The following is a 118,613-nucleotide window of genomic DNA, read 5'->3' as shown; positions in this document are numbered from 1 at the left end:
CTTGAATAAGGTTGATGTTGTCCTTCAAAAAGGTCAGAGTTAAAAAAAAAACTTCAGCAATTTGCTTAAATGTAGTGCATAATTAGCTCAAATGAAGTAGTCCCTCAACTGATCAACTATTGTCAGTTACACAGCAATATCTATCTACAATGAGCTAACATTAGCCACAAAAAGCTACCGGTCATCAGCCAAAAGAAGCTTGCAGCAACCTGAGTGTGTTGAACTGAGCAAGGGTGCTTTTTATTGCTTGCAAGTAGAAGATAACAAAAGGTACATACATGTTCATGCTCAAATTGCATTAAAGGTCTCCTATTATGATATTTCTATATTATGGGTCTCAGATACAAATATATAAAAACATGTCTATGATGTGTTTTGCTCAAAATACCAAACTTGCACTTTATTCATCCATCATGGCTCACTCACTGCATGAAACGCCAAATACAAAATAAAAATAAGTTATACAACAAAGCCAAGCGATCAGGCAAAACTTGTGATTGGGAAAACTTCCGCAAACAAAAGAAACATGTTCAAAATAACCTTTGCGGTGCACACTGGGACTATATCGAAAACACACTCACCCAGAGTCTTGCTGAAACAATACCAGACTATTCTGGAAATATGTCAAAGAATGTGGAGCGGACAACATTGGAGTCTCCCCTATTAGAGAGGGTGAAGACCTCTACAGTAGCAGCAAAGACTAGCTGAACTCATTAACAAACAATTTAAATCTGTATTTACTAGGGATGATGGTAGCCAGCCCTCTATATCAGGAGATCCAGTCCCGCAGATAGAAGACCTGATCATCACGACTGAAGGAGTGTAACATCCCGTCATGTCTGCTAAATTGTTCATGTCATGTTAATCAGGTTCATGTTATTGTTTCACGTTTAGTTCATAGCCCAGGTTAGATTTATGTTTAGTCAAGTCTTTTTGTTCACCTGTCTAGTCCTGTCATTGCACTTCCTGTTTTATTTTGTACTTACCTCTGGTCTCATTTCAGGTCCCTTTACTTCCTCCCTTTGTGTTGTTTTCCCGCCATCGTCAGTGTCTGCCCCGCCCCTGATTGTTTCCACCTGTTCCCCCTTACCTCATGTATAAATAGTCCTGTCTCCCTTTGTCCTGTGCAGAGTTGGGTGTAACGCGTTACAAAGTAACGCGTTACTGTAATAATATTACTTTGTCGGTAATGGAGTAGTGTAACGCGTTACTTTTATAATTCAGTAATCACACTACAGTTACTAACATTGCCCCGACACGCGTTACTTCGTTACTTTCTAAAATCAGTCATAATCAAACCTCAACAAACACCTGCAAAGAACACATGCTAGGTGAAGCTAACGCACATAGCTGTTGTTTATTTATATCACACACACGTAGTCTGTTCTTCTTCTCTGTTTTCCGGTTGTTGCCTGTTTTGAATGACGAATACACACTACCGCCGCCTGCTGGTAAGGAGAGTTATTGCCACTTACGCATGCGCAGTTCGTACGTGCTCGGCTGAAGTCTTTGCGGTGTGCTCCAGTCTGGCTCCAGTGCAACTCATGGCCAACACGCAGGAGAACACGCCGACGCAACAACGTGAGCAGAGATAGACTGTGCAAAATACACAGATAGCAGGAGACAGAGGACAGCCACGGTCAGATATGAAAACATTCAGGAGCTATCTGGATCAGTCTTATGCGACAATGGAAACTGAACTAAAGAGAACATTTGAAACTTTAGCAGTCTGCGTGATATGCCTGTAGGCCCTGCGAGTAAAGTAACGAGTAAAGTAACAAATTACTTTATGTAGAGAGTAACGAAGTAGTGTAATATATTACTTTTTTTTAAAGTAATATGTAATATGTAATATATTACTTTTTTTTAGTAACGACCCCATCTCTGGTCCTGTGCCAGTTCGTCTTGTGCCTTGTGCCATTTAGAGAGCCAGCTTGTCTCGCCCAGAGATTATTGTATTTTGCGACCATAGTGAAGTTTATTTAGTTTGTAATTTGCTTTGCTATGTTTTGCCTCTTAGGAGTGATGTTTTGTTTGAACTTTATACTTTTCCAAAGTAAAGACTATTTTTGAACAAACTTTCTTTTGAGTCGTGCGTTTGAGTCCAATTGTCTGTAAGGTTCCTAACAGAACGAACTGGCCAAAAAATGGACTCAGTCGACTCCGGTTCCTTCAAGGCCGATGTGTTAGCGCAGGATGCTAAGCTAACCCTCCGTGCTGAACAGCTGTCTTCCATCAACCAAGGAATGATTGGTCTCACGGATCGTCAGGATGAATTCCAATCAGCTGTAACCAACCAAGTAAATCACCTGGCACTTCAAATGCAGCAAGTTCTCTCACCCCTCAAAGCCGGTTCCTCTGCACCTACTCCAGCAATGCCAGGTCCACCGTCTGTTGCTTCGGATCACACCACCCCACCTGGATCGACGCTTCGCCTGGCTCCTCCGGAGAGGTTTTCCGGGGACTCTGGTAACTGTCGACCCATTCTGGTACAGTGTGAACTACATTTTGCTCATAACCCTGCTGCCTTTGTTTCGGACCAAGCTAAAGTAGCTTTTATGTTGTCCCACATGTCTGGTAGAGCGGCTGCTTGGGCTACAGCCGAGTGGTCAAGAAACTCGCCCATATGTCAGTCAGTGAACATGTTTACCCAGACCCTAAGCCGTGTGTTTGATCACTCATCACCTTCCAGAGAAGCCTCACGAGTCATTATGCAGATCAAACAGGGACAACAGAGAGTGACAGACTATGCAATAGATTTTCGTACTCTAGCAGCAGACAGTGGGTGGAACACCCCTGCTTTAATTGATGCCTTCATGAATGGTCTACAAGACTCTATAAAGGACCAGTTGGCACCCCATGAACTACCCACAGATCTTGATTCCATCATTGCCATGTCAATTCGCATTGATAACAGGCTTCATGAAAGGCAGAAGGAGAGAATCAGAACCAGTGCACGACCTCCGAGCCACATGGGGCACTCACCTGCCTTTCGACACCCATGGAGCTCCAGTCCACCTTCCTCAGCCTTGCCCAAGGAACCAGCGCCCTCGGCTGCACCGGAGGAACCCATGCAGCTGGTGAGCCAATTCTCTGCAACTTATTTCCCTCCACGTTCATTGACCATGGTAAATATTCAAGTGCGTGACCAAGACATTACTGTGGGGACATTAGTCGATTCAGGTGCCGACGAAAGTCTGATGGACTGGAGTTTGGCAAAGAGACTATGCATCAAGACTGTTCCGTTGACTTCCCCTGTTACTGCCAGTGCCTTAGATGGCAAGTTATTATTTAAAATAACCCATGTATCTGAACCTGTCCAAATAACCATTGACAATACACACATAGAGGAAATGAAATTCCAGTTATTTGACTTTGCACTACACCCCTTGATTTTGGGTTATCCATGGCTGATCAAACATAATCCGATCATTGACTGGCGATCAGGGAGGGTTAAGGAATGGGGCCCAGGCTGTAGGCTGACCTGTTCAGACCTTCCTAGGTTCTCCACAGAACCTGAAAAGGAACAAGACAAACACACTCATAAGCCTGACTCCATTTCGGATTATCCCGACCTGACTAAAGTGCTCTTGTGTTACCAGGACTTAAAGGAAGCATTTAACAAAACTAGGGCCATGTCCCTACCTCCCCACCGACCTTATGACTGTCCCATTAACCTGTTGGCTAGTTCTCAGATCCCTAAAAGGAGACTTTACTCTCTCTCTGCACCGGAAAGGGAGGCTATGAAGTCCTATATTGACTCCTCTCTAAAAACTGGACTCATCAGACCATCCTCCTCCCCAGCGGCCGCTGGGTTTTTCTTCGTCGATAAGAAAGATGGTACCCTCCGTCCATGCATTGACTATAGTCCCCTTAATGAAATAACAGTTAAAAATAGATACCCACTCCCTCTCATGTCTTCAGCCTTTGAACTTTTGCAGGATGCAAAACTATTCACCAAACTGGACTTGAGAAACGCTTACCATCTCATTAGGATACGAGAGGGGGATAAGTGGAAGACCGGTTTTAACACTCCCAGTGGTCACTACGAGTACCTAGTCATGCCATTTGGATTATGCAATGCTCCGGCAGTTTTTCAGTCATTTGTCAACGATGTGCTGAGGGATTATCTCAACAAGTTTGTATTCGTTTATCTCGATGACATCTTGATCTTCTCACCCGATGAGGAGACCCACACCCATCATGTCCGCCAGGTACTGCAAAGCCTGATGGAGAATCAACTATACTGCAAGGCTGAAAAGTGTGAGTTTCACGTCAAGACCGTCTCCTTCCTGGGGTACATCATCTCGGCCAATCAAATCCAGATGGATCCAGAGAAGGTCAGTGCAGTGGCCAATTGGCCACCTCCCACCAACAGGAAAAAGGTGCAACAATATTTAGGCTTTGCAAACTTCTACAGAAACTTTAGTGGCATTGCAGCACCTTTACATGCTTTAACCTCTCCCCATGTCATGTTCAAGTGGAATATACAGGCGGATGAAGCTTTCCAAAAGCTCAAGAAACTGTTCACGACTGCTCCAATCCTCACAGTGGCCGACCAACGAAGACAATTTATCGTGGAGGTGGATGCCTCCAACGATGGCATTGGGGCGGTGCTGTCCCAAAGATCTGTCCAGGACAACAAGCTACACCCATGTGCGTTCCTTTCACGTAAGTTGACAACTGCAGAAAGGAACTATGATGTGGGGAATAAGGAGCTTTTAGCAGTTAAAACAGCTTTGGAGGAATGGCGTCATTGGTTGGAGGGGGCTGAGCAACCATTTCTAGTTTGGACTGACCATAAAAACCTGGAATACATTAAGAACTCCAAAAGACTGAACTCACGCCAGGCTAGATGGTCATTGTTTTTTAATCGGTTTCATTTTGTATTGTCATACAGACCAGGCACACAGAATGTTAAACCTGATGTATTGTCACGTTTGTACGATCCTGAACCTGTTGCCAAAGAGCCCGAGAGCATCCTTCCACCTAACCGTGTGGTTGGAGCAGTTTCATGGCCAATAGAATCAGTGGTGAAGCAGGCAAATGGTGAGACCCCGGCACCTAGGGGTTGCCCACGAAATAGGTTGTTTGTCCCTGTTTCCGTTCGATCACAGGTAATACACTGGGCTCACACGTCTATGCTCACCTGTCATCCTGGAGTGAAACGCACAACCTTCATGATCAAGCAACGTTTCTGGTGGCAGGCTATGAGGAAGCAGGTGGCAGAATATGTTGCGGCCTGCACTGTCTGTGCCAGGAACAAGACCTCCACTGAAGCACAGATGGGGTTGCTGCAGCCACTTCCTGTTCCGCATCGGCCATGGTCCCACATCTCGATGGACTTTGTCACCGGACTACCGATATCAGAAGGTAACACCACCGTCTTGACGGTGGTGGACAGATTTAGTAAAATGGCACATTTTATTGCACTATCCAAGCTTCCCTCTGCCAAGGAAACGGCAGAGGTCATGTTACGTCATGTCTTTCGCATTCATGGTTTTCCCAGGGACATTGTGTCAGACCGGGGCCCACAGTTCATTTCCTGTTTCTGGAAGGAGTTATGCCATCTCCTTGGAGCCACCGTGAGTCTTTCCTCAGGATATCACCCCCAGTCGAATGGCCAGTCAGAGCGCATTAACCAGGAGCTAGAGACCTGTTTGCGCTGCCTGGTCTCCCAGAACCAGGCATCCTGGAGCAAGCACCTGATGTGGGTGGAGTACGCCCACAACACGCTGCCCACTTCCGCAACAGGACTCACACCATGTCAGTGTGTGCACGGCTACCAACCACCTCTGTTCCCTGCCAATGAGGCCGAGGTCACGGTCCCATCAGCTCACGCTATGGTCCGTCGGTTCCGCCGGATCTGGGCCGGTGCTCGTCGGGCTCTCTTGCGCAGTGCCAGCCGGATGAAGGAGGTGGTGGATCGACGCCGGAGACCTGCTCCACCGTATCGCCCTGGACAAAGAGTTTGGTTAGCTACCAAGAACTTACCCGTCCACGTCATGTCGAGAAAGCTAGCGCCAAGGTCTGTTGGTCCATTCCCGATATCGAAGATCATAAACCCGGTGTCTGTGCAGTTACGTCTACCCAGTTCATTAAAGGTCCATCCAACGTTTCATGTCGGCAAGATCAAGCCGGTCAGGGAGAGCTCATTGGTACCCGCCTCTAAACCCCCTCCACCCCCCCAGATGATAGAAGGAGGCCCCGTCTACGCTGTAAAGAGACTGCTGGCAGTTCGTAAGCGAGGGCGAGGAAGACAGTTCCTTGTGGACTGGGATGGGTACGGTCTAGAAGAGAGAACATGGATCCCAGCGAGTTTCATTGTTGATCCGGCCATGATTAAAGATTTTGATCGGGATCACCCAGAAGTTCCTGGGACGTCAGGAGCCGTCCCTAGAGGGGGGGGTACTGTAACATCCCGTCATGTCTGCTAAATTGTTCATGTCATGTTAATCAGGTTCATGTTATTGTTTCACGTTTAGTTCATAGCCCAGGTTAGATTTATGTTTAGTCAAGTCTTTTTGTTCACCTGTCTAGTCCTGTCATTGCACTTCCTGTTTTATTTTGTACTTACCTCTGGTCTCATTTCAGGTCCCTTTACTTCCTCCCTTTGTGTGTTTTCCCGCCATCGTCAGTGTCTGCCCCGCCCCTGATTGTTTCCACCTGTTCCCCCTTACCTCATGTATAAATAGTCCTGTCTCCCTTTGTCCTGTGCCAGTTCGTCTTGTGCCTTGTGCCATTTAGAGAGCCAGCTTGTCTCGCCCAGAGATTATTGTATTTTGCGACCATAGTCAAGTTTATTTAGTTTGTAATTTGCTTTGCTATGTTTTGCCTCTTAGGAGTGATGTTTTGTTTGAACTTTATACTTTTCCAAAGTAAAGACTATTTTTGAACAAACTTTCTTTTGAGTCGTGCGTTTGAGTCCAAGTGTCTGTAAGGTTCCTAACAAGGAGTGACCAAACTACTGGCAAATATTAAGATCAACAAAGCTAGCGGCCCAGATGGTCTACCCAATCGTATACTCAAAATGCTGGCCCCCCAAATAGGCCCACTGCTCAAGTGCGTATTCACGCAGTCACTGCAAACAGGAAATCTACCCGATGACTGGCTGCAGGCAAACGTTACGCCTATATTCAAGAAAGGGGACCGGCACATCGCCGCAAATTACAGACCAGTTTCCCTGACAGTAGTATGTTGTAAACTCCTGGAACACATCATTTGCAAACACCTGTTGAATCACCTGGAAAGGCCTAATGTCCTCACCCCGTTCCAGCATGGATTTCGACAACCATTCATGTGAAACTCAACTCCTAGTCACAATGCACGACCTGGCAAAATATCATGACCAGAAATTGCAAGTCGATGTGGCAATCCTAGACTTCTCAAAGGCTTTCGACACGGTTCCACATCAGCGCCTGTTGCTAAAGCTGACCCACATGGGTATAACCGGCCCAATACTTGATTGGACCACAACCTTTCTCATGCAAAGAAGCCAACAAGTAGTCGTAGAAGGGGTGAAATCAAGTACAGTTCATGTTGACTCTGGTGTCCCACAAGGCACTGTGCTGGGTCCATTGCTTTTCTTATGCTACATTAATGACCTGCCGTCACATGTAGCATCTACAGTGCGGTTATTCGCGGATGACTGCCTGCTCTACAGGCCTATTAAAAATGGAAGTGACCAAGAAGACCTACAGGGTGACCTGACTAGACTTCAGGAATGGGCTAACACTTGGGGAATGTGCTTTAATACTAGTAAGTGCTACATCCTACGAACAAGCAGATCAACGAACCCGGACATTAAAAACTATACTCTGTGGCCAGGTGTTAAAAGAGGTGACCCACCAGCCTTATCTTGGGGTAGAAATCGTAACACAGACAAACCGTTCGCTCGGCTTCCTACGACGGAACCTGCGACGCTGTCCCCAGAAACTGAAGGAGACAGCTTTTGTGGCCCTAGTACGTTCTAAACTAGAGTACGCCAGCTCAGTCTGGGACCCCTACACTGATAAAGACAGTGATGCCCTGGAATCAGTACAAAGAAGAGGTGCAAGATTCATTTTTGGAGATTATGAATGGGACAGCAGTGTCACAGAAATGCTCAAGCGGTTGAACTGGGTGGAATTAAGTGAAATGCGGCGATTGGCTCGTTTGGTTCTCTTCTTCAAGATTGTCCATAACATCTCAGCCATTGATGCATCAATGTACCTAGAGCCAGTTAGAAGAAGTGCAACCCGCAAAGCCAATTCTTTGAACTTTGAGCACATTTCCGCAACTAGTGACACTCTTAAATACTCCTTCTTTCCGAGAACAATCAGAGAGTGGAATTTGCTACCAGAAGAAGCTGTCATCGCACAAACCATGGAGTGCTTCCGGCAAATTTTAAGAGACATTTAGCGGGGAACATCCATCCCCCACTGAGCGTGATACCTCTGGGTTCTGCTCAGTATTAATCCAGATCCAGATCCAGATCCCTCTATTTCAGCCCTGTTAGAGAATTTCAGGTTTGGGGTCCTTAGCTTGAAAAAAAAAAAAGAGGAAGGGGAGCTAATGCCTGCTCAGAATTCTACGAGATACTCAGCTTATGCTCCTGTGATTAAATGCCATATCATGTTCCAAACCACGTCAAGGATTATTTCTGAAACAGCATGGAGCTCAAATGCTGAGTTCCTTTTTTTATTTCCTGTTTTTTTACACATACTCTCTCCAGTACAGGTTAGCTCCGAGTGTTAGCGATGCTTGCTAATGTAAACAAAGACCATATTACGTCCAAAACACGTCAGGCATTGTTTCTGATAGCAACGTTTCTGATTGTGCCGTGGGTCCACATTTCCGATATTACGTCATATCGGACGTAAATCTGGATCAGCTCCGTTGTACCCCCGTTTTTAGAGATGTGGGTACGGAGGAAAAGAGAGAGGGTTTTGTTGACATATTTATGTATAATAGACATCAAAAAGTGCATTTTGCATGATAGGTCCCCTTTAAGTCTGGGGTCATCAGAGGTGGAATAAGTAACCAGATATTGTACTTAAGTAAATGTAGAAATACCAAAGTGTAGAAATACTCTGTCAGAACTAAGTCAAAGTAATGTATTCAAAATGTTATTCAAGCAAAAGTACAAAATGATTGGCCTCTAAATAGGTAAAAGTACTCAAAGTTTATAATTATTTATATTTTAATGTGTTTATCAAGATGGTAAAGATGGATAATTGTAATGACTTTATTTTATTTATTTGCTGGGTAGCATGTGAGTTTAATCCAGGTGCAACCTAAATCGTATTTAAGTGGTGATCATATTTTGTATCATTATTCCATATCAGCAAATTAACTAAAGGTTCTACCTTTATGTAGTGCAGTAAAAGTAAAATATTTACCTCTGAATTGTAGTGGAGTAGAAGTACAAAGTGGCATCAAATGGAAATACTAAAGTACAAATCCCTCAAAATTTTAACAAAAAAAGGTACAGTACTTGAGTAAATGTAACTATACCCCTGGGGGACATGTACAGCTACCAACAAAATAGCCATTGTTGTGGCCATCCTCTCAGTGAATTATGTTCATGTAATTCATTTCTTATTTAAAAAGTTTCTTACCTGTATATCATTTTTATTTTATCTTTCATTTTATTAATCTTGTGTGATTCTGTGCTGTCCTGTTTTTCAATCTTACCCTGTTGCTGTTTAAACTATACTGAACTTCCAACGGGGCTTATTAAAGGTCCATCTTATCTTATCTTATTGTTACTCGTTACCTGGCTCAATGTGTGAGTGCTACATATCAGGTTTCATATGTTCCGTTTCCTCAAAACAAAGGATCCTGGTGTTGCTGCATTTCTGTTTTTGCCATCATGCACCTACTAACTTGCTGGACTAGACATTGATCTCAGCTGCAACTGTAATTGGCTGTTGGCCAAACATAGCAGATATATCAAGAAAATATGTCTGAAATGTACACGTTGACCTAAATACCCCTCTTGCTTTGTTTGGCTTGCCTCACAGACGAACAGGTTTCTCTGGCTGGAGCCGCCAGGAACAGAAACAAAAGCTGCCTTTGTCTTTATTTTGTCAATCATCTAAGAATCAAGTTGACGTCACATGTATGGCACGCAGATGTCTCTGATCTCCTTTCTTTACTTTCCTCTGTTATAGTTTGTGTGTTAAATGTGAGCATTTTATTTTGTTGTCTTTTTCTGTCCATGCATCTATTCAAAGTTAGGTATACTGTATCTCTCTTGGTCCAGGTCATTAAAGCTCTGTAGCAAACTAATACTGATATCATTCCACATGACTAGCATTGCATTGTACTTACATGGAGATGTTTTTAGGCCACACTCTCTCCACAGCAAGACTAAATATATTGAAAAGGATTAGCTAACTAAAGAAAGTGTGTCATCAGCCTGTGGGAGACAAGGTCGATTCAAACATGTATCTCAAGGCAGCGTGCAGTGAGATCCCCGTGCCCAGGCAGAGAGGGGGGCCGAGGCTGGATCGCTTCCCCTGTTCCATCCAGCAGAGGCAGGGGGCCGGAGCCAGGGTTCACCCCTCAAGCCCCACCAGCTGCCTTCCAGGAAGCTTTGACGCCAGCAGACCTCGAGAGCAGCAGGGTTTGGAGGAGCTTTATGTACACAGCCATTATTTTCAGGCATCTGCACAACCTAGAGCCAGCATGGTGTACAGGTAGGATATTTTGTTCTGAAGAATGGTGCATGCACTTTTTCAGATTTCAAATACATTCAGTGCATAAATACCATACATTAAGGCCACGCTGCATTATCTGATATAGATAACAGATAATGTAAGAGATTTACAGCATGCACTAATATTGACTTATATTTTGCATAATTTCAGCTTATCATGTTGATTCTGTTGAATGAACTGCAACTTTTTTGGGGATCTTGATGTGATTTGAGTTCAAGCACAAAGTCCAGCTGTTTGTCAATTTCCTCTAATTGGTGTCATTTATAAACCACTTGAAGTAAAGATTAAAGTTTTACTCTGCTCAGCGGGGTCCCTGTCCTCTTTATTACCCAATGCTTCATCACCTCCTGATATGGAAGAGTTATTTTCTGCACAGTGAGACCCGGCACTAATTCCCATCCACAATTAGACCTGACGTTCGAGGCGCATGAGGCCACCATCAGACATGATCAGACATGCTGCTTTATATTTACTGGCTGCAGGTTTCAGTACTGAATAACGACTGAGGGATTGAACATGTAATGAGGCATGTGATGATATGTCATTAAATACGTTTTTTTGGACGGTTTCTGAAATGTGACAATTTTCAGGATCCAATTTTTGATGGGTGCATAGCTGGTGTGTTACATTTGCTTAATTACATTTATTAGTTAGTCCAATTACAATGTTACTGTTTTTGAGGGCTTGTTCTAAGATTGCACTTACATTACTCAAAATACACTTATTTGTATTGTTTTGCTAAGTTCTGGCTGTGAAAACACATTATCCAAATGACATCACACAGGTGAGCGGGGCAAACATCACAACAGGAAGTATACCCTGCAACAGATGAGGTGAGGACAATTACAAAAGCTTTGACTAGAAAAAAACGAATAATTATAAATTGTATACATTTTCACAAGACTTTGATAGAAACAGGAATTTGATGTACTACTGCAACAAAATCTTTTTGGAATTTTGTAAAGTTGTATTTTTGGCCTGCATGATTTGGGGTGATTGGGAAAGCGTAGAAGTAGCTAATGAAGCAAATCATCAATTTGTGATAGAGAGCCACTGCACTGCACGGTCCTGAATCTTCCACTAACTGTTCATGGACTAGCTTGACTTTACTAGCTGTTTTTATTAGCTAGATAAAAACAGCTAGCAAAACACTGACTGTACCTTAATACAACACTGAGCTTTAGTGACTTTATTTAAAACATATAGCCTACAGTGAAAAACTCAATGCTGCTCAATTTAAGACTCATTTTCAAACCACCTCCTAAGCAGGATGGTTTCAATGTATCCAATTACATGTACAGCATAATGGTACCTCTGCTGTCCATTCTGCTGTTGCAAGGTACTGTTGGTATTGTTTACTTTTTTGTAATAAAGGATAGTAGTGTTCTCTATGCTAAAGGAGATATGAAAGGAATCATTGAAGCTCCTTTCCTTGGCTTTTTGTGAATTTAAACAGCTCTTGGCTGCCACTTACGGGACATTTCACAGAATTCTTTCCAAGCAAAAAACACTATCTGACCATAGCCAAGCTAACTGTTTCCCTGATTCCAGTCTTCTCACTTTACTTAGCTAAAACCTGCCAAATCTAGCTTCAAATTTAGCCTACCGACATACGGAAGTGACATAAATTCTTCTCTATGCAGGAAAGCTAATAAGCCTATATCCCAAAATGTTGAACAAATTATTTTATAGTAGCCTTTTTTTAAATCGTTTTGGCACTATAGTTAATGCTTTACTGATGACAACATAATAACATTACTTATTTGTACATATCTTTGCATGCATGGGACAAAACAATGTTAAATTGTATTTGTATGTATGTATGTATTTTGTCTTTCATTGTAAAATCAACCATCTCCCCAGTGCATTTACGATTGAGCTGATACCCGAAGCATATTTGGTTTCAACATAAAAGCTAAACCTCAAATTGAGCTGGTAAGTCGTTTATCCTAAGGTTGGAATTCTGCAGGTACATTAACATTTCCTCAATACTGAATGTATAAGCCTGACCATTCGAAAATAAATATCTCTGCATCCTCTTTCTTCTGTCATTGAATATCGCCTCTGATATACGGACATATTCCTGCTGGGCAGCTGCATAAGGTCACTAGGCTTCTGTAGGTGCTGCTATAATGCACGTCAGCATTCATCAGTGTCACCATAGGTTTCAAACTGAGATGAAGTCATGGCAGAAGCTAATAATGATGCCAATGGGAAATGTCATAATGACGAAATGTATGCTTTTGGTGTTGTTGCTAAAGAATGATGATAGTAATGATGATGATGATGACCTTGCATCGTCAGTAAAAAAATTAGAATCAAATCCTCCTTCAGCCTTTCATGCATGTTGTCTGTCGAGTAAAAATGTGTGGCGCATAGTTACTGTGACTGTTGTGTCTCACTCTAAAAACAAATGCTTTGGCTCAACAAAGAAAATCAACGCAACAGATTGCATCAATGTTTATTGAGTTATGACAACTTCTAATGAAATTGTGTTAAGCCAACAAACGTATTTGAGTTAGGGGAGAATGCTTTTCTTCTACAATCATAGGTGTTTTTAATTACCACTTACTTAATAATTGGTAGCATAAACACAAGTTTTTAAGTTTATTACAAAAAAAATGAAGTTGTTCCAATTCCACATTATTTAAAATTAATTGTAAGTTGTATGTACTTAATTACCATCATTGTGAACACAAGTCTTTAAGTTGACAACCATTTATAAATTAAGTTGCTCCAAATATATATATATATATTTTTTTTTTTTACTTTTTCATGTTTTTGCCTAGCTCCAAGCCTGTTTTTCAGGTTTCAGGCTCGAAAATGACATTCCCAGAACAAATGACCATATCTTCCCTTCTAAAAGGGTTAAATTAATAATCTTTTTTCTCAAAGTAATGATAAACCTGTGAGTTGGATGTAGAAAAGTCAGAGTCAATAGATGATTTTTATTTGAAAGAAAATTCTGATTGAACATGGTAAAAAACTGTAAATTATAGTGTCCGTCCAAAAGATATTTTGTACTTATAGTGAAAACTAACCTTGGATGATGGGTTAGTAGACTAAAAGCTTTAGGAATCCAAATTACAACAAATAAGTACCCTGTATCAAGATTAATGCAAAACAAGTGATATTTGACCTTTTTAGACAGATTTAGCAAAAAAAACCTCTTCTGGGGCCATTTGGGTCGATTTTCCTTATCTCTGGCCCCCCTTTTTCGATTTTTACATGTGACATCTCTTTCTGACCGTTAGAGCCAATAGAATCGAAGGGAATCGTCCCGCACACACTCATGTTAAAAAAGGTGACGTCTTTGCGCATTCAATCTTGCTACAGAGCGTAGGAATGGCCTGCTCTGATATTTTAAAACGGAATTGCAGTTTTATTGCTTATAGATTATCAGAACATTTCAAAGGGGACACAGACACATTGGATATTAACCTATGGATTAACTACAGCATCGTTGTTATCGTTTTAATGCCATTGAAGACCAGTTTTGACCAGACAAAACCAAGGTAAGCCATGTTAGTGTTGTAGGCTACCTAGCGCCACATGTTTTGATGTACGTTTTTGTTGATAACGTCGCGAGTTTGTATCTTTGGAAAAGTTTTTTCCCGTTATATGGATATAAAATATTCATAGTTTATTAAATATTAAGGTTCCTTAGACGTTGTTTCCTGCAAATGACGCGATTTCAGCGCCCCGAACCGGGTCCGTGGGGCTTAAGAGGTTAATTAATTAATTAATTCAACAACAAAAATGTTAGGCAATTCACTTTTTTATTTTGAACTGCAGTTATCTATTTCAACATATGATATATAAATCTTGAGAATAAAATAACACATTTAAATTGCCCCAAAAACGTTAAATAAACATATTAGCCATATTACCATGGGAAATGAAATGTGAAGTTTGGATACTACTTGGACCCCAAAGCAGAGACTGACAAAAATAAAGTTTCAATGTGTTTAATAAAGGAAGGTAGTCCAAGGCAGGTGCTGACGACAGGGAGCTGGCTGGCCGCAGTAAGTCCAAAAACAAAGCTGAGGGAAAACGTTCCCGACAAAAACTCAAAAAGCTCCTCAAAAAACTGCGAAGTGACCAAAACAGACTCAAGGCTGCAGAAAGGCACTACGGACCGTGGAACAGCATGCAATTCACTGGCAGAGAAGTGAGGTGAGGGCCAGGCTCTTAAAGAGCAGGTTGATCATGTGAGTGGGGACAGGTGTGCCTCATCTGCAGCCAGGAGTATACCAGCCACGCCCCCTGTCAGTGAGGGGTAAAAGGAGCAAACAACAAGTAAAACACAACAACAAAAACCCCATGCATAACATAACATGAAAGGGGATACAGCACATACATTCTGCCATCACATCAAAGTTAGAAGCCTTAAAACCAGTGCCGAATAGGTAAAAGCTGTAAAATGTTGTAACTAGTTTTAAAATCGTTTTCTAGAACTTTTGTAAACATTTTGTAAAACTACAGTAACAGACTTTCAATGGCCACCAATCTGCAGATCACACACATCAATTTTACAAAAGATGTAACAAAGATGTTTACACTGCAGACAGCGCATATATTATGCCCATCAGCAAAGCACAGCACCTTGGGATATCCTTTCCCTCAACAACTTTGTTTCCCTCGACCACGATGGTTGCCATCGTATGGTCAGATCCTGGGGTGGACCGGTCACTGATGATGGCGATATTCATCACTTGTCCATCAAGGTCTGCCTCGAACTCTTTTGTGTTCTTTTGAAGCATGTGTGTGTCATCATGGCAACGTGGTCCTGAAGACACACAGAGGTGGTTTTGAGTACTTTGCCTAGTGTTTAAATGCCTGTGGACAAATTTTGTCATCGCGATATAATCACAACCGTGCAAGTTTTAGTGTACTTTCTCATCTTTTTTGCAGGTTCCATACAACATTTGAACTGGTTAAGTGAAGAGCAAAAGCCACTTGTCAAATTCTACACAATCATTTTCCAATGCCATTACTGTCAACACCTATCCATGCTAAATGTTGCTAAGATATTGTTGATTGGGGTGTGGCCAAAAGTGCAATATGCTTCAAATTGTAACTGACAGAGAGCAGTGCTTTTGCCCTGTGTTTTTACACTGTGCCCATGGATTTGGATTACTTACATTAAACTCCTTGAGAAGGTCCTCTTCCTTTTCTCCAAGGTACACGACAAGGCAGCGGATGACTAGTTCTCTGCATACTCCAATTGTATTGTGCTATTTATGAAAAAGGAAAAAAAGGGAAATGACCTAAATTAATATATTCTGAATGGGTGACTGCCAACAACTTGCAATTCAATGACAACTCTAAATAATGATCCTACCTCAAGAAGCATGTCCTTGATCTTCCTGATTCTCACTCCAGTAGCTCCTCCCCAGTTGATTCAAGGCTTACGGTGGTTATTCTCTTGAATTCGTCATTTATCTGTGGGCCAAACAAACAGAATAATTAAATATTGCAGACAATTAGTTATACTGCCTTCATTTATACTACAACACATTAGTTAAAGAGTTCAACTCCTACATCTGTATGAACTGACATACAGAGGTAAAAAGCAAGTCACTGAAATTACACATTATTTTTGACTGGTTTTCCAAGTGAAGTCACTTAGAAAGAAAATACCAGTCAACAGCCAAATTATTTTCAATGAGGTTTGGTAAATCTCTCACATCATTATCTTGACCATCATCAGTAATAGACAGTTCACCATCCTGAACATCAACATCACTGTAATCATCTGTATTTGAACAACTTGCATACCTCTTTAGCAGGTCTTCTTTAAAGTCTTGCAGTGAGTGAGGAGTATGCTTTCGGCTTCTGTGGGAGGCAAATGTTCCTGAAAGTGCAGTTCTTAAACATGACAGTCTAATTTTCTTTCAAATGTCGACCAAGGTGTTCAAAAAGCTCTTTTCAGTGGAGATTGTGCTGGGACTGCAACACTGGCAAGTGAAAGAGGAATCTGTCGTTCTGACTCTTTCCTGAGTTTCCTGAGAGTGATTTCTTAATTGATGTGATCTCAGGCTACCCCATGTTTTTAAGAAACAAAACCAATCTGGATAAAGACATGGCAGAGGTTGACCACCATGACCATGGCATAACCTGTAATGTTTTAGCAACCCTGTTTTTGCAGAGGTTTCAAATTTACATATTTTGCATCTCCAGCCCATTTTGTTTCGATATGGGCCAACTTTACAAGATACCAATCAGCCTAGAATGGCATAGTATCTTTGCATTTACTGTTGATGCAAAGTCTTAACATCAAGTAGATAAACGTATGTCTGGGTGGCACTGACAGAATCAAATTACGATACTTTACACATTTTGACACGATGTAATGCAGCCTTTAATACCAAGACTTTTCTTTTTTTATAAAAAGTGATATCACAATATTAACCAAAGTAATACAAATACCATACCTAACAGGTCTTCCTGCAGGTTTTTTCTAGATATAAAAGCAACACTGCATGAAATGAGCAAGAAACACACAAAATAAACACTCCAAATGCTGCTAATTGTGGTCAAACAGCAATTTGCCTATACTGTACCGTGCAACTACAAGGCTATCTAATGTATTTGAATGACAAAAGATGACACTCACCTTTAAAATGTCCTTTGTATAGTATTTCTTTAGCCTATGTCTTCACACACAGTCTTAACTGTCGGAACTTGTCCAGGCATGTTAAGTGGGAGTGGACTTGAAATCCTTAACTCAAGGTGTAGACAAATTAAGTTATCAAGCCAATTGCATTACTTACTACAACTTGAATTTAGTTTCAAGTCAATTAACGCAGAAATCCGAGTTCAAATTACACACAATATTAAGTTGATGTAATTACCAACATTATTACGTCAACACAACTTATAAATTAATGTTTGCAATTTAAAATGTTTATCTAAATCAATTAACTCACATTTTTATCTTGCAACCATGCATTTAATGAAGTGGAGGTGAAAAGTCACCTGAATTAATGTTTAGAGTGTACAGACTCAGTACAACCCAATTAAGGCAGATTATCCCACCATGTCTCTGTGGTGTTGTACGCGCTGTGCATCACAATCACATGGCTGCCGGTCTAATCTGCAGCATAGGGAAAAGACTGTGGACTTGGAGTGAGGGAGCGTGGTGTGTTCAATTGTGATTTAGGGAGAAGAGATAGGAGAGGGGGATGAGAGAAAACAAAGTAAACAGACAGACAAAAGATGTGAAGGAAAAAGCATAGCAGAGGAAAATACAGAAGTGATCTAGCAGCGAGAGGTGCTGCTGCAGCAGTGATGTCACAGACAGCTTGGAAAGGTTTCCCCCCTTATCATCTCTCATTCACTCAACGGTTAGACATGCAACACAAACATCGTTTACAGAGCTGTAACAGTGTGACATGTATTATGATGCTGATAGTGGCCATCACTGTTCTCTGCATATAAATAGATATGTGCAGCATGTTGGAGCAACACAGACATTGCTATCAAGCAGACAGATGTTCCACACTGTGGGAAATCGAGGATTAGGTTGAAAAAAGCATTCAGTGCAGCATCATGGTGGCAATTTCAACACATGCGTACGAGCCGTAGGGAGGTTTGTGTCTAAGCGCTGCAGTTTCAGAACTCTATTATAGGTTCTTACTGGAGACATTTAATCAGAGTGGTTTGACTCAGGGTAACAGCGTTATCGCCCTTTGGGGATTCCAGCCACAATGTAACAGTTCTAGTTCACTCTTTTGACTGACATACTTTTTAATGGGATCGACAGGAAGGATTTTAAGCCTTGGAGGAGCTGGTGACATTAGAGAGGCTTTTGCAACTTTGTCCAACTGCGAAGCCTCCAGAGCGTCGCAGAACATCATCAAGCCAAGCTGTAGAAGATGTAGAAATGGCAGTTTTTCAGGGTTTTAAAAAAAAAGTTGTTTGATTTAAATGTGCACTCCAATTATTTTGCGCATTAAGATCAGTTTACCCGTCAGAAGGAATTGCCTCTCAGCCTTTGAAAACACTTATAACATATTTTAGGTGCCCTAAAGGGAGCTTTCGAAAGTCCTTGAACTTCAAACTAACCCCGATGATGTCAGGTCCGTCACATACTTGTATGTGAATGGCTCATGGCACAGGGGGAATGTGGTTTTAAAAAAATATAAAATGTAATCGTCCTTTTCTTTCTAGTAAGCTATTCAGGATGGGTGTTTACAGTAATATGTGGAAGCACTAGAAGGCAAGGAAAGTCCAACACATTACTTACTCAAGTTGCATTTTAGGAAATGTAGGATCCAGGAGGATTTATGGATGTTTACCCTGATTAAAGGTCTGGATATCTTGGACAGTCTTGCTTCAAGTTTTCCAATTTTTCAATAAATGACTTGTCAGTGCTTGTGGAAGTGTAAGTGATTAGATTCAATAATTATTATAGCTCCAAATATTGTTCAATACAATCATGATTTAGTGTTGAATTTAACGCATTGTGAGATCTCTGAAGGTAACTTGCCAAAAACCTTTTGGAGCATAACATTGCAGTATTGTTAGGCAAAACACTTAAAAAGAGTAACATCGACAACAAGGATATATTTCATTTATTCACAACAAATATTTATCAAAATCAGCCTCCACTAGCTCAAAAGACAAGTTTGGCATCACATAGACCGAGCCCTGCCAAATGAACTTTATCTGTTATCAAATGCAATCACAAGGATATAAATAAATGCTGGCCTTAAGGTTCCAGGATGCTCCATGAACCATGAAATCCTGCATTGTCACATTACTGCTCAGTGGGGGAGGAAAGTAAGACACTGCGCTAACTGAACACTTGTTCATCTGCCACTTAACATCTGATCTGAGGTGTCAGAGACGGTCTATCTTATTAAATGAAATATAGGCTGCAATATACAATAGCACAATTGCAATAATAAAAATTGCTTGTTGAATGTATAGATTTGAATTAAGCACTGTAAAATTAAATGTTACTGCACTGTTACGGCAGCCATCAAAAAGAGGGGGGGTGGGCAAGTAAAATGCCTCATAAGTCTTTGCCAGTGAAGTGAAGCATGGCTGTGATGTTCACATTTAGGTTACTGAAATCGACTACTATAACCAACCAGCCTGAAGTAAACAAACAAACAAACAAACAAACAAACAAACACACACACACACACACACACACACACACACACACACACACACACACACACACACACACACACACACATCAACTCACATCAGCTCCCTTGATTTCCATTCAGAATATACCTCTTCCTCTCTCTCTCTGTGAGTGTGTGGCGCCATAGTGGGAAACACTGCAGTTCTCTCTCCCAGTCAGTCAGAGCCAGAAGCCCATACACTCTGTCTCTCTCGCTCATTCAGCGCATGGCTCACTCTCTCTACGCTCAACACACGCTGATCCTCGCCTCCTCACTGCATCTGTCCTCCCTGAAGTGAGGTACCATGCATCCTGCTCCCTCCTCCTCCTCCTCCTCCTCCTCCTCCTCCTCCTCCTCCTCCTCCTCCTCCTCCTCTCCACTTGTCTGTTGCCATTCAAGGGGACCGTAAAGCCTGTGTTACTGGCTCAAAGGACTTTGGAGACGGGACAAGGTTGTTTTGCCGGGTCCGAGGACAGCTGCTGGACACGCTGCAGTTGTTCGGATCTTCCCTGGGCATCTGCTTGCTGAGTAACAACGCTTGATTCCTCTGAAAGTTGCTGAAGGGCATGTCAATCAAGACGTCCTTGTTTCTCAGGGAACGCTGAAGACTCGATTCAGTAAGAACACTTGTACCAGTACAGATTTCATTGTGTGTGTTATAAGTGGATAGAATGCAGTTGTTTGCCTGATAATTGTAAGTGTTAGTATAGTATTGTTTGGTTTTGTGTGAAAAGCATGACCATATTATGAAGATGTGTTACAGGAAGAGTTGTAGGTTGTCTGTGATAATGTGTGTGTATGGAAGTGTGGAAAGCCTTGTGTGGTGGTGCAGTGTTGCTCTCCTCGCTTCAGGTGGTTGGATAAAATGTTAGAGGGCAAGAAAGACTCCCCAGACACCCTCAACTCCTAACAGTCAGACAAACGCTCTAAGATTTAAATGCATTAAAAGAGGAAATTGAAGGCAGAATTGATGTGTTTGTGGAAATAAATGGACTAGCCAGAAAGGAACCAAATGTGAGGGAAGTGCACAACAGTTGATATACGATGAGGTGAGGAAGATATAACAGAACAGACAACGAAGAGAAAAATGAGTTAGGAAGGCAAGGAAAACTAGGGCAGAACGACCCTCATTCTTCACATTACCTCGCAGAGACAGCTTAGAGATTTCAGCAACAACAACAAAACTGTAAACAGGAGACAACAGCAAAAGAAAACACCAAAGGGTTTCCACTCTGGATTTTCTCTTCTTCTGGTTTAGCAGCGCCTTTCCCTCATGTCCTCCCTCCTTTAACCCTCATCCCATAACACACACATTCTCAAGGGTTCTTCTCATTTGGGCTTCTCCTTCAACCGACTCACACAGTGCCTCTTCTCCTTTATCCTTCTCCCTCCATATCCATCCTCTCTCATATATTCAGGTGGAGTCGGACCGGCACAGGATCCCCATCTCAACCCTTCACACACTGACCAGGACTGCACTGCTGATATGAGCAATCTTGAAGCAACATCAGTCTGAGAGTTTTCTCCTTAAAGACTGAACAATCTCATGCTTCTGATATTTCTGCCTGTCCAGTTGAGATTCAGCAGCACTAAGCAGAAGTGGCTTGGATTACCGGCTTTCGATTTAACATAAGAACAACAAGGACTTTATCTAGGTTCCACAGACGGAATAAAATACTGTTTAGTACTTTGAGGACAGCTCTCGTGGCCTTAGCTAACAGCCATGCAGGTATCCTTTGCATGCACGGACCACGGGCTGAAGGCCCCGCGAAACGGCGAGCACAGCAAGCAGAACGCTCCCAGCCCCAACACAGCCAGCAAGGCCCGCGCCCGCTTCCGCACCGTGGCCCTGATCGCCCGCAGCCTGAGCACCTTCACCCACCGCTACCACCATAACCTCAAGGAGTCCACCGCCAAGCTCACAGGCATGAAGTACCGGTACGTAGACCTGATGGTGGAGACTGTGTGATAGAAGAGTGGGTAAGAAGGTGGAAGTGTATTCAGTTTCTTCCCTGCCACAACAAAAAAACATTAAAAAGTGAGGCTAAATCAATTAAAAGCGCCCTGCTGGAGACACAACGAAGATATGAGCAGTGACAGGTGATGAGTGGGAGGCTCTGAGCGTGAGGGCGTCTGTGCTTTTGTATTTGTTATGCAGATTTACTGGCAACTCTTTATAATTATAGCACAGTTAAGAGCGTCTAGCAAACTACGATCTGGGACAGTTTGGGTTGTTTGGATTTTAATTGAAGTGCAATTTGAGAGAGAGATTCAATTTTTCATGTGATGAAGACAGATAAAAATGTCTCAACATTTTATTAATTGGTTAAGAACTGGAATGGCTTTAACATGATAACGTGCACTCCATGTAGTTGGATACATCGCCCGTCGATTCTCTGCATCTATAGCACTTCACTTTATAAAAATTGGACGAAGTCTCTCGTGAGTTTATTCAATAGGCTACCATCACCAGCATCCGTTTAACACCTGTGTGTGTGTGTGTGTGTGTGTGTGTGTGTGTGTGTGTGTGTGTGTGTGTGTGTGTGTGTGTGTGTGTGTGTGTGTGTGTGTGCGTGCGTGCGTGCGTGCGTGCGTGCGTGCGTGCGTGCGTGCGTGCGTGCGTGCGTGTGTGTGTGTGTGTGTGTGTGTGTGTGTGTGTGTGTGTGTGTGTGTGTGTGTGCGTGCGTGCGTGCGTGCGTGCGTGCGTGCGTGCGTGCGTGCGTGCGTGCGTGCGTGCGTGCGTGCGTGCGTGCGTGTGTGTGTGTGTGTGCGGTGTGTGGTGTGTGGGAGTAGTAGCAAAAGTAAACAGTGCTCTTTTGTCAGTGAGTGGGCTCTTAACTCAGATCGCAGGAGCAAATAGTAGCTTGATCACTTAAGGTGTCAGGACCAAGAGAGACTGAGAGATAAGGGGGGCATTAGAAAGAGTAACTGCAAGAAAGACAGTAGAGAACTATAAAAAGGAAGAATAGAACAGAAAATGGGGCACGCGGGTCAGTTCACGGAAAAGAGGCAATTACAGAATCTGGGCGGATTGGATGCGGAGCAGTTAATGTGAGACGTGTCACACACACAGACACTTCTCATCTCATCTCGTTTCCATAACAACATTGAAATGGCCAGATTCAATCTGTTGCCAGAACCAAACAAGCGTGAAGGCTCCATTGTTCTAAATGCTTCAGCATTCACAACATCGTTTTTTTTTCATTTACTAAGATATACATTTAGAATTTTTTTTGGACTCTATAATTTAAATCTCTCTTTAACTCACAGATGCAGCCAAAGAAAATAGCTGCTCGTGCTTGATTCACCACTGACTTTTATTTTCCTTGGAGAGAGAAATCTATACAAACATGTTGCTGTACTTCTGATGCAGGAGTGATGCCAGGTACATGGCTTCCAAAATGTGTTTTGGTTTGTAACATGAGGATTTGCTTAATCTTGTAGCTCTTTCTAAAACAGGTGGAAGATGTAAGCAGTAAAGCTTCCTATAAGCCGTTGGCAAATCCTCAATTTTGACTTCAGGAAAGTCAATGTAGGATGAAATATCTCATTTGCTACATCCCGACTCTTGACCCTGTTTGTCTAACAATGCTGGTCCTTCTCTCTTCCAGTTATGTATCTCTGTCTTTTTTTCAAACCACTGTCCCTTAGCTGTTTTGTCAAAGCAAATGACTGCATTGCTTTGGACACTATATGATGGGGAATCTCTTTTTCTTGAGTTCAAGATAAGTCCACAACAAGATTTATGTTGTGTAATATATGTGAAGTTTCATTAGTGGGATAACAATAGAAAGCAATTCTACACAAAGGGTGGGTGGGAATTGAATTACATACCTGAGTGCATGTATGTTCATTAGATGTGCATGGCGTTAAGGCTCTGCACTGGGAACATCTGAAGGCGTAGCAAGTCAAAGCAGGAAATGTAGTGTGCAGAGCGAGCAAGCATAAACTAATAATACCACCATCTACAGCATTTTAGTATAGCATAGTATAGTGTGGCCAAGTATAGAGTAGGTGTAATTGTGGGGTCCCCAAGTTGGTACTTTTCAATGCTGTACACAAATCCACAAACAAGCACACATAGCCAAAATGCTGTGTGTGTTGTAACACAACATGCTGTCGTTGCTGTCGTTGCTGGTCAGATTACTTCTGGGTCCTGGTAGGGAGCCCCTGGTCGCCTGAAGTTTATGACGGTCATTAGGCAGCAGAAGGTCTTTTGACAGTCCAGGAGATTTGGGGAAGATTCCACTCGGTTGGTTCAGAGCTGCAGATGGGCATGCAGAAATCCCTTCTGTCAGTTCCTTTGGATGCAGGCTTATCAGCGGCCAGCAGAGAGAGAGAGGCATTCTCTGCTGTCTACAGTAAACATATGTTAACAGTGTGAGTAATGCATACACCAGCCATCCAAAGCTTTTTTGTGTGCACACGGAATAGACTGTTTGCATCAGATCTTAGGGCTTGGCAAGATAAAGTGTTCTATTATTGTAATCAAACCATATGATTTCCTAATATAGAATCACCCTACAACTTTGTCGTATGATTCCCTCCAGAATCATTTCTTAAAGTCTTTGACAATGCACTTTTGAGTTTTACTTTACTTTGATGCATAATGGGGGAAATAAACTACCCATATACTGTATATATATTTCAATATATATTGTATTGTAGGGCTAGGCAGTAATTCAATATGATAATGAATCGTCCCTCTTTGGAATGATATAAGGATTAAATGATACAAAATTACATTTCAATTGTTAACAACAGCAACCAAATACTAACTGAAATGTGTTATGGGAATATCTTTTGAAAATTACAGCAGTCTCATAATTTAGTGAAGAAACAATGAATTTATCAAGTATTTAATTCACACGAGTATACAAAAAGAAGCTTTACAATGTGACATCTCAGATAGACTATTTTCTTATTGAATTACCAGAAATCCTAGCCCCAGATTGAATGGTTGCATTCATGCATGACTCTACTGTGCCTCTAGCTTAATCCTTTTAATTACAAATATTTCCTCTTCTAAAGTCCCTCTTCTTAAAAAACCAGCGTGCTATTAAACCTGAAGCAAAAATACTTTTGGAAGTGCTTTTACAAACACTATCACTTCTCGCCATAGATAGCAGAGGATGGGTTTCTTGCAAGAAAAAAAGATAACAAATTACTGATGATACGCGGGGAATACATTGCAGAATTTCTTGCATGAAGTAAGCTAGAAATCAGCTCTTTTCCCAAATTATTCAATGGGTTGTATATATACAGTCTATGGTTTATACACTGTGAATATTACACAAAGGGCTCCATTTTTACAGCTGAATTGTGAGGACTGATTTAACCTCTGTCCGCAGAAAGAGAACAGATATCCTGCAGCTGTGGCACTTGTGCTCCGTAAATCATAATTTGCTTGGTTGTTGCTCTCCGTTTGTTTGTTTGTTGTGAACTTTGAGTATGTGTGTGCATGTGCAGGTGCCTGTGTGTGCATACATGCGTGTGTGTTTGCATGACTTCATGTGTGTGTGTTTGCATGACTTCATGCGTGTGTGCACCATTGAACCCATAATGCTGCTTTTGCCCAGAGACACACGGTGTGTATCCAGCTCGTTGAGTTGCTTTTTTGCCCAGTTTTTTTTAATCAAACATCAAAAGTCTTCACTCTTTGGAGAACATTTATGAATTTGATGTTCCAACATCATTTCCTTGTGTTAATTTATATGATGTGTAGTTCTAATAACATGAGCCAGGGTGTTGCACAACAGGAGCCGTGTAGCATGCAGCTGCACTCCGCCTAAAGACCAAACAAGTCCCCAAGGATGAGATCTGCCCAATCTCTCTGTTAAACAGCCAGGACGTTTTGCATGGATTTTGCCTTTTAATTAAAGGTCACAACTAAAATGTTTTTATGTGAGTGTAATGGCTTTCTAATAGTGTTACTTTGCAAATGCAATTTTCAGTTTTTCTAGCGGTTCTTTAAATAGACTAGAATCACAAAGATAATTCGAGGCTATAAAACTGATCGAAAACACGACTGCATGTATAAAATTGTAAAATAACAGTATGAAAAACCATTCTTATTGGTTTGGATGAAAAAGATAAAAATAATCATTTATGTTTCTTAAAAAATCTGTCTGAGCTGTCATCTGTCTTTATACATATTGTAAGTTTGGCAAATGTCAAATAAACACTCACTTACCTTACAGTTTGTGTCAGAAATCCCGGCTTGACAAGATACAATGTCACTACTATAATTGAGTTGTGTTACAAAACAGCTAAGACAAATCAACTATTTCACTTGATTTTATACAGAATCATTTCTAAGATTCTTGACAATACATTTAAAAATGTTTTGGATTAACGCCTTCATTTTCATTTTACTAAAAAGAAAAGCGTGTACTGTATACTGGTTTTTGTGTTATAATGACACTATTTCCTTACAACTCTTCCCAACCTTCTGAATCAACCACTTCAGATCTTCCCACATGTTTTGCAATACATGATCATCCCACAGACCACTGGCTTAGATTATGTGTCTCCGCCGAAATCATAGGCCGAAATACAGTTATTCTGTGACAGATTTTCTACCTATCCGTTTTGAATAACTTTTTAGAACACCGTAAAAATAACATTGTGTGCATTTATACGTCTATGAAAACAAGGTTGTATCCAGACTATACACACACACACACACACACACACACACACACACACACACACACACACACACACACACACACACACACACACACACACACACACCCACCATACAAACAAGGCATTGTGCAGGGCACTGCAGGGAACCAGCTGTCATTTCCTATTTCCCATTCTGTGTCATAGTGAGCTTTATCTGTTGAGGGCATTAGAACTGCTTATAGACTTAAGGCTTGGACTTGCAACTCTGGACACCCCAGTCTGTTGCCAGTATCTGTCTCTCTTCATAGCACATCTATTTCCCTCCTCCTGATATTGGTGAAATTTAACATGTGGCCTGTAGGCTTCCTGGTTATTTTTCACCCCTGCATGTCTCCTGAAGCTTCTCCTTCATACTTAATCTATTTTCTTCCCCTTTATTTCAATTCCCTGCTTTCTTCCCACCCACATGGGCCCTGGCTTTGATATTTAGATCATGAACCCCTTTAGCCTGACCTGAGTTATTTTGATAACAACATTGGGAGAGCAGTCGGAAGTGAGGAGGTGGGCGTTGTCTAATCCCTCTGCCCATCAAGGTTAGCTTGAGTGGGTTTCTTAGCCTACATTAATCCCCAGAGTGAGGGGTTTCATCTCTACTCATAACCTTGACTAAAGTGTTAGCTGACGAATATGGATTTGAGCAATCCAACATATAAGTGATAAGACATGCCTGTCTGTGACCTGGGAACCAAGTGCTTTCCAGGACAAAAAAGCATCCTCCCACAATGAGAGGTGATTACTCCAGAGATCTAGACACAATAAATGCGGCCAGATGTTCATTAGATTGTTTTATTTATCTCAACTGGGGACCCACTAAGAAAATGCAACGGCTACATAGAACCATCGCATCGCAGGATGTTCATAAGCGGTGACAGGTTTGTGTGAGGGGGCGTCTTGAAATGACTCATTTGTCATTTTACTTCAAGGCTTCTTTTGGGCACCATCCAAGCATGAGGGGCCGAGCCACATGGCTTACAAAGTGTTTTATGTGGCGGTGTGTATGGACAAGTGGTCCTTTCCTTATTGAGTCTATCTTAACATTTACAATGTAACTCATATATAATGAACCTGTGTCAACGCATCGTAGCAGCCCTTTTTTCTCCCCGCATCCACACAAGCTTGTAAACACAATGTTTTCATTTTCTTTTCTTTGTTGCAAATTATATGCTGTAATCCCCTGAATCACTGGGTTCTTTAGAAATGTGGCCCGCTGTCACCCACTTCCAAGACCTGGACAGATCTATTATTTCTCCATAGACGGCTGTGTGGTTAATAATCAGGTATCAGCATCGAGGCAGCTTCTCTGCCAGCAGAACGTCAGAACCTCTTCACCTATCATTAAAGCATCCTGTTTGTATTCAAAGCATAACACAAGCACTGCAAGTATAGCTTGTATGTAGAGGATCTCAAAAGACAAAGACAGCTATTTTCAAGGACAGCCAGCTTTATTTTTAAATGGAAGTCGTGCAAGCTTCTTCATTGTAGAGACAGTGTGCATGCACGTACCACTGTAAACATGAAAACAATATCACTGAAGGCCCGAGGCAATTGTATGCACAAGTATTCCATTGCATTGTAAGCATTAAGCAGATGTTTCACCCAGAGCAACTTGGAATACACGCAGCAGCAAACACCATCAGCGCAGTCCTAAATACCCGCCCACACACACACACACACACACACACACACACACACACACACACACACACACACACACACACACACACACACACACACACACACACACACACACACACACACACACACACACACACACACACACACACACACACACACACACTTTCAGTCAGTTTCCCACTTCTAACTTACAGTACAGCCCCTCCCCCACACTTTCATGGATCAGAGCTCCCACTCCATAATACATCAGAGAGAGGGAGGATATAATATCTAAACTCCTCCACCATATCAGAGACAAGAACATATCCCACAATTTGTGGCTGCGAGATCTGTCTCCTGTCATGTTGTCATCAATGCCTTAAACGTTAAAAAATCCGCTAATGTATCAAATAAAGTGTTTATTCATCTTTATTTCCCTCCTTTATCTTGGCTGAACTACTGACTGACTGATGCTTCCCCATGTTCAACACCTAATTGAATTGGCTGAGGGCATGGTAACATTGCACAGGCTAGGATTTGTCTGCCTTAAGCTCAATGGGGCAGGCCATCAGTTATCAGGCACGAGAAAAACCCTGCTGGCATTTCTTCCGTCCATATTTGTCGTAATGACTACATGACTGCAAAACCAAGCAGAAGTCACAGAATGTAATTAGGGCTGTGTGAAGAAATGAGTATTTGGACATATTCTTCTCTCGGGATGAAGTGTGTGGCCTGGGATAGTGGCTCTGCGATGTGGCCTCGATGATTCTGTCAGACAAATGTGTCTCAAATGTTACAGGGTTTTGCTTCGAAATGTTTCCTCGATCAGATGGCTCGGGGCGGTGCATCACTTCTTCTTTCACAGTCCACAGACATTACACTGTTGGAAGACATCTCTGGATGGCTGTGAGGAGAATAATCTGCTGTTATCGCCGGTTTTATGTCATTAAACACTTGAGTTCCCCTCTCAGTTGCACGATTTGACACAGATTGTGAAACTAAGGGTGAGGTGGAGCGCTGAGACTCCGTGTTAAGAGTGGCAAGAACTCTCTCTTAGTTTATCTTCCATGGGGTCAATGAGAGCCAAAAGTGCTCTATTACATTTCCACAGATCAGCTGTTATCAAGGAGACATCAGGAGGTGTACTATTCCACAGTTAATAGGTAGAGGGATAGCAGGGAAAAACAAGTGTGAGGAGCTGTGGAGAAATCCTGATATGATACATCTCTAGTGCGAGAGCAAGAATGGATGCCAATAACAGTAAAAAGCCGAAGGACAGAAGTACTCCCTGCTGTTAGGCAGCACAAGGCTCATCGGAATATAGGAGGTAATTGAGTGAGGGATGAGGGGAACAAGGGCAACACCTGTCAAAATTAGTGTCCCAAACTCAGTGCAACAGTAATTGGATTTTTACGGTTGAGTATAATATTTTTCAGGGTGTTTAGAGGGACGTCCTCTTATACCAGAGAAGGTGCGATCCATATTGATGGAATAAATGTCCTCCCTCCTGTAATCCCTCCATTCTGATTCATGAATGCAGGTGTGACAAGGTCACCCTCACATTAGTGATCCTCCTCTCAATCGACACGCTACATATGATGTTATTATTACGCGCCTTGCAAACGCTATTAGCTCCATAATAGCAAAATGGCTGTCATTTCATTTCAGTCTCTCAAGTTGGACAGAAAATAGATGTTGTCCTTGTTCAGGCAGAACATCTTTGCCCAGAGCAAAATACAGCAGTGCCGTAATTGCAATCTTATTTGACTGATGACTTCTTGAGCCTAAACATCGCTGTTTTATAATCAGAGTCTGTTATTCTTCATAGGAACCTGGGGAAATCTGGGTTGCGTGTTTCCTGTCTGGGGCTGGGTGAGTACATTTCATTAGCATCAGAGCCAAATGTCTAATGATTTCGTAAGCATCCAAGTGCAAGAAGATATTTTTAATATTTAATCAATAGCACTGTTTTTAGAAAACAAGTTGCTCATTTATCTCACATGTCGATTGCACAGCAGAGGGTAATAACTCCCATTCATCTTGATGTCAATTATTCACTTAGTATGTGTGTGTGTGTGTTGTGTGTGTGTGTGTGTGTGTGTGTGTGTGTGTGTGTGTGTGTGTGTGTGTGTGTGTGTGTGTGTGTGTGTGTGTGTGTGTGTGTGTGTGTGTGTGTGTGTGTGTGTGTGTGTGTGTGTGTGTGGTGTGTGTGTGTGTGTGTGTGTGTGTGTGTGTGTGTGTGTGTGTGGGCGTGTGTGTGTGTGTGTGTGTGTGTGTGTGTGTGTGTGTGTGTGTGTGTGTGTGTGTGTGTGTGTGTGTGTGTGTGGTGTGTGTGTGTGTGTGTGTGTGTGTGTGTGTGTGTGTGTGTGTGTGTGTGTGTGTGTGTGTGTGTGTGGGCGTGTGTGTGTGTGTGTGTGTGTGTGTGTGTGTGTGTGTGTGTGTGTGTGTGTGTGTGTGTGTGTGTGTGTGGTGTGTGTGTGTGTGTGTGTGTGTGTGTGTGTGTGTGTGTGTGTGTGTGTTGTGTGTGTGTGTGTGTGTGCACTGCAGTGCATGTGCATGTACGTTGATGTGCATGTGTTTGCTGTGTTCTATCAGTATACTAAGTTATTGATGGGGGTGCGTCTCTGAAGACAAAATATCTTGACAAAGAAAATAAATGATGCAGTGTCTTTAAATACTAACCTATGGAACATCTGTGAATTAGTTAATTGTCCCTGTAGTGATTTGTTTTTAAAGACTTATTTCTAGCACATTAAGCAGTATGTTGCCATCCATTAATTTAAAGGAAAAAGTTTGTTTAATCTTTGTTATTTCTTTGCAAGAATCAAAATGTAGAAATTACAAATTGTCCTGCTTCCTGTCTTTGTGTTAAGCTCCAGCTGCTGGTTCGAGCTGGGCTTACATATTAATGGTGGTGTTAATCAATATATTTCCCAAAATGTAAAACCATTTTAAAATGTTGTTATGATAATGTCAATAAATAGAACTTAGAGTTTACTTAAAGTGTAATTGGGCATTTAATAATGATTTGAAAGTTTTCTTTTACTTTAAACAATTGCCTTCTTAAAACTTAAACTTTAAGTCTTTGTACTTAAACAAACACAACCATAATGTATGCACATACTATAAACCCTCACAAGCAGACACAAAAACCCCAAGTTGCTGCCGTGTTTCTTTAAATATAACCACACAGACATCTGCTCAGTAGCTTACTCATTCCAAATTCATATAGCAGAGAAAATGTTTTCAACAACAGTCAACCCTGACATTTGACTGTGATGGATTCAGGCCCTTTTTTTTTGTCCATGCCAAAATGTCAAAGTACTAATTAATGCACAACAAACATGATTATGAGTGATGCAAAGGTCTTTTATGTTTTTGTTTGTTGTTCCAAAACTTTGACTTTGATGTTTCCTTCCGCAGGCACATGGGTAACATTTGGAGGTCAGATCTCTGATGAGGTAAGATGTTACGTCAAATCCAACATTCAGCCGTCACTGTATCAGCAGATCTTGGATCTTATTATTTTTGATCCTGCAAACACAAATTCTGATGACAGTCTACATTACAACACCCCCAATCTGTAGCCCCTATAGGAGCCATTAAGTGTTTCTGGGTGTAAAATGGCATTAGTGTCAGTAGACCACAGTAATCATTCTAGTATCAATTTCCCAATATCACAGCATGATGTTAAGTCCTTGTTGGCTCTTCCAATTCCAAATGGTCAGGTCACATTGCCCCCTGTCACAAGCTATTAAGCAGAAGTCTTCTTCCAGAGCTTTGATCTGGCCTCGAAGGGGTAAGCCAATGAATTGGAGACAGCTCATCACTGCTTGATGACCACTGGGACTAACTGACACACACACACACACACACACACGCACACGCATGCACGCACGCACGCACACACACATACACACACACACACACACACACACACACACACACACACACACACACACACACACAGAGACACAAACAAACCCACCAATACTAAATCTGTGAACAAAAAGAGAAAGTCATCATGGCTAAATTGGGCTTCCGGTTTATGGCTCTGAATAAACTGAAAGCACAAGAACTAGGACAAAATAGTCTGGGAAAATATATTGAGAAGGAAACAACTTTTCTCTTCTTTTTTTATGGATTTTCTGTGCCTTTTTTGCCTCTATTATAGAGATAGGACAGATAGAACGGGAAGAGAGAGAGAAACCATTTTAGACATTTTCTGATGATATGTATCTTAGTGGAGAATAGATTAACTCTCTCTCAGCTTCTTCAGGGAATTTTCTTAGCAGATTCTTTGTTTTATGTTATTTTGGTCGATATTTACATTCATGAATTAGTATAACACACTAAAGTCCATGGGGGGGAACACTTTTCTTTTCTGCGTCAGGTGGCAGAACAGCTGATGACTATCGCCTATGAGAGCGGGGTCAACCTGTTTGACACAGCTGAAGTCTACTCCGGGGGGAAGTGAGTGATTTGTTATCTATTTCACACCCACCGAGCAATTTTCTCGCTTTATCGCTTTAGGACACAAGGTGTTTACAATGTTAGCCTCAGATCAGGAAATATTCACAAGAGGAGGGAAAAATGAAAGGTGGCTTTGCATAATCTCATTCATCACTGGAGGCTCTCCGTTATGTTCACAGCTCAATCTAACTTTATAAGCCTCGACATTGTCTTCCTGAATAATGTGGGACAGGCTGTAGCTATATGCGCATGCATATTCATTTCAAGGTTGCTGGGGAAATTCAGGCTTACAATACAGGCATTTATCTATTATCTTGATCTGCTGTGTTGCTGATTTTTAATCAAATATTCATGCTGTAGATGCATGGCAGATAACTGTCACACTTACAAGCTCTTAGAAAAATGGCAGCCTTAGATATAATCTCATTTTCTCATAGTGTATTTCCTCTTCTTTTCTTTACAGAGCAGAGATAATCCTTGGAAACATCATCAAGAAAAAATGCTGGAGGTAAAATGCACTCTCCTAAGATTCTGAATGTGTTCTATGAATAGAGATAACATTGTGTATCTGCGTACACACAACATAAGCCAAAAGTAAGACAAGCTAAAGAAATATGTGCAGATACGTTAGCATCTTATTCCAAATATGCATGCACTGTTCTGAGGCTGCAGTGATTTATTCCCATTGCAAGAGCAGTACTGACTTCATGCACTGATGTGTTAAAGAATTGCACACAGTTGGTGTTTCAATTTCTCCCAAAGTCGTTGGATGAGGTTAAGGTTCAGGGCTCTCTCGAAGCTTTCCACCCAGAAAACTACATTAAGTCCCTAGGGTTCTCTCTGTACATGGTGACACTGTGTTTTTGGACCAGCAAGCTACCTTCTATTATGCTTACGCTCATAATGTTTAGCTTGTGATTTAAAATGAAGGATTCTCTTTTAAAATGATAACAGGTCTGGTGTTTAGCATGCTAACACATGCTAATTTGCAGTAAAAACAAAGTACAGCTTATGATCATGTGAATATAAATTGTGTTGGAATTTGTTAATAAACCATAAAAGTATTGGATAATGATAATGACACTAAAGGGATTCACAAACATTATTAGGATTCTCTTCCTTCTGAGCCAGTCCATACACGAGTTGTTAAGATATTTCAGTCCGGGCCATAGTGGTATAACAACTGACAGAACCAACATGTAGCCATTCTATTAGCATGGATTTAAATAACTTGCCCTTGTGTATCAAAAATAAATATCTACCTGATCCCTCGTATTTATGTAAGGATCACTTGGGGGTCTGCTCAGGGGAATACTTAAGCATCAACATTTCCCTTTATTAAATTGAAGGACCTAAGCCAAAACAAGGAATATGAACCCAACCATGTTGGCCATATGGCATCTCTCTACAAGATACATATGCTAAATGTGTTCCTGTATGCTTTCAAGCACTGCACATGGTCATTTGAGTGGGTAGAAGGTGGAGAATGTCTACATTATCAATCTCACCAATAGCTGGGATTTTGTAAGCACTAAATCCCTGAAATCTCTGTATGTGAATGTGAACCGCATGAAATATCATTATGCCTGCTGCTTACAGTTAAACGTCAACCATATGCTTGTCACTGCACTGCACCACGTATATATCAGTTTCATACATCTATACTGCATAAACTGCCACATTGCAGTGAGAAGAATCAGTTACAGCTCGCAGCCTGCCCTCAACTCAACTCTGGATCTGTGTAAATTATTGATCATTCAAGCATGGAGGATTTAATAGTGAGAGAGCTTTCTTATTAGAGTGCAGAGAAGATAGTCCCTCAGAGATTGTTATACTTGATAATTTACATGATTGATAATCTACCAATTCACACAGCAGGAGAGAAGGTCACTGGAGAACACTCATTCAGGCATGGACATGATGACACACATACATCCTTTTGACAACAGCTTCAAAGTACTTGATGGCTTTTTGATGTGTCTGTCATCCTCTCAGGAGATCCAGCCTGGTTATCACAACGAAGCTCTACTGGGGAGGAAAGTAAGTGTGTGTGCATGGAAGTGAGTGTATGGCGTCCAGCACGGGCAGTTTTCTCTCAGATGCTTGGGCTATCTCACCATGAACAGGCTACAGATTAAAACATTTGACACAGAGCTTGACATGGCAGGCATCGGCATTTTGGAAAACCCACAGGCAAACAAACAGGGAGGAAACACTCAACACACGTACAGATTTAAATGTGGCCGTGTTCTCAGCCCTTCTTGCTTCACTTCATACCCTTCCTCAGCCTTTTTATCAAACTGTCATATATGCTTCTTCTGTCATAATGAAGTATTCTGTTCTCAAAATGCATTAGTAACATTAAGTCTTCAGGTGCGTACAAAATGAGGTAAAAGCTACCTAGGTTTAAACACACTCTTCTTCTGGTTTTCCGTCTATTTTGTCAATATATTAGGGCCCAGGAGTAGTACATTTAATTTAAGCTGATCCTCTCAGACTATTGTCGAGGTATGAAGTCTCCACACCAGATGGATTTGCAGAACAGCTACTCAACCCCCCGTTTAGCGAGCTGTGAGTCTGCCAGAGAGGCCTGTCAAGCATTTCATCACCCAAACATACAGTAGACATTTGCACACTTTATTCTCCATTGCACTTCCCTACACTTTTGCACAGAAGAAGACATGATGACACGGAGGAGGACAGCATGTTTTTGGTTCTGCATCACATTATTATAACCCAGGCAGGCTGGAACACCACAGGAAGGCGGGAGGCGGGAAGAGAAAGTGTGATTTGAAGCAAGAACAATACAAATGGCAGGCAACTGAGCAAAGAGAGACACTGGAGCAGTGTTCAAATATAAATTAAATTAATCAAGTTAAAAGTGGGGTAGGTAAGTTTGAGAAACCGGCTCGAGATCGCTAGAATTTGAAAATACACAACCGGAGAAAATCTGCCACTTCCTTATAGAGCCCCTCCTCCAACACACACGAACGCGCACATGACCAATGAGGGCACGAGATAAGTTTGTGCCCCGATGGAAGGCTGACAGGCAGGTAGGCCATCCAATCCGTTTAGCCAGGATTGGTTGTACTTTTTACAGTATTACGGGTTCTACAGATGACATTTTTTTAATGGATTTTTTGTCAAAGCACTTAAGATATTCATTGCTATCGGGATGTTAAGAGCATTCAATGGAATATATAAAAAAGTGTATCTCGAGCCGGTTTCTGAAACGTACCTACCCCACCTTTAAGTACCTGTACTACATAAAGAAAATTAATTACTTAAGAAAAGTAATTTTTACAGCACTGCATATACAATCTCTATATTCAACTATATTTCCAGTTGTTGTTGACTTAATATATTTCTTGCATGCAAATCACCAAAGCCCAACTGGGAGGCCATTGGCAAATCCCTGGCGACCGGGACAGACAGTGACAACAAGTGTCGTGTTGGCCGGCTGCAAAGACACGGCGCACAGTTTGTTCTATAGCTGCGGGCACACTGTGTCGAGTGGGTGTATTTCTCTTCAGCGGTTTGTGGGTAGTTTATTATGCAGGCTCTGGTTTTGCATGCTTAATGATCTGCTTCAATTCATGAGAACTGTGTGTTTGTGCATAGATGTGTGTGTGTATATATGTGTTCTGACATGCACATCCTTCCCTCCTGTTGCAGAGCAGAGACAGAAAGAGGCCTCAACAGAAAGCACATCATTGAAGGTAACAAGTCGATTTCCGCTCTGCTGCTTTGTCCTTCACATCACCCCATCACTCTGAGACCTGCTGGACTCCTGTAATCTATCTCCTTTATCTTTCCCTCCCTTTTTCCTGTCTGTGACTTCTTTCTGCTCTTTCATTTTTGTCAGCATCAACACCGGGCAGAATTCTTTTAATTTATAGCCAATAGTACATCAAACCTCAACAGACTGTTGTCTTTTCAGTTGTAATACCGTAACAGGTGTGTGTGTTTTTTTATCCAAGTGTACAACAAGCTATCTATCATCATCAAACTCTCCTCTCCACTCCTCTTTTAGAAGAAGTATGGCCTTGCTCCAGCTTTTTTAATGAAATACCTCTCTCATCCTATTGGCCCACTCCGCCACACTTCCCTAACAACTGGCCATCCGGTCCACAGCGCAATGCACCTCCTGCAGTGACTCAGCTTCTCACGTTATTAACCAACACCACAGCCTCTGCAACCTTCCCCAAAACAAGACAAGGGGAAATATACTTAGGAAAGGCTGGAGGAGAAGGGTACAGATTTTAAAATGGAAGGAAATGTGGTTCCACCAATTAGATAAAGCCAGTCCCAATAATAGGTAGCATCCATGAGAGAAATCTGCAGTGTGACACATGTCACAGAGTGGTAATAACTTGGCAGAGCTAAACATTATCTTCACTACTGGTTGTACATCCCAAAACAGAACACTCTATGAGTCATTTGATTGGTTAAGTGACATTTACTAGAAATAAATGGGTGTCAAACTTAATGATAAATAGCATCAGAGATCAACACTTAAGAAAACGTCAAAGTCTCTTCAGAAAACATCACTTGTGTTTACCATTTTTCATCCAACAAGTCCTCCAACTCATACGACCAAATGGGTCGATTGTTTAAGCCCTTATTACGACCAAATGTGTCGTTTGTTCAAGCGTTTAATACGACCTATAATTACGTTTTAAAATTGTCGGCCTCTAGTGCTCCCGTTCAATGCAAACGTTACAGAGGGTTGTTTATTCACAAATAACCCTCTCTGTAAAATCCTAAATTGTAGGATAGTTTGGCCATTAAAACGCTTTATGATTAGATTTCTAGCGAGAAGTATATATTGTACTTTTAGAATCCACGTCCAGTCGATATGTAGGATCTATAGTTTGATAGATATTACGAAGAAGGTTTCGTCAGGACAACGTGTATATGCGGCAAGCTTCCATGTAAAGTTACGGGTTGAAAACAGTATTTCCGGTCTCGCCGTTTTCATAATAAAACCAATGATCAAATGATTTAACAGTGATATCTGCACTACTCATCCACTAAAAAACATCATTTTATCCTAGTTAATTATACGACATTAATTGGTTTAAATTCTGTACAATGCTTTTGTGTTTTTCCCATAGGTTTTTCTCTTTCGATTCTGAGAGACACATTTCTGTTTTCAGAGGTTTTGATAGGCTAAAATCACGCCGCAATGCACGTCGGGATATGGTGTTTATGTGATATGAAATCGGAAAACATTAAAAAAAATAATAATAATACTTTATTCCGAGTGTTCTTGCTTTTCTCTTTGAAAGTCATCACATAACGGCATTGCAATACACGGTTCGGCTGCATTAAATATTACATATCTGCCCTAGATATGTATTTATAGAGCCCTGATCAGAAGACCTTTTGACAAACTGGAAGAGATGCCGCCAAAACTGAATACGTGACGTGGACCATAAATATATCAACAATTAAACAACATCTTCCATTTCTTTTCACACAATACGTCTCCTTGCAGTATCAACACTAATTCGGCTGACTTTTATATTTGATCCAATTAGTAGATAGTCTGTATTTACACCATAACGGTGCACAGCTGATAGAAAGGGATTTTTTGTAGTTTTTAAAGATATTACTGATTTTCTGAACTACCTTTCCAACTCCTCATGCAGTTGACTGTTACAGGTCTATACAAGTTCATGGTACAATGCATAAGCTTCACATCGAGAGACTGAAACTGTATTTTCCTTTAACGTTCTGTTTTAATTTCACAATAAAGTTTATAGTCATATTATGTACGATATTATTATGTTTTATTAACTAGACCACTGGTCTAAACCGCACCTCCTAGTGGTTAAAGCACGTTATTGAATTTAGTTGTAGAATAAGTTATATTTGATGAAAACATTTAAATATTAAGAGTAGCCTACATACAAAATAGGGGTCAATGATAGAAATATAGAATGGAAAATATCAAGAAGATACTGTAGTGATCTCTACAATAAAACAGTTTAGTGCAGGACGTCCAAAGATATTAACAGGAGGATGTGCAAAACAGACAAACTGATAAGGCTGAATTTTACTCAGGTGTAACTAAAGTCTGATTTAAGGGTTGTTTATATTTCACATCATTAATCAGAATCTGCAAAGTAACAAAAATAAATGTAGTAGAGTAAAAATACCCGGTTAACCTCTGAATTGTAGTGGAGTAGAACAAAGTAGTACATGCTGCTGTAACAAAAACATTTCCCAACTTGGGATCAATAAAGTATCTTAACTTAAGATGATCGATGGCTACTGCCATATTTGCTAAATGTGCATCTGAACCTTGACAAGTGCATGTTTCAGGCTTATCAATTAACAACAGGAGGGGTCACAGACATAAGACCAGCTGTTAAATAAAGCTCTTCTGACCCTAGCTGTCATGTGGTATTAATGCTGCCCATTATGGACACAAGCAATTTTCACCCATGTATTAATTATATGTTTTAAATTTGATAACACCAATGTGTTTCGTATCCCCTAAACCTCCAGGGATGTATACAGTTTAATACTGGCAACTTCTAATTGTGGGAAATACGAAAACGTCTTTTAAAACTACATTTCCCAGTAGAGACGTGCCATAGAACATGTTGCGAAACACACAATAGCCAGCAAGTGTAATTCTGGGGGGGAGGGCCGGGCTGGACCCGTCCAAGTCCAGTTTTGGATAGTCTGGCGTGGTTCCATTCCATTTCAAAGAGCTGTTTGACAGCGTAACCTTGTCGCACTGCCACTCCAATATCCAATCACAGAGCTTGAGGGCTAATCACGGGGTTTGTAAAGCAAGGCGGATGTTGTAGTCCCAAACGATAGCTGGGGATTCTGGGTAGTGTAGTGTCTTCGGAAACTCTGTAGTGTCTAAACTCCGAAAAAACAATTTGTTTCTCCGAATCGAAGGTTAAAAACACAAAAGCATTGTACACAATTTAAACCAATCAATATTGTGTAATTAACAAGGATAAACTGATGTTTTTTAGTGGATGAGTAATGGCGATATCACTGTGTAATCATTTGACAGTGTGGGGAATACTTCCGGTTTTATTATGAAAACTTCGAGACCGGAAATACTGTTTTCACCCACGCTAACTTTACATGGAAGTTGCCCCATATACAGTACACGTTCTCCTGGCGAGACCTCAAATCATCTTCGTATATCTATCAAACTGTAGATCCTACACATCCACTGGACGTAGATTATAAAAGTACAATAAACACTTCTCGCTAGAAATCTAAGAAAAAAAGCATTTTAATGGCCAAACTATTCCACAATTTAGGATTTTCCAGAGAGGGTTATTTGTGAATAAACGACCCTCCGGAGCGTTTGCAATCGACAGGAGCATGTTGTTTCTTACACGACCACTAGAGGTGCTACACTTTAAAACGTGACTCTGGGTCGTATTTAGCTGCTGAACAATTGACCTATATGGTCGTTTTTTGTAGGAGGACAGGCTGTTTTCATCACATGGCAAATATATTCCTTGACAATTTCAAGATTTCAAAGAGACTTTGTGGAAAACATAATTTAAATGTATAATTTAATCTGAATGCCAGTAGAATAGTTTTGTTGTTCATCATCTTTTCTCAGTTCTAAAAATAGACTTCCTTCACAGCCTGAAAACGCCAGTTTATCCAGGAGACAGCGGAAACTGCTCCCGATGACGGCGCAGGCTCAGATTAGGATCCATGTAATAGGTGTTTCTGGGATCGTGGGAGAGCAGATGACAGGGGAAGGAATAAGTGGTTAGAGCGGCAGTCCGCAAAGCAACTTTCAGATGGGAATTAGCGGCAAACGATGTAGCCTCTGGAACTAATCTGCCTAAAACACTCACACAAACTCAAGACCCCGGGTGTATTTTGCCTGGCTTCTATTACTCTTCTTTCTTCCTTTGCGACAGTCTCTTGCTTTGCTTCTCATATTTCATCTGGTCTTCTCTGTGCGTGAATGGGGACTTATCTGCTCACAATACAGTGCTGCCATCTCCTAACCTCCCCCTAATATACAGTATTTCACCTCCAACTAATACTGAAAGCAGAGCCCTCGTTTTTCTTATTATCCTATCAGCTTTGAGTTGTTTGGTTTTGCCGCCACCTGTCAAAACAAAGTAAACGGATGCAAGAAGGATCAAAGTTTGCACAGATGCAGGGCTTTCTCCACATACATCTTCTTAAAAGGATATAATGGTGTGCACTGAGCTTGATACTAATTAACCTTATATATTGTAATTGTGAATATTTGTAAAAACAAAATAAGAACATTAATCAGGGCAGTTCTACTATTTCTATATTTTAAAACCGTTTATATAGATTTTTTTTATTAGGACAAGAAAATGATCAACATTTTAATTTGCACTTCATAACCGTAGATAATTCTTGTTTATTGTTAAGTGGGTCAGCGACATTTATTTAGTCACAAAAGAGTCCAAACGATTAAATTGAGACGATGTAACTTTTGCCTCGGCCACTGTGGCTAAAAGTGGACGTCATGAGAGCTTTAGCATTGTGCCAGTTTCACCGTTTTAATGATATTACCTTTACCTTTGCTTTCCTGCTTCTAGTCAAGATATATGCTTTGAAAAAGGTCTATTGAGCAAATGTGCTTCATATTATTCAGCCATATCCTCCCCCTTAATAACAGCTTAACCTTTTATGACCATAAAGCCTAACTCGTGTGGAATAGCAACTGCACATATTTTGAATCATCACATAGTATTTCAAACTGGGAGACTTTTCTTCCTCATAAACAAGTGCAAAATATATAGTCTTATATTAGATTTTATTTGAACAGCTTGATTTGTCACTTGATCGGCCGTAGATTATGTATTATTTAGTTGTTTGACAAATGTTAGTCCAATACTCCTACTAAGTAAACCAGACGGCTCAGATTCCTATGTGAGTTGGACCATGAGATGTGCCAGGCCAGATCCAGCTGGGGGGGGCTTGAGTCACATGTGGTCAACTGTCACTTTGCCATGTTCATGAGCATGATGGCTCTTAATCCCCCAGGATCTGACTCACCCTATTTTTCCTTTTACCTGATGGCATGTTGTAATGAACGACAGAACATAAAAATTACTGCTTGAATAATTAAAATGACACGTCTTTTTTAAATAACAATTGCTAGTTGCAGTTGCTTTTTAATCAAGCATACGGCAAACTATCAAATTCTAGTGTGCAGTTATTCCTATATCTACATAACATTGTCAAATAAATCACAAGGAGATGATGAACAATGGTATTATCACTCTTCCCCTTATGAGGATAATTGTATACTTGTTAACATGTCTGCATGACACTAAAATAATTATCCTTAGTCACCTGGTATCAGTAGAAGTTTTCAAGGATGTTACTTGAATTTGAATTTGGGTCAAATTAACCTTTTGAAAACAAGGAATATTTATCGACGTTGTTAACGTTTTGGTTGATAACGTTTTGGTTGATAACAAACGTATGCCAGCACTACAAAAAATATGCTCGATGCTCATAATTCCTATTGACCATTTTGTTCTTTCTCTACATATTCCCTTAGGTTTAAAGGGCTCCCTCCAGAGGATGCAACTTGACTATGTGGATGTGGTTTTCGCTAACCGGCCAGACAGCAACACTCCCATGGAGGGTAAGTGATGGCTGAGCAGACCCAGGGGACCGGTAGGGACAATGCATGTTGTTCTGTAATATGAGAAGGTGAGAAATACTGACAAGGCCGCTGCCCTTACCAGACGGGAGGTTTGTCTTTGTGGTTGAGCATGTGTGTCTACTTCTGACAAACATAAACACATTTCAAGTAATCTGACCATCTTGCCTCATCCCTCATCTTCTATTTTAGTCTACCACTCTCTTTCTCTTCTCTTAGTGTCTCTGTGGGATCACTAGTTTCCACTGGGTCTCTCCAGCCCTCCCTGTTCTTTAGAAGCAGGATTATTCCCCCCCCCCAGGGGTAAGATGGTGTATTTTTGTGCTGGTCTCTCTAGATACAAGGCCTACTGTGCTTTCCTCACTATAGTGCTGCCTTTCCCACACACATTAACCTTATCCGACCATTATTTCTTTACATACTTCCAGTTTCTTCCTCAATTACTTTTCCTTTGTGAAGTGGCCATCAGATACTTGGGCCCCTCTCTAGCCAATCCTAAATCTACTAATAGTATTTGGCTTAAAGGACCTTGAAGTCCCACTGAGCCCACAAGATAGTTTCCAGTCTTTGTTCCTTGCCCCCAATAATTTTCCCCCGGTCAGCCAGCGGACTGTGGGAGGCCAGTCTGTCATACTTGTTGTTTCCGGGCCTTGTTGTCACCGCTAATCCTGGTGACTGGCAGGCAGACCCTGCGGCCTACTCCATCAAATCTTCTAGTAACCAGCCTCTGCAGATATAGTCACATTTACAACTGATGTACTGAAGTCTAATGTGATTGACGGATTGATTGATTGATTGATTGATTGATTGATTGATTGATTGATTGATTGATTGATTGATTGATTGAGAGTCTGACAGACTGATACAAACTGCTTAACCAGAGAACTGACAGATTAAAAAAACTGATATATGTAAAGTAGAAAGCTAGGCTGTAATGGTTTCATTCAGTCCCTCCATTAATCAGTGTAAAAACATTGTGCACGTTTTCTTCAAACTTCATTACAGTGGAGCAAGTGCCATACATCACTGTGTAGAGGGACATTCACTTTTAGACTAGAGAGAGTAGGGATTGCATGTACACGCTCAAACAAAACAGTGTTACCCTCCGCTTTAATACCAAGATTATGTAAGGGACTTATCATTGGGACAAAGAATCAGTGCCAATGTGCAAAAATGTAGGACTTCTACATCTCTGTAGGAATTTGGAGTTCATAGGACCTGTTATCAAGGCCGGATTAACCATATGGGCAACCTGGGCAAGTGCCCAGGGGCCCTTGAGCAAAGAGGGCCCTCAGTGACAAGATTTATAAAAAATAAAATAAAATAAAAATGTATTAATTTTTTTCTTTTTTTCCGGGCACAACCTCACTCATCATAGATTGTTTTAAATGACACTCACTCTTCGCTATAAATAACATAGCTTTTCTATAGGGTCAAATTAATATATTTTCTAAACCGTCTCTGTACTGTAGGTCTCACTATGTATGCGCTCAACTTTATTACTACGCGGCGGCGGTGTATAGCCGACTCACAGCCCCACCCTCACTCATGTCACATTTTGTCACGTGAGCAGAAATCATGGATGGTGCCGGTAGCCAAACGCCCAGCGGGGCTGCGAAAAGAAAGAAAAAGAAGAGAGAGTGGCGGCTGCATTAAAAAATTTGCCAACAATAAATTGCTTTTTCAAAAAAGCAAAAAGTGACGAAATAGGCCAGCAACAACCACAAGGAACAGTGGCGGCGGTCATGGAGGATGTTGTTGAGCTAGCGAGCAATGTTAGCCTTGAACCTAGCATGCTAACGCAGCAGCGGGTAGAAGAGGAGGAAAAAGATGAAGACGAGCCTGACGAGGACGTCACAGAGCAGGGTGAAGGTTCGAGTTCATCAGAAGTTCCCTGTGTCTCTCAGGACCCTGCTTTTGACAAATAGGTGTGCGATTTGACATGCCAGATTGACTGAAAATTCTAAATATTGGTCATGTTGGTAGGATTGGGTAGGCGTGGTGTTACTTGTTGGTACGTGGGTTGGGGGGGGGGCCCATGAGCGCTCAGTGCCCAGGGGCCCCTGGAGGTACTAATACGGCCTTGCCTGTTATGGAAATGTTTTAGATATTGATAAGCACCACCACGTGCTACTGAAACTTAAAACATAATTTGCAGCTTTGCAGTGCACACTAAATAACCCAAAATAAGTGTTAAGACAAGAATGTTAAGATATCTAACAGGTGTGTGAGCATGCATTCGTGTGGAATTTGGTTTGTATGATGTTCTTGTGACTTTGAGTGCTTGTGACTTTGTGTGAGACAATGTGTGGCCTCTTGGGGACAGAAAAAGTGATGTCACTGCCGCAGAGTCTCCCTTTGTTACCATCACTGCTTTGCTTTCTATTCTCTCGTCCACTTGTTCTTCTCTTTGTTTTTCTCTTCTCGCTACATCTTTCGGGCTGGATTTGTCTTAAGCTTATATCCATTCCAACAGGCCCCGCTTGTGTCAAAACGTACTCCTTACTTATTTGATTTGACACCCCTCTCCTGTTCTTTATTGCTTTTTACTATTACTTGTTACAAGCTGGCTCTGCTGGTAACATGGACAACAGTTCCACACCGGAGTTGCCCAAAACAATCATTTATTTTATGCAACATAGTGGTTCCAAACAACAATAAAACAGAACAAAGGAGCGGTGTCCTGCTGCACCGAGCAGGGCAGCTGAGAGAGACCGAGAGCCTGTTCTGCAGCCCTCTTATGGCGCGTTTCCACTGCAGGCCTCGCTCGGTTTGGTTAGGCCTTATTAGGCCCGGCTCACTTTAATGCTGCGCTTCCATTACAGTTTAGGAACTGGGGTAGTTACTATAGTAACGCAGTGTAGGCGGAGCCGTGACGTCATCTTCAATGAGAGCCCCAGAAAAACAACACAGCCGTTAGCTCTTAGCACTCAGAGCTCACAGCTCCTCATATCTGTTCAGAAACTAGACAAAAGTTAAACAAGTACAAACCACAGACTGCCTGTGTCATGGCGAATACAGTCGCTGGTTTATTTATGTCTGTATAGGCCGCTGTTGTGAGTGTGGACGGTCAGAGCATATATAACGTTAGCTTAGCCAAGCTCCATTTAGAAAGCACGCATTTTAAAGGGTTTTTCGCCTGCCGTCTGTCTGCAGACTTGTCAAAGCATTAATTCATGGTTTTTACTAACCGGTATCAGTATGTTGTTACTTCGGCATCATTTTGAAACGTGTATTACAATTAAATCACGGTCAAATATGTTCATTTTGTTGTAGTTGTAGCCCCCTTACCAGCGATTCTCTCTCTAGTTTAGCATACTCAGCCCGACTCAGGCCCTGTCTAGGGCCCTTGTTCCTGGCCCTAGAACCACGATTTAGTCGGGCCAGAAAAAAGGTGACAAAGTAGCCCCGGGCCAAAACTAGGCCAAGTGGAAGCGCAACCAAAAACGGGCCCCGCACGGCTCGGCACGCTTAAAGCGAGCTACCCGCTGCAGTGGAAACGCGCCATTATATCCTGGAATCAAGTCCCACAGGTGGGTCCCATCACTGCTGATTACAACAAACACACAGGTTACAGTAGGGGGGGGGGAAAAAAAAGGCAGACAGGTTAAGGGGGTGGGGGGGGAAGTAGTGGAAAAATAAACCTATTAAAACTAACTATACAGTGGGGAAAGCCTTGGTAAAAAGGTGCGTTTTGAGGGCTTTTTTGAAAATGTCCAGGGTTGGGGCGCTGCGGATTTCGGGGGGGAGAGAGTTCCAGAGGGTGGGGGATGCCACACTGAAGGCTCTGTCACCAAAAGTCCGCAACCTGGTGCGGGGGGTGGAGAGGAGATCCTGTCCAGATGATCTTAGCTTCCGGGATGGAGTGTGGTAGCGGAGAAGGTCAGACAAGTATTGGGGCATGGAGGGATTTGTAAGTCAGAAGAAGGAGTTTATAGGTGATACGGTGCTTGACTGGGAGCCAGTGGAGGTGGATCAGGGTGGGGGTGATGTGCTGCCAGGGCTTGGTGTGAGTGAGCACCCTGGCAGCCGAGTTCTGCACATACTGGAGCCTGTCCAGGGCTTTACTGGGAACCCCGAACAGGACTCCGTTGCAGTAATCCAACCGGGAGGAGACGAATGCATGAATGAGGGTTTCGGCCACGGAATCAGAGAGTGATGGTCGTAGACGGGAGATGTTCCTGAGGTGATAGAAGGCAGACTTAGTGACGGATTTGATGTGTGACTGAAATGAGAGAGTGGAGTCAAGGATGACACCCAGGTTACGGACTTCGGGAGACGGGGAGATGGAACAGCCGTCAATGTGGAGGAGGAGATCCCCAACCTTCCGGAGCAGTGCTTTGGGGGCCACAACCATGAGCTCAGTCTTCTTACTGTTGAGTTTGAGTAGATTTGCTGTCATCCAGGTTTGTATGGCATGGAGACAGTTGACCAAAGACTGTGGAGGGAGCTGGGCGGATGGTGAGGTGCTGAGATAGAGCTGAGTGTCGTCAGCGTAGCAGTGGAAATTGAGACCGAATTGACGTATGATCTGGCCAAGGGGGAGCATGTAAATGATAGACTATATACACTTCGAAGTGCTGCAATGCCCAGATCAATGCCAGTGCCTCCTTCTCTACAATCGAGTAGTTCAACTGGTAGGAGTTAAACTTGCGTGAGAAGTAACTGACCGGGAGCTCCATACCAGAGGCATCTTGCTGTAATAACACGGCACCGGCACCCGTATTACATGCATCCACTTGCAGATGAAAAGGTTCCTCAAGACGCGGGGCTCTCAGCACTGGAGCGCCAATTAACAGATCCTTAACGTCCTTGAAAGCCTTCTGACACTGAACTGACCAGTTAAACTTCATCCTTTGACTTATTAGGTCAGTCAAGGGAGCAACAACCGAGGAGAAGTTTTCTCAAAAACAACGGTAATAACCTACCATTCCAAGAAAACGAGCCAACTCCTTCCTGGTGGTAGGCGGAGGAAACCTCTCAACTGCTTCCACTTTTGCCCTTACTGGACGCACAGTACCCTGACCAACGACCTTACCCAGATATGTCACTGTGGCCTTAGCAAACTCACACTTGGCCAAGTTCACAGTGAGATTTACCCAGACCAAGCGATCAAACAGGGCCTGGATGCGCTGTAGGTGCCCTGACCATGTGTCACTGTACACCACCAAATCATCTAAATACACGGCACACCCTTGTAACCCAGAAACCACACGGTTCATCAAGCGCTGGAATGTAGCCGGTGCGTTTCTAAGACCAAATGGCATGACTGTGTAAGAGTATAACCCTGTAGGCATTATAAAGGATGCAATTTCCCTGGCCCGTGGGGTCAGTGGTACTTGCCAGTAACCTTTAAGAAGATCAAACTTGCTTACAAACTTAGCTGCGCCAACTTGATCCACACAATCCTCCATCCGAGGTAGGGGAAAACTATCTGGCTTGGTTACAGCATTTACCTTGCAAAAATCAGTACAGGGTCTAAAAGTTCTGTCAGGTTTAGCCACTAACAAACATGGTGAGGTCCAGCTAGAATGTGAGGGTTCTGTAATGCCATTATCTAGCATGTATGCAACCTCTGACTCTAACTGTTCACGTTTTCCAGGGGAGTTTCTGTAAAACCGCTGTTTTATGGGCGTAACCTCTCCCACGTCAATGTCATGTTCCACCAGATGAATCCGTGAAGGAACATCTGAAAATAGGGTAGGATATGACCTGATAAGAGAGCACATATCATTGTGTCTAGACCGTGGCAAATGTTCCAAGAACGTGTCCAGTTTACACAGGGACTCTGAATTATTCAACCGACCTTGTGTTCTACAAGTGCGGTTCTCGGTTTTCCTGTCATACAAGGACTTCATTGTCTGTTGACTTTTCTCCAACTTCACCTTGGCCTGCCTCAAAGAGACGCCGTTTGAAACCATTTACATACTCCCGCAGGTTGGCTGGTGGATCAGGAATCTCCCAATCCTCTTTTAGTACTGCTAGCGGGCCCCTAACATGGTGACCAAAAACCAGGTCGTTGGGGCTGAAAACAGTGCTAGACTGTACGACCTCCCTTGCCACCAACAACAACCAAAGCAAACCTTCTTCCCAGTCACGATTCAACTCATTGTAGTATGAACGTAACAAGGACTTCAGTGTTTGGTGGAACCTCTCAAGTGCCCCCTGGCTCTGTGGATGGTAAGCGCTCGAGGTTACATGTTTCACATGAAGTTGTCTCATAATCTGCTTAAATACATGTGAAGTGAAGTTAGTACCTTGGTCACTCTGAATAACTTTCGGGATACCAAAGATGGAAATAAACTGACTCAGTTTTTTCACCACAGACTTAGCTGTAATGTTCCTCAATGGATAAACCGCAGGATAACATGTGGCCTGACACATCACCGTCAGCAGATATGAACTTCCAGCCTTAGACTTGGGCAATGGGCCAACACAGTCAATCAGCAGACGATCAAAAGGGGAGGACACTGCCGGAATAGGAGACAGAGGCACAGGTTTAATAGTTTGGTTAGGTTTACCCGTTAATTGACAAGTCTTCATAAAGACAGAAACAGTCTTCTTCAATCTGGGCCAGTAGAAATACCGCAGAACTCTGTTGTATGTCTTCTGCACCTTAGAGGACACCACTGGTGAAAGAGTCACATCAGGCCACACTCTGCCGACAGCCAAATCATTTCCGAGGATGACTGCCACTCCCGGAACAGGCAAAGATGGCCGGACTCCCATGGCAACCTTGCTGTGATGCCGTAAATCACAGGACAACACCAACCGATGCTTTGGAGCAGACAGCAACTGCATCCCCATTCCCTTGAACCATACACCACTTCCAGTGTCCGTTACCGAGGAAAATGGAAGAACACCCTCACTTATGTATGAATCGATAGCACCTGTGTCTCTCAGTATCTCAACAAGGAATTTTGTTTCACTTCCCTGCAAAGACACATAACCCTCTCGTATGAAAGGGGCATACCCTGGATCAATTTCATCTGCCAACTGGGAGGGGCGAGGCTTCACCTCTTGCAGGGTTGGTCCGTAGATAGAAACCGCAGCAGCAACTGGTTGCGGGGTAGTATAGAGTTTAACCGCAGCTATAACGTCATCCCTAGCAACCTGGTGGGGAGAAGCTGCAAGGGCAACAGGCCTGGGAAACTGAACATTTTGGAGTCCCTTGGTTTTTGCAAGTACTGGGCATTCCTTTTTCTGGTGTCCTTTACCCAAACAAAAGTAGCAAGTACTTTGATCTACTTTACATCTGGGGTCGCCAGACCAGTTATTTCTGCTCCCCAGTCAAATCTCTCCCCTGAATGAATCTTGTGTGTTAACGTGTATTCATCAGCTAACACCCCGGCGTCTGTTGCATTTTTAACCTTATGCTCATTCAGGTACGTAGCAACACGTTCTGGAAGAATATCTTTTAATTGTTCAAGAAGGAACAGTTCCCTCAAATCATTAAGATTTACTACTTCGGAAGCCGTGACCCACCGATTAAATTTCATCGTCAGCTCCCGAACAAGTTCCACATAGGTCTGTCCTTCTGACTTCCTTAGCTTCCTGAACTGCTGACGGTAGGCCTCAGGCACCAACTCATAAGCTTTTAGCACTGCAGTCTTTACCCTTAAGTAATCTTCACTGTCAGCCATACTTAATGCAGAAAATGCTTCTTGAGCCCTACCAGTTAACACACACTGTAACAGCATTGTTTTCTCTGAATCAGACTACTGTCGCTCAAAAAGTCCAAAAAAAGAATCTACAGTCTTCTCCTCGAATTTCGGTAACAACCTCAAGTTATAAGCTATATCAAAAGTAGCTGGGGACACCCCAGAAGAAAGCTTACCCTCTTGGATGAGGTCCAACTTGTAACGCTCTTGTTGCAATTCAGCTTCCCGCACCACTGTAGTTAACCTTAAACGCTCCATCTCAGTTTTCTGGTCACGAGCTCTAGCCCGGTCCTCACGAGCGAGACACTTCACAAAATCTGTCAATGTAGCCATGATTATGCAAACTCCCTTGAACCCGGTGCACAGACACCTAGAAATATATATATATTTTTGTTTCACTCTGGAATACCTCTCCCCTAGCTAACTGCCTACCCAATACTAGCTATCTTGTCTCACCCTAGTCTTCATGCATGCCACGACAGGTGTTTTAAACACTTACCCAATGACCCGGTAAAGCCCCAGCGAAGCTGTTACTCACCAAGACAGCCACGGACGTGTACCCATGACAAAAAAATGTCGAATCATGTTTATGCACAAAAATAACAAAAACAAAACAAGCTCCCCTGAAGGAGATGTTGCTTATGCCTATCAGGAAAGGTAATTCCAAAGCTCCTCCTTAATGCCCCACACCAGGAACAACCTGTCTACACAATCAAGGCAAACAAATCAAGTAAACAACTATCACCTGGTTCTTGGATGGGACGAGCCCCCATATGTTACAAGCTGGCTCTGCTGGGAACATAAGGACAACAGTTCCACACCGGAGTTGCCCAAAACAATAATTTATTTTATGCAACATAGTGGTTACAAACAACAATAAAACAGAACAAAGGAGCGGTGTCCTGCTACACCGAGCAGGGCAGCTGAGAGAGACCGAGAGCCTGTTCTGCAGCCCTCTTATATCCTGGAATCAAGTCCCACAGGTGGGTCCCATCACTGCTGATTACAACAAACACACAGGTTACAGCAGCACCACCGGGTGGACAACCACAGGGTTGTCACATACTGCTGTCACTCATATTGATGAGATGATCATATACATTTTTCCCCAGGGATTAAAGGCATAGGAATTCCCTTTTACATGTCGCCAAATGGTGAACTTCATAAAGCAGTTACATTATAGCAAATATGATGGGAATATTCCCCAAGGAGAATCATCTCTGCCATTGTCAAATCATTGTTTTAATAGACATACTATCCCCTGCAGAGTTTGCTATTGGATCTCAGCTCAGATCTGCTCTCCAGTCACTCTTTCTAACAGTGCAATATGCAGCAAATTGAATTCTTTCAATAAACTGAATATGAAAATCCCCTGGACAGAGTGAATACAAAATGGGATATCAGAGAGGGGAGCAGAGCAGACATTACATCAACAAATAGACTTTATAGAACTTCCTCCAGACAAGAGGAAATAAAAGGGTACTGCCGCAGCATACTGAACACAAAACCCTAAGCAGGACAACCCATCAAATGGAAGGACATTATTTTTCTTAAAATGTTCAGTAATAAAGCCAGCAGAGATCTTACCATCTCACTACCTCAACCTAATACTTCGGCTGCACATCCTAAAACCTCTTTTCCATGACAATACGATTAAAAAGGTCTTCATCAATCATTGATAAATATACTGTGACATGACACAATAATCACCACACTGTTTGTATACATTAGGGAAAATACTAACTTCAAATTGAGGACCAACTCGGTTTAATGCAACTCCCCTCGATGATTTACGCTGATCCACACTACTTGCGCTAAAACAAAGACGCAGTTTATTTACTTATTTATAACAATATCACACATATAGGTATTAATTCCTAACAATGTTCTTTAGTATATCAAAATGCAGTCAGAACCCAGATTACTTAACAAAATGGTAATGCTTCATTATTTTAAGGCAAGCATTCAACATGATACTAATATGGACACACTCTCATGTCTTTTCATGTGATTATTTTTGATCAGGGCAGTAGTTTCCGGTTAACAATTTACCGGAAAAGAGGTTAACAATTTGAATGAGTTAACTTTTCCGACAGAGCCAACCTTCTCAGCCAAGAACATATTAGTACAGTCCATGTTGTTCATGCCCACAACTTTGCCCACGTCATCCTCATTGAACACCCGCAGTGGGCTCTGGTGAGGGGGTATTAATAATCTCTGGATATCTCCCCTTTGTGTGGCATGAGTCTGACCAGTATGTTAAAATGCAGGTTGCTAAGGGTGAAGATGTCATTCAGGTCGATAATTAATACACTCACAAACTCTTTTTAACTAAATGCGCCACTGAGGTTCGCTCTGTCCTTACATCTCTCAAAATCTCTTCACTTAAGGAGCAGATGCACTGTTATTCCTCCCACATGCTTCACCCACACCCACACACACACACACACACACACACACACACACACACACACACACACACACACACACACACACACACACACACACACACACACACACACACACACACACACACACACACACACACACACACACACACACACACACACACACACACACACACACACACACACACACACACACACACACACTTGCTCTCTGTCTCTCACTGAGATACATTTTGGTCCAGAGAGAGAACTACTGATGAAAAGGAATCGCTCTTTTTTTAATCACACTGCTGTGGTCTCTTCGCCCTCATTTTGAGTCTTCCCGTTTTTGTTTGCATTCACAACCTTCACTGCACTTTTGTAGTAGGTTATGATCAATTACCGACCAACGCAAGCAATTTTAGACTATTGTATTCATAAATTACTTTTTGCCTTGTTGTTTTATTCAGTGACTAGAGATTTTGTGCACATCATACAACGAAACACATTCAAAATAATAGCTGTAGATCATCCTTCCATCCTTAGAGAAATAACTTCACAGAATTGTTTATTAAATACATTTTGCTTATCCACCATTCCACACACCAATTGCATCCTCAGGCACAAATACACAAACCACAAAAGGCCACTGTGGCTAATATCAACCCCCACAGCTGTAACTATGATTTGTTTAACTGCTGCAGCAACATTTTGCCAAGGTTGGCTGAGTCTTTTCATTTAACCCCTGCAGCGTTGGGCCACATGAAGTCTTATGAACCCCAGCAAAGAATATCTGCTTACACATGAATATAAAGGGACCGGAGCCCTTCTCACAAAGAGGCTTATTCATATCAAGCAGCATCGTTTTTTGTTACTGTCCTGAAGGTGCTAGTTTCACCAAAGGCTGTTTTAGATATCTGGTAGTACTTAAACCTTGCTCAAAATGGTCTTTCTTGCAGGTTATTAAAAAGTTGCAACTGTGGCGCCATCCACTGTTTGATTATTGATAATGGACATATCTGCTTCTTTATATTTTGTTTCTACAGAGATAGTGAGAGCAATGACACATGTGATCAACCAGGGGATGTCCATGTACTGGGGGACGTCACGGTGGTCCGCCATGGAGATTATGGTGAGTGATGAAAAAAGTATTGTGTGTGGTTAAAAAAAGTGGTAAAAACAATGTTTTGTCGTATATATTATTACAAACAATAAGAAATGGGAAAATGCAGTTATAGGTCACCATTTCTGTTTGCTATGCAGTTTAATGAGCTAATCGTCACTTAGACAATTTCCCATGTGATATCCAAAGGCTAAACAGATGTTTAATTATACTACATTAGATTATATTCAACTCTATTGTCATTGCACAGAGTACAGCACAAGTAAAACGAAATGTAGTACATCTATATTAATACGGAGGACATAGGGGGGTTAATCTTGATATAAATGTTGCCCTCCCTCACTGATAAAGCTATCATTACTTATTTGTACTCTAGAAGGGGACAATGATTTCCAAAAAGAGCTGTTAATTATAACACATTGTGCTAAACATAGAGCAGGGGAGAAACAAATGAAATCTGTTAACATAAAGGTCAGCGCTGCACATCGTTCCTCATCCTATTAACACTTCTACCCTTTTTACATTCAATTAGGAAGCATACTCTGTGGCTAGGCAGTTCAATCTAATTCCACCAGTGTGTGAGCAGGCAGAGTATCACTTCTTCCAGAGGGACAAGGTGGAAACTCAGCTGCCAGAGCTCTACCATAAGATAGGCAAGTCTAAAGTTAGTTCCTGTGGATATATTTAGGGCGGCGATAGATTTTTGGGCTGTTGCTTAGTGACTTTTGCCCTCTCTCAGGTGTGGGTGTAGTGTCCTGGTCACCTTTGGCCTGTGGTATCATCACTGGGAAGTACGAGAATGGTGTCCCGGAAACCTCCAGGGCCTCAATGAAGGTATACAGCTAAAAGCTAATCTTTTCCAACCTGCTAGTCTATGTTCCAATTTCTTCACTCTTATCCAACAAAAACAATACAAACAAGAAACATAATCTATTAAACGTTATTTTTGCCTTATTTTGGGTTATAATTCTAATACTTCTTATTTCACTGCTTCTCTAGCCATACCAGTGGTTGAAGGAGAAAGTAACGAGTGAGGACGGGAGAAAACAACAAGCCAAGCTAAAGGAACTGACTCCTATTGCGGAGAAGCTCAGCTGTACTTTGCCACAGCTTGCCATAGGTAAGGGACTACATGAAAATCCTAAAACCCTACTTGCAATCAAGCAATTAAAGATGTTGCTACATTTCATGTTTTCTTCATACTGTCTTAAAACTTTGAAACCACTTAATCACTGTAATAACTCCTGCTATCCCTGATCTTTAGCCTGGTGCCTGAGGAACGAGGGAGTGAGCTCAGTGCTGCTGGGATCCTCCAATCCAACCCAGCTAACAGAGAACCTGGGAGCCATTCTGGTATAAAGAACATTTCCTTATTCTGAATAATACTGAATAACTATGTCATTATCTTTACTGGTCAGCATTGATCTTGTGCTCTTTCTTTGTTTTGTGCATCACAGGTAATTCCAAAGATGACACCAGGCATTGCCACAGAAGTTGATCATATACTGGGAAATCGCCCTCACAGTAAAAAGGACTACCACCATTAAAATGGACCCTGTTTCAGTGAACTATGCTCCTAAAAACGTATATCAAAGCTATCATGCCATGGCACTAAGTGCGTGCCCGACTTTGCTTGTGTGCGCGTATGACTGTATGTTTGAATGTGTAAAGTGTTCTGCTTGGCTCCCTGTCTCTAAGAAGATCAGCCAGTATCATTATTGTAAAGTGAGCTACCTGACATAACATGCATGCTACATCTATAGTAGTTGGCCCCTGGACTAGACAACATTTACAAAATCCGCTCCAACAAGCTGCTAGAACCACATTTAAAATAGCATACAACTAGATTATGGAAAATAGATGACTGCAACAAGCATGTGCCAGTGACCAGCAATCATCATTTTCTGAATAAAGGGTGTCATTGCATTTAGAAAAGAAGACTTAATAGGCACCTATTAAACTATCACATAAGCTCATGGCGGTGCAATATCATAAAAAGGATAAGGTGTTTCTAAATGTACCCAAATCTACCTTACTAGATGTTTGTGATGTAACGAAAAAAATCAATAATGAAGTGTAATTGGGCCTGTTATCGGGCAACTGGATGATATGTCTACACTTCCAACGCAGTTTGAGTTGTTCTTATATCTTTTTGAATTATGAGAGCTATTGGATTAACTAAAGTTCTGCTCACAATGTTGTTGCTGACACAAAGAGAGCTAGGTTTAACTAAAATATGTATCAAAACATCTGTACTGACTGTTAAATATATGTTCCTAACTCAGCAGCTGTGTCAGAATAACCTTTTCATCTCCTTGCGATGTATTTTGTTTTTGTTTACAGTGATGCAAAAGTACAGCAACGTGTACTCCAACTCATTTTAATTTGAACCAGACTTTCTGTCAGTGAGGATATTGTCTGATTCATTTAATGTCAGCGTTTGTTGTGGATACAACTTTTGCCAAGGGGAAGTTGGGTAGAGATGATCTTCCTGAGGGGGGAGATGGTGAATTTAGCAAACAAAGCCATGTAGCTGATGAAGAGACTCAAAAACATATGGACCCCTGGAGTCATTGCACCTGGATCTCTTACCCAATTTCTAGATGCCAGTTTTACATAATGAATTGTTCTTTGTTATGTCAAACGTGTATTTTGGTGTCCTTCATAGGATTTGTACACACATAGGCTACATATCAAGAGTGTATAATTCTCATGTAATAGGTTTTAGAAGATAGAGTAATTTTCTATTAATGTTATGGATGCCTTCTAACTTTCGCCCCTAACACATTTAAATAACAAAGCTAGTCATAGACTTCTTGTTTGCTGAGTTACATTGTAAACCGCAGTAAAAAAGAAAAGGAAAATAACCTGTGATTTGAACAACTCTGCCGTTGTTACTGCTGTTTGGCGTTGGGGTTCGTCTGTGTCTTCCTGTTTTATAGTAAAATAATGTGTAAAATATTTGTTGATGTTATACATTTTCTTCTTTTTAATTATTAGCCGCTATTTGATCAAGGGAAACCTGCAAGAGAGCAAAGCTCTTTTCATACTGCAGATACATAATCAAAATTAAGTTCGATATCAATTTCGGGGTTGTGGTGGCGAGGTCGATAGGGACTTGGCTTGGCAACTGGAAGGTTACCAGTTCAAGTCCCGGCAAGACCAAGTGCTACCTAGGTGTCCCTGAGCAAGGCACCGTTCCCAACACTGCTCCCCGGGCGCCGTTCAAAATGGCAGCACACAGGATGGGTCAAATGCAGAGAAACAATTTCCCCAAGGGAATTAATAAAGTATATCAAATAAAATACAATTTGTGAAATAAAATTGTATTAAATCTAACATTAATTAAATAAAAACACAGGTATAAAACGAGTACATTTAGGAGTGTTATTTGTGGTTGTTTTTGTTACACGGTTTCTATGGATACAAAGGTGGGCGTTTCTAGAAAATCATCCAATGAGGTGTTCTTGTTCAGAGGTGAGACATTTGATTGGCTTCGAGGCACTTCCTTGAATCTACTCGGCTACCGCTTGAAGCCCGCGGTTTACAAAAACTACTGCTGGAGTAACGTTACGTGAATTAGTAAAAATATCATTATTTCTACCTTAACTAACCTGCTGGAATAGTGTCAAAGTTGTGCTCACGCCACGGTAACGTCAATTTGGAATACAGTGGTTAATATTGCAGCATAGACGCTGTAATTTCCGATCCAAACACCGCACGGCATCATCGTTTTGTTTGTTTCACGTTAGCAGATGGCTAGTTAGCCCGGAAGCTCAGGGGAGGTAACGTTACCTTGTCAACAACCGTCAACTGAAGCTGCTGTGGCCTGGCAGAAAACACAAGCTGCTGAGTTTATTCTTACGTGTTGAGGTGAGTGATTCGGACTTACTCTTACAAATCAGACGCCAAAACCTAAGCAAATCCTATGTTGTCAACTTGGAACATGTTCTCTGTTGGCTACCTGTGGTAATTAGCAAATCTGCAGTGGTGTGAACAGTCAACTAACTACGTAGATTTACTCAAGTGCTGTACTATGTACAATGTTGAGATACTCTACATGAGTATTTGAATGTTTTGCTACGTGGTACTTCTACTCCACTACAATTCAGAGGTAAATAGTGTACTTTTAATCCACTAAATGAATGTAATACCTTTTAGTTACTTTGCAGATTTGGATTAATGATGTGAAATATAATCAACACTTAAATCAGACTTTAGTTACACCTGAGTAAACTAAATTCACAATCTACCCTGCAGCATACAAAGTCATTACAACTAGCTGCACTTTACACATTAATGCATAAATGATTATAATCAAAACATATAATATATATTATTCTGCAATGGAAACAATCTGCATAATGAGTACTTTAACTTTTGGTACTATAAGTATATTTTGATGATAATACCCTGTACTTTTACTTGAGTAACATTTTGAATGCAGGACATTTACGTGTAGCAGAGTATTCCTACACTCTGGTACATCTCCTACACTCTGGTACTTTTACTGGTACAAGATCTGAGTACTTCTCCCACCTCTGCTAGCCTGTAATAGCACACATTTACAATGCTGCCATCCATTAATTCTCTCTTTATGGGTCAATCCTTGTGAATCCCAGCTGGATAACTAACAGCAATGCCGCTGTCATCTGAGGCTCGTTTTGGGGTCAGCCATAGCAGCAGGGCTAAAGGAGAAACTATCTGTGTGGTGCCCGCCCTCTACTCTGGTCTACTGGAGGATGACTTCGACCTCAATAAGTCCTACCCATGTTCTCAGAGACCGATGTACAAGAAGAACCTTTGGGCCTTGCACCGTCGGAATGATCGTGGTTCTTTGATAGGTGAGTGTAACTTACGATGTAACAGGATCAATCAATCAACACACATTCAGCCATAACAATTGGTTGTCCTTAAAAACATTCTCAACCAAATGTGACCAAGCAGTATATTTACAGTTTTGATTAAAGTAAGTTGAACATGTTTGGTTTTTTGAGGTCCTTCAAGTTATTTGAACAAGGCTACTCTCAAATAAATAATTGTTAGTTGCATCCCTATTTGTGAGATGAGAGAAAAGCCGTGTTTATTGAAAATATTTGTTTTCCTTGCAGGTGAAAATGTGGATGTTTGCACGTCCGTTGCAACAAGAAACCTCCAAATCTCTAGTTTACATCCTGGCTCCCAAGTTTCTGCTGTCTCCCTGCCACACCCGGCCACTGTGTCAGAGGCGGAGGAAAACCTGTTCAGTCAGCTTATCTCTGAAGATTTTGGCCTGTCTGAATCTCCATCTGCAATCAACCCTCATAAAGTCATTTTTACGGTTGACCATAAAACCAGAAAGGTACGGTTCGTGCTCTTAATGTGTTGATTGGGGGATAAGAAGAATTGGTCAGTACTCCAACTAAAGCATGCACTGAACATTTGTCTATCTTCATTTTTCAGATTTTGTCAGCAAATGAACAGGCCTGCAAAATGTTTGAGTGCCTCACTAATGAAGTGATTGGAAAAAAGCTGTCCTGTATCTTGAAGAAAACAAGTCAGGTCTTGGAAGAAGCGCTGGAAGAAGATTTTGTGCTTGTGGATGGAACTGTTGCCGCTGTGTCTGGAAAAGTGGTAAGTAATATGCTTAAAAAAACCACTTAAGTGTGTGTGTTTTTGAAGGTATAACACGCTACTTATCCTGTAGGTGGATGTTGTGACATCATCTGGAGAGGTGCCGGTGTCAGTGTGTACCCACAGATGGTCAGAAGATCAGGAGCCGTGGCTCGTAATGATGGAGAGTGTGGAAAGGGTGTCAGCTGCTCTGTCCTTTTCACAAGATGTAAGGACATTTTCACAATGATTCCTGCTTTCTTCAACTGAATGCTCCTTGGCAATATAACCATTTCTAACTCATGCTTTGCTTCACTTTTGATGTCATTTCTAGGGCAGCATCCTAACCTGTGACTTGGCGTTTGCCCATCTCCATGGATACCACCATCCAGACGAGTTAAAAGGGGTGTCTGTGAAGGAGCTAATCCCCTCTTTACAAATCCCTCTGCACGGCAATGCGTTGCCAAAAGTAAGTCTCATTCAGCTAAGGGAAGCTCCCTTTTTTTATCTTTGCTTTCAAGTTTCTGTTTACCGGTGTGCTTCTCAGACCTTTCAGGAGCACAGAGGAAAATAACATGATATCCCTCGACGTTTTAAGCTCAGGTATTTCTGTAAGCCTGTCATCTTTAAACTTTAAAATCTTTTTTTCAGATGCTGAGGGTTCAGAAAGTTTGTGGGAAAAGCAGAGGGGGTGCGTCAGTCCCACTGTGTGTCAAACTTCAGGGGGCAGTGGCATGTGGGACACCCAAAAACAATGGGACTGGTTTCACCTGCCCAACAGAGAGTCTGAAAAGATCAAATACACCGGGGAATCAGCCGCTCTCTTCTCTCAACTCATCTGTGTGCAAGTCAGAAGGCTCAAATCCCGAAGAGCCATCCTCTGGTAAGGTGTTCAGTTTGAAAGAAACACTGCTAGATCAAAGAGGAATTAAAAAAACACTCAATATATTTTCCGGAGAGAAGGGTGCATTATCTACTGTCTTGGTTATACTTCTTAAGCACTAAACATCCTGCAGGAAACCCTTGTATTATAATACAAATATACAGAACACTGACACGATAATGTAAAACCTTTATTGCAAAGTAAATGCCATTTTAAGAAGCTGTCAAGCACTGCAAGAAAGCTGGGGTTTTATTTAAATGCCAGTTATCAACATTAAAATATTTGCTTTGTGTCAAGAGAAATGGCCCCTCATCATGCCAAACATATGCATTAACAAACTAGTACGATGCGAGATGAAAATGAAAGACAAGTATCATGAAAACCATGCATCTCCAAATTTAGTGATTTTACATTTTTTCAGATAAAAATGAAATGTTCCTTTTTTATGAAGTTTAGAACATGTGTGTACTTCTTCAATGGCATTTAAAACATTGTAACACTTTTAAAAATATATAGCCCCCTTAAAAATGACATGACATTTTTGGAGGTTTTCACAGGAGAATGAGCAAAGACTGCTCATACACTCACGCAGAATAATACTAAAAATAAAAGTTGAGCAACTTTTAGAGTTAATGTTCTACATGTCCACCCTCTGTAGTGTGTGTTAGTTGAATAGCATCCTCATACCAATTATGAATAGGTATTTGCATTTTTAACCATTCCAATATGCTAACTAATACACTTTCTAATAACTGCTAGTAACATTTTGTGCTATTTCCACTCGTCTCCACTCTTCCAGAAGGCCCTGCGCTGGAGTACTCTGGAACAGTTTGGGCGTTCGCTCCTCTCAGCGGTCTCCTCCTGCTCCGCCCTGACGGCTCGATCTACAGCATCCACAACCACCTCGCCCTCAGACTGTTCGGATACGACAAGGACGAGCTGATGGGAAAGGTCAGCCAACACGGCCGTCTGAACGAGGCTGTTTGGATTGACGACCGGGACAAATCTCACTAATGTCTCTGTTGCTTTGTCATCCACAGAGTGTCACTTTTCTGATGCCCGGCTTCTACGGGTGGATGTCTGACTCGGACAGAAAGGCCATCTCCTTCTCCGATTCTCAAGCAGAGGCTGATAAAAGTAAAGCCTCATCCAAAGTATCAGGGAAATATGGTGAGCATTTTAATGTGTTTGTGATGTGTACAAGGTGGCAGCTTTTTCACAATCCGCATGCAGTAATACATCTAAACTATATGTTTTCAAACTTCGGGGTGAGGTGGCTTAGTTAGTGCCAGACTAAAACAACCCTGCTCTAAACTGTGAATAAAAAAAAAAACATACAGACTCATTTGTAATAAAATATCTGATTTGTCTAAACTGTCCAATTAGGCCTTTTTTCCAAATGCACCTCACATGTCATGCTCTGGGTTTATTCCCGTTGTGTGTTTTTTTGGTTGGTATAAATACTCTTTATTGAGTTTCACACATTTAACACAAAACACAGAACAATGCACAACAACCCCCCCACAGACAGAACAGACAGCCGCACAGCACATCCACAATTTGACAATAATTGAATAATATTATTAATAATCCTGTTGTTTGGTTTTTGTTTAAACTGCTAGATTCAATATTTATTTTGCTTTCTTAAACCTCAGACCCCTCGTCGCTGGTGGCCGGTGACATGGCCATGGTGCATCAGGCGGTCCTGGAGAGAACCTCCAGAGGCCGAGGACGGATCTTCACCGGGACGGACTGCAGGCTGGAGAAACCGGGGAACACTTTGTCAACTCTTTCTCCTCCTGCTGTCACCTCCACGCGAGTCCTCATGTAAGCAGCAATGTCCTTGTCTAGGCTACCTGAACGTTTATTTTACTCACTGACTTGATATACCTATAGCATAATACACTTCTACAACATAACCTTGTTTAACCTGCACAGAAAACCATGTGCCAGCAGACATAAGGATTATTAGTGGACCATATTATTGTGTTCTTTGTATTGTTACAAATAATAGTCTAGACAAAAGCTGCTGCAGCAATATCCAGGGACCTAAGAGCTGCAGACTGCATGTATATGTAATGAGCCTGGCAGTAAATATAAAAACACAACCACTCTAGAGGAGCCTGTTTCCTTCTGTGTATTTACCAGCCAGTAGAGACACTCTGTAAACTACAGCGTCCCAATGTTTATCCCTTGGCTTTTCTAAATGTTTAAGACGGTCCGTAATGGTTTAGAGAACACCTGAGATCAGGTTATTTATTTTGTAATGGTTCTGTCTTTGAGAACATAAACAAATTGTGATAATGGAAGATGAAGACTCATATATTAATGCTCCCCTCTCTTGCCACCTGTTGGACAAATAGTGTCACAGCTTTCTTTTGAGTCCGATATAAATGCACTGATTATAAGCAACATCTCCTAGAAGCTTAAACATATCTGTTTGTTTGCATTTGTGATCAAAACAAAATGTAATTCAATTCTTATTAGACTGGTATTGAAATACTTTAGATTCAAATCCAACCGTTCTTCCCTCAGGGCTGATGACACCACAGAGCTGATGGAGGAGGCGGCCCAGGTCGCTCTCTGCACTAGCCAGCAGGACAGTAAAGATACCACTCAGGCACTCCTCAAGACATTTGCCTTGGTGGAACCTCCAGAAGAAGAGACTTACTTTCTGGTTCCCACTGAACCACCACTCCGAGAACAGCCGCACAGCAGTGAAGATCAGAAAAAGAATCATCCTGTCATCAAGAGGGTCCGAGGTATGATGTGGCTGAACGGTTAATAACTAGTTCTTCCTTGCAACCCAAAAACTAAACTACAGTTTTCACATTATGTGGAGTCATTTCTTATTAGCAGTAAACAAAAACACCAACGAGAAAACACTTTAGAGATGATTTGTCTTTAAAAAGAACTGTATTGATATTTTGTGTTCGTTTTTCTACCTCTTTAGACAGTCCGAGTGGACATGCTGTTTGCAGAGTTGATGACCCCTCTCGCTCATGTGCCTCTGTCCCGCAGGACTCCAGCTTTGAGGTCATCTCCCTAGAGAGCAGGTAATGGTCGAAGTATTTCTTAGTCTAAAGACATTTTATTGATCAAATTTTAGCACCAAAATACCAGCTTTAACTTCTTCTGCATGTTATCAACCAATCTGATGTTTTATTGTTAAACAGCCTATTTGTTGATGTATGAAAATGTATGAATCCTTCCATGATAACCACAAAGTATTAACATCTATATTGGACTGGATAACTTTTCACTTGCATCAATAGCAGGCAAGTAGCCACTGATATAGCTCCAATTGTATGTTGTGTGGATGCTGTGAAGCCCTTTTTGTTAATGACACGCCATTTTCAGAATATCCTTTTGATTAAATAACATCATCAGAATATATTTATGTATTTCTGGGAGGATCTAGTGGCATCAGTTGGAGTTCTTTGTCATCAAGTTATTGTCACAATTTCCCAGGTCTTCATCTGGCTTCTGCGAAAAGTTTGCCGGCCATTGTGGTTCTGATCCGGGCCCGGCGGAGGACTCTCGTTCAGCACACATCGTAAACTCAGCCAGCTGCTTCCTGGACCTGAACAGCAGCGGAGATCTGGTGACCCGGGCCCTCGCCGACTTAGATCTGAGCGCCAGTGTAGAGCTCCTCAGCGGCGGAGGGTACGATGACGATAACCAACACTCCATGATATCCTGTGACACGGCCGAGCTCCTGCGTACCCCCTCCCCATGCGTGGTAGAGTCCGACCACGAAGAGGAGCCTGGGAACGCTGATGTAGAAGCCAGAAACGCAAGTACAGAGCGAGAAGAACACAACCACGGCAAGCAGGATCAGTGGGGAGCTCTGTCTTTAATTCAAATAGAAAAGGGCCAAGGGTTCTGCATGCCAAAGAGCGGTGGGACTCAGTCCATGACGGACATCCCTTCCACATCTACTCCTAAGAAACAGAAGGGGATCGGACCCACCGTTTCCTCTGACACAACACAGATAGTTGAGGGCCGATACGAAGGATGTGCGTACCACAGAGATGGCACAAGAGTAGGTTGGTACTATCACAGCTGTTCATCCATTTCCCTTAGAAATCTACACCTCACAAAGCTAAAAGGCTTTAACCGGTGCCTTGTTTTCTCTCCAGATGTGCAGTGTGATGTGTGCAGGACAGACCTCCCTGATGGGAGCTCCATGTTCTGTGTGTGGATGAGGAGGCCTGGCCAGCAGGGGACACTCATGCAGACAGATCGATCACGGCACAACCAATCAGGAGCCAGTCTTGGAGAGGTCAGTGAGAAACTCTAATAACAAGTTAGGATGGCACCGGTTCATATTATTAAAATATCAAAAGTGTTACTCTGCATGTTTTTAATTCTTTACTGCCTTCCGCCTTTCAGAGGATCGGGGAGGTTTTACACACCACCATGGACCTGGATCAGTCTCGAGCCTGTGACGGAGAGTTTGAAGAAGTGTACCAGCCTCTTAAAGCTGTGGGTAAAGGAGCCTTTGGTTTTGTCTGGAAGGCAATAAGGCGCTGTGATGGACTAGAAGTAAGAAAACCTTTTACATTCATTCAGAAAGCTATCCTACTCGTGTATATACAATACACAGCTACTGTATTTATATGTGAAAGTATTTCAACTGATTTTGGAAAGTAATAGGACTGTTTTAATAACGTATTTATTTTTCTATTTTGCAGGTGATAGTGAAGTTCATTAGCAAGACCAGGATAGTGAAGGACTGCTGGGTGGATGACCCGATGCTGGGGCGAGTCAGCCAGGAGATCGCCATCCTGACACGAGTTCAGCACCACAACATAGTCAAGGTAACTGCAGTGTCAAATCTTTAACATCTCTGCCTCGGAAGGGACATTTTTGTTCATTATATTTTGATAATTTTGGTTAATGTTACCTCTGCTAATAAGTCAATAATAAACTGTCTTACAAAAAAGTGGACACTTAGACCCTTAAGGTTAAAAATGTCCCAATTTTTTTTGATCCCATAACCATTACAGCATAAAATGGTTCCTTCTTTTATATCAGCCTTTAGAGCCCTGGACACAACATTGTGGTTATTTCTAATTTCCAACATTTACCCAAGTTAGGCATTATTATCCTGGTTTCATGCACAAATACTACTCAATATAATAATGTAAGCAAACTGGCATGTTAAGGGTTAAACATCTGCAAAAATAGAATTTGTTGTCATTAATGAACATCAAAGGAACTTGAAAAGAATATCCAAACACAAGGGGTAATAAAATGGGTTGTAAAATGCTTCCTTTATTTAGCTTAACTATTTTCCCCCTCCTATATGCGTGTCTGCTACTAGGTGCTGGAGGTGTTTGAGAACGGGAGCTACTTCCAGATGGTGATGGAGAACCATGGAGATGGCCTGGACCTTTTTGAGTTCATAGACATGCAGCCACGGCTGGATGAGCCCCTGGCCAGCTACATCTTCAGACAGGTATTCGCACGGGCACTATAATCCTTTTACCGGACAAAAGTCTCTGAAATTAGATGTGTTTTTTGGTTTCTTGGTAAACTGGAGGTTCTGTCTCTCTCCAGCTGGTGGCTGCCGTCTTCTATCTGAGGTCTAAGAACATCCTTCACAGGGACATAAAAGACGAAAACATCATCATCGACAAGTGTTTCCACATCCGCCTCATAGACTTTGGCTCTGCTGCCATGATGGCGCCAAGAAAGCTCTTTTACAATTTCTGTGGCACACTGGAGTACTGCTCCCCGGAGGTGCTTCAGGGAAATCCGTACGTACATAATACCTGAGTGACAAGTGATGTTTGTTCCTTTCACTTGGCAACAAATGAAAAAAGCCATATTATTGGTCCCTTTTCTATGGAGGATTTATTTTAAAGGGGGAATAACTGTCCTTGTGATCACACAGCTTACTCATAGCTCTAAAGACAGTCTTGTATAACGTTTATGACTCATTAACCTTTACAGTGACGAATGAACTAAGTGGCCTCAAGGAAATATTCATTGAACATTTACAAAGTTGTACGCAGACACTAAATCATCTGGCAAATCAAATGCTTCCATGTTAATTGATATTGCCAAGTGAAAGCTCATTGTAATTGTTGTTTGTCTTCTTGTTCATTGTCTCCTAGCTATGAGGGTCCCGAGCTGGAGATGTGGTCTCTGGGTGTGTTGCTCTACACTCTGCTGTTCAGTGAAAACCCTTTCTGTGGTGTTGAAGAGATCCTGGAGGCCAAACTGAAGCCTCCGTTCCCCCTCTCCCCAGGTAAACCGCTGTTCTTCACTGGAGGCTGCACTTCTATTTTTATTTATTTATTTGAATGTACTTGCACATCTCAAAACGTTCTCTTGCATTATTTTATTTGTTTTATGTTCAATATATATTCATGTTGCGCTGTTGGAGGAGCCTGTGACTTACGTTTTCCATTGCCATATCTACACTGTAGCTACTGTGCACATCTTGAATATAGTTTTCCATCATTGTCTCTCAGAAAACTGACCATTTTTTTCTCTCTGTGTTTAAATGTCTCTGTCGTCTCTCAGAGCTGCGTGTTGTGTTGTGTGGGCTGCTGCACCCTGACCCCGCTCAGAGGATGCCTCTGGACCAGCTGCTGCTGCAGGCCTGGATCAGCCAGCCCATCTCCATGGCAGAGTACAGCTGGACAGAGGTGGTGCCTGAATCCCAGAGCTATTGTGAGTGCTCTTAACACTGACAATGGCCGGCCGTGTTTTCCACTTCAGATTCTATAGTGCTCCGCCACCTGTACTTGATTAACCCTTTCTTTGCACTTTTAACAATATGTGTTGGCTATTCGCCTTACATCCAAGTTAAAAGTATCCCTACCTTTCCCACCATGGTTTAAATAAATATGTGTTATGGTTTGGTGATGTGGAGAAAATCTAATATTACATTTTTTGACTCAATACCTCTTTCAATATTGTAGGGTGGACTGATGGTACTTTCACATTATATTCAAACAATGAGTTTAATGAATTGATTATAATCCTCCGTAATACAGATATAATGACTAAGCCAAATAATAGAACAGCTACAACAGTCTGGTAAGTCCAGAAAATGACATTACTTTACTATAATTCAGCTTTTAAAACTGGGGAAAAACACATACAATATCAAATATGAAAGACTATATTTATTCTCAAATATATATATCTATATCAAGTAAATGTAAAGGCAGCTTATGTACTCCTTCCCTTTTCAAGCAGGCTCACCACAGCACCCGGACTCTGGCCCTGAAGCGTTCGTCGGTCAAGGCTTGTTCCCCGATGGACATGATGAGACTCTTCCTGATGATGAGGAGGAGGAGGAGGAAGATGAGGATGACAGGTTGTCAATGGTGGCTCTGGAAACAGAGCTTCAGAAGTACCTTCATGAAGATTGAAAACCGAGTTAAAAGGGAATGGCATCCCGACCATGCGTCCAACCTTTCATGTGCTGTAGTGCGAAGAGGACATGAAGTGCAAAATGAAGAAATGGAGGCTTTTCTTAGTCCGAAGACATAATCATACACTACCGTCCAGACAGTAGTCTTTTAGAGACCAATGGACTTTTACCTTTATACATTATATACAGCTTGGTACCAAGTTTAATGAATATCATTATGAAGATGTTGATCAAAATGTCTTTGTTTGACATATAAATCATTTCTCATAGCAAAACAAAGCAAAACCATCATGATGTATGTTTTTTTCCCTTTTTAATTGTATTTGTTTTATTCTTCAAATTTAGAAAAAGGTGAGGCATTAAAACATAGTAATGGTTAAATGGGATCCAGCTTTGCCACCCAAACCGACAAGTGATCCCAACCTTGAGTTGTTTGCCTCAGAGGAACCACACAGAGAACTGGATGGAAGTTAAAGGGAATTATTTTACTGATTTAACTTCTGTGTCTGTTTTATGTTGGTGATTTTTAAGTGTTTTTATCTATACTTCTAAGTATATTTACAATATTTTATTTATTTATTTGTATACATTAATAAATATTTGACCACAAAAGTTATTCCTTTTTAAATAATTAAAGGCTCGTCTGTTGATCAGAATTGTAGAATGTTTAATTCATTTCTGTCATGCTAACACTGATAATCAATCAATTAATGTTTATTTATATAGCCCAATATCACAAATGTTACATTTGTCTCAGTGGTCTTCACAGTTTGTACAGAATATCAGTATGACAATACGACACCCTGTCCTTAGACCCTTTCATCGTACAAGGAAAAACCCACATAATAATGATAACCTATTTGAATTTCTTTGTACAGCCGTTTGTATTCAATTTATAATATTGGAGTACCAGATGGCTTTGCCTGACTGCTTCTAACTGCAGATATCCAGGGTTGCGTTCCGATAATCCAAAAATCAGCTCCTAAATGCTAACCCTATCTCCTATTCCTTGACCTCTGAGTGAAACGTCACGGGGTTAAGGGATAGTGGATAGGAGAATTCAAAAGGACTTAGGAGAAGAGACTGATATCAAATGCTTTATGTCTCCTTAAGCTCAAATGCTGGGCTTGCCCTTTGTCTCTGCATCAAGGCTGTCGGTAGATAAAGTATGGTAAGCTCACGAGCCCTTGCTCTTAACCCCAGGGTTTCACTTGGGGATCATCAATAAATTACCATTTAAATAAAATATATATTCTATATAAAAAAAGTTTTCAATTGCTTCAATGTCATCTGACCCAGTGTTTCCAAATATATATATATATATCAGATATAATTAGACAAATAAGACACACTTATTTCTATTGGATTTTAGGATATTTGTAATAATTTTTTTAATAATTTCAGAATAGTTTAATATTCCATATCATGAGCTCTAATGACTTAAAACCAATGCAACATTGTATTACTACAATGCTATTGGAAATATCATGTTTAAAAACACATCGGTATTAACATGTTGGATATTTTTTCTGGTAAAATCGTTAATGGTCAGCGTTCGTTTAAATAGAAAAGGATTCAAAGACTGATTCCCAATGTATTCGGTAATTTACAGGCAAGCAGAGTACAGCGGAACCTTTGTCTTCCACCCTCTGTTCAGGTTTAAAGACGGACGTTTACAAACGACGGACAAGCATGGGTACCCGATTTGCTGCGAGTCAGGTAAATCAGCTTCAAATCCCAATTCTTCTATTAAAGCAACTTAAAATAATATTGTTACTTTGTGAAGCTTTTACACAATTAGCCGCATTGATAAACCATGTGGAAGACAGCACTGAAAGTCCACACATGTCCGCTATAACCTTCATGTTTGCTAACGTATGCTAATGACAGCAGCCTGTTTATTAGCATATACTCTGTTTACGTATCTTCTCTACAGCAATAACAGGGGTTATTATTCTGTTCGGACTATTCATCATAATTCTACTACAAGAAATAAAACGGACATACCGTAACAGCGTATAGTGTGTGTGAGGGCCCAACCAGATGCATTTAATTTCATTGTATTTAAATACAACTACGTTTTAGTGTACATAACAGTAAACTTGAACTTATAATCATGGTTTTATTTTCTACAGGTTCTTCGGTGGACTTTGAGGAATGCCACCCACTCTGTATTCGGCCCACTTCAGTTTGGGAGATGCCAGCTCCAGCCTCTGTGCGGTGGGGGCAGATTGTTGTGTTCCTCCATCAGCCAGGGGACTCTCCAGTCAACACAACACACCCATGAGCCCCATCCTCTGTCCAGGCAGCCGGTCACAGAGCTGTCCCTCCCCTCTCTGGTTGATATGGGATTCACAGACTCCCAGGCAGAGCAGATATACGATGCCACCTCCAAACTCAGAGGAACAAGTGCTTCCAAACACGCTCTGTCCACTCTCACAGCTATGTTCGTCTTGGGCCTCAATCCTTCCAGTGTGCTGAAAATTCTGGAGAAATGCCCTGAACTTTACACTATCAACGAATTGCAGCTTCAGCAGCGCATAGGAAACATGCGGAAACTAGGTTTAGTTGAAGGTGAGATCATGATCTTTTTTGTCCTAACATTGTTGAAGAATTGCTTTAGGTTGACTTGCGTCATATTGGGGGCTTTTGAAAGATAATCAAACATCTACTTTTCCTTATTTCCCATTAGGCAGTCTTCAGAGAGTGGTCTCCCATTTTCCCCAGATCCTGACTGTGCCTGTGAAGACAGTAACACATATGGTGCTGTTCCTCAGGGAGAAGTGCCAGTTTACTTCCCAGCAGGTCACAGACATCCTGAGAGATAGTCCTGCCGTAATACTGGAAGACAAGGAGCAGCTGGAGTACAAGTTTCAGGTCAGTATTTATGGGCAAAACAGAATTTGAAGACATAACCATTGGCTCTGCACAAATTATGATGGGCCTTATAATCGAGTGACTGTTACATCCGCATTCACTCTGATAAAAACAGAACATAAATTGTAAGACACATTTAAATCAATATGTATAGAGACAGGCAACAGGTACAATAGTAAACAGCCAATGTATTGACAATACCCTTGTTCACACAGATTGTATAATTCAAACTAGACAATAATGACATGCTGGGTGTTTCTCAATCTCGAGTACGCTTGCTTGGTAGCACATGTCTTCCGAGTCACTTGCTTCAGAAGCGAGGCAAGAATACTTCCTGGCATTCGGAAAACAAAGAGTGGAACAGGCTAGCAAGTGTGTAGGTGTGCATCATATGAGAGGTCCCGCCTTATATTTTACGCCACAGATTTGGGGAAATTGGTCCGTGCACAAAGCATTGTGGGGATTTTAAGACCGGAGTCTACACATGGTGCAGCCTCGAAATGTCTCCAAACGAAGCACGCCGGGCTCAGTAGAATTCCAAGTATGCTGGACATTGGAACAGTCCTTCAGCAGCACTCGATGAAATAGTGGCTCTGGAGCAGCTTTACTCGAGATTGAGAAACACCCGCTGTGTGGACTATTTACTTTTCCTCTTAGTAGCCTACAGTATAGAATACATCTACATATTTTATTGTTATGCCCCAACAGGAAATACCGTGACAGATGTTAGTCGCTCATTTACATTTTACAAACGAAAAACATTTTCACCCCAAATATTTCCTATTTTAAAAATGTTTACAACATGTTCCTGTAGATTTTTCATCATCATCCATAAATTCTATTTTGTTTGCCAGCTGCGAGATAGCTCATCCATTTAATGCATTCTGGGACAATAGTGTCCATCAACAGCACACTCAAGTACTCCCTCTGGTGGTCATAATTAAACTCCACATCTCCTGGGCAACAGTGGCTGTGAATGAATCTCAATGTTATTAAAGTGGTTTGTGAATTCGCTGTCTTTACAGAATGAAATCAAAGCTTATGTTGTGCTTTCATATTAAGTCTCAAGAAAATAGAAACAAAACACAACTATAATATAAGGAATCAAAACCTAATTTAGCCGCAAATAATCGGATTTATGCCAAATAGCCATATGTTTGTTGAGTTACTTGTTCCTCTTTTGATTTGAGTACAATGTACACACTACAATACACACACATGCACAGGACACAACCTATACACAGTAGGTCTGAATACATATACATACTGTAGATACATATAAAGACTGAGCCACTGCCGCCCCTTATAACAGCTGTTTGTTGTTTTTAACAGCATGTATCAACTCATCTCTCCACAGTATGTCTACTACCGAATGGGGGTCAAACAGGCGGACATGGTGAAGTCCAGGTTGTTCCGTTACACTCTGGAGGAGGTGTGCTGTCGACACTGTTTTCTGGAGCGCAGGGGCCTGTATCAAACCCCCGACAAGAAGGGACAGACCACGATCATCAACTCCAAACTGGACAGCATCCTCAAAATTGACCTGGACACTTTCCTCACGGATGTTGCCAACGGTTCAGCAGAGGAGTACGAGGTGTTTCAGAGACTGATGGCGAGAGAATGGCAGGAGGAGGAGCAGCTGCAGGGGAGCATTGAAGCTGGTAGTGATGATGATGAAGAAGAAGACGAGGAGGATGAAGAAGATGATGAGGAGACTAGCGGGAAAAGTGCATACAGGAAGAGAAGAAAGAGATGACAGAACACTGTGGGAGGGGGAAAACCCATTTAAAGAGGAAGTTAGATGAATAGAGAAATTATATATCTGATGATACATGAACCAATAAAATGTTTCCTTTTATCAGGTTGATGACTTCGGGTTTGTAATTAGGTACTATAGAAAATTCTAATCTAAAACACACATGGAAACAATGTTGTGGTTATTGTTACATAGTTTGTTCTCTTTTGAATGTACCCACCACTGAACCCTGCAACTTAAAGTTGGATTTGTGTTGGGTTTATCTCAGGGGCCCCAAACTGCAAAATAAGATGGTGGCAGTGTGAGGTTAGGGCTGAAAGACGAGACTGTTAAAAATAGTTACAACTCTTGTGTGTGAACATTTTCAATCATATATTCGTTTCTTAAGTGGCCCCACAAAGCAATTGTTCAGGCTTAATTGCCTTGATGCTTAATGTGAATCTTAAAAATATAATCTACTTGGTTCTCAAATCATATTAAGCTATATCAGATATGAAACATCCGAGGTAGAAATCCCTGATAATGTGCCAGCATGAGGGGCAGCTAACAGTATGAAAGCTCCACCCTGTTACTATGTGACTGCCAAGTGGTTTTCGCTTTCTCCATCCTTGTATTATCTAAGAGTAAACAGAGTGGAGCAGATAAGGCCAGCGGGTGAGAGGAGTCATACAAAGCATCTATTGATTTATAGAAGTACGAAGCCCAATGGATGTGCAACACCGAGAGGTTTTTCTGGTCTGGAAATCAGGTAGGAAAACGTACCTTTACTCAATCAATAATTTGTTGATGTGTGTGTCTGAACAAGTGAATTTCTGTTTTATCTCAAGGGATGGCAGTGGTACGGTTATGATTATATTGTTAAAAAATATGATTTTGTGTGTATTTAACTACGTACGACTTTGGGCCAAAAAAGGAAAGACATGGTATATACAAGTAAATAAAGATCGGCCCAGTGTTATTGAGTGATCCATCTCTTCATAGTAACAAAAGGCAAGTTGACTGTTTTAGTCGTTAAGATTGTACAAGTGACAAAGCTGATGATTTAGACAACAGGATGATTTTTTTTTACGTATATTTTTCTAAAGTAAACGTAGTAATTTTTCAAAGTTCTTTTTCCACAGAGAGAATTGTTGACAACATTTGCAATTGTTTTCGCAACATAAAAGTGAATGGGCAGTCTGTTACTGTGTCCTCATGTTAGAATGATGGCTTCTCATGTTCCTAATGCAAAGCAGTGCACGCGTTAACACAACAGCAATACAACAAGATGGCTCTTTCCACGCAATAAAATACATTATTTTAAGATCAAAGTTCATAAATTAGAGTTTTTACACTCCTTAATCTGGTGAACCACTAATAGTAGTGCATACAATGATAACCTTACATAGAATAGTCTCTATACTACCTATACTATACTGCCTGAACATTGATATTATTTTTGGTTCTTTTCATCACCAGAAAGTTGCTGGAGGAAGTAGTCAACACACCCCCCCCCCACACACAGCATCTGTGCCTGGATCTATCAAAAGATAATGGCGTCAGCATTGATCATTTCCAACCTCACACAGGAATGGTTGGAGAGTCTGCGGCAGTGGCACCTAGAGTACTTTTTCATCCCCACCACAGTGATCACTGTTGCCACCTTGCTAGCCAACCCTGTTCTTGTGTCATGCATTTTCCTGTCTCGAGCCTTGCGTCGGGAGACACGTTACCTGCTGGTGGCCAACACCCTGACAGCAGACATACTCTACCTCATCCTCAACATGGCCACCATCATCTGTAACGCTGTGAGAGTTCCAATCCCCTGGCTGGTTTGTGAGCTGGTCACAGCCATCACTGTCACCACCTACTGCTGTGCCATCCTCACCGTCACCCTCATGGTGGTCGACACCTACGTTGCAGTTCGCTGGCCTCTCCGTTATCATGATGTTCTTCCACCTGCCCGCACCCACCGCATACTGGTGGGCGTGTGGGTGCTGGCGGCTCTGTACCCTTTCACCCTGCTGATCATGATGGAGATGGAGAAGGGGAATCCCCATGAGGTGGCTTTTTGTCTGGCCCTCATCTCCCTCGGCTTTTTTCAGGTCAATAACTTGGAGGGGGTCCACATCTACTTTTTTGTAGCTGCACTCATCTGTGCTTTACTTATTTTCGTGTGCTACATTCAGCTCTACATGGTAACAAGGACGCATGGTATTTGGCACAGCCGCTTCTCCAGGGCCCGGGTCACGCTGCTAGCTCACGGGGTTCTGCTCCTGCTCTACTTTGCCCCTGGCTTTGTTTTCACCCTGGAGCTCTTCCTTTTCCAGGAGAAAGCCATAAGTCAGGATGTTCGTGTGTGGATCAGCACTGTCAATATGTCTGTTTTTATGTTGCTGCCCAGGGCGTTTGCTCCATACCTGTATGGGCTGAGGTACAGGGAGATCTCTAAAACTTTAATGCAGCTGCTGCACCCGCACCAGAGACTTGGCCAGACCACAGTTTCTTGAAGACATCACCAACTGTACATTTTTCAAATTTCTCTAATGGATTTGGTTTAATATTCATATTTACTGTTTTCTCAAGTCCTACACAACAAACAAATAGGTGTCTGCAAGGACAGTAGCCAGGATGAGTATACATTTCTTATTTATTTTGACTAGCAAGCACTTTTTTCCGCATGTGTTATATTAATTTAACATATATAGATTGTTGGTGTAAACTGTCTTCTGTTTCAAAACAATCAACAAATAAACACTAATTCCTTCATTGTAACTAAGTTTTTGACAACAGTAGTCAAATAAAACAATACAAAACAATTAGAACATAATCTCTTCCTCAGTTTGTTAAAATCTCCACATTCACAGAAACAATACATGAGCTACAGTCCTGGTTGTTCCCCTGTCCCTGTTTTCCATCACTTTTAACTGAAGCACACCATCTTAATTCTTGTTTTTTTCTTCTAAAAAAATACATATTATGGCTACACTAATTGTACACTGGAAACCCGACATTACTGCCGTTTGGATCAAAATAAAACAATGCTGAACTCCCTTGTTTTAAAAGAATTGTGCGACCAAAATGTGTTATTTATTATCATTATGTAGTTAAGAGCCATGTAGCACCGGACACTCAGCCTCAGCTTTATGGCCCTTCTGTGGTAACAAAACACTTAACTCCATTTGCTCTCAGTCATGTTTGTCTAAAACTGGATGTCCAAGACAATCATTAAAGGTCCCCTGTTATACTGTTTTTCATCAATATATTATAGGTCTCAGATATATACAAAACATGTCTCTGAAGTGTTTGGCTTGAAATACCAAACAGATCGTGCATTGCATCCCATAATCCCCTCTGTTTCAGCCCCGTTTCAAAAGTGCTGATTCTGTGTCTGTTACTTTAGATGAAAATAAGGAGCCCCTCAGAGATATTTGGTTAACAAGAACATAATGGTGCTCTAGCAGGAGATTCAGGTGATAAGGTGGGGGGTGTTACCTTGGTTGGTTATTGGCTAATGGTTACACAAGCCAAACAATCGTTATGGCCAAAATCTTATCAGCTCATTTTCAGACAGGTTTTTATATAAATGGATCGGGACAAAAGGAGAGAGAATCTATTTTCCTGAAACTTTCAGAATCTCTTTACACAGAGGGGACACATGTTTATGTATAAAAGACATGAACAAGTGGATTTTGCATAATATGTTCCCTTTAACACATGCCTGACTGACTGCCGGAACTAGAGAGGGGGAAAAAACTCCTTCCACTTAGGAAGATGGATGGTGATAAGTCAGACATCCTGGCTACAGGGCCTTATCTCTGTCTCTGCTGTGAGTCATCAGTAAATGGTACAATAACTCAACAGCAGAGGGACACAGTTGTCTGTCCACTGGGCTGCTCTTACTGCAGCACATCTAACCATTTGATATCAAGCCATGGGCTCTCTTCACACTTCCTCTAAACACCTGCTCCTGGTGTTCATTGTCATCCTTTCTACATTAGATGGATCAAAATGACATTTGCTATTGTCTGCCATATTTGTATTAGTTTTCATTGCAGTTGCATAGCTCTTATAATACAACATGCCTAATTATTTTCTGCATGGACTGATTAACCAGTTTCTGTATGGAGCTCCAACAAGCCGTTTAGGACAGAGAGTGAATACACAGAGATGCTGTATGAGAAACCAATGTGAGTTGTGAAAATTGCACAATATAAATCTATTCTAGTACACCTCAACACTGGAATTATGATCAGTAGAAATGGCCATGGCATGGGACCTTTAACATCCTTGCGGTATTCTCTGATTGCATGGTTTTGTTGTGGTAGACTCATAAAGCAGAGGCATGTGCTACATTACATTACATTGCATTTAGCTGACGCTTTTATCCAAAGCGACTTACAATAAGTGCGTTCGACCAACAAAATACAAACTTGAAGAAAAAAGAATCATATAAGTACATCAGGCTTCATAGAGCAAAAACATTTCAAGTGCTACTCAACTGGCTTTAGATAAGCCAGTCCTTTATTAGTATATAAGTGCTTTGTTAATAGTTCTATCGCTCAAAGTGGAGTCGAAAGAGATGAGTTTTCAGTCTGCGCCGGAAGGTGTGTAAGCTATCTGCTGTCCTGATGTCAATGGGGAGCTCATTCCACCATTTTGGAGCCAGGATAGCAAACCCACGTGTTTTTGCTGATGGGAACTTGGGTCCCCTTCGCAGCGATGGTGCAGCGAGCCGTTTGGTTGATGCAGAGCGGAGAGCACGTGCTGGGGTGTACAGTTTAACCATGTCCTGGATGTAGGAAGGGCCAGATCCAGTCGCAGCATGGTACGCAAGTACCATTGTCTTGAAGTGGATTCTAGCAGTTATCGGAAGCCAGTGAAGGCAGCGGAGGGGCGGCGTGGTGTGGGAGAATTTAGGAAGGTTGAAGACCAGGCGAGCAGCTGCATTCTGGATGAGCTGCAGAGGTTGGATGGCACATGCAGGTAGACCAGCCAGGAGGGAGTTGCAGTAGTCTAGGCGTGAGATGACGAGAGCCTGGACCAGAACCTGCGTCGCTTTCTGGGTCAGCTGGGGACGCATCCTCCTGATGTTGTAAAGCGTGTATCTGCAGCAGCGGGTTGTAGCAGCGATGTTTGCAGTGAAGGACAGGTTATTATCTAGGGTCACACCCAGAGTCCTTGCAGTCTGACTCGGGGAAACAACAGAGGTGCCAATGTTGATAGTCAGGTCAAGAGTGGGACAATCTTTTCCCGGAAGGAAAAAGCAGTTCAGTCTTGTCAAGGTTGAGCTTGAGGTGATGATCAGACATCCACTGAGAGATGTCAGCTAGACAAGCAGAGATGCGTGCGACGACCTGGGTCTCTGAGCAGGGAAAGGACAGAATTAATTGGGTGTCGTCAGCGTAGCAGTGGTATGAAAAACATGCGGTCTAATGACTGATCCGAGCGAGTTTGTGTACAAGGAGAAGAGGAGGGGACCAAGAACAGAGCCCTGTGGGACCCCTGTAGTTAATTGACAAGGGTCGGACTCGGACCCTCTCCAAGTAACCCTGTAGGTGCGGTCTTTGAGGTATGAGGTGAGGAGGGAAAGTGCAGAGCCTGAAACTCCAAGTTCTTGGAGAGTGCGAAGGAGGATCTGATGATTCACCGTGTTGAATGCAGCAGACAGGTCTAACAGGATGATGACAGAGGAGAGGGAGGCTGCTTTAGCAGTGTGCAGTTCCTCAGTGACAGCAAGGAGGGCAGTTTCTGTGGAGTGACCTGCCTTGAAACCAGACTGGTGCGGATCCAGAATGTTGTTCTGATGGAGATAACAGGAGAGTTGTTTAAAGACAGCGCGTGCAAGTGTTTTAGACAGGAACGGGAGGAGAGAGACAGGCCTGTAGTTTATAACATCTGACGGGTTGAGAGTGGGTTTCTTTAGGAGAGGGTTTACTCTTGCCTCCTTGAGACTGTTTGGAAAGTGACCAGAAGTTAGAGAAGTGTTGATGAAATGGGTGAGAAACCGTAGAATATCAGGAGCGATAGTCTGAAGGAGGTTTGAAGGGATAGGGTCCAGAGGACAGGTGGTAGGGCGGGCAGAGGTAATGAGGGTAAGAACCTCACTTGGAGAGACAGGGGAAAAGGAGGTCAGTGTGCGGGTGAAAGGAGGGTCTGGTGGCCCAGCGGTGAGTAGAGGTGAGTCAGAAAAAGAAGAGCGAATATCATCAACCTTTTTTTCAAAGTGGTTAACAAAGTCCCTTGACAGAAGGGAGGAGGGGGAAGGGGCTTTGGGGGGGTCCAGGAGGGAGGAGAAGATGGAAAATAGTTTTTTGGGATTGGAATAGGAAGATTGGATCTTATCTTGAAAGAAAGTGCTTTTTGCCTGAGAGATTGAAGCAGAGAAAGAGGAGAGGAGAGCCTGATAGGTTAGGAGGTCGTCACGGTGTTTGGATTTTCACCATTTCCGCTCTGCTGCCGGAAGGACGGTTCTATTAGCACGCAGTGCATCATTTAGCCAGGGAGCAGGAGGGGACTGACGAGCCTGCCGAGATGTGAGAGGACAGAGAGAGTCCAGAGAGGATGAGAGAGTAGAGAGGAGAGTTTCTGCAGCAGAGTTTGGAGGCAGCAATTGGAACGAGTCAGAGGAAGGGAGGGCTGAGAGCACCGATGAGGCAAAGGTAGAGGGGGAGAGGGAATGAAGGTTACGGCGGACAGGTGCAGGATGAGAAGAGATTGGTTTGTTATGTTTGGAAAGGGGTAGAGAGAATGAAATGAAGAAGTGATCGGATGTGTGGAGTGGGTTTACAGAGAGGTTAGAAGTAGTGCAGTTCCTTGAGAATATGAGATCAAGGACATTGCCAGCTTTATGAGTTGGTGGGGATGGAGACAGTGAGAAAGCAAAGGCGGTTAACAGAGATGTTAGTTCGTCTATCTTCCCTGTTTGGAGGTTGAAGTCTCCGAGAAGTACAGCGGGAGGACCAGTTTCAGGGATGTGTGAGAGGAGATGATCTAGTTCCTCCAAGAAGTCCCCCAAGGCGCCTGGTGGACGGTAGAGAACAACAATGGTTAATTTTATAGGATGGGTTACTGTGACGGCATGGAATTCAAAGGTGGAAGGAGTGAAGTTAGGTAGCGTGAAGAGGGAAAAGCTCCATTTGGGAGAGAGAGGAGACCAGTGCCACCTCCTCTGCCAGTGGGTCTGGGTGTATGGGAGAAGGAATATGCTGTGGAGAGAGCTGCTGGGGTGGATGTGTTGGATGGAGTAATCCACGTCTCAGTGAGAGCAAGGAAATCCAGAGACTGCAGGGAAGCATAGCCAGAGATGAAGTCAGCCTTAGGAACAGCTGACTGGCAGTTCCACAGGCCGCCTGAAACTAGATGTTGGATCTCAGTGGAGCATGTGGGATAGACGAGAGCAGGCCGGTTATATCGATTACGAGATACACGGGGCCAGTGATAATTGCGAGAAGACACATAAACAGGAATGGAGAAAATACACATGATTATAGCATGAGGGGCTAAACAACCAAATAAAACACCAGCGATACTTAGCTCAATCAAAGTAGGGTTTGCCTCCTCTTTGCCTCCCTCGTGACTCCTGCAGGTCTCTAAGGTATTTGCCAGTCTTACTCCCGCAGGACTCTAATGTCTTAGCCTGTCTGACACTGAAGCTGGCGCTCCAGGAAAGTGCTACCTAAAATGGACACCTGATTGCTGAGTTCTCACAGCTGTGGGGCCACGTCCCTTTAATTAGTTAACTCTCTGCAGCTGGTGGCCCTCAAAAGGAAACCGAGACTGGCTTCCTCCTGACTTGTTATTGTCTTTTAAGTCAATTACATTAAACCCTAAGTTATAAAGTTATGAGTTTAACCCTTAATACAGTTACACCTACTCAATAAAGCTCTTAGTATTCTACAAATGTTTAAATCAAAGTTAACCCTATCAGTTAGTTGAGTTTTAAGGTTTTCAGTCAAATTACCTGTCCCAAGTTTCTGCCTGACAGATACTGTAGCGGTTTTGAGATTTAAAATCACAATTTCAGTCAGATCAACTACAGAGCATTGATACAGAGTACACACACTGAAACAGAGAAGTCTAAAAACAGAATGTTACTCACACAATTCTAGAAGTCTCCAGTTGCTTTTATGTCAAAATCGAGTTGCACACATACTACGAAGATGGTTCAACCTAACCTGGATATGTTTGAGTTAGCCGGTTGGCCTAATCCAAAAGCCAGCCGTGTCCTCTAGTTAGGTGCACATTCACATGAAATGGGTGGTATTTGGGGCATTCGACCAATCACATACATGGACAAGCGTACTGACTGTGCAGCGTGTCATACTTCCTGAATGAAAAGTCAACTATAATTAGACAAATATGAAAACGTTAAACTTTAAACATCCATGACTTAAACACTTTATCCAGGATAAAAGCCACATAGCTGCACCTGCAAGGTGAATACAGCTGGTAAAAGAACAAGTGTTTTAATGTGTACAACATTAACAGGTTTATGATATCACTGCCCCGTCTAAGACACGAGTGGATCTGACTTTAATTACATTTGACTCGAGTGTTTCGTCAACTTAATGTGTTGCTTAAAATAATACTTCTGCATACAGTATGTGACACTGCAAGTGTGGCGCCTCCAGCAATTGTTCATAGGGGTGGCCAAATGGGGCCACTGAAAATCGTGGGGTGGCCCACCAAAACCAAGAATGTAATTGTTGTAAAAGTATAGACTAGATGAAAACAATGGCAAAGAGAATCACCTACTGATATACTTTGTTTTCTTATTTTACATTTTCTGATACTATTCATCTGAAGTGAATATAGTACGGATAGTTAACATTTTACTTCAAACAACATTTAAAATAACCTTGTTTTGTGTTATGAATACATGTGTTAGGTGATTTATTGTTTTGTTCTTTATATATGCTAGTTGTTCTTTCCTTTTAAAAAGACAAATACAGCTTAATTAAAATAAGTTCCTTTATTGTAAGGCACCAAATGTTCAGCATTCTCAACACATACAATACACAACAGCAACACAACATGTTCTTCAGTTATATTATGTCTCTAGGTTATAAATTGTTTTAGACTGAACAAAGCTGTTTGTGTCACACTGGGATCAAAGATGATTGACATGACTTTATTAAATCAAGTTTTAAAACATGACTATTTTATTTCAACAGGACCCAAAAACACAAGGGGTATAAAATGGTAAATAAATACTGTGATTGAACACAAAAACACCATCTATTATTGACCTTTATAGCTAATTCAAAACATTTACTATATAAATGATACAAAACAGTATTAGACAGAAAATAGGTGACGAGACATATTTCTATTTTTTTAGATTAGGCCACTGTGGTGAGAGTAATACATATAGCTTGTATTCCATTTGTTTTGAAAATGTATATTTATACTTTATAAACAAACTGGTTACCCTTTTTTTTAAATTAGCATACAGAACATTATGAAAACAAACTTGACTAATGGTCGGCTCATAACCTCAGAACACAGAAGAGGAAAAACTGCATAGATTCTCGTTTCATTTTGAAGGAGCTGCAGACCTAAAGTGTGTAGAAGACTTAAATGATTAAAAAGGTCACAATCACATTAATAAAACTGTACTAGGTTTTAGTTTCACTTTTACAAAATAGAGTTCCACATGTAGCCTACTATTCTCATGTATGGCCATCTCCTCACTATAGCCCTATGCTGCTGCTCCCCTGCCAGCTCTGTCTCTCCTTTACTCATCTTCTTCTTAAAATAAGAAGAGATGTCTGTTGACTTTCTCTTCATTTTCTGCAAATTGACATTACACACAGCAGTGATTAATAGTAGCCTACACATTACACCAGCCCAGCATACCGACATCAGCTAACGTTAGCTTAGCAAGCTAAACTAACGCTAACTAGGATAACCGCCAAAGTGTCTTTACAGACGAATTATACCTGAAGTCAAGCCAGCCTTTACTGAGCCCCGAGCCTGTTTTCCCGGTCTTCCAGCATTTCTCGTTTTAATGCCATTGAACACACATTTGGATCAGAATAACAGCTAAAGGTAAGCATATCTCCGTTTTTTGCTACCTAAAGCTAACACACTAAAGCCTAAAGTGTTGTGGGGCTTAACAGGCAACGAACATATACGACTTACCTTCTAGAAGTCAGGTGGATTTTTGTCAACTCCAGTCCAGTCAGTAGAAAGAAACGTTTAGCTGCAACCTGCTGCTGTCTGTGCGAGACTGCGAGTAGAGTGGTGCGCGGAGTATCAGAGTGTTACCATGGTAGCAGTGGGAGAGGGAGGGGCTGCAGTGTGAGCGTTGGAAGCTCAAATCAAGCGACTCCCTGGCTGTGTATTTCTTGTTAAATATCAGATAAACTACTACACATACGTGACTGGCGAGGCGGTGTGTGTGGTAGGGGGGCCATGGCCCCCCCTGCCCCCCCCTGCTGGCGCCACTGCGTACGGGCTAATGCTACGTGGGCGGCGTCTATCGTTTTTCCAACCCAGTTTAGATCCCACTTCCGCATTAGGCAAGCATCGACGCGGCCTTACGTCACAGCATCAACCTGGCGGTTACATCCCTATGGTTACATCACTGCCTCACGCGGCACACCCGCGAAATCTGAATCTGCGGCACACCCGCGAAATCTGAATCTGACAAGCGAAATACCGTCCTTTTAAACGCCGCATAATTATACAATATAATAGTGCTTCTTTGTCAATATGACTGACGACCACAACTATGCAGTGCTGAGGTAATGTTAATTAATCATTTAATATTAATTCCTGATGGATAAGAGGCAGGGCCGGCCCTCGGCATAGGCAGTATAGGCGAATGCTAAGGGCGCATCAACCCATAGGGGGCGCCACAAATTGGGGAGAAAAAGAAAAAAAAAGTTAGAAATTAAAAAAGAATAATAATTTTTTTTTTTATTTCATAACAACACAATATCCCGATTTTGGATCAACAAAGTACATCTTATTATCTTATACTAACAGAACTACGCCTATATTGCGTACAGCGCCCATAAACTATGGCACCCCCCCCCAAAAAATCAAGTTGAACTGCCCCAGCCCCAGTAAAAACCAGAGGTTTATGTGAAATTGTTTTTTTTTTTTTAAATAATGGTAGTGTGCAATTATAGGTTTTAATTTTATATTTGTGTTCATTTAAAATAAATCAAACTCCCAAAAAACGTACACAGCTTCTGTGTGCTTTTATTAACATTGGAATTTACTGTGTAAGCGGCCGCGGGGGGGGGAGAGCTTTAGAGAGCTCTCCTGAAAGACTGATGCGGCTTTCACACCAGCGCTTTTCAGTTTCTAGCTCCGAGCGGGAGCTTTTCTGGTTCAGCTCCGGTTTCCCTTTTCAGCTCCCGCTCTGTGCACACCGCCCACTGGCGCCCCAGAGCTGCCCTTGCTGCAGCAGCTCACAACAACAACAACTGCGTCGGGTCGATGATCGTGTTGCTTTTAATCACACGAAGCCAGAATAAATTGAATAACGACTTCTCCAACCTTATACTTTTCTCCAGAGTGCCGTGGTTCATTGTTTATTAATGTGTTTCTGCAGCATTTACCGACCGCTGCAGTATTGGCTGCTCTTCCACGGGAGTGTATTCTCCCGTTAGCTCCCGGTTAGCTCACACTGCAGCGGCCGCTCTAAAGTATTCACTGTCCGACTCACACAAGCAGCTGATGCATATCCCCAGTTCCCCTTAGCCTAAGTGAATGTGTGTCCGTCTGAATTGACACTGTTATGAAAGTTTCTCTGGTATAAAACGGGTGATGTTAGCATAGCAACCGAAGCTAAACTGACTACTTGCATCCGATAGCTGCAATAATACAAAACAACACGTCTGCCTCTCTCCACAATGATCGATAACAGCGAACGGATGGTCAAAGTAAGGCACAAATAAACAGAATCACACGAAGCCTGGTTAGTGTTGCCTGACTTTATAAAGTGTGCTTATAGGCACTACTGCTTGTTAGGGCTGTGCATCTTCACTGGTCTCACGATTCGATTCGATTACGATTATCCTGTCAACGATTCGATTCGGTTCGATATCCCGGTGCATCACGGTGCATCACGATTCATACCAATGCGTTGCATCCTCAATTTTCTATATTACTGCACATGGCTTATTTTTCATCAATGCATACATGCAGTAAATACATATGAACTCTCTTTTTATTATTTAGAAAGTGCTTCAGAAATCAATAACATAAATGTCTTGACATTAATTTATAAACCAAAATAAATTAATTGTATAGGTCTAGCCTCCGTGTGTGAAGTTGTTCCATCCTCAAAAACAAAAAGCTAATGCTTCTGCAGTCTAGCTGCAGCTTCTAGCAACAGTCTTCTGTTAAGAAAGGACACTGAATGTCCTGAATGAGGCATCACACACAGGACTTGAGTCTGAACACAGCAGACAACAGGAGTATTTACAACAGCATATACAAACAAAAATAGTGCATGTGGGTGCACACTTACATTCTCTGTCTTACTGTTACATAAATCCCATGAATGTATGAGATTAAATTAGCTTCATTATATCTCAGTGATTAAGTGAATAACAAAGTTTCTATCGGGTCACTATCAGCATGTCACTCATTATTTTCAGGGAGGGGGCGGGGCTTGGAGGAACGGAGAGGAGACGGTGATCGCGGAAGCTTTTTTCCTCCTGCCTTCACAAACTTTACACACGTATATATCGTCTGAAAATTGCTAGAGGACATTCATACTTTGCAATCCAAGACTTAATTAAATCCACCAAAAACCTGACATGATTGTAACGCGATTATTTTTGAAAAACATAAATCCCTGTCACACTCCGTGTCGCTGCGGCTCTGACACGGAGTGATTGAGAGCGGGTCCTGCTGTCGGTTCTGGACTGGTGTTCTTGTGTTGGTGGATAAAGCAGACTGCTCCGTGTTGCTATGCCGCTGTCACGTCTGTTCCCTGATCTCTGCGTCACCGACCGATTTGATATTAAAGTGACAGAAAAAATGTTATAGTAAAGCCGCGGCCGGAAAATCAGGAAGCAACGTTACTACTCTATAACCGATTATCTTCCGTCCCTGCATCGAGACCGAATCGTCCACGTCCGCATCGCAATGCATCGTAGAAACGATTATTTTCAACACCCCTACTGCTTGTAGGCAGGCATAACAGTCGACCCATGGGAGGTGGGTTTAGTTTCCTGCACGCCTCGACGTAAGAGAGACGTAAGCGACGTCACCTCTTAGCTCCAAAGCTCTTGCCTCTGGACCGACAATTTTTTGGAGCTGGAAATGAAGCGGATTCCGGAGCTAAGAGCCGGCGCAGCTCCGGTGTGAACTGGAAAACCCGGCGCTTTTCAGGCTCTAGCTCCGAGCCGGAGCTGAAAAGGCGCTGGTGTGAAAGGGGCATGAGAGGCTCTGATAACCTCAGCTCAGTGAGGTAAAGGCACACCTTTATATGATCATTATAGTTATAAAAAAATAAATAGTTGAAAAACAGGTATACAATAATATATGACAGTACAAAAAAGTTGTTATTAATAAACAAGAATACAGTTTGAAAGGGGAGTGATTTGTAAAGTATCCATAAAGAAAAAGAAAATCTACTTACAGTTCTGTTTCATATGGGTGTTGTTGAGAGATGTATCCATAGAGCTCCTAATGTTGCTCTCAAAGTGCACCAGATTGATGCTTTTAACTTCAATATTAAAAAAAAAAAGTCTTCCCGGGGGTGCATGCCCCCGGACCCCCCCACTTAAATCATGTTCAAATGGATAGGAAACTAAATACAGTTGCACACATCTTGTGTCCATATCTTTCTGTGTTGGTGGTAATGCCACAACCATGCATGCGCGAATCATAGTAAGTGTAAGTGTCTGCATTTGGGGGGGGGGGGGGGGGCGCCAGCTAAAATCTTGCCTAGGGCAGCAAATTGGTCAGGGCCGGCCCTGATAAGAGGGATACATTAGCAAACATCTGTAGGCTATAGCCTATATAATGTTTCGTTTTTTTGTTTGTCATGTAACATATTAACGTTTTGACCTTCTGTTTAGGTGGTATCTATTTAATATGTTATTTAATGTCTATTTTGTTATATAATACAACATGTAAAATTTGACATTAATAACATATTAACGTTTGTAAAATGTAAAAATGAAATGTTGGGACATTTATAAAAATGTATTCCTTTACATAAAAGTGCTTTCCAGAGGTGTAAGAAGTGATACGATCTTGTACTTGAGTAAAGGTACAAGTACCAGAGTGTAGAAATACTCAAGTATAAGTACTAAAGTATTAGCATCAGAATAGTACCTGAATAACTATAGGCTCTTTTTTTTGCTTTCATTTCAGACCTCGTGTTTTAGTGTGCTCTGGAGGCACACAGAACAATATGGAGTACCCGCAGTTGAAGGTATCTGATAAGACCTATCTCTCAATACTATGATGAACATCAAATTACATTGGATGTGTTTGCTCATATCAATGCCTCACCTACACATAGATAGAGGGTGTCGTTTTTTCTCATACTGATATTCTGAACAATCTGTGCTATTGTATTAGCTGTAAAGTGTCTCTACTGTAGGCTATTTTTATTATATGTACAGCACTTTGGCTCGACCAAAGATCGTTTATAAATGTGCTATATAAATAAAACTTGATTTTTCTTTCAGTCTTTATTTCGAACAGATTAAAAAAAAATAACAAATAACAAATGTGAAAAACAGAATACCGTATTGTTATAATACAGTATTTATCCACATTCATGGTAATATTTGTACTGTATATTCAACAAAAAAACAAAAAATGTCTTCATATTAATAATAATAATAAATCATATGTGTCCGAAAGGGAGTAGGAGGAAGCAAATGCTTATTAATTCCCACCCCTTACTTTATCAATGATTGTCCTTTAAATAATTATTATAATATTAAGTTATTCTTACATACATTTACATGTATACATACATACAATCATTTCTCATCTTCAATCACCTTTCTTCATTCTCATATTTTTCCAAAAAAGTGTTGCTGTACATCCTTTTAAACTGAATTATGCTTGTGCTTTGTTTTAACTCCTGCTCCAAACCATTCCATAAAATCATGATTTGATTACACATCATCATCATCATCATCATCATCATCATCATCATCATCATCATCATCATCATCATCATCATCATCATCATCATCATCATCATCAAAAACTATACCACTTAATAACAGACTTATTGTCCAGATAAAAGACAAGGCATTACAAAGAATAACATGCAAGCACATGAAGTATATTTAAAGAGAATAAACATTTTAGCATAACTATACCAATGTTTTAGGATTTTGAGGGTTGGATTTTTATTTTTCAGACTTTTTAAGCCTGCCAGTATAATGTGTATTCTACTCTAGTTCTAAGTAAAGTCAGTACATTTTAAACCTCATGGTCCTCTTTAGTTCTTCAGATCATGGCACAACTCTTACTGGTATTCTGAGCTGACACAGTATTATGTGTGTGTATTTTAATTAATAGTTGTCTGTTTCCTTGTAGGGTTGGCTACCAGGTGAGTTCAGATACCAAGTGTGCCAGTATGAAGAGGTGGTTTCACTGGGGGACCACACTGGTTTTGAGGCCACTTTGAGGCTGGATGTCCACACTGTGGAACAGGTCAAGGAGTGGGTACAAAAGCTGAAGGGGTCATCAGGGGTGACATGGAGGGTGGATGTTACCCGACCCAGGTTGGGGAAGCGGGTGCTTTTCAAAGTAAGTGTTGTCTTGTTGATATTTCTTGAAGTTACCTTTTAATGATCCTTTTTACTTTGACCTGCACTATAATAAATCTGCTTTATTTTGTTCAGGCAAGTTATAAGTGTCAGCATAGGGTGAACCCGAGAGCAGCCAAAAGCAGCAAGAACACCTGCTGTCAAGCAAAAATGCACACGACACTCAAGAGTACTCGTGGGGAAATGAAGTGAGTTTACTGATCCACATACTTATTATTTCACGTTTAGCTTTTTTTTTACATAATATGGATATATATATATTGATTTATGTTATAGGACCGAAGACCCACACATGCCTGACCTACCATTTAAGGTTATTCTAATAAACAGGCACAACCACAATCTTTTTGTTGCGCATGCCATCCGCCACCGAGATGTTGGGGAAAAGGCAAACAGCATACTCACAGGGCTCTTTGAAATTGGCCACACTCCAACATCTGCACTGGCGGTCCTGAAACACGACCTCCAAATTGAGTATGGGCAGCGATATGTGTATGTGTCGGCCAACAGGGAGATTTGCCCCGACCTGTCTTATGTACAGAGGTGGGTATCACATCTGGAAACATGTTCAAGATACCTACTACCCACTATATAAATAACGATGCAATAAAAACTATGATGTATTCAGTGAATACAAATACGCTTTTCTACTGCATGTAAGTGACACCCATACCAACTAATTCATTTTCTACCCAGACTGTTCCACAAGGAGTGTAGGGAGGAGTATGGCACGCAAACAGGTCCCACGATGTTGGCAGCGCTCAAGCTTCAAGTGGAGATTTACAACAATAAATGTAATGACACCTGTGCTCTCCTGGGAACAACTTCCCAGGGAGCTCCTCTTGTGGTTGTGTGTTCTCCACTGATGAAGATAGTGCACCAACTGAAGCACAGTGGGGAGCTGTGCTTCATAGATTCCTCAGGGAATATGGACAGGGAGAACTGCAGGGTATTCCTCCTCATGACCCACAGCTGTGCAGGTGGCCTCCCTCTGGGCATTCTCCTCTGCCAGTCTGAGGATGAGCAGACTATTGTTCAAGGGCTGGAACAGCTAAGACAAGTTGTTGGAGAGAAGGGCTTTGCTGGCAGGGGACACGAATGGCCACAACTGGTCATCACAGATGACTGTAGGGCAGAGAGGGGAGCTTTGGGAAAAGCATTTCCTAAGGCCACACTTCTCCTGTGCTCCTTCCATCTGTTAGAAGCAGTTTGGAGGTGGCTGTGGAGCAAGGAGAGCGGGGTCACTCACGGAGACAGACTGGCACTTTTTGCCATTGTAAAAGAGATGCTTTACTGTCAGGAGATAGGCAGTGTGGATAGGCTTTACAGCGAGGCAAGAGGGCATCCATGCAGTTGCAGCCAGGTTAGTGTTTAATGCAGACAAGTTAGTGATGTTTTGTTTAGCCATATGAGAGAAATTGACTTATTCTTATCAAATAACATCCAACACCCAATGTAATGAAGTGATTAAGCTTTACTGTTTGGATAATTTTTTTTGTTTGAACCAATTGCAGGTATGAAAAGTTCCTCAGGTACTACTTGGACCGGCTGTACGCCAGAAGAGAGTGTTGGGCCCTCAGTTATAGAGGCAGTTTCCTCACCAGAGGAAACAATACCAACAATTTTGCAGAAGCGGCAATGCGTGTCCTCAAGGACAAAATACTGCAGAGGACAAAGGCCTTCAACCTTCCTCAGCTGTTTGATCTGCTGACCTCAAGGCTGGAGACCTATTATGAGGCACGCATCGTTGATGTTGCCCTTGGACGCTGGGAATCATTCCAGCGAGCAAAATTCCTCCCCCAAGATGGCAACATTGCAGCATCGCGTATTCAGCAGGTAATGGATATAACAGCTGAAAAAACATAACATGCTATAGGTTTATCACTACAGAATCAATACGCACATATGTCACTTGTGTAACAAATACATGTATCCTTGTTTGGCTTGTGATTTTGCAGATTGAGGTCAAGAAGTTTGTGGTGAAGGGATCTACACAAACTTATGATGTAGACATGGATTTGGAGCTGTGTTCTTGCCCTGCAGGACAAACAGGAACGCCTTGTAAACACCAGGCAGCAGTGATGAAACATTACAGCTGTTTGTCACACTCTTTTCTACCGATAAACCCAGAGATGAGAGCAGAGCTGATGAAACTGACCTCGGCAGGTAAAGTCAATATTTTAACAATAACTGGTGTAATGAGACTGCCAACATTTCATGTTTTGATTACAAAATAAAGGATATACACTGTTTATTTTTGAATTTATGTTGATCCCTTATTAATGTTTTATAGAAACCATCTCTTTGGATTTCCTCCAACCCCTCAGACTTGAAATGCAATCATGTCAGTCGTTTAGAAGTAAGTAAGGATAATAATTGAAACTTTAAATCAAAATAACAAAGTAGTTCTATATTATCCATGTCCATCACTAATACCATGTGAGACACACATAATTGATGTATCTCTTGGTATCTGTAGGCACTCATGAACCAAGCACTACGCATCAGGAGCAACAAGATGAAGGTTTGTTATGAACATTTCAACTGAACAACACACACACACACACACACACACACACACACACACACACACACACACACACACACACACACACACACACACACACACACACACACACACACACACACACACACACACACACGCACACACACACACACACACACACACACACACACACACACACACACACACACACACACACACACACACACACACACACACACACACACACACACACACACAAATATATTTATACCTAGACTTTTCTTTCCCCTTGGACCATAACATCAGAAAAGAGGCACTGAAATAGTTATTACAAATTAACTGAATACTATTATCACTAAGTGTGTATGCTTACGAGTACTTTCTTGCCCTTTTGGTGTTCTGCTAGAAAACAAGTTATTTATTTCCCTAGTTAGTTTACCATTTTGAGAAAGTATTGTTCAGTCTATTATTTTGTAAATCTATTGTTAAAGAAAAAAAATCATGTAAGTGAAATTACAATAAAAGAATATAAGGATATTAGCACTTTCTATGAGATGTCACTCGGCTCTTTTTTAGGCCCAGTTTAAATAAGTAGTAGGGGTCCCTGCTCTGTCTCTCTTTCAGGTGAGGGGGTCTTTGGCCTGAAAAACACCATGGACCCCTTATTAAACGAAAAGTATGAATAGAGTTCTGATTGCAGTTAACCACTGTTATACCAAAGGTCAGGTAATGCGGGAGAGAAAGGGTTTTCGTGTGTCATACTTGAATAAAAAATGAAATGTTCTGTAAAATGTAAGGAAAAAGCAAACTATCCTGATCCAAAGCAAACAAAAATGTTCAACACAAGTCGAGTTTTTCCTTTTTTATTACAAGAATATTGATTATATTTTTGGTTTTGCACCTAGACTTTTCTTTCCCCTTGGACCATAACATCAGAAAAGAGGCACTGAAATAGTTATTACAAATTAACTGAATACTATCATATGCTACTCTTCACAGGTGTATTGACAGAACAAGCCCAGCCCTCCAGAAGTGTCACTGGTGATAGGCCACAAGAAGGTGAGTTGTGAGTGTGCAGGTTTATGTTCACACATCATTTTGGTGCTTAATAGATTGATGAAATAATAAATTGTTACTATATGTATAATATCAACTTAAAAAATAAAACTTTAATTTAAATATTTTTCCCTCTTAAATATCGCATCAGATGACGTCTCTCTCGTGGATAACATGATGGAAGAAATAAAAAGTCGTTGCCAGGATCCACATTTCACTGCTGGGCTACTGGCAATGGCTAAGCAGTACAATGTCCTGAGAAGCAACCCCTCCAAACTGCTGTCAGCCTTCCATTCCTTTGGGAAATCTGGCAGCCTGACCAGCAAACGGGCCGCCATTTTAAGGCGTGCTGCCAGACGTCAAGGCCCGATAATTAGCTGCCAGCCTACAGCTGTTGCACGCAGGAAGTCAGGCGCTGGCTCAAGACGGCGTTTATTTTCTGGGCGCCCTGTGAAACAGCACAGTTTAAGTTTGGCAGTGATGTTGAACACCAGCCATTCAAAAAAACATTAATGTATTTATTGTATCCCTCTGTTTAGAGGCAGGACACTCAGTGCCCCTCTACACGCTCTGACTCCTCTTCACCGCCATCCCTCTGTTTAGAGGCAGGACACTCAGTGCCCCTCTACACGCTCTGACTCCTCTTCACCGCCATCCCTCTGTTTAGAGGCAGGACACTGGTATTCAGTGCCCCTCTACACCCTTTATGTACCTGTTTGTATATGTGTATGCCTTTCTTTCTCATTTGTTTTTCACCTTATGTCTTTGTCATATCTTATCCCATCTATGGCCTGTACCTTGTCGTGGTAAGTGGGCTTTTTACCAAATCAGGCCTCAAGGTGTATCTCAAATGCTGAAATATAACCTCCCTGTTAATACAAATGCATTACCCACAGTATTACATGACTAAAGGTCCACTGCCCTCTGCAGTCATGAAATCTTTCCAGAGGCTGGTGTTGATCCAACCTAAAGGACATCAGATGACCCCTGCTTGACCTCCTGCAGTTGATGCAAACAGGTAAGTGGATCATGCAGTCAACTTGGGATTGTGGGACTTCATACCCATACCAACTAATGGGTGTCCCCTGTTCCTTCCTCACCCCTCCCACTGTCCCAGCCTTCACCTGGTGAGACATATACACCAATTAAAAGGCATGATTATTACACAGTCAACCCTTATTCAGAGTGCCTAATAAATGTATATATTTTTTTACAGTGCGGATTTTGGCTTTTTTTGGAACCATCGCACATGTGTGTAAGTAACAAGTATGCTGTATAATCTGCAACAACTGTCAGGTGGTGTTATTGATTATATTTGCAAAAGAGCCCCCACCAATATTGATTTTGAAAAATATCTTTTAATTGAAATATGGGAGCAAAAACAAAAGGGTAGAATTGATCATACCATATTATGTTATTGCAACTGTTTTTATTATATTGTTTTGTTTATATATATAAGTGTGTGTGTGTGTGTGTACAAATGAATTAATATAAAGTGTATATATGTGAGTGTGTGTATAAATGAATGAATACATCTGTGTGTATACATGAATAAATACATGTGTGAGTACATATAAGTGTGTGTTTATATGTTTATAAATGAATAAATGTGTGTGTGTATATATATATATATATATAAAACAGTATCATTAAATAATGCTGTGTGTGTATAAATGAATGAATACATCTGTGTATATAAATGAATAAATACATGTGTGAGTACATATAAGTGTGTGTTTATATGAATAAATGTATATATAAAATAGTATCATTAAATAAATATATATATATATAAAATAGTATCATTAAATAATGCTGTCAGATAAATGAAGTACACAGTAATAGTCAAGGTTATATTCAATATTCTGCACTTACACCAGATAAGATATTTAAAACGTCTTTTGTTTGTCCTGAAAACGACAGGCTATTTATAGATGATAAAACACCAGTAATACAATCTCAGGACTCTTCGATATGGCTTTGATTACAGGATCGTTTACTTTCAGTCAACAAATCCTTTGGAAAGACAAAACACAACTATTCAATATCCTGCTTTACCGCGACCGCTTTCGCCGAAGATGAAGTCGACGCTATCGCGTAGAGCTATGTTCTTGCGTAATGCGGAAGTGGGCGTGGTTAAATCTAAACTGGGTTGGAAAAACGATAGACGCTGCCCGCGTAGCCCTTTTGCCCTTTTTGGCTGACCTGCTGCCCCTCTGGAGAGAGCAAGAGGCTTTCTGTTGTGGCCGAATCAACATGATAAGCCCATAATTACAAAGTGTATTTAATGATGGTTGCCTTTAGAATACACTTTCAACGTATTGTGGAAGTGTTCTTTATGCAGTCATGTTAAAAAACGCTATATAAGTCGTATTATTTTTGCGTGTATCACTTCTTGTTGTGATCTTTTCCTCCACCGAAAGCTGAGTTTGTTTGCAAACAAAGGACAGCCACGTGGAAAACGAGAGGCGTTTGGGAATTGTGTTTTTTCTATGGCCAAAAAGTAAGCGACAACTAGTATTTGAACTCAATTACCCATGATGCACCGCTAGGACCAGCTGAGTGGGTGCAGTGGGCTGGATTTTTTTTCTGCCTGACAAGTATATATGGGTTCTGTGTTTACTGTTAGCTAGTTAGATCTTTTAGCTTTTGTCACCACCAGAAAGTCACAATGTCCCGTCTACTTTGTTTGCCATAACTGATCGACGGCATATATTGTAAAAGTTAGTGATACACTATTTCTCAAATACAGAGTTTTTATCCATACTTTTTTTGTTTTTGTTTTGTCAACTAACTGAAGAGGAAGCCTCATCTGGAAACATCTGCTCAAGGTAAGCACTTTTCTCAAAGAAGCATGTTTTAATGAGTTAGTGAGTTCTGAATCTATAAGTATTTTTGACTTTTCGGTTTAAGTTTTGTCCTGTTGAGTAAAGCTAGTGTTTTTGTTAAGTATGTTGTCAAGGGGTAACGGTCGGCAGGAGGCAAGTGTCCTTTGTCTAACCAGACGGAACACAGTGTGTTCTTCCTCTTAGTTACCTGGAAAAATATTATACATATGCCTATATAGCCTAGATTTAACTTACTTATCTATAATTACTACTTAAATTAAGGTGCATAATGAGATAATTCAACGCTTTAATATATATTTAAAACAACAGAAACATGTATAATGTATTATTATCTTTTCCCTTGTCAATTTATCTTACTTTACATAGTTCACAGTAAATAGTTAGAGTTAAAAATGTAACACTTTAAAAAATGGTTATGTTTTGTTGTATGCTATTTTTAAATGTAATATTATTTTATGTACTCTTCAATGGGTCTTAGTCACAGATTATTTTTTATTACAGTGTTTCTTTTTTTGTTTTCTTTAACTCCATTAAAAAAAAAAGCCTTGCAAAATGTGTATCGTTCCTGAGGATAATGTCAAAGATCAGTCTTTTTAATTATTTTTTATTCTATCTGCTTCACACACATCTGGATAAACCTGTACTCTGGTCTTCTTGACTTCAGGTAGGTGCTGCTGAAGGCATAACACACGTCAATAGGATAAGTCTTCCTAGGCTGGTCCACAGTTAAAAATATCCTGCGATTAATGACCTCACAGGAGGAAAGGCCAGACCTGCTGCCAACTTTAACACCGGCAGAGAGTTTAATGTGTTGAGATATCTTCAGGAACTTGAGAATTGGCTGTCCTAAATATACACTTTTTTGGGTCTAACTAAAGTTAATGGAACACATTGGTTGTTTGCTAAGTAGAATAATCTCTAAGATTACAGAAAAACATTATTTACGGTTATTAGTAGCATTGACGTTGCACTTGTTCAAACAATGATTATGTAGTGGCTGATAGCTTCCCTTCCCCCGCTCTCTTTCAAAACAAACCTGACAGAAATATATGAGACGCTCAACTGTTCTCTTTCCCACCTCTGTCTCTTTGTTGTTCCATCTCATGCAAGTTCATTGTGCTGCAGGGCACAACTGTTTCGCAGCATTGATGATATAATGGGACCGGCTCACGGATTTATGGTTTCATTCCTTGAAACTACTTATTGCATTAAGCCGTTATGAAAGGCATATTAACACTACCCCATGGATATTTTTTTTGGAACACGTGATTTCTGCCTCTTGCTCTGTTGTTTGTTTACTCATGGTGAATGTTCTCAATTTGTACCACAGTGATCCAATTAGGTTGTATAACTTTCTAAATGTATGTGCTATCCTCTCCTACCACATCATAGAATGCCATTATAAAAACATATACTGATATTTTATGAAAATATGTTTGTTTTTTAATAATACAGCACTTCTCCATCCTCAGATCATCCTAAAGTTAAGGGAAGGCGTTCTGAGTGGCAGCCATGGTGCTGATTCTGGGCAGAAGGATGACCAGGGAGGACTCTGGCATCAAAGATTCACCAGCTGTCAAACACAAGGTGCAGTTAAACACTTTATGCTTCAATTTTACCTAATTAAAGTAAAAAAGGATGTCAATCTTTATACATGTATGTTACTGTTGTTGTTGTTGTTGTTGTGTCCCAAGGTATTTGAGGTTGACTCCAGCACTTCTGCCAGCCAGGATGTCTTGGACTTCTGTTCTGGCTCATCTCACTCAGACGGCATCCTGCAGGTTTTCAATGAGTTTCGTGACAGCCGCCTGTTCACCGATGTTGTCATCAGCGTGCAGGGCCGGGAGTTCCCCTGCCACCGCGCCGTGCTCTCTGCCTGCTCCTCCTACTTCAGAGCCATGTTCTGCAACGACCACCGGGAGAGCCGCGAGATGCTGGTCGAGATCAACGGCATCCTGGCCGAGGCGATGGACTCTTTCCTCACCTATGTTTACACCGGCCGCGCCAAGATCACCACAGAGAATGTCCAGTTCCTCTTTGAGACTTCCAGCCTCTTCCAGATCTACACACTGCGTGACGCCTGTGCCAAGTTTCTTGAAGATCAGCTGGACCCTTGCAACTGCCTGGGCATCCAGCACTTTGCAGATGCTCATTCCCTGAAGCAGCTAGCCAGCCGCTGCCGCAGTTACACCATGGCCAACTTCTCAGATGTGGCTCAGCATGAGGAGTTCCTCGACCTTCACAAGGAAGAGTTGGAAGAGTACACTGCCAATGATGAGCTGTGTATCGGTAAGGAGGAGGTGGTGTTTGAGGCAGTGATGAGATGGGTGTACCACGGTGGGGAGCAGAGGAAGCCCATGCTGAAGGCCCTGCTGCACCATGTGCGGCTGCCCCTCCTGCACCCAAACTACTTTGTCCAGACAGTGGAAGGAGACCAGCTGATCCAGAACGCTCCAGAGTGCTACCAGCTTCTGCACGAGGCCAGACGCTATCATGTGCTCGGAAATGAAATGATGTCACCCAGAACTCGTCCACGCAGGTAACTAAAATGTTGTCCGACTAGTTATGAGGAAGGTTTCTATTTTACAATGTGAAACGGGCAATAATCCATGAATCTGTTTTTTCTGGGAGGAAAATGTTTGGCTTGTGGAAGTAGTATGACCTTTTAAGTTCTGACAGTGCTGTGGTGCAGTCACAGGAGTGATCAATGACTGTTATCTCTGCTTTGTTATGCACCAGTTCACAAAGAAAAAATACACCTTTTTTTCCTTTCTGACAGCTAGGTGTCTCTTTGGGTTAGAACATCTCATACACAGTGATGACAGAGGTCAGCGCAAGTTTAGAGAACTTGTCTTTTTAAACACTTAGAAAAACAGACTCCCAGACAGACACAAAGACATAGACAAAGTGTTTTTGTACTGAACAGACAAGTCGTCAATTGAAGGAGTCGTTCTTTTGTTGCCTTGTTTTGTAATGGAAATGATAATGAGGGAGGTAGGGCATGTTCCTACATCGACGGGTTGGCCTGGAAAAAATGAAATAATGTGATGCAAGTTATGGTAAGGAAATGTTGAGTCTTGTTTTCATACCAGCAGGGTAACTCACCTTGCTTATGTGTTCAGTTTACGCAACTGTTCTCTTATAACCTGTTTAGCAAATGTTATTTTATTAACGGTGACTTTGGAGAGTGGCCATTTGGATTAACAATATAGTAGTTAGTAGATAAGGGACTAAAGTCAACGCTGACTAAAATCATTGAATAAGATACAAAATGGACCATATGGTACCCTGCAGTAAAACAAACAACAGTACAGCTGCCTTTGTGTGTTAGACAACTCACCACAGTGCCAGCTGTCAGCTATTCAGACAGTGAGATGTGTAGTTCAGGTGTATTGTGTCAGTATCCAGGCAGATCTGTTCAAATCAGCCAGCCAATCAGTCCTCGAATTGAGGGCCAAATCTGCTCCTGCTCAAAACAGATGCCTGGTTCTCCCCTTTTTGTGTTTATCGGTGCCTTTATATTCTCTTGGCAAGCCTCAAGGATGTAATTAATAACATGAGCACGCACTGTACTTAAACACACATAAAACAAAATGCTCGGGGACTGCCTCATAGAACACACGCACGTGAAACAAACAGCTCTTATCTCCCACCTGCCCCTGACCTATATCCCATGTGGGGTAAAATATAAAAGTAAAATATACTTTTGTTTCACATTTGTACTTACAGTGGTTTCTAGAAAGTACTGGGATTCTTTATACAGTATCCGAAAAACAAAAGAAGCTGCAGTTAATTAGCTCCCCCTGGGAAATGCCGTCATATCCATGGCATGTGTTAAACTGCCAGAGAGGAAAGCTTTGTGATTTTGGAAATGCAGCTCAAGCCTAGCCCTTTGTGTGTTTTTGTTATATTGATTGATACTTTCATTGTTAATTGAACTTTGCCTTTAAGATAAGTGTAGCTGTTTCTTTGGAAGCCACCACTCTGTTCCTGCTCTGGTACAAATTTCATTTGAAATCCCTCTTAGTGGTGACATGTTTATCTGTCTTCATAACCTTTGTATAGGCCTCAAGATACACAGTGGTTTAATTATATATGATATATATTCTTTACACTCGTGTAATGAACTTTTAATTTAACATGCTTGTCTTGCCTTTTTACAATAGTTTAAACTGTGTTGTTTTTCCCTTCCATCTCCACATTGTTCATGTTTTTCTCTCTGCCTCACCTTGTCTGCTTACAGGTCGACTGGCTTTTCTGAGGTGATCGTGGTGGTGGGTGGTTGTGAGAGAGTGGGGGGCTTCAATCTGCCCTACACTGAATGCTATGAGCCAGTCACAGGAGAGTGGAGATCACTGGCCAAACTACCTGAGTTTACCAAGTCAGAGTATGCTGTCTGCGCCCTTCGCAACGACATCCTGGTGTCAGGTAAGAACCCACTGTTTTTTTAATAACCATTCTATGGCATTCTCCTATCTGGGCATACAATGAACACTGAGATACACATATACTGTATAACTATTAACTGTGGCAGTTGTCAAGTTACACGTTTGATCTGTTTTTTCTTAGCATGTTGTCTTTTATTTTAATATTTTTTAGAAATAATCATAACTCATAGTTTGTTTGTATTTGACAACAAATATTTTTAGCGATTTAAAATTCCGAATTTGCAGTTAATTTAAATCTCACCTTTGTTCAAATATTGTTACCCCAATTTCTTTATATTGTTATGGTGTTGGTTGTTACAAAACCCAGTAATAGTAAAATTGTGCAATTCCTAAATAGAACATTTCACAAGCACACTCTTAAGGCAGAAGGTCGGTGTCTTTCTTGGCTTGCCATCTGATTCCCGAGTGGAGTAGCAGGAAAGGGACAGCATGTTTGAGTTGAAGGAAAATATGAGAGCAACATCTGGATGAAAACTCCAGGCTCAGTGCTGTGAGAGGCTTTATTTGGCCAACTCCGTATATTCCTTCTGGCCAATCATCAGGGTCACCACCTTTTTCATCCGTTCAGCAGCTTTATACGAACTGTATGGAACAACTTTACACTCCCTTTTGTGTTCAACTCCTGCAATAAGTTGTGCTGTTATTAGCCTGGAAAAAAACCTGAATCCGACTTATTGTACTGTCATTGCGCCCTAGCAAGGCTGCTGCATTTTTGGAGCTTAGCATGCGCCAAGTGTGGCGTAAGCCTCCTTTGTTAAAAGATGCCTAGATTAAACAAGAAATTGGAATTACGTCTTTCGTATTGCCTGATGATGTCAGGGTGAAGGAAGTTCCTGAAGCCAAACATTGAGGTTGTGTATACAAGCTGCATGTTGGTTAGAGGCCAAGGAGGCTTTGTTTTCTTTTTTACTTAATTTATTTTGTGCAATAGTTACCGAGAATATGCATTGACAGTAACTGCTCATGCTCAGACATGTTTTGAATGAGCTACAAAACATTACTGGAGAAGAACGGAGGTTAAAAGATAAAGAGGGGAGATAAGAATTAAAGGAATGAAAAGAGAAAAAAAAGTTCTCTCCTTACTCCAGTAGTGTGCAAGTGTTTGCTTTTGTATGCTCTTAGTGTGCCAAGTCCTCGTGTGCTCTATCAATCTGCCCTCAAGCGCTGCCTGGAATAGTCAACATACCCTTCCTCCTTGTCTCCTTGTCTCCGTGTCTCGCACACATCCGTACAGTACACACAACTGCTTGATAGCATATTAGGATCTCCATTGACCCACTTCCTTCCTTTTATAACACATTTTCCCTGACACATATAATCCCCTTTTCTCAATTTTATTTTTATCTTGCACTCTCTCAATCACATTCCCACACACACATGGATTCTCTCTCTCTGTCTGTCTGTCTGTCTGCCCCTCTCCTCATACTGGGAAATAGTGCAAATACTTTGGAGAGCCTTCAGTCTCCAACACAGCTGCAGTTAGCTGTGGTCTTAAAGACGATGTGGCTCAATTGAGCACAGTCAGCATGATTTCAATTATAATCTGATCTCACACAATAAATCAAGCTTGGTTAAAACCCCAGATTCATTTAATTAAATAAAGGTTAACCATGACATTAAACTTATTATTATTACTTACTTATTATAATTATTTATTCTTATTTGATAACCACTAATAAATAACGTTTTGTAAAAGGACAAGTAATAATGTATGATGGCCAAGTACATTTCTGACCCCCTTACCCAACAAGGCAATGATAAAAAAACATTCATGTTGAACCCTGAAATAAAATAAATGTTTCTGTTTGCTACACATTGAATGTACCGCATATGTTCTTATCAGCTAATCATCAGCAAATCACATGTGCTTGCCTCACACATTACAGAGCGGTCCATGTCACAGGTAGCCTGACAACAGGAATGTGACAACATACTGAGCTGTAAGAATGAGTCAATCTCATAAATCTTTGTTGGACTTCCCAATAACACTGCTTCTTGTTTTCTAAGAACAGTGATTACGGAAGGACATATTTGTTGAGAAAGGACCGCCTACAGTACTACTTATTTTAATGATCTTTCCTTGTGTGCAAGGCTCTGTTTGAAGTTGTACGTCCTTTGTCAATGAGTTTTATGTATGAAAATATTTGAAAACAGAAGCCTTGGGGGCAGCAGACTGTCTGTCTCTTGTACTATCCAGCAGATTATCGAGCAGACACTTGCGACTAACTTCCTTCCCATGGCTCTTTCTGTCTGTCTGCTGCTGTGTAATTTGATTGGAGGCAACATTAACACAGGCCTACCACCTGTCCTCTATGTCACTCAACTACAGAAAGAAAAAAACTGCTTTTTTGCACGTGAATACAAAAGAGGCCAAGAAATCTTTGCCCCATATAACCACCCACCAGTGTCAGGACAAAAAAAACACCCAATGGCAAGATGCAAACACAACAACAACAACAATGTGATGATGACTGATTTTGCATTGTCCAGGACATATCATGTCTAAATTGATGTTGTTCAATAGGAAACTTTTCTTCTCTAAAGGGCATCTTAAGGTTTTGACCTTAGGGGTGTTCTTATTAATTTTGACCATTGACTGATACCGCCACCATGTGATCAGTTTAAGTCCCAGTGTGAAATAACACAGATTGTCACTGACTTATTTGTTTATGTGCTTTAGTCTTGTTGGTTTCCATTCTACATCCTGCTCCAAGATTGTTTTTTTTTTAACTCAATGTTTCATAAAAACCATCAGATAACTGCTATCAGATCTAAAAATAGTGCATTTGTCTCAATCGTTCACTTACTCTTTAAATGGCTTTTACATAATGTTACATTTTCCTTTTTAACCTACATTTAAGGAAGTTTCCTTAGGTCTTGTCTGATTTACCTACATTTCATGATGTCTTTGTCTGTCAGGGTTAAAAGTTAGCTTTTGTTGCCCCGTTTGGATTTTCCTTTGGTCTGTGAAGAATCAACAGACATGCATGCCAAATAGAGAGGGGTACATGTCGGGGCTAGTGACTGAGTCACACTGTAAGCTATTTGAGTGCCTGTTACTATTATCTCTTCATCTTCTTAAGGTGCATGTTTACCCAGAGACAACAGGTGATCGTCAGTCAGACTGCAGTTGTAGAAATGCTGTGGCTCTATTTGGTGCAAAAGAACCATCGTGTGTTTGCTATAGAAATGATAAACAAACCGAAAGTCCACACCTCTACATTCATTAGGAAACACAGATTAATGTTTAAGTGTGTGTTTAGTTTTAGTTTAGTTTATTTATTTATAGTGTCGTGGACAGTCCCCATCGATGAACTGTCACAAAAACAGTAAATGGTGCAGCTTTAGCCGACATGGCTAATTTCCAGCTGTTGTCCCCGGCCAGATGGTAATAGACACCCTTAAAATTAAAATATATCACATAATATATAACCGCATTAGTTATAAGAAAATATATAAAATAAAATAAAAAGGAGGAAAGACAAGTAGATACCAGTGTGAGGATAAAAGAGAACAATAAACAACACACGTTACTATATATACAGTACATGTCACATATAGCACATCACAATCACAACAGAAACGAGGGGCAACATCCATGATCACAACATGTAACACAACATGTAGCACTCACGCCATACTCAACACAGACTAGTGTGTGCAGCTATGCATATCTTAAATGTGCCAATCTTGGTTTGAACTCTCAAGACCCAAATTCAGATACATTATGTCCAGTTAGGAGATAAGTGTAACTAAACACACAACGCTGGCTGTTAACCAAGAACAGTCCTGGTTTATTTTGAAACGTTTTATTATATTAGATCAACTGGATCACAAATGACAACAACAACAATCAGAGCTGTCTAGTGCTAAATGTTTTGTCCTGACTATTCACTGTCTTGCATTGGTTGTCCCTTGGTGCTTTCAGGTGGTCGTATCAACAGCAGGGACGTGTGGATGTATAACTCCCAGCTCAACCTGTGGATCAGAGTGGCTTCTCTTAACAAAGGCCGCTGGAGACACAAGATGGGCGTCCTACTGGGGAAGGTAAGCAGGAAGCCTAAATCTGGATCTCTGCATCTCCATCCGGATGCATGGATACCTTAGCGTAGATGCCTGTGATGTAGGAAGTAATTCATAGTTCAGATTTCACTCCTTAGCACCTTCACCAAACTAGATAACTATGTAGTATGTTATCAGGCTTTCTTGTATTCCCAAAAGTAATCCTGCCTCTCATTTCCTACATAATATAGAGCGACTATGATTTATAGAAATTCTGAGCCATCAAAACTAGCCAGTCACAATTTAGGCAGTCTTCACTCACTTGAGGTTGTGATATTTGAACTCAGCACTAATCCGCGAAAACTGTTTCTACTCATCTGCTGTTACTATTTAAAGTCTCTAGTACAAAGCCAAGAGGACATTCTTGTTTGAGGGCAATGGAAGTTTAGTGGACGTGTGCCAGCACCTCACACTTCCAAGTTGAGGTCTATCTTAGTGTACTCATATCATAATCAATGTGGCTCTGCTATACTGTAAGCCTGCAGTGGCTATAGATAGCTGTAAGAAACCCTGATAACCCTGTAAACACACACTGGATTTGAATACACTTACTCTGTAAATATGTACAGTACAAGGCTCTTCCTTTTCCTACAGCATGCTGCATTCTATTTACAAGAAAGGAAACTATTATTAGTTTGAATTACTGTATTTTTCACCTTAATTATTTTTTTTTAACCTCATGTTGTGTTTGCAAATGCTCTTAAACGAGTAGTATAGTCTGTTTTTATTGCATGGCATTCACTTCTGTCTTTAAAACGCGGTTGTCTGGACTATCTTTGTGTAAAACAAATATTGACCACTTGAAAAACAATGATGTGGGTACATTACGCAAGATTTTGAACTGTAATTATCTGTTATTATGGTTGCGTAAAGAAGAACGGCCGTTAATTTATTGTTTAATGCAGGCAGACTTCTTCTTATGTTATTTTCTGTGACCACTCTCTGTATTTGTCCAACACGTGGCTCTGTCTTCTCCTTTTTCCTCTTCTCATATTGTCTTCTGTCTGTCACAGAGGTTTTTTCTGTTGTATTCAACCTAGTTCTGTGCTATTGTCTTACCTCATGCCCTTCTTTGTTTCCTTATTCCTCTGAACTCTGTGGTAATCATTCCATTCTTATCTTTTTTCCAGTTTGATCTGGAATGCCTTTGGTTATGTTTTGTCAACTGACAGTTTAAAAAGGGGGTAGTTCGATCAGTTCGCCCAGGTGTCGTATGCAAATATGCCATGTCCCTCATCCACTTCCGTCTTTTTGTTCCTTATTTTTTCCTCCATCTCTCTTTGTTCCTCTCTTCTCTCTCCGCCTCTCTCCTTCTCACCTCTGTACTTGTTTATGCTTCAGATTTTGTGGAGACAGGAACAGCCTGAAGGGTTTCTGTTGCATAACACGTGTCTGTTGATGAACGTTTGCTCTTGAAACATGATCTCCTTCCAGCCATTGAGGAAGCAGAAGTTTTACATACATCTTTTCCTTCCAGTTTTGTTCCTCCATCCTTCATGCCTCATGTTCACATTTTGCCATTCATTGCGCTCCAGGGGATAGTTTTACCACAAGGCATTTGTTACTGTACATGAGTACATATCTTGCGTCAACACAATTCTCCAGATTGTGATGCTTTAACTTCCAGTAAGATGTGCGTTTTTGTTAGAGGCTCAGATCTCATCATCCAGTAAATGAAATTGGACCACATTTAATCAACCAACTTAGAACATTTAGTTTATAGACTGACTTTACAACGGGTTATTATTTTGAAATGTATATTATAATGGGAATGAACAGTTATCTTCCATCTACACCGGATAGACTGGTTCTCTATGTGCTGACGTAGAAGCTATTGTTGATACTGTTGAACTAGTAAGCTATAATATAAACTCTGTTATACTGAAAGTGACGTGTTTATGTGGTGTATGTTCAAAAGTATATATCACACCTAAACACAACTCATAACTTTTAATAATCGTGCTCTGTGTGGTTCCCAGGCAGTCATTTCCACTCCGCTAATCCTGAATGTGTGTCTGCCCTTAGGTATATGCTGTTGGTGGCTACGATGGGCAGAGCCGCGTCAGCAGTGTGGAGTGTTATGACTCCTTCTCTAACCGCTGGACTGAAGTGGCTCCCATGAAAGAGGCGGTCAGCTCTCCGGCCGTGGCCAGCTGTGCCGGCAAGCTGTTTGTCATAGGAGGAGGACCTGACGACGAGACCTGTTCAGACAAGGTGCGAAACAGATGTGTTCTGCCCCAACTACACACTTAGGCACACACTGATGACAAGTGAGGTGCTTTTTGTCTCAACTTACTAGTTTTCAGTTATTATACCTTGGAGATGCAGGTTATGTGGACTTTTCAGTGAGTAGTCTGAACAAGAATGACATGTTTGTCAAGAGAGGTATATACTAAACTGGGCAGTGCTACAGATGGGCCAACACATTATAAGCATTATTTCCTTACAGGCCTATCCCTGAAAGGAAATTGCTTAATAAAATAAAGCATCCTGAGTCACCAGTCATGACTCAACTTTTCTGAGGTAAAAATCAGGAATGACAGGCTTAACTGAAATGGTTTCATTGTGTTTTGATTGACAGCCATGATGCTCATAATAAACAGGAAGAACGTTGAATTTGCTTCTATTGAGGTTAAGGTTCCTGTGTAATTTATGTATTCCTTGGAATAGCTGTTCTACGCATCTATAGGCTGAAAAGAGTTGACCTAACATGGCTGACTATTTGTACCTGGCTCCACGTGGACTACAGTTCATGCTGACTCAAAATCCCTAAAGCGACTTATCTCTGGAGTCTCCTAACAGCGCCATACCCATCGATCCAGTACTTTGTCTGTTGAAGTGTGTTGTTTGCTGCAGTCCGACACAAAGCTGTTTGGAAGTAGGCTATTTTAAAGTGATGTGGGTGAGAGAATGCTTGGATTGTATGCAAACCACACAGAGCCAAACTTATGCCAGCCCACAGAACAAACTAAAGAGAGTAAAACCACAGAAAGAGCTACAAATATTTCAGTTATTTCTATGTCCCTTTCTTCTACCAGAATAAAACCTAACTATATGTAACTAACTGTATGTCACAGGTTCAGTGCTATGATCCAGAGGCAGACTCTTGGTTACTGCGGGCCAACATCCCCATCGCTAAGCGTTGTATCACAGCAGTGTCCCTCAACAACATGATCTATGTGTGCGGGGGTCTCACCAAGTCCATCTTCTGCTACGACCCCATAGAGGACTACTGGATCCATGTGGTTCACACCTTCAGCAAACAGGTAACAGATTCAATGCAGATACTAAGAACTCCAGGAACAGACGGTTTTAACTCACCTCAAAGTATTCTTTAAGAGCTGCAACCTTACATTTCTGCCTCTCTTTTGCTTCAGGAGAGCTGTGGCATGTCAGTGTGCAACGGCAAGATCTTCATCCTTGGTGGGAGAGGGGAAAATGGCCTGACAAGCGACACCATCCTGTGTTACGACCCGTCATCAGGCATCATCACAGGAGTGGCCACCATGCCACGGCCGATCTCCTACCATAGCTGTGTCACCATCCACTGCTACAATGACAAGTGCCGCAGGCCCTGACCATGAACAGGCACACAGAAACACACACTAAAGAACTTAAACCCTTCAAGTTCACTCTAAGCACAACACACACACACAAACACACAATAACATACTTGTTTATAACAGGCCCACTTTGTCCATGTTACCGCTACCACACATTTATTTCCCCACAGCATCGTGTAGCAATACTTCTGGGTACTCATGGTTGTGCTGTGAATCTTTTGCAGTTGTGTATCAAAGTTAAATCCAATCTGTAGAAATTAACATGGGTTGATGAAGAGTTGTATATAACCTGAGCTAAAGTGGAGTCAGATCAACATGGCAGGTGTGCCTTGCATTAAGAGTAACTGCACATTGTTGGGAATTAACAGATCATAAATGATAGAAGTAAAGGAATTTGATTATCATAAAGGTAAAATAAATAGAAATACAAAAAACTATTTTATTGAAAATGTTGTGAGTACATTTTAATTTGAGATTCATTTCTAATCCTAGGAATTGTGGTTCTGTGGTAAAACAATTCTAAACTCACTTATTTAAGAAATAAAGTAAAGTCACTTATTTGCTTCCATAATTGCATTTTTGGTGGATTCAATTAATGGGCGACAATGTATTATAACATTATTCAGTTAATTAATAATAATTTATTTAATTACAATAGTGGTTACAAGTATGTTAACAGTTTGAAACTGATCTACCCCACCCTGTGCTTTTATTACTGTGCAAAGTAACCTCATCCTGAGATTTCTGATGAGCTGAATTTAACTCAGGTTGTGCTGATGAACAAAAACCCTAAGGCAAAAAAAAAGAAAATTGCCCTGACAACAATGAGCCAAGAATTATCTACCGGCAGCAGAAGAAATATTTGTTGACTGACAAATCAAAGATCAAAGGCTTTATTTGTCATATGCACATAGTTTTGTCAAAGAAAATCTTGAGTCTCGAGCTCCTCCAATAGTGCAACATTCAATATTCTTAAAGGTCCCATGTCATGGCCATTTCTACTGATCATATTTCCATTGTTGAGGTCTACTAGAATAGATTTAAATTGTGCATTTGTTGTTGATTTGGGTGTTCACATGTCACAGAACCCAGGAAGCAAACAATGGAAAATTAGAAATCTCCAACGAGGCGTTCTGGGGCAGCATAGACAGGTCTTTTCTGTGTTAGAGCTTTACTCCCTACATGGTGTACTTTGAGGGTTTGTGACTCTGCAGACCGTTTACATGCATAAAAACCTTGATAACACACAAGGGGATGGGTAATAACCGGAAAAGCATGGCATGGGACCTTTCACTAAGTTGGCCAGGTCAGATCTAGTATAACCATGTACCCAATGCACTCCATGCAATCCTTCAGAACAGTAGTCCTACAGCATGGTACTAGTAAAGAACATTAAAAAGTATCACACTCCCTTTTTTAACTCCTTTCTTGATACTTAAAATGACCTTGATAAAAAAGTGGTAAACAGTCAGTCAGCTGCTCTTCCACGGTATCAGTGGTCATAGGGTAAAGAGAAGAGATCAAATGTGGACACTGTACACAAATATTGGAACACAGCCACTGTTGTCTCTGCCCTCTTGTTTCCTTGTTCACTTCTCGTGTGCATTTCCCTTCTCCTCCAGCTGTGTCATCACCTCAAACTTCGGTGTTTCCTTTTTTGTTTTTGCTCTATTTTAATTGTTATTACATTCATTACAGACTGTTTTATTTTTTTAACAATTGGATTTTGACTGTATTATGAGTAGCTTTAGTGTGTGTTTTTCATATTAATGTTTGTTCATTGATGTACTTGGTGTATGGGTGTTTTTTTTAGATGTGAGAAGCCAAACTCAAAGACTGCTCTGAATAAGTGGTGTGCATGCTGGGTCTGTGTGTGTGTATGTGACTTTTACGACTGAGTCTAAATGTGTAGGAGCCTAAAAGTATATCAATGAGTGTTAGTGTAAGCATCACACGACTGTTCTTCTGTTCACAGAAGTTTTAACACTGATAGTCACACCTCTCACCTCTGCACTTACATGTAAAGATGTAATTTGGGGTACCTGTAGGTATGTAAAAGTGTGCATGTGTGTATTTGTGTTTACTGGTAAGCTTAGGTGGTGTGTGTAGCAGTGCTGCACCCCACACAGGGAGGGGGTTAAGAGTTTTGAATGGGACGTGTTTTGAATGATGTGTTAATAGACAAGAGATATTGCTGTGAATATAACTTTATTATGTTTTCTTTGTGTATTTAAATGTGCCTCTTTTTTGGTTGCATATTACGTTTTCTCGTAACTGAGGGCCCCAATAGTGCACTTAAATGTAGAACCTTAAGCCAATGATTTCCTTTTTGTTTTACTGTATCAGTAAATGTTCTTTGCTTTCATGTGACGTATGTGAGAGACCAGAAGGGAACCTTTAAGCTCCTCTTGTTAGCGAGTAGCGACTACCTGCTAAATCTCTGATGAAAAAACACAATAACTGCTACAATAGAACAATGTTAAGAGTCAATAAGAGGCTTTACATTGGAGGTTAAAGGGTTGGTTGTTTCTCACAATACAGAGTGTTCTTCCAACTGTCACAATGGCAAAAGCCATCCTCCAGGCGTTATCTCTAATGAGCGCAACAGAAATATAGGTTGTAAAGAAACATTCTCAGGCCTACCTACAGTCCTTAGGTAACTTAACTGTACTGAAGGGTGACTCCGGAGACAAGAGGACATTTTGCTTACCCCCGTAAGCATGTGGTTGCGCAAAAGAGTCAGAAGGAGTTAGACAATGGTAAGTGAGGGAAAGAATTTGAGTGTGTGTGCGTCACACATAACAACACTATATGTTGATTTATTGATTTTCATTATTTTCTATGTAGAGGCCTCTAAACATTGTTTACTTTGATAAGATTGTTCATTGTTCTTATCAATTGATCTGTTTCTTTCATTTTGATTGTTGTGGAGAACAGAAATATTTTGATTCCCACATGCAAAAATGGCATGCCAACTCAAACCCCCAAAAGCGGACTGTTAAAGTTGAGTGATGTATTTTTTAATATGAATGTAGTTATAAACCAAAGTGGATTAGATTCAAGCACAAAGGTTACTTTGTTGTAAAATGGCAATGGATAAACAATGCTTGCATGCAAGGTGGGGGGCTTGAGTTTATTGAATAATGCCCGATGTGCCTTAATTAAAAGAATGACGAGTGGGGTATTTAATGGTATCATTTTGATATAAATTGTCCTTATTGATGTATGATGTGATATTTTAACACCACTTACTCCTCAGACGCTCTTTGTTCAACTGCGAGAAAGTTGAAATGTAATGGTTGACTTGTGTGAGAAACATCAATAAAGTGTTTTCTTTCCGTATCACTACTTGTGTCCTGACCAGTTTTGTTCTGTATTTGAATGCGTTGTCAAATGATAATGGTAATGTAGATTATCTTCATGATAGCTTTCAATATTAAGCTAAGAGGGATGTCCTGATAATAGATTTTCTGTGAAAGAAATCAGAAGATCGAGATGAAAGCACATAAAACCAGACATATTGTTTCAAGGCTTGAGCAACTTGTGTTACATAAAGGCCTTTGTGTTTGGTCTTATGTGTTGATTTATGTTCTCCTTATTATGGTTTGGTTCAATGAAAACCACAACAATTCTTCTCACAGATTCCTATGTCTCTCAAATCACACTAAACAATATGGAAAGTATTTAGCGTTCATCAGTAGAGACTACTAACACACACTCACAGACAGGAAAACACTGTGTCAGTTCATTAATCTATTAAATTCTCATGGTAATTGCAGCATGCTACCCCCTTACTGTACACCCATACTCATCTTTAAAATCTACACTGCTGAAAGAGAGGTTTATTTTTTACATATTACAACAACAACAAAAATTTGCTCATTGCTTTACATCAGGGGTGCCCAACCTTTTTTGAACCGAGAGCTACTTTTAAAGTTGCCAGTCTGCCGAGATCTACCAGTCCAAATAGAGAGGCGTAGCCATTACTGACAGCCTACTGCCAGGTAAATACACACTTATACTTGTATAAAACTGACCTTCGTACGATTAATACTTCATAAAATACTGCAGATCCTTTATCTTTCCTCTTTCTAATCTACACACATACAAGTATTTAACTGAAGTTACACAACAGTGTTGTTGATACAGAGTTGGAGTTTATTCACACGTCACACTACAGTGGGTAATGTTTTCAAGAAACATTGAACAGTGCTGCCACATATGACACAGGAAAAAAGAAAAGACTCTGAACCCTTTCTTTGCCATTATATAAAAATAGTGTTGCTACAAAAGTATAAATTAGGCTTACTAATAAGACAACTCAGATCTGAAGCTACACAGGAATCTGCTGCCAAAATGCAATAAAAAAGACAAAATTAATAGAATCAAACCCTTTTTTTTGTTGCATTTTAGTAGAGTATAAAAATAAATGCAACACTAGTTTCTTAACCTGAATTGATAATAGACTATAATCAATTTAAGTTTGCATTCTTATACTATTTTGTACAATAATTATAATGAATAAGTTCAAACAAACCAAAACTTACTGCTAATTAATAACGGTATCTAACTTGAGTTTTTATTTTATCAACAACCTGTTGAAATGCTACTGTTATTTTTACTGTCCCCCAAAAGTGCGTCGCAGCCTCCAGGAAAGCTTCTTTCACAACTTCGCCGTCTTTGAAAGACTTCATGTGTTTCGCAAGAACGTGACGGACACGATAAGATGCTATGGTAGCAGCCTTGCTCTTGTTGTTGGGCCTGGTGAAAATGGACTGCTGTGCATTTAGCTGTCCTTTCAGGCCCCTCCCCTTTTGGGAGCGTAGGGCAGAGGGAATTCCGTCTCGTAGCGTTTGTGCACAGTTTTGAAATGCCGCTCCTAAAAGACCCTTCTTCGATAAAGCCACGCTCGCATTGCAGATGAGACAAATGGACTTTGAATTGGAATAGATACAAAAATAATCATCCTCCCACTCGGAGTGAAAATGATATATTTGGGGCTTTTTTGCTTCTCCCATTGCGGTCTTGTGTGTGTGCGGACTGTCACTCCTGTTGACACGGACAACGTCAGCGAATAGAGAGGCGAAGTCCCTCCCTTTCCGGGAGCCTCCATGGGACCCCGGAAGCGTAAAATTATACATTGAAGTCAATGGAGAGAGAAAGGTTATCTTTTGATCCCGTTTGAATTGTGCCACGAATGACACATATGATGTTTGTCAATTTAAAAGAATATTTTGCAAGTCAAAAAAATTAAAATGTGTCGTAAAACTGTGAAGTTACACATTTTTTTGTGTGAAACCGCTGAGTGAACTACAGGTCTCTTGGTCTCGCACAATACGCGTCACCATCACAAAGATGGCCGTCACGTTAGCAAATTTCACCTGTTTCTTTCAGAATGAGAATAAAAGTATAAAACGAGGTGACTACAAGTCTGGACACGTTGAGAGCTGTACATACACGAAAGGGGAGTTATTCGGTTCTGTAAGAGCAGCGGGACCGGCTTTACAAGATGTTGGTGAGTAATATGAGTGCAATGTGTAACGTTAATGTCAGCTAGCTAACATTAGCTAACAAGGTACACTAACGTGTTTTGTTTCAGTAACTAGTTTTCTCCTTTAGAACTTCGTGGTCTGTGTGTGCTGTGGATAACATTAGTGTTCACAAGAACAAGGTATACTCCCGTGTTTTGTTTTAGTTGCTCTTCAGATTGAAACGGCCAGTTTTATATCGACTATACTGTATGTGTGATCTCCTTTTACATCTCGTTGTGTCATTTGAGTTTATTTGCTGTGTGTAGATTCAAGGGTTTTGGTTATCTTGTCAATTTGTTTGGTTATCCAGGCACAGCTGTGCGTGACTCCCTCGGGTACACTGGTATGTGTTTTCCTAATGTAGAGAGCATTGATTAATTAATAAACTACACACTGAGTCTAGATCCTGACCAAGTCCTTTTTTATTGTTGATCAAATGTTTTTCAAAAATGTATTCATACACATTTAGAAAAATACAATGTACAATCACAACCAGTACAACACAAATTACAAAAAATACAGAAAAAACAAACAACAACAATCAGACAAAACTATGGAAAAATAACCCCTCCCACCCCAGATCCGGACCATCCTTGTATTATTGCTCATTCAATCTATTATAGCATGCTAACAAACATGGTACTTACTTTATTTGTACAGATCTGCATGGGAGGCGATGGCGCGATGCAGAGCGCTGTCTGTGATTGTGCACGGGGGATGTACAAATGCAGCCACGCTGCAGCATTGGCAATATGTGCCATGTGGCAGATCAGCTCCACAGATGTTGAGTGCCAGTGGAGGAAGCCTGGCACTTCCAAAGTAGTCCAGCCGGTGTCTCAACTCTACCAACAGTGAGAGGAGACATACAACCCACTGGCCAGAGACATCGCCACTCAGGATGTAGACTGGTTCAGGTCTGCACTGAGGGGCGCACAGTGTGGCATGGCATGGCTTCACCTGAGCCAGAGCCGCGGCCTCAACATCAGGCCATTGTCACCGTGCCGGAGCTGGTGAAGGGGGTCGGGGGCTTGAGGCAATTCTTGCCTCAATGCGACTGAGCAGAGACCAGCAAGCTGCCATCCAGACAGCCACCGGAGGACAGCGGACAAAGTGGCAGTTACACAGGCGGGGCAGGTTGACAGCCAGCAAGTTTGGTGCTGTGCTGCGGTCGGGACTTTCATCCACTCCATGCGCGTCCCTCATGAAGAGGGTGCTCGGGGGGTACAACTTGGACGGAGTCATGGCTATCAACTGGGGGGTTTTAAACGAGGCCGAAGGGGTGAAGGCTTTTGTGCAGGCCTCTCAGGAGACAGTGTTCGAGTCTGGTCTCTTTGTGAGTGAGTCGATGTATTGGGAGCATCCCCAGATGGACTTGTGCAGCCATCTGCCCTGCTGGAGGTGAAGTGTCCACCATCATTATATAGGATATATATATATATATTTGTATACATATCTGTAAATTGTATAATTTTATTTGATTTAAAAGTATTTTTGATCTCTGTCTATAAACACAAACTGAGTAAGATTGACAATAAAGTTGACTTTGAAAAATATATATATTCTTTATGAAAATAGTTGACTGTTGGAGAAATGAATCTAAATGAAACGTTGGACTGAACTACAACTACGCCTTTAAATCTCTACGGACTGTTTTTCAGTGGGATGGCAAGTTCCTATCTTTAAACATTTATTAGTTTTTTTCTCAGAACCGATTTGATTTTCTGAAGTTAATTTAACTTAACCATGTAAGGTCATTATTAAAAAGGTACAATCAATTTGTTTAGGGTTGAATAAAATAATGATAAACATTTCATTTGGATAATTTACTGACAGAATAAGAAACTCAATGATGCTCTACTCACCTGTTCCTTTTTATAAAGTGAAACAGTTGAAACGATAGATTTTAGTAAACTTAAAAACAACCTTCTCCAAAAGCTATCAAGGAATATACCTAATACTTGTTTTAGAACTTTATTACATATTTTTATATAAATAGTTTGAGTGATCCATAATTGACAGAAGCTTGTGTTTACACTGACCTGTCACTCATATATTAATGTCTTTGTAACTTCAGTAAACCACGACCTCACTCATTTCTTTCATCACGGTTCAGTAAACTAAGTGACACATGAACCAGTTTAATAATTATAATAACGTAGGATTGCAACTCTTTGAAACTGTAGGTGGCTCTTAAAAGAGCCGTTGTGTTTGGGTGTGCTGGTCTCAGGTCAGTCTAAGCCCTCTCTCGCGGATGCGGCGGGCCAGCTGGATGTCCTTAGGCATGATGTTGACCCTCTTTGCTTGGTTCATCTTACTGGGGGGCAGCTACATGGATGTCGGTGCAGTCCACAATCATTGTGCAGTTGAAGGCAGAATTAATGTATTATCGACTCAGAATGAAGCACAACTTCATGTCATACAACACATTGACTTTATTTGTAATTGTGTAAAAAAATAAAGCATTGATTAGCAAGCAGGACCTGCAGGAACAGAGCACGGTGATGGATGGAGCTGGGAAGAGAGAAGAATAAAGAAAACAGATCAACTTCATTATCGGATATTAAAAATTCAATTTCAAAACAAGTTGCCGCTCCTACAGTTTTCTAGTATGTAAAGATGATTTCACTTGACCTATGCACAATATCACACTCAATACATGTGTGTCTCTGGGGGGTGCATTGTGCCTTTGATGTATATAAATAATATACCATAACCAAATACTATTACGTACAGTGGAAATCAGGTTGCCAGAGCAGGTCAGTCCAGTGTGCATGTTCCTCAGGGTCTCAGCAGTTACAGGTGAGGGGAAAGGAAACAAAAGAGAAAAAGGTCAGTAACAACACTTTGAAGTAACAACACTTTGAATAATTATCTCTTTTAATAATGTTCTCTCAGTAATCACTCAACTACTGTCTTTCCAACAAACAGATTGACTCACTATCATCACGATGAAACACGTCCAGAAGAATGGACCACAGATGGAAATTAGCTATTAGCTATAATCTGGCATATTGCATCTCTTCTCTTTGCTGAGATTAATGTTTTTGTATGCATGGTCCTTCTATAAATAAATACATGTCATGCAAAGCTGCCTGCCTGCCTTCCTTCCTTCGACTCTCCCTGAACTGCCTGATCTTTTAATGTTCAATGTTAACCATTTGAGCAGATAGCATTAAGTAGAAAAGATCGCAGATGCTAATCTGCCGTTAGCCTACCTCCCGCCCCCTTAGCACCTGGCGATAGGTTCCTCTTCAAATGTTTCAGAAAATACTTAACATCATGACTACTCTTACTGTTTAACATTTGGGTTCACTTCATGTTAAGGCTAATACAAATGACAAGGCTAAGTAATGTGATGCTAACTAACGTGCTCGCTACTAGCTATGTAGCTAGCTTGACTGTGTTCCATGCACAACATGTGTATTACCTGAGATCTCTGATCCAGCGACTCCTGGTCCTTTCATCAGACGGGAAGCGATAGAACGAGCTATGATCTATAAGTATGATCACTTATGTGATTGCAACCTGGTACAAAGCACACAGGCATCTTGTAAAAGTGAATTTATTTTTAGCAATCTCTTATTTATTGGAGGGAATAAATCAGTTATGAGATCTTCTTCGCTTTAATTACGAGTCGCTCGCAACCACTTGGAGCATTATCGCCTGTGACATCACTTATGCGAGCCAGAATGGGATTTGGGATTTGTAGTCTTTGTAGTCGCGTATTTTTCATAGTCTTATATTTCAACAGTTTTACGACAAAATGTGACTTTTTTGACATGGAACTTATTGTTTAAGATTGACAAACATCATATGTGTAGTTCGTGGCACAATTCAAACGGGATCAAAAGATACGTGTTCTCTCCCCATTGAATTCAATGTTAATTTTTCGCTTCCGGGGTCCCATGGGCCGGAAGTAGATGGGCGTGACTTCGCCTCTCTATTAGTGCCCACTGCCCACAAGCCACGCCCCGACACATGGGGTCACGCCGGCCAATCACAAAGCTTTGATGCGTTCAAGTGCATTATTATGGCACAGGAAGATTATGTTATTGATATAGGACATTAACGATACAACTGAATATTGTTGTTCTATTTTTAGAAACATCTCGCGATCGACTGGGAATCTCCCCGATCGACTGGTTGGGCACCCCTGCTTTACATACATGCTTTTTGAAATGCGTCAGAATGATGAATATTAATTGTTTTTTTACCATCTAATACTCATGTATTGTGTGGCTCAAATGAAACCCATAGCTGTTTGGATAACATGTTCACTTGTGGACTTGATTAAAGGAATGATAGTGAGGCCTAAAGCAATGATATAGGGACATGATGTGCCTTAACATCATGTCCCTAGTATCATTGCTTTAGGCCTCACGATGTGTGCCACCACTCATGTGGAACTGATTCCCTTAAATGTACTCATCATAAACTTGTTTCAGTTCATGTCAGGTGTTTTTCATAGCATGCTGTTTAACATTGCAGTCACACTTAAACATGTAAAGGCCTATATTTAGTAAGAATTTGCAGTCTTAATATACATTTTTCAAACAAAATGTTTCTGTGAGACTGAGCGGAAGGAGGAACCTATTGCGGTGAGCACGTTGCAACTTCCGGTTGTTGTTGTCATCTCCGGGTATCCCGTGTGCCTGTTCTGTTGCTGATAGCTTATTAACTTAAACTTAATCGATCGTTTTAAAACTCTTGATCACGGCAACTGCCTGACGTTGTAATCACACGTTACTACAGCTTAAGCACTCACAACTCTCCTTCTCTTAGCGACTGTAACTCCACAGTTGCCTACACTCTTTTCGGGTTTGCTAACGGTAGCTACTTTAGCTTGATAGCTAGCCATGGCTCTTTCCCCACCTTCTGGTGCTATTTCCTGCTCTTCCTGTCTCATGTTTGGTTACTTCCCGGCCTCCCTTACTGGTAAGGATACATGTGTTAAATGTAGTATAGTTGTTAGGTTGGAGGCGGGAATCATAGCCATAGAAGCCCGGCTCCGCATCTTAGAAAGTAACTCAGCTAAAGTAAAGCCCATGTTAGCATGTGCGGACCGGCAAAATGTAGCTCCTCTTAGCCGTCCCCCGGCAACTCCCGAGCAGCAGGGAGGCTGGGTGACTGTTCAGAAGGGGCATAACGCGAAACCCGCAGGTCCCCACCAACCCGTTCACGTATCTAACAGATATTCCCCACTCAGCGAGACACCCGCTGAGAAGCCAACTCTGGTTATTGGTAGCTCTATTATGAGACACGTGAATTTAGAGACCGAAGCCTCCACAGTCACATGCATTCCGGGGGCCAGAGCGGGCGACGTTGAGGCGCATCTTAAACTGCTGGCTAAAGATAAACGTAAATACAGTAGGATTGTTATTCACGTCGGTGGTAATGATGTTCGTTTACGCCAATCAGAATGCACAAAACTTAATGTGGAGTCGGTGTGTAGTTATGCTAAAACAATGTCGGACACCGTAATCTTCTCTGGTCCCCTCCCCAATCTGATCAATGATGACATGTATAGCCGCATGTCATCATTTCAGCGCTGGTTGTCTTGGTGGTGCCCAGCAAACAATGTGGGCTTCGTAAATAATTGGACAGCCTTCTGGGGAAAACCTGGTCTGATTAAGAGAGACGGCATTCACCCTACTTTGAAAGGTGCAGATCTCATTTCGGCAAACATTTCAGGGCTTTGTGGACGTAATCCATGACAAACTGGAGTTGAGACCAGGAGGCAGAGTCGCAGTCTTACACGCTTCTCTGCGCTCTCTCCTAGGCAGTCACCCATAGGAATCCCGAACCCAATAAAATACCCAATATTAGCGGTGTGTGTGTCTGCCCAAGGACAATTTAAGGTAAAACCTAATAGAGGTGTCATACATAATAACCTAATAAAAGTAAATGTAACAACTACTACAGTGCAACAAAACAGGAAGATTAAATGTGGTCTCTTAAACATAAGATCTCTAGCATCTAAAGCAATATTGGTAAATGATTTAATATCAGATTATAATATTGATATATGCTGTCTCACTGAAACTTGGTTGAGACATGAAGAATATGTCAGCATAAATGAGGCCACTCCACCCAGCCATGTCAACACTCATATTGCTCGAGGCACGGGCCGAGGAGGTGGAGTTGCAGCAATCTTTGACTCAAGTTTACTTATCAATACTAAACCAAAATGTAATTATACCTCTTTTGAAAGCCTCGTTTTTAGTCTTACGCATTCGACCTGGAAAACTTTGCAGCCAATCTTATTTGTTACAGTGTATCGTGCACCAGGTCCTTATTCAGAATTCTTATCAGAATTCTCTGAGTTTTTATCAACTTTGGTTCTTAAAACAGACAAAGTAATTATCGTAGGTGACTTTAATATTCATGTTGACGATGATAAAAATAGCCTTACTGTTGCATTTAACTCTATATTAGATTCTGTTGGTTTCTGTCAGAGTGTAAATAAACCAACCCACTGTTATAATCACACTCTCGACCTTGTTCTGACTTATGGTATTGAAATTGAGCAACTATTAGTCGAACCGCATAATCCTGCTTTATCCGACCATTTCTTAGTAACTTTTGAAGTACTGTTACTAGACTACAAAGCATTAGTCAAAAGCTCTTGCAGCAGAAACCTATCTGTTAGTGCTATAGCCACATTTAAGGAAGAGATTCAACCAATACTTAACTCGATAGCATGTCTGCATGTAGGGGAGGAAACTTATACAAAATGTACACCACCCCAAATTGATCATGTTGTTGTTAGTGCTATAGATGCGCTGCGAATAAAATTAGACTCTGTTGCTCCTTTGAAAAAGAAGAAAATAAAACAACATAGATTAGCTCCATGGCATAATGCCGAAACCCGCAAAATAAAGCAAAAGTCTAGACAA

General features: G+C 41.3%; 5 protein-coding genes and 2 long non-coding RNA genes across 12 annotated transcripts; 5 read left to right on the top strand and 2 right to left on the bottom strand.

Annotated features, from left to right (window-relative positions):
* The first annotated feature begins 10,396 nt into the window (after positions 1-10,396).
* On the top strand, positions 10,397-56,410 carry kcnab1b (potassium voltage-gated channel subfamily A regulatory beta subunit 1b). 3 transcript variants are annotated; one of them, XM_034104569.2, is made up of 15 exons: positions 10,594-10,682; positions 21,265-21,784; positions 29,979-30,022; positions 31,574-31,611; positions 32,544-32,623; positions 33,087-33,131; positions 34,619-34,663; positions 36,299-36,342; positions 42,174-42,260; positions 53,373-53,458; positions 53,982-54,102; positions 54,189-54,283; positions 54,449-54,569; positions 54,714-54,802; positions 54,907-56,410. In XM_034104569.2, the coding sequence occupies exons 2-15, from the start codon at positions 21,570-21,572 to the stop codon at positions 54,994-54,996; spliced, it is 1,200 nt and encodes a 399-aa protein (XP_033960460.1). In that variant the 5' UTR covers positions 10,594-10,682; positions 21,265-21,569; the 3' UTR covers positions 54,997-56,410. The 3 variants fall into 3 exon arrangements, with proteins under 3 accessions (XP_033960458.1, XP_033960460.1, XP_033960459.1); XM_034104568.1 differs by lacking the exon at positions 10,594-10,682 and adding an exon at positions 20,244-20,463; XM_034104567.2 differs by lacking the exon at positions 21,265-21,784 and having other exon boundaries at positions 10,397-10,682.
* Positions 15,309-16,107, bottom strand: LOC139435667 (uncharacterized). Its single transcript, XR_011644877.1, has 3 exons — positions 16,048-16,107; positions 15,848-15,940; positions 15,309-15,492 (listed from the first exon to the last, which is right to left on the bottom strand). It is a non-coding gene; the product is annotated as an uncharacterized lncRNA (long non-coding RNA).
* Positions 56,411-56,984: 574 nt separating the features above from the next.
* pask (PAS domain containing serine/threonine kinase) lies at positions 56,985-67,923 on the top strand. Of its 3 annotated transcripts, XM_034104565.2 has the most exons (22): positions 56,985-57,099; positions 57,205-57,322; positions 58,072-58,293; positions 58,561-58,790; positions 58,892-59,062; positions 59,136-59,270; positions 59,376-59,510; positions 59,693-59,924; positions 60,724-60,875; positions 60,965-61,094; positions 61,580-61,751; positions 62,460-62,686; positions 62,878-62,980; positions 63,396-63,973; positions 64,067-64,209; positions 64,320-64,472; positions 64,622-64,747; positions 65,254-65,388; positions 65,490-65,689; positions 66,050-66,183; positions 66,462-66,611; positions 67,140-67,923. In XM_034104565.2, the coding sequence occupies exons 3-22, from the start codon at positions 58,089-58,091 to the stop codon at positions 67,316-67,318; spliced, it is 3,690 nt and encodes a 1,229-aa protein (XP_033960456.1). In that variant the 5' UTR covers positions 56,985-57,099; positions 57,205-57,322; positions 58,072-58,088; the 3' UTR covers positions 67,319-67,923. The 3 variants fall into 3 exon arrangements, with proteins under 3 accessions (XP_033960456.1, XP_033960457.1, XP_033960455.1); XM_034104566.2 differs by having other exon boundaries at positions 56,985-57,322; positions 67,143-67,923; XM_034104564.2 differs by having other exon boundaries at positions 56,985-57,322.
* Positions 67,924-68,927: 1,004 nt separating this feature from the next.
* mterf4 (mitochondrial transcription termination factor 4) lies at positions 68,928-72,062 on the top strand. The gene is made up of 4 exons (XM_034103616.2): positions 68,928-69,039; positions 69,456-69,894; positions 70,013-70,197; positions 71,555-72,062. Exons 1-4 carry the CDS (start codon positions 69,013-69,015, stop codon positions 71,951-71,953), a joined length of 1,050 nt encoding a protein of 349 aa, XP_033959507.1. The 5' UTR covers positions 68,928-69,012; the 3' UTR covers positions 71,954-72,062.
* A 77-nt stretch (positions 72,063-72,139) lies between these two features.
* LOC117461732 (probable G-protein coupled receptor 148) lies at positions 72,140-74,922 on the top strand. The gene is made up of 2 exons (XM_034103617.2): positions 72,140-72,701; positions 73,412-74,922. The coding sequence occupies exon 2, from the start codon at positions 73,486-73,488 to the stop codon at positions 74,440-74,442; it is 957 nt and encodes a 318-aa protein (XP_033959508.1). The 5' UTR covers positions 72,140-72,701; positions 73,412-73,485; the 3' UTR covers positions 74,443-74,922.
* An 18,551-nt stretch (positions 74,923-93,473) lies between these two features.
* klhl24a (kelch-like family member 24a) lies at positions 93,474-109,534 on the top strand. Of its 2 annotated transcripts, XM_034103605.2 has the most exons (9): positions 93,474-93,767; positions 94,065-94,095; positions 95,586-95,700; positions 95,808-96,652; positions 98,357-98,541; positions 102,490-102,608; positions 104,649-104,837; positions 105,701-105,889; positions 106,001-109,534. In XM_034103605.2, exons 3-9 carry the CDS (start codon positions 95,626-95,628, stop codon positions 106,199-106,201), a joined length of 1,803 nt encoding a protein of 600 aa, XP_033959496.1. In that variant the 5' UTR covers positions 93,474-93,767; positions 94,065-94,095; positions 95,586-95,625; the 3' UTR covers positions 106,202-109,534. The 2 variants fall into 2 exon arrangements, with proteins under 2 accessions (XP_033959496.1, XP_033959495.1); XM_034103604.2 differs by lacking the exon at positions 93,474-93,767 and having other exon boundaries at positions 93,787-94,095.
* A 4,595-nt stretch (positions 109,535-114,129) lies between these two features.
* On the bottom strand, positions 114,130-115,573 carry LOC139435557 (uncharacterized). Its single transcript, XR_011644800.1, has 2 exons — positions 114,449-115,573; positions 114,130-114,228 (listed from the first exon to the last, which is right to left on the bottom strand). It is a non-coding gene; the product is annotated as an uncharacterized lncRNA (long non-coding RNA).
* Positions 115,574-118,613: the final 3,040 nt, after the last annotated feature.

The sequence above is a fragment of the Pseudochaenichthys georgianus genome, chromosome 17 (assembly GCF_902827115.2).
Source record: "Pseudochaenichthys georgianus chromosome 17, fPseGeo1.2, whole genome shotgun sequence".
Lineage (NCBI taxonomy): Eukaryota > Metazoa > Chordata > Actinopteri > Perciformes > Channichthyidae > Pseudochaenichthys > Pseudochaenichthys georgianus.
Note: the sequence above shows the minus strand (reverse complement) of the source record. Positions and strands in the feature narration are given on the sequence as shown.

What these genes read in the sequence shown, in the direction of transcription:
- pask (XM_034104565.2), top strand. Translation starts at nt 58,089, where the DNA reads ATGCCGCTGTCATCTGAGGCTCGTTTTGGGGTCAGCCATAGCAGCAGG. An exon ending in CTCTGTCCTTTTCACAAGAT is followed by an intron (nt 59,271 to 59,375) that starts GTAAGGACATTT and finishes TGTCATTTCTAG; the next exon opens with GGCAGCATCCTAACCTGTGA. An exon ending in GGCGCTGTGATGGACTAGAA is followed by an intron (nt 64,473 to 64,621) that starts GTAAGAAAACCT and finishes TCTATTTTGCAG; the next exon opens with GTGATAGTGAAGTTCATTAG.
- kcnab1b (XM_034104567.2), top strand. Translation starts at nt 10,429, where the DNA reads ATGTATCTCAAGGCAGCGTGCAGTGAGATCCCCGTGCCCAGGCAGAGA. An exon ending in TTTGCCACAGCTTGCCATAG is followed by an intron (nt 54,570 to 54,713) that starts GTAAGGGACTAC and finishes CCTGATCTTTAG; the next exon opens with CCTGGTGCCTGAGGAACGAG. An exon ending in AGAACCTGGGAGCCATTCTG is followed by an intron (nt 54,803 to 54,906) that starts GTATAAAGAACA and finishes TGTGCATCACAG; the next exon opens with GTAATTCCAAAGATGACACC.
- mterf4 (XM_034103616.2), top strand. Translation starts at nt 69,013, where the DNA reads ATGGGTACCCGATTTGCTGCGAGTCAG. An exon ending in CCCGATTTGCTGCGAGTCAG is followed by an intron (nt 69,040 to 69,455) that starts GTAAATCAGCTT and finishes TATTTTCTACAG; the next exon opens with GTTCTTCGGTGGACTTTGAG. An exon ending in GAAACTAGGTTTAGTTGAAG is followed by an intron (nt 69,895 to 70,012) that starts GTGAGATCATGA and finishes ATTTCCCATTAG; the next exon opens with GCAGTCTTCAGAGAGTGGTC.
- klhl24a (XM_034103605.2), top strand. Translation starts at nt 95,626, where the DNA reads ATGGTGCTGATTCTGGGCAGAAGGATGACCAGGGAGGACTCTGGCATC. An exon ending in CCCAGAACTCGTCCACGCAG is followed by an intron (nt 96,653 to 98,356) that starts GTAACTAAAATG and finishes GTCTGCTTACAG; the next exon opens with GTCGACTGGCTTTTCTGAGG. An exon ending in TGGGCGTCCTACTGGGGAAG is followed by an intron (nt 102,609 to 104,648) that starts GTAAGCAGGAAG and finishes GTCTGCCCTTAG; the next exon opens with GTATATGCTGTTGGTGGCTA.
- LOC117461732 (XM_034103617.2), top strand. Translation starts at nt 73,486, where the DNA reads ATGGCGTCAGCATTGATCATTTCCAACCTCACACAGGAATGGTTGGAG.